The sequence below is a fragment of the Nyctibius grandis genome, chromosome 2 (assembly GCF_013368605.1).
Source record: "Nyctibius grandis isolate bNycGra1 chromosome 2, bNycGra1.pri, whole genome shotgun sequence".
In the NCBI taxonomy this organism is placed as follows: Eukaryota; Metazoa; Chordata; class Aves; order Nyctibiiformes; family Nyctibiidae; genus Nyctibius; species Nyctibius grandis.
Genome location: NC_090659.1, coordinates 94,858,206 through 94,986,893, shown reverse-complemented (window position 1 = coordinate 94,986,893; position 128,688 = coordinate 94,858,206). Strand labels below are relative to the sequence as shown.

The 128,688-nt window shown below is 42.3% G+C and overlaps 3 protein-coding genes and 2 long non-coding RNA genes across 9 annotated transcripts; 4 read left to right on the top strand and 1 right to left on the bottom strand.

The window, feature by feature from the left end:
* Window positions 1–15,716: 15,716 nt before the first annotated feature.
* MED4 (mediator complex subunit 4) lies at window positions 15,717–23,919 on the top strand. The gene is made up of 7 exons (XM_068425419.1): window positions 15,717–15,840; window positions 18,126–18,192; window positions 18,554–18,724; window positions 19,088–19,145; window positions 20,105–20,191; window positions 20,945–21,076; window positions 23,165–23,919. Exons 1-7 carry the CDS (start codon window positions 15,752–15,754, stop codon window positions 23,335–23,337), a joined length of 777 nt encoding a protein of 258 aa, XP_068281520.1. The 5' UTR covers window positions 15,717–15,751; the 3' UTR covers window positions 23,338–23,919.
* Window positions 23,920–26,390: 2,471 nt separating this feature from the next.
* NUDT15 (nudix hydrolase 15) lies at window positions 26,391–29,042 on the bottom strand. Its single transcript, XM_068395577.1, has 3 exons — window positions 28,688–29,042; window positions 28,364–28,554; window positions 26,391–27,984 (listed from the first exon to the last, which is right to left on the bottom strand). Exons 1-3 carry the CDS (start codon window positions 28,837–28,839, stop codon window positions 27,839–27,841), a joined length of 489 nt encoding a protein of 162 aa, XP_068251678.1. The 5' UTR covers window positions 28,840–29,042; the 3' UTR covers window positions 26,391–27,838.
* On the top strand, window positions 28,591–32,263 carry LOC137660636 (uncharacterized). The gene is made up of 3 exons (XR_011047732.1): window positions 28,591–28,716; window positions 30,952–31,082; window positions 31,814–32,263. It is a non-coding gene; the product is annotated as an uncharacterized lncRNA (long non-coding RNA).
* A 7,626-nt stretch (window positions 32,264–39,889) lies between these two features.
* SUCLA2 (succinate-CoA ligase ADP-forming subunit beta) lies at window positions 39,890–63,679 on the top strand. Its single transcript, XM_068395576.1, has 11 exons — window positions 39,890–40,029; window positions 42,005–42,188; window positions 52,333–52,432; window positions 52,632–52,794; window positions 55,530–55,658; window positions 56,082–56,220; window positions 57,631–57,792; window positions 57,873–58,015; window positions 60,639–60,759; window positions 61,061–61,149; window positions 62,865–63,679. Exons 1-11 carry the CDS (start codon window positions 39,943–39,945, stop codon window positions 62,937–62,939), a joined length of 1,392 nt encoding a protein of 463 aa, XP_068251677.1. The 5' UTR covers window positions 39,890–39,942; the 3' UTR covers window positions 62,940–63,679.
* Window positions 63,680–68,491: 4,812 nt separating this feature from the next.
* Window positions 68,492–104,012, top strand: LOC137677820 (uncharacterized). Of its 5 annotated transcripts, none has more exons than XR_011050322.1 (5): window positions 68,492–68,688; window positions 85,598–86,193; window positions 87,080–94,855; window positions 96,710–97,467; window positions 98,609–104,012. It is a non-coding gene; the product is annotated as an uncharacterized lncRNA (long non-coding RNA). The 5 variants fall into 5 exon arrangements; XR_011050321.1 differs by having other exon boundaries at window positions 96,710–98,836; window positions 100,589–104,012; XR_011050320.1 differs by having other exon boundaries at window positions 96,710–100,816; window positions 101,226–104,012.
* The last annotated feature ends 24,676 nt before the right edge of the window (window positions 104,013–128,688 follow it).

Below are 128,688 nucleotides of genomic sequence, written 5' to 3'. Positions count from 1 at the left end.
TTCAAAATTATCAATGAAAGGTTGTGTTAATATAAATATTCTGCACACCTAAATGTGAAATGGCTGCTGTTAAGATTAGAAAGGCAAAGGAAGCCTATGGAAAATTATTAGGTAAATGTCTGGCTGAGAGTTCTGTTAGTTAAAGCATGTAATTTATTAAAACAACCAAACACAATTAACTAATTCAAGACCATATGTCCTCAGTAATCGTAAGTATATATTCATAGTATTGCATCATTTGAGTAATAACCGTAGTCGAACAAACATTTTGAAACAAAGATAAACCCACCAAACATAAGTTCTTTGTGTGAGCAAAATGAAGACCCTAGTCGTCAGTCAGGACTGGGCCTCTAGATGCTTTGACAATATAAAAAAATAGCAATAAGGAAAGGGAATAAAAAGTAACTGAGGACTAAACACCGGGTTTTAACATGTTTAAAACTGTTGACTAATATACATCTATGACTAATAAACATCTATGACTAATAAAAAACATATAGTGTCTTCTCAGTTACTCAAGTTTTATGCTGTTTAAACAGTATTTTATTATTTTGACTCTTTCTCCACAGACTTTTATCAGAAGTACAATAAACAATGATCAAAATATACACTGGAATGTTTTCCTTTGGGAGGGGAAAAAAAAAAAGAAGAAAAGCATCTTTCTCCTATGACAGTGTTTGAATTTTAATGTAAAACGCATCCTGAGCTAATCCTCTCTTACACAGGCTTGTTCTTGCATTGAGAGATGACAGGCTTTTAAATCTGCCAAAGACGAGTTCAGGCTTTTCCTTCCAGCTCTGCATTGCTTCTGCAATACTTGCTGACATCACTGCTACTTAGGGGAGCATAAGGAGTCTACCTTAGTTTAAGGGTGAGCTGTGGAAACAGGAAATGCTGACAGATGGGCCTCAAAGGTGAAGGAGGAACTGATGTTAAAACCATCTTTAAAAGAACAAAATGGATAAGCAAGAGTGGCAAATAATTAGCTAGACTTTAAAGGAGATGCTTTATATACTCACAAATTCACATTAGCTGTATCCAAGTTAGCAACTGCAAGATAGTAAGGCAGTTGTAAGTATGCTAGTAAGTTAAATATGCTTATGATCCCACTGAGGCCCACTGTGACTTCCCATTTTGGTAAACTCTCTTATATCCCAAAACAGGGTGCCTGCTTCCAAATTGCTTATTGCGAATGGTCCCTGACTGATATTACCACACAGCATCTAGGAACTGTGTGGGGAAGGGCTGCACACCCTAGGTCAAGTGTCAGAATATCCTTCTGACAGGATCCCTTGCCAGGGATCCTTCTTGCAGTTTAATAGTCTGGATGCTCAAATTCTAGTTCCAGGGGACATTCACTGGATTACTGATTACTTCACCAGCATAGGGGGGACAGTGCATTTGTCTACTAACATGAATAAATGTGCTGAAGTCAACAGAGTAACTCATAATAATGAAGGTATAGTGCTAGTATGTTGTACTACATATGTAAAACTACAATATGATTAGTAATTATTACAACATCCATCTCTGCATACTCTTATGTATTTGTCCTGTGAGGCCACAGACCTCCAAATACTTGAGAAGATCTCGTGGCTCTTTATATGCATGCAGTTACTTGCATACTTAAGGGTTTGACATACTGTGGCCAAGACAGAGACAGTAAAAGCCACTAGGAATGCACATGAAAACATTTATTTTATTTCACTGTGTCCTGATCCAGAAAATTGGTAGTATGAATCATTCAGCTTTGGGAAGGTAAGGCCCTCACCACAAGACAGATGTGTAGATTGTTGAAAGTAGCTAGAAGCCTACAGAATTTTAAAGGTAGCACAGTTTTATGGGGTTTTCTCCAAAAAAGCTTTTTAATTCACCTATGGGTATAGTATATTTTTTGTTTCAGTGATGGACATACCAAACACGCAGTGACCTGCTAAGACTTAACCAATGTGGGGTTAAGGAAAAGCTGTACAAGACTATGGGAAGTAAAATGTTCCTTGTTCAAATTCAAAGGATGAGTTTCATGAACATTCTTTTAAAATTAAGCCTTCTATGCATAGTTATCAACCCTCACTTCCTGGTCACACAGGATCTGGTTCTATATTATAGGTTTGCAGCAAAGGCAGCAAAGCAAGAGAGCAGGCAAGAGTGGGAGACAAAATTAGTATTCAGTTTTTACTCTTCTAAGTAATCAAGTATTTCCATATGCCACACAGCAAATGAAACCTGGTTTCCAACTCATATTCATGTGGTGGTGGGATCCTCTGGTGGTACCACCTCTGATTAAAACTTTTCATGAGGTTGAGACATACAATAATGCTCTCCTATGTAGATTCTTTTATGCCTAACATGGTTGATGGTATACATTTTCTTCCGTGTAAGGCTGTAGGCTTTCCCTCTGCTATATTCAACTGTCTGTTTTCATGAAATACGTAGGGACCCAGTATGTTTGAAACTGCTAGCTTTAAGTGAAACTGGGCTCAGAATGGCTGGGAGTTATTTGCAAAGGGAGGACAGACAGACACACAAGAGCACGCATATGCTCAGAGCATGACTGCATCATTGTAATTTCCATAGAAGCTACAAATAAATAAACACAAAAGTCTGATTTCGCTGCACAATGTCTTCCTTAATTGTAAAAGTTCATCTGGGCTAGAAACCGAGCTAACCACATTTTAACGCTAAGCATATCTGAAGACTCATGCCGCAAGCCTAAGGCAAGCATGTTCTCAGAAAGCAGGCTCCATACCAGGCACTGAATGCAGCCGCAACAAATCATCTTCCTTTGCACAACTAGATCCTGAAATAGAGTGCAAAGACCGTGCATGCTGTAAGTATGGAAAAGCAGAAAATGCAACCACCATCCCGAATGAAAATATGGAAGCTCTGCTGCTCCACCGGTGACTCGGACCTGCTTCTTTCACCCCTGCCAGGAAACTCAGGACACATCCTCTCCAGAAATCCCTGGCCATGTTACTGAAACACATGCACTTCCCAAATTCTGTCAGAAAGTGCACACATCCTCTTTCCAGATCTTGGCAGCATAAAAACACAGAAATTGAATGATTCTGTGAGGAATAATCTGAAGTCGGGGTTCCCATGGCTCCGTTACATACTCAACAATAGCTCAGCAACAGATGCTGTTGGTAGGAACTTGGTGTATGTACCACACAGAGGCATTTTCACTGAAGCACATCGACTTTGGTGTGAAGGATGTCGAAAAGCTCATGTTGTTCTTTGTGTGGGAGGGGAAGAAAGGTTCTTATGTCTCCACCACAGCTTCTACCAAATCACAGGGGGTCTCAGCTTCTCTGAGTGGGTCCTGTTGCCTGGGTGTCTGGGGTTCAGGGACAGAGTTAATTGTTTTTCTGTCCGAGGAATGTGGATGACTCTGTAGATTGTAATCACTCAAACTGGATCCGGATGCTCCTCAAGGGTGAAAGAGCTCTCCTTTATGCTTGACTACTGGCCAACTGAAATCACTTTTGTTTGGGGAACAGGGAAGGGCCAGAGCTGTGACCTGTGAAACAGATCTCTGAATCTCTTGGCTTATAAATGCCAGCAGAGAGAGGCCAGGCCGATTATGACAGCTGCCTGTAAAAACTGTGACCTACCAGCAAACAAAATGTCAACTCCTCTTAACAAAGGAATCACTAGACTGCTGCTCAAAGAGAGGAAGTTCTCGAGTAGGTATTTTGCCATTTAAGTGACACTCTTCCCTACTGAATATAGGCTTCATCACAGCATTTCCTACTATTGTTGCCTAGCATCTGGATTACTGCAGCTCCCCTCCAGGGAGCTGGCGATACAGATTCTCCAAAAGCTTCAAGCACGTTATTAGACTGCTCCCTTAGCAAGCAGAATTTCTGGAAGGGGAAGCACATTGCACCACTGTTCCACAACTTGCCCAAGCTGCCAGCAAGAGCCAAGAACAAAGCTGGTTCTTGAATCTACAAGGATCTGCAAATTCATTTGGCCCATAATGCGTCGCAGTAAAAGTTTGGCAGGGCTCTGACACAGGAGTTGCATGCATTTAACAATGTGCTCTGGATAGCAAAATCCAAGAAGAGCTAGGCTGCAATTTGGCAGGAAACCAAGCCAACCTAGCAGCTTGGTGTTGCCAACAGGCTGTGATCCTACTCCTGCCTCCCCCCTGTACCCTCCTGCTCCCAGCTGGGCCTCCTGCCCCTTCCCTGGAATCCCTCGGTGTGGTGCTCATCTGGCCAAGCCAGGTGACCAAGAAAGCTGACTCAGCTCCTAAGCCCTGTAGACCACTCACTTTTTTGCTGGCTTTGTTTTCTGATGCGGTTAGCAAGACAAACTGACCCACTCTTAAACTAAGTACAAGATGAATGCTGGAGTTGGTGCAAGGCAAGCATTAATGGCCTGTGCCTGTGGGGGCAGAAATGCAGGAGAAAAAATGATGAGCAGCCCCCTTTCAGCAGCAGCAAGCTGTTAAACTTCATTCAGCATCACATGAAACCCCACCCTTGGGTCTTGCTCGTTGCCAAGTCTTTCTTTTTTTTTTTTGAATCGCAAAACCCTACAGTGGGTGATATCTAATCTATTTTGGTACTCAGTGTGCAGTTCAAACAGATTTATTTTACAGGAGGTATGGATGATGGCAACCCACTGGGCAGATAACAGCCCAAACCGTACCTCGGAGTATGATTCCAACACAGCATAAGCTGCTCTAAATTTAGGCGACTGCTGCCTGATTCCCCTCCCTCCTCACTCACACATTTCTTCCTTTCCCGCATGCTTTGGCCTCGTGTCTTGCATGGCATTGGTGCCAGTGGAACCAGAAGACAAACCAGGCTCAGGGAGCTGATCTAGCTAGAATCAAACCTGTCAAAAAGTGATTTGTTTCCTCAGGAATCTGTTTTCTGAATTGGATCACTGCACAAGTCCATCTCATGCAAGGGTAGGGGTAAAAACATTTAGCTGATGGCATAAACAAAGGAGAGAAAGATACTTTGCCTTTTTAACAACCTTTTAGTTTTTTAATATGCATGGTAGGCAGGTTTTCAAGTTTAGGCACTAGGAACAAAAGGGGAAGATTCTCAAGGGACTCAGGCTGAGTATTTAATCTCTAGGCAGGTACTCAAGGACTATAATTCATGAGCTTGATTTAGGCATTTCTCTCCCCTTCCAGGAACAGAGGGAGTTAGGCAGCGCTGCATCCTTTTCCTAGTAACAAAACCTCTGAATAAGGGAGAGCAGCATCTGTTGAAACCAGCCAGTGGGAAATGAGAAGGCAGAAGAGAACTGAGATTCTTCCTCTTCTCAGATTTAGACATCTACCTGTGTGAGACTGGAACATATTTTGAGCCCTCCTTCCTTTCATTTGCTTCTAGATTTAGGTAACTAGCTTTTGACCTGGGGAACAAATGTGTCTTACTGAAAAATGGCCTCCAAGGAGAAATACCTAATGGTTAGAATATCCACCCAAAGAAAAAAAGAAATCGGGGTTCTCCTCAGAAGGATGGTGTTCAAACCTGCAGCTCCCTTCTTCTCAAAGGGGAGGTTCTTATGCCAGAGCGAGGAGGCTAAGCTGCACGAGCCTTCCCTCCCACAGTAGAGACCGCTAGACAAAAAAGCACTGAAAAATCACAAAGCCAGGAAAAGCACAAGCAATAATAGGAAGCTCAGCTCTGTACCTTAATTATAGAGGTGCTCCCTTGAGAGATGGAGGTCTTGGGTGCCAGTCCTTGATTCCAGCATAGGTTACATTTTCTTATCCAGTGACTCCTTAAAGCAAAACGCATAAGCAAATCCAGGGGCAGGGCTATAGGGAAGGTATTAATTCTTCTTACTCACTGATTCCTTTGATTTTTCAAAACGCAAGACATTTGTACAGTTGCTAATAACACGCTGTAAATGCCCAACAGATCCAAGCAGGAGAGAGAGTGAACGCTTTGTTGTTCTAGGAAAATAGATGTGTATTTTTACTGTAGTCATAACAAAGGAGGCTTCAAGCATTATTCTACATGCCAGTTGCATTGTTTTTCTCATCACAGATATTAATCTCCCTGCAGTCTATAATGTCTTTCTGTGTTCATGTGTGATGCATTCTGACAGGTTTTTTACAGTTGAAATTTGATATTTCAAGAAATCCCTTCACAGTCTGGCTTTGAACATAGCACGTGAAGTTACTTTAGCTTCCGCATCACTTTCCATTTTATTTTCAGCAAACTTTAGTTAGCGTATTCCTGTAAATGTGTGAAACTTCAAATTGGAAAGGACTTGTTTCAATTCTCCTTCTGTTAATAGAAGTTTGTCATCTCACCAAAAGACAGAGGCAATGGGGTTTGACTGAGGGTTAGATTCCCTTCCCACGTACTGTTACTTCTGGAAAATTAGTGCATGTCAGGTGTTTGGAAGTGAACACATGATGTTGTTATACCATCAGGAGGTAGGATTGCCAGAGGTCAGTCTGAAATGAGGGACATTGCATGGCTTCTTCAGCTAACCTGCCTCTGATGTTCAGATGTTGAAACAAACCACAGCATTTTGTTTTGATAAAAACAAGCCTTGAAGTAATCAGGCACATGGGATTAACAGCAAATACCTTGTATAAGGACTGCAACAAACAGACACTAAAATAATATAAAAAAGCAAAACTAAAGTCTCTCTGCAAAAGTTTTAAGGTTTAAAGATTTATAAGTTTTAAGGGCAGATTTTATCATTCTGTTTATGTCAGAACAGAATTTCTGTATTATTTCCTTGCATAAATAATCTTAAAAACCTGTATTGAGTCCTCCTCTTGTTTACAAAACTCTGTAGCATTAGGCTACTATTTATAAAAGCACTATTCCCTCCTTCAAATTCTGCATTTCTTGTTTTCTTGGCACCTGTGTTTAGGCCAGGAAGAGGAGCAGGGTGAGAAGGAGGGTTATGGGCTTAGGATTTTCTCTCTGCAGAGTCTGGCATGGTCCTCTCTTTTGAGGCCACACCTTGGTGCCTGGCTTGTGTGTTTTGGTGAGAGAGAGAAAACTGTTTGTCTAGGAAGATGACAGAACCAAAGGCATGTGTGAATTCACAAGACAGGAGTTTTATGTGGGTCCCTAACGAGCAAGGGACACCTTTGCAAGGCATCTGATAGCCTGAGAGAAGTAGAAATCCCATAGGGATAGGATAGCCTTTTCACAGAGACAAAAGCAAGCTTGTTTATGAAATACCTACATTCCATGAAAAATAAATTTTAAAAGCTGTATTCCAAGACAGGTTGTGTGAGTTAACAGAAAGAGAAGGCCTTAAGTCCCTAAAACAACACAGGGCATGTGGCTACATGCAGAATGCAAGCCTAGAATACCTGACAGTATGTTCTTTGCTTGGAGGTCTGGAAAAATGTGTCATGGTTGTCTTTTGGCCTGAGTTTATTTTGCATGAAACAAAGGTTTGAAGAAGTGGCTGAGGCAAAAGGATAGGTTGGTGCACACCTAAGGCTCACCCTGACATACCAGAGGCATGTGTCTGGACTTGGGCCTACTGTGGAGGCACTCCTGGGTTCTGGAGTTTAGACATATCCCATGAGATTCTTTGATTTTGCTTGCAGCTACATGTAACAGAAAGGTACAGTCAGTGCTGGCAGGGAGAGTACAGAATAGTGCCATCTCCAGCACTAACATCTAATCTATACTGGTTGCGTAGGAGGTTTGAGCTGTTGGTGAATGTGGAAGGATACTCTCTTGTGATAGTGGAGTGGTCATATCAGAAGCTACTCAGTTAGTCCATACAACTGCCCACAATTCTATAAGCATCCTGCCTGCATCCATGCTGGATGCAATTCTGTGCTTGTGGAAATGCTCCAGGAACAGTGGAACTATACTGTATTTTACAGGACAAAATGTCACAGCTTGGAAGGCAGCGTATATAGAAGCACTTGGCAGACTTGTCAGCATCTAGAATAAATGTACTTGTGCAGCCCTAGCACAAATATGTCCCCGAGTATTCTGTCCTGCAAGACTGGAATTTGCCAGGCACTGTATACTCAGGCCACAGTCTATGAAACAGCTTAAATATGTGCTTAATTGCAGGCAACGAGTCCAAAGCTTAAAGCTAAACACAGGGAGAGGCATGCTATTGAACTGAGGGAAAAAAAGCTCAGCACTTCACAAGGTCAACCCTTGGCAAAACTGAACCTTAATTTCTTGAAGTACCATAATTGTCCATGTGTCTTTGAGGCTTGAATTTGGAAATAAGGGTGACTGTTATTTCAAGGTGCATGACTCAGGCCCTGAGTAACCAGAACAAAATCAGAGACAAGGGAGAATTAGAAACACAAGGGGAAGAAGCAGACAACTGAGTAAGAGGGTTCCCTGGGGTGATCTCCTTGCCACACTACATGCAAAGTCCTGTAACTCACTGCTACGTCATTCTTTTCATTGTCAACTTTATTACCAGATAATCTAAGTGTGATTTCTGAAGCACCTGGGGACACGAATGACAAGCGATCCCAGCCTGGCCACCTTCCCTCCTATTGCAATGGCTATATCTCTTACTGGGCAGGGGGCAGGGCAGGTGAGGGATTGTGAGAGGAATTTGGTGAGGTTAAGAGAAACCTCAACATGTAAATTATTCTCCTGTCATGACACTTTTCAGGGTCTGTAAAAACATGACAGATTGTGCTGGTTGCTTTTCACGTTCTGTATTCCACAGTGCATTTTCATATATGCGTTATGTGCCCAAGTTCATGCCTACAAGGGGCTCTTAACGAAGCATTTTCCAATGCTAGCGTTGCCATATATATAACGTATGAAATTCTGAAAAGCAGCTTGGATCTGAGCAAGATTCTGTGTCCTTACAAGGCACAAGAGACAGTTCCTGGCACAAGAAGCTTAGATAAACAAGCAAAACATGCAGGATCATTTCAAAATGCCCTGAATATCAGTGATACAAGTATTTTAATTATGTATGAACTCTTGGCAGATTATTTTCGTTGACCGCCACCTATCTAGCACAAGGTGGCATGGTAAGACTGCACAGCTTTTAATGACCTCATGTCAATACTATGTTGCAGTTTGAGCTAAAAAAGAGACATGACATGAGTAAACATGAACTGTAGTTAGGATTTGCCTACTGGAGGAAGGTTTGGTATGAATTTGAGATGCGGTTCCCAATTCTGTATTGACAATGCTGCTGAACGGCTTCATCCATTTTGGAAGCAGATGAGGTGACTCTCTAAAGGCCTCTCTTGGCCACCTGAAAGCATCCACCTAAGTCATTAATGAAGAATGACAGTTCAATGTGCTTTCAGTATCTATGTTTGTGGATGATCAAAACTATGGAAATAACTCCTCACCTGGCCCTACCACTAACTCTTGAACAACTCATCTATAGACACGATAAACCTGCCAGCACTTAAATGAAAAGCCAGGTTCCTTTTTGTGTGATATGTTAATGTCCAAATAAATGGCACAGTCCTGAAGTAGAGATCCATGCATGTAATTATATGGCCTGCTTCACATGGGACAAACCACCACTGATCATAATAGTCTTTTCCAGGCTTAACAGCTATGAACTCTCACCTCATTTCACATGGAACCAGCACTGTTAGCAGTTTGTTAGATTTCAGAATCTCCCATGGGATCCTGCTTGGCTGCTGAGTACAAGTCATTCTGTAATTGCTTTTGGAATCGTCTATCATACTGTTTTCTTAGCTGCCAATAAAAGCTTGCCTCACTTATCCCAAGACTCATCTTTCATACGGAGTTCTACCTCTACCCATCTCCAACTGCTAGGAGAGAAACCACTTTTTTTTCATTTTTGCTCTTGTACGTTTCTAAATAAATCTTCCTTTTTATCTTCACTCTAGAACTCAGTCCTCATAGCTAATTTAAGCCAGCTACCCCTGTTTCTGGCTGGTGTTCTGCTCTTTCTGAATCTCACAGGCAGAAGCTGATGTCAGTAGCAGGTATTTGAAAACCTGTCTGGAAGTTGAATTACTATGGAGCAGGTGAAAATCTGAGCAGCACCGTGGAGGACAGAAGATGAACTCACCCAGTTAAAAGACAGGTGACCTAGTCTAAATGGGAAGAGATGACGGCTTTAGCTTTAGCAGGTAGTGGGGCACAATAAAAGGATGAGAGAGGTGTGGGAAGAGATTCATCCTAAGTAAATTACAATTCCTCTCTGCCTAACTGGAATTCAGCATGTGAGAGAGCAGGGACTGCTGCTGTCATCGCTGCCCTTGGATTTTTTTGTGAGGGGAAGTAAACAACTCTGAATTTCAGCCTGGCTTCTACAGAAGCTTGTGTGGGTGTCCCAGTAGTGTTTAGTAAACAGGTTACAGCAGGAGCCGCAAGGAAAATAAGAGGTTTTTTCCAAATAAACAAGTTTAACTTAATGAAGACCCAAAATTAATATGTGTTGGGGGGTTATCCCAGGAGTCTCATTATCCCTAATTGGATGTTTTATTTCATGAAGTAGTTAGCGTTAACTTTTAGCTTGGTGAGGGAAAAGATCTCATATTTAATTGCCCCCAAATTTTCCTTTATTCCTGGGAACACTTGGCAGGATTGTGAATATCTCTAGTGGCCAAGCTGTCAAACAAGCACTTCCTTTTCAAAGGACATTTTTTTTTTTCCTCCTTCCTCCCCTCACTATCCGGGGCCCGTTTTGATTCTCTCTCCCACTCAACACCTCCTACTTCATAGGCAGCACTGGTCCCAACAAGCCCTCCAGTAGACTGAAAGCCGCGAGTGCTTTCTGCCTGGGTGACTTCCTGTCTTGAGGGCTCTGTGCCCAAATCTACACCAGCAGAAATCAGCGTAACTCAGGTTTAATATAGCTCAAAGCAGAGCTAATTTTGTGCTGCAACAGTCTGGAATGGTGTACCAAACTCTGGTTTTGGCCATATGTACTAGTGTTTCACACTCCTTCCACAAAAAAAAATAAGCTTTGGCTCATAGTATTATCTATTTTTACCTCATGTTTAACCTATTCTAGAATTACACCGGCTAAGCAAAACTACCTTTTTTTTTCCCTCTTTCTCTTCTCATCGGTCTAAAATTGCTATCCAACATAAGTGAGCAGAGAAATAAAGATTTCTTTTTAAATAGCAATAAGAAATGGATGATTTGTCAGAGGCATATAAAAATATTAATGGTGTAAAGACAGCTTGACAAATAAGGGGTGATTATTCTCATCTCCACAGGCCACAGTACAGCTGTGGCATCCTTCCAAGCAGTGCTCAAAATGTTTGATTTCTATTTTAGCTGATATTTGACAGAAAGGATTTTATTTTTGCATTATCTAGGGGAAGTGGAAATGAGTATTTGTTCTGTCCTTTTTTTCCTACTTGCTCTCCTTGCTTATCCTCCTGCCTTTTTATTTGTACTGTTTGCAATGTTTTATTACACGTGGTCAGACACCTGAGAGCCTTCAGGAGTTACATATCTTATGTAGTCAATATTTTCCATTATTATTTTAAGGTGTGGTATACCGGACACTTACCAACTGAACACTTGATGTTTAGTGTCTGGAATGTATCAATAAGAAGACAGCTGAAAAGCACTGTGGCCTGGAAAAGATACAGACTGAAACTGACACCTGTCTGCTTTCGGCTTCTTACGTGAGGCTCTCTACAGCTCAACTTCCAAGTTCCAGAGTGATCTTCTAGTTCGTGAAAAGTAAGGTAGTAACACCAGGAGTTAAGAAATCACAATAGTATGTTGGAAGAAAAGGCTTTGCACCAGAGGAATCCTAGGCTTGTATTTCACTCAACTAGGAATAACAGTAGCATCCCTCTTTCCCTCCCCTGGCCACATAGTCCCTTGTGTCTAGTGACGCAGCAATGGCTAGCCCTGAAGTCACGTGCTTCAATGAGCTCATCTGACAGAAAACAAATCCACCAGAAAAACGATGGTTTTCCATCAAACTCATTTGCTCACCTCATTCATTCTGCAGTCTCACAGTAACTGGACCTCATGTAAGAGGGAGCGAGACGGAATACATGGCTGGAGAGAGATGGAGAAGACTGCACTTTTCAGCATTAGCCCATGGTCATACTGAATTAGCTGTAAAATAAAACCCCACTCTGAAGGCGTGGTTCCATATGATGAGGTTAGGTTTCACTCACTAACCCAGAAGGAAATGAACACTCCCCCCAAATTAAATATTCCTTAGTCTTGTTACTGAGTTGAAGTGGTTCGTGGAAGCATATGGCAAACACCAAGGAGGAGCTAAGGCAGGGTGAAAATCTGCAGTTGGGAGATAAGGAGTCAGCAATATCTCAGCTTCTCACTGTTGGTGAACAATTATATCAGCTCAGCTGCTCATGGATCTGTCTACAGGAATCAGTTTGCTTTCCAGATCATCACTTAAAGGCCCATTCTGGAAGAGACAAGACTCAACTGAATAGGATAAAATAAGCTATTTTTGCTTGTGCTAACAGGTTCTTAATAATACATTCAGTAAGCCATTGAAAAGACAATCTGAAATGAAAGAGCTCTGAAATGTCTAATACTCTCATTGTGGACGGAAAGATATGTTCATGGCCACGCAACCTAAAATGTTCTCAGATTACTGAAAAAAAATGGGGAACAATGCTTAGTTGTTCAGGAGAGGCATGAGCTTTAAAGAAGCAGATCTGGCTCAAAACCAACACAACTATGAAAAAAGTTTACACAGCAGAAAGAAGACCAAAAGCACTGAAGAACAGAGGAACTAACCCTGGGGAAACACAGGCTCTGTTGTTTCGTACAGGCAAGTGTTTCAGAAGTCTATTCAGCAAATTCTCCACTCAGTCTTAAAGCAATGGGCCCACGGGGCAAGTTTGGGGAGCGAGCCCATTTCACCCAGCCTTTGCCTTTGTCCTGCAGGAGACGACCCCTCTGACACAGTCTGAATGACTTTCTGTGTCTTGGCACAGGCAGGCATTCCCTGATGCCTCTGGTCTCACCCTGTCCTCCCACATAGAGGCAGGAGCACAAGTAAGTCTCTGCCTATGGACCTGCACTTTCCAGCTACTGCTGCATCCCCAGGGCAAGGAGAGGGTTAGGACTGGACAGTAGAAAGCAGATAGAATCATAGAATGGTTTGGGTTGGAAGGGACCTTAAAGATCATCTAGTTCCAACCCCCCTGACATAGGCAGGGACACCTTCCACTAGTCCAGGTTGCTCAAAGCCCCATCCAGCCTGGCCTTGAACACTTTCAGGGAGGGGGCACCCACAACTTCTCTAGGCAACCTGTTCCAGTGTCTCACCACCCTCACAGTCAAGAATTTCTTCCTAGTATCTCATCTAAATCTACCCTCTTTCAGTTTAAAACTGTTCCCCTCGTCCTATCACTACATGCCCTTGTAAAAAGCCCCTCTCCCGCTTTCCTGTAGGCCCCCTTCAGGTACTGGAAGGCTGCTGGAAGGTCTCCCCGGAGCCTTCTCTTCTCCAGGCTGAAGAGCCCCAATTCTCTCAGCCTGTCTTCATAGGACAGGTGCTCCAGCCCTCTGATCATCTTCGTGGCCCTCCTCTGGACTCGCTCCAACAGCTCCATGTGCTTCTTATGTTGGGGTCCCCAGAGCTGAACGCAGTACTCCAGGCGGGAAAGCGGAGTAGAGGGGAGAATCGCCTCCCTCGACCTGCTGGCCACGCTGCTTTTGATGCAGCCCAGGATACAGTTGGCTTTCTGGGCTGCAAGCACATATTGTTGGGTGATGTTGAGCTTGATAGATGTCCATGTTGCCTGGAAGAGGGGCAGCCATTTGAGAAGTGGGGAGAGCAGGGCGGCTGCTCCAGTGAAAGACTGGTGGTATTGGCCTGGTTGGGTGGGAGAAGTACTGTTGTCAAAAGGAAGGGAGGGAACGGGCTCCTGGGCACAAGGAGAGGGAAAGATCAGCCTACAGAAACCTCCTATAACAGCTACTCACTCCTTGTCCTGTCAGTTTGGGTGTCCTCTTAATGCCACAAGCTTTTAGCTCTAGTGAAACTAGTATTATGGCCCTGAAATATATCAGAAGTATTTCAGGTCTAAATAATTCAGATGTCAAAATGAATATGAGGAAGAAAATGATTTAGCGGAAGGATTGCTTTGTTTTCAAAGTTGCTATTTCTTTCTGTTTATGCACCTATACATACAGTAACAAATCAGTGAAGTGGATGCACAACCAGACAGCATCACTGATTGCATCTTGCCTTGAACAAAATCAGGTAAATATGTGTATGTGTGTGGGGGGCGGGGAGCAAGCAAAGTTATTTAAAGGGCAGAACTATTTAATGAGATTTTATCTGCTATGTAGTTTAAAGAGAATTCCCAAAGTATTCTACAATCAGAACGTTGAGGGTTGTTGTATGTTGTAAATGAATTTTAAATAACTCCTGTTGGCAGAGTTATATTCTTCTCAGGGTTGCCTAATCTCATTGCTTTATCACAAATCTCATAATGCTGAATTGCTTATTTAAACCACAATTCAAAGAATCACTAATGAGTTTCTTGCCTTTTTTTTTTTTTTTAATCAGTGTAAATTTCTCAGGGACATACTTATTGCGGAAGGTAAAAAGATAATCAGAGTAAACCAGAACAGTCAGGGATGTTATCATTCATCTGGTGCTTTCTCTAATCAGGAGAGAAGAGAATCACTGTTTGCTGGCAGGTTTTGCAAGGGGCCTGCTGACAGCAGAAGCATGTGGGGTCTGGGGACTCCCTGCTCCTCTGTGGAAGTGCTTGCCCCAGTTATAAACCCTGGCCCCAGACTAGCTTTCACTCCATGTTCCCTCATTTGCCCTCCACCCTGGCTTTGCTCTTAGTTTCTTCACATTACTGAAACTTTAATGAATATAAAAAATTCCACTGGCTTCACTGTGACCCCACCCAAGGCTAGACGCCTGTTTACAGCACCAGCCCATATAAGCAACATTAAAAAAAAAAACCCAAACAGTATTTTTCAATTATAGCTCAACTGCTGGCGGGATCGGGGGCAGGATTTGCATGTTACCTGCCCCGATCACTGTGCGCAGACCTCTGTAATGGATGCAAAGCTGCCTTTAGCTCCATGGCTAGATGGGTCTGCACAGGCAGCATCGGCAGGTCAGGCAGGTCACTGCTTGCTCCTGTCACTTACGGGACAGGCAGCCCAGGTAAAAGGAGCTCTTGGCTCTGTCCGATTTAAAGCTTGGGGTTTTGTTACATGTTCAGTATCAGACACTTAACTTTCTTCAGCCATTAGTAAAGCACCACTTCATCCTCCATCGGGTAAAACGCAGCTAAGGGGTTTTTGGACATCAGGACTCTCAAAAGTTGAGTTGAAAAAACTTAAGACATAATTCAGTCGCAAGCCCTTTCTCTGCAGTTTGTTTTCCGTATCTTTAGCGTACATCTGAATCTCATTTAGAGGCTCTTCTGTGGAAATCCGGGAACTGGAGATGCATTCAAAAGAGCAACGAGCGCAGATCCTTGTGTAACGACCCCGCTCCAGGAGAGGGCCTTTACAAACACGCATCTGGCCTCGCCGAGGCAGATGTGACCTCCTTTCCCCTCACACCCACAGCTCTCTGCCACTAGCACCGCTCGTTCCCTCGCCGCCCGCCCAGCCCGTCCTTCCCCGGCCCCACCCGCCCCCTCCGCGCCTCACGGGAGCCGCTACCCCCTTCCCGCCCTCCCGGCCGCCGCATCGCCCTGCGCATGCGCCCGCCGCCGAGCGGCTGCAGCGCGCACCTCCGCCGCCAGGGGCGCTGCCGTCCGCCCGCGCGGGCCTGGCGCTGGCGCCGCCGCCCCGGGGGGTGGTTCTCCCTCGGGTCCGCGCTCGGGATCATCATGGCGGCGGCGACCGGGGTAGGTGGGGAGCGGAGCAGCACCCGGGACCGGCTCCTGGCGGCGCTGGAGGATCTCGAGCTCTTGGCCAGGTACCGCGATCTTCCTCTCGCGCTCGGTGCCCGGATGGGACGTCCCCGGGCGGCGGCGGGGCGCCGGGGGTGGGCGAGGGTGCTCGACGCTGTACGGGCGCGGCGAGAGGAGCGGGTGCGCCTGGGGTTGGACTGGGAGGGGATCGGCCTGAGCCGCCCCCTCGCTGGGCTGCGGGGCGGGAGGAGGGCCCGGCCCGGCCCGGCCCGGCCCGGGTATCCGCGTTTTCCTGCTCCCCTGCCGTCCCCAGGCCGACTCCTGCGGGAGAGGGGTCGGTGCCGCGCCGGGGGCTTGGTCCGGTCCTGCGCCCCGCTCCACAGCCCTCACCCGGGCAGGAGGGCATCGGCGGCGCTGTATTTCCTATTTCCAGAGCAGGAGGAGAGCTTCCTTATTCTTCACTTGCCTTTCTTTCTTGGGTGACACCTGCATTTCCCGTGAAATGCGCACACACACACAGAGACACACGGATTTTAGGCTTTTTATTAGTCACTAAAAATCATGCTTATGTCAGAAATTTGTAGATGGTATTGCATGACTTAAGCCGTTCTGGTCATTGCCTGTATTAGTGTTAAACTCACTCAAAGTAGGTTGCAGAGCTCATCTTTGGAGTGATATAAACGCTCACTTAGTCCATGCTCTTGAGGCTGGGCTGATACCCCTCGTCCAAGTTGTCCACAATGTTGTGGAGGCACAGCTGGCAGTGCGGTTAAACTGGTTCCTAATTATTTTCCTCCTCTCGAGGAGAACAGAAGCTTAGGAAAACTTTTTCAGAGGGAATAACCCATACTATCTATGTGGCTGGCTCACTCTGTGTGGTTACCACAGGTAGGACAAGGAAAATGTATTGGTCAATTGCTCTTGTTTATGGTTAGGTTTTATCTTCAGTTTTAGATTTTATTGTGACATATGGGTTGCTGGAGAACATGTGGTTTTGGGGAAAAAAAAAGACTGGCTCTTTATCTAAACTTTTTTTTTTTTTAATCTTGGGACTAATATTCTACCATAATGAATCCAGAGCAACCGTCAGCAGCGTTTAGTGAATCTTCCTGTTGATCAGGAAAGTGTTGCAGCACCGTGGAGCTAAGCCGCTCACAGTCATGATACTGGTTTAGTGGTAGTGGCAGAATTTAAGCAACATGTCTAATCTGTAGCCATCATATACTTTTGAATCTGCATCTGTGCATTATACGGCTAACACAGGACAGAATTACAACCCTCCATGACATCAGCCTTGATGGTGGCAGTTGACCTACTTACAACAGATTTTATTTGCTACTGCTCAGTGTCGGTCAGGTAGAATAAAGCTTTAGTAATAATGACAAGTTTCTTTATTCTCTAATTGTTTTAGATCATTTCAGTGTTCAGGAGTGACCTAGAGACATAGACAGAGATGCTATTTAGAGCTTTACTGGTGAGGGGCTTTTTCAGACATTTTGAAAAGTACCTGTTTCCATTTTAAGGTTCTGGCCCCACTGCTGTGTTAGTCATACATCCCACTGAAGTGCTTGCACTGGACCAGCAAAGAATCAGGGCTGTTCCAAGGATGGTATCTTCAGATAGACAGTTGCTCATGCATTGCGTTGAACTGCTATCCATAGCCTTAGAAGCCAAATAAGTTTGCTGAATTTTCAGAAAATGCCTTTTTGCCTCGTGGTCTTGTTGTTTCGCAAGTCCCCTCTGAGGTTCTTGATGGCTTTTCAGAATGGTGGCAGAGTAAATGGGTACCTGGAAGCATGATCACGTAGTTTGTTTGAGAAGACTTTTAACCTAGTACCAGATTATAATTAGTTTTTGGTATTTTTGTGTGTTTGATATACAACTAACATACCATTGTGGAAATACTTGTTGTTGCAAAAGTAGTTTCACTGAAAACTCTTCAGGTGTTTGAAAGCATAGACTTAATTGCTCTAAACCCAAGTGTAAAACTTGCTCTGTGGGGAAAAAAATGGAGAAAAAGTAGAGAAGTAAAGTAGGGAAGACAACTTCATGCCCTCTTGCAACAAACAAAGGCAGTAGAAGTAGGGTATGAATGTGTTTCATTGTGCTGTTTTTTCTCTCAGCTTCTGCTTATCTTTTATGTAGTTTGGCAGGAACTTAGCACATTTCATGAATACAAATACACATGAGACTATTCACAGAATTACTTGTAGTTGAGAAATCTCTGCCAACACTGTACTATAAAACTATAAAATACTCAAGTCCATGAATACTTTTGTAATGATATCAGTTGATGTGATCTACAAATAATGCTCTAGAAAATTGCGCAAACACAGAGTTTTCCTTTCAGGGAACTAATTGAAATTTTGGCAATTTCAAGAAACCAGAAGCTTCCACAACCAGGAGAGGAGAGCCAGGTAAGCTGACTTTCTAAACTGCATTTCTTTGGGTAAGCACAATGCTTTACTTCTAATTTTTTTGAATCCTTGCTTGCTTCCTTGCTTGCTTCCTTTTCTCCTTGCCTATACTCAGGCTAATGGTGATGATGAGGTCTTGGCCCCACTACAAAGGCATTCTTGGTCCTCATGTTGTTCTTTCTTTCTTTGTTTGTTGTGTGCTTCATAGGCTGTTTCTGCAAACAGAGGAAGAAATTTTGTTTCATTTTTCCTGCAAACAGAAATACTCCTGTCGATGTCTGTTGCTCTTCTTTGCAGCACGATTGAGGGTATGTTGTTACTCTAGCTAAATTAAAGGTTCTACAAAACTCTTGTTCAATAGATCCTGGAACTGCTGATTCAGAGAGATGGAGAGTTTCAAGAGCTAATGAAGTTGGCAGTTGATCAGGGGAAAATCCATCATGAAATGCAGCTTTTAGAAAAGGTAGTAGAAAAGAGGGATAATGATATTCAGCAGCTGCAGAAGCAACTAAAAGAAGCAGAGCACATACTGGTAAGTTCATAATGTGTTTGCTTTTGAGCATCCACTTGTGAAAAAGGTGGTTCTGGAGAAAGTGGTGTTCTGTTAGTTTGAGAAGATTTAAATACTTAAAACTTCATAAGATCTTAGTGGTTTGACTTTTTTTTTCAGTAATCAGATACTGTTTAGTTATGGTATTCAGTTTTGTTTTATAATGCTAATTTTCTTCCAAACCTACTTTATTTCTGTGTATTTTGCAAATGTTCACTGAATAGTTTCTCTCTTAAAAGCAATTAAATGCAAGAGTTTACTCACAGAGCCAACTTTGTGTAGAAGTTTACAAATTAGAGATGCATTGAAGGTTTGGTTCAGTTTGTGGGTTTTTTTTACAACTAGGCAACAGCTGTTTATCAAGCAAAGGAAAAGCTGAAATCAATTGAAAAGGCAAGAAAAGGTGAGTATCCATGATTGTACATACTGTGTAAGTGCAGTTGTAAGGAAAGTTGCTAGTGAGCTCAAGTTAGGGTTATTATTTTTTTTTAATGCTACCATCACAGATTTTAAATGCTTTATGTGTAAACAAATTTTCATTTCATTATGAACCTATGACCATTTTCTCAGAATAAAGGCAGGAATGAATTATTCTTCGTGGCAAAGATATCTTAATATTAAACTTGTATTCAAGTGTCTCAACACTCCTCTTGGACTGATAATAGTATATCTGATTACTAAGTGCCTCGTGAAATTGCCTCAGTAGGTCTGCTGAGGAAAGGGAGAGAAGATTTGTGTGCACCTTCCTTGTATTTGACAGACTGACTAGCTGGTGATACTGGTTTGCCTTTGTAGCAATTCCTGCTACTCTGTGGCATTTACCGAGCTAAACTGACTTTTTTTTGTAGGAGGTATTTTCTTGGTGTTTGTTTTTTTTTTTTTACAGTGTCTTTTATCATTTTGTTATACCTCTTTAATCTGTAAAATCAAGGAATTTCATAAAGGTTCTGTTACTGTAATACAGGCAGATATTTAGAAGGGCTGCTACATGTGTGCTCTAAAATTGCTGAACAAAAAAAATTCCTTACTACAGAAAATTCCGTAATAAAGCAGGTGCTGAAGTTTTCTTACAAATTGTGCTTGTCAAGTACACTGCTTAAAAGGCTGGTTTGTGTTTTTCACAAGGTTGAAGAACTGTTGACATTGAAAGCATACTGAACTCGTGGCTGTAAAATTAGTTCACTGCGAAGCTCGTCCTTGCATAATCTAAGAATCCTCTAAGCAGTCATTGCATTTGAAGCATGCTCTTAATGTCTGACAAAATGGCATTCCCAGTCTTTTCGATATTAGTGTCCAATGTTCTGAAACAATTGAATGATGCAGTTTCTTGAGAATATAGTAATTTGCCTTCCCTTCTTCCAGGTGCTGTTTCCTCTGAAGAAATAATTAAATATGCCCATAGGATCAGTGCTAGCAATGCTGTTTGTGCCCCTCTGACATGGGTGCCAGGTAACTATTATGTTTATGAAGGTAGATTTTTTTTTTTTTTTGTAATAAAGCATGGTCAGTATCTGGTCTTATAATGCTTTCAGATAGTGAAAAACACTGTAGTTTATTAGAGTAACATTGTTTTCAGCTGTTATATCTAATATTTTCAACAAAAATGGATATGCAAAGTCCTATAGACTACGTACATCTTCAAAATGCTATGAAAGTGCATGCTTCCATTACTGACTGGCCTCCTCTGCTCTCCTTTGTTTGCTTCTTTCCCCTTAATGTTGGCCCCAATTATAAGTTAGAACCAAGTATGTTAAAGACTTTTCCATGTGCTTGGTTGTGTTCTCTTCTGCCCCTTATAATATTCTTTACAGGAGGTGTTAGTAATCAGTGGAGTCAGAAGTGGGGCTTTCATTATGTCAGGTTTCTATTTTGGGAGCTATCTTCCTTGTCCAAAATGAGAGTGTGTTTTTTCCTTGCTGTTTTGCTGTGAAGTACCAGGGAGAGCAGAGATACCTTCTAAACATTTTTTGGTTTTGTTTTTTTAAATGTGCTTTTTCTGCCAAGTTTGAAAGTCTAAGTGAAAGATAGACTTGGATTTTAACAAAACAGGTGTGATGCTCATTGCTGATGCAAACAATCACAGTGTGGGTTTTTTTGGTCAGGAAACTAGGCACTGAAGAAAAAGTTAATGTCTGAAAGACAACTGTCAAATATTTAAAAACATCTCTTTTTTTTGCTTTGCTTTGTTTTGTTTTTTTAAAGGGGACCCACGTAGGCCATATCCTACAGATCTGGAAATGAGAAGTGGTCTCTTGGGTCAGATGAACAACCCATCCACCAATGGAGTTAATGGACACTTACCAGGGGATGCGCTTGCAGCGGGCAGACTGCCAGGCAAGAGAAGCTCAGTTTTGTTTTGTTTTTCTTTATTCCTTGTACAGTCATAGCAATTATATGTTTCCCTTAGCAAAGGCAAATCAGAGTTAAAATAATTAAAATTATGGCTAATGTTGTTCATAGCAGTGAAGATCTAGTAAATAAGTTAACGGTTAGAAATGGCATAATTTTATTTCATGCTAAATCATACTGTAGACACTACGACTAAGTCAATATAAACAAAATTCACTTAGTTCAATTCACGTATTTCAAACTGCTGTAAATTAAGTGATATCAAATTAGAAAGAAGCATTTTCAAAGCAAACTTTTCTTAACAGCGATCACAGGAAGTATGGAATTGTGAAAGCTGTGTTTGGAAAAAAAGAGGTATATTGTCATCCCCTACATTCCTTTAAGTCTACGCTCTGTGTAGCAAGATGGTTTGCTTAGAAGTTCTGGATTGAAAAGACATTGCAAAGGACAGCTGGTGAGGTAGTACCTTGAGTGTAGGAATCGAGCTTGAATCCCTTAATTGCTCAGTGAAATGGGCACTTCCATTGACTTTAGTGGGATTCATTCATTCATGGTAAAATAGAATTTAGCAGTAAATTACAGTAACGGAATCAAGAATTCAGTGGTTCTGTACCTGTGCAGCATTAATCTACCATAGTTAGACTAAATTGTGGAAAAATTCTTAGTTTGGATTCATAGGAGATCTGTAACAGTTCCTACCTATCTGTTAAGCCACTTGCAGGTGTTACAGAAAGCTTGTTTTCAAAAATTATGCTGAATGTATTAAAAAAACCTGTATTGCGACTCCATTGGAGAAATAGTAAACTTGGTTAACTTCACCACAGCTGGGATGACACCAACCTGGTATTATTGTTGGTCTTCCTAAAGCGGGCACAGAACTGGCATAAAGGCTGCATTACATCCTTGCATCTGCTGGTGGGTCAGATTTGTACAGCTAGGTAATGCATCTAGTATTAGGGGACTGTGGCTGTAGTTCATATGTGGAATCTCAGATGCCTACAGACTTAAAAGATCAGAAGCTACTACGTGTGTGGAGTCTGTGTGCTTCTGAGTTAGGCAGCACCTGAGTGAGAGTAAGCCTACCATATATGACCCCCTGCTTACACAGTGCCCTCTCTTTCTGTACTCAGAGTCTCACGTGGGTGGGCTTGTGTTCACTTCTGACTCTGCCTAATTATTTTTAATTCTTGCTGTAAGTGGGAGATAGATGGTTTCTTCTATGGGCTAGACTTGGCCACAGTGCCTGAAATAAGTGTAGAAGAACTGAAGCACAGCAGTAGGAGCATAAATTAAAAGGAAGGGAGCAGAAATGGCATATAGATGTGTACTGCAGCTTTGAAGTGGGAGCCGTTTTGGGGGCAAGGAAGGGAGAGACCAGGAAATGTAGTGGGGAGAAGGGTAGGTTGGCAGGGAGTATGGTATAGGATGGCTTTGGAAGTAGGAGGAGAAGAGAAGAAACAGTGAGAGCTGAGAAGTCAGAGGCAACTGAGGCTGGCGTGGCTGGGGCACAGTGGGGCCTTCCCACCTCTCAGGTCTCTCTGTCTGTGGCCCTGGTTTTGTAGTAGGACACTCTCCTCCTTTGCACTTGATGCACCATATTTGCTGTTGGAAAAACAATAACCAAGGTGTTTCAGCTAAATTTGGATAAAACCTTTTATTCTGAATTTCTATGGTCTACCTTAAGCTTTTTTTTGATCTGATGTTTTAATCTATTTTTGCATACTGACAGAGGGTGACCATTTTCATTACTATGGTTGTGAATGTTAAGTCAGTTCAAACTGTCCTTTGAAGGTGAAAAGCTCTGTATGAATATATACTGTTTTGAAGTGGAGTGATGAGATCAAGAGCCACCTGCATAAATGGGCCTCTCTGGCAGAGTAGGCTTTTACAGTGATAGAATAGCTCCATCGTGAGATGTTTTCCAGCTGTTACTGGAGGGTTTCATCTGTCCAAAATTCAGGCAGGATTTTAAGATTTGTTTTCATGTTAAATTGGAGTTCTGCTTGAGCTCTCTTGTTGAATTTGTCGATATACAAAGCTGATAGTTTGATTGATTATGCCCCTTTTTTCCAGATGTGCTTGCTCCTCAGTATCCTTGGCAGTCAAGTGATATGTCAATGAACATGCTACCTCCCAATCATAGTAATGACTTCATGTTGGAGCCTCCAGGACACAATAAAGAGAATGAAGATGACGTAGAAGTTATGTCAACAGACTCTTCGAGCAGCAGCAGTGACTCAGACTAGGTACGAGAGGGACAGTATCCCTAGTAGACCTTTCCTGTGGTGAAGGTAGGTTGGATGCTGCTCATCACAAACTGCACTACCCTTTTGTTACGCTGGCGGCCCTGTGTTGGGAGAAGATAACAGCTGGCTCAGAAATAGGGTGACTAATTTAAAACCATGGACTTCAGAATGGTTTTTTTTTCCGCTAGGTGTTCAAGTAAAATTACTGGGAGCTTTCTGCTGGAGGAGATGTCAAATTTCCAGTGATTATGTAAATGTGTGAATGTGTATGTTCGCAAGAGAGGGGTGTGTGTGTATATATACTATACATTAGATGACAAAAGTTCCTGGGAAAAAAGGTGTAAGGGGAATCCCCTTGTATGTTTGTTAGTAACTTTACTGTTTTGTTCTTAGCCTTTTCTATGGCACAGAAATGAGACATGAAATTTGTAATTTTAATATCTTTGTTACTGCCTAAATCCATGTTCTTCATCATCTGTGTGCCGAGAACAAAAATACGGCAATAAAGTGTAAAAAAGAAGTTTGTAATTATTGTAATATATAATGAAAGATTTGTCATAAATAAACTCAGCTTTGATGTAACTTTATGTTTCATTTTGCAAACTTAAATCTTAGATGACTTATTGTGTAACTTCAATACTCAGCACATTTTATCCCAGTAGGTGGTTGAATTCTGATTGAGTTTCTGAAGTTTGTACTTCATTTTCCCCTTTGCAAAATGCCAAGTCAATATTAGAAGCAGCTGAGCAGTCAGGAACTGAAAGTCTGTCCTTTTCAGCTGAGCTTTATCAGGTACACACGTAACTGGGCAGACCCTGAGGCAGTTACATAGAGTGTCCATTCACATGGCTTCACCAATACTTTGGTTAAGCATCCTGGGACCCTGGAGATGACATGCTTTGGGGCACGCTGCAGGTTCAGCCTCTTTCAGTTCAAAGTGCTCACCAATTCTTTATTCTTGTCATCTATAATTTTTTCAGTTCTTTGAACCTGCTGATTTGTTTACTTCAGTAGCTGCATTTCCTGCCTCAGCTACAATGTTCTTTCATCTTTCCAAAGGCACTTCCCTCGGCTTTCCTTTCCTTCTTCTGTTTTGCGTAAGGAGTCATTTTATGACAGCTACTTTTCTCTTAAGTAACCCTCTGATCAAATCAGAAAACTAAAGTGAACTGTTGCTCATGGCAGTTACAGGTTTCTGCCCTGCAACGAGGCTTCCTGAAGCACAGACCACAATTCTTTCCACTTTTCCATTTTGTAGATTCCTCGCAGGAAGTATCTGATAAATCAAGTCCTTCCTCATTTGCTTAGACAATCTTTCAAATACTGCTGTCAGTAATGCTGCCACATATGACCAACATATGTACAAGTCCTGTAAGGATGTAGAAATGAAAAGGACACATAATATGGGGCAGTGGTTTTTTGTTTTAAAAGAGAAATGGAGAATTTGGTTTTATCATCTCAGCTGTTCCTTTTGGAAGTACTTTCAGAGTTATTAAAATTTCACCTCTATTTTGCAGTCTAAAAGTTATTCATATACATACATATTTTAACCTTTATTCAGTATAATGTTTTCCTCTTTGGTGTTTATCCCCAATGTCTTTATAGATAACTCTATTTCCTCATTAATTCATGTTAATCCCAATACACCTGGCCTCTCCCAATCATCCTAGTTAACCTTGCCTACCCCTCTTCTAGTTCACATTGTTTTTTCTTAAACATGTGTGATCAGAATCATACACAATATTGCAAAATGCAGTTTCTTAATGCTTTGTACCTTGGGATTAGTATTTTCTTCCCTAAATGCCCCTCCCTTAACACATTCTATGACACAGCCACAGCTCACTAGTCTCTTTTGTCTTCTCACTTATAAGGACATTTTTTTCTTGGAAGGAAATACAAATAGAGATAATTAATAGTCATGGAAAGTGTAATGTACAGTCTACCCAAAACTCTTACATGGCTATATCATGTGATTCACTAACTGTGAAGTTAGTTGTGGAGGTGGGTGATTGTTTCCAGACATAGGTAAGTAAGAATGAACAGAAGCAATGACCACTTCTTTTTCTGGGTTGTTTGCTAGTCTGTTAAAGGATTAAATGGAACCAATGTGTTACATCTAAGAAATAGGTAAGACAACAGCTCTGCCCACTTCACTTAGCATAAAATCAGATTCTGGGTATAAGATGCATCCTCATCTTTGTCTTTACATCAGTGCTCCAAACTGTATACTGTTCAGGAGTATTTTCTCAATGCTGGATAACCATAATGCCATTTTAGGCAGAATTCACCTATTACAAGCAATTTAGCAAACCACAAAGTTTTAACTGTGTGTTCTGTTATGCAGTGGCTTAGATGTATACATACTAGATTTTCCTATTTAGCAAAAGTACCAAAAATCAAAGTAAACATAACATCTAGTTGAAAGGACTGAGTCTTAGCAGCTAAAAACTACTGAGAATCAAATTTTCGGAGGGGGGGGTGGGGCGGGGAGTACAAATGCATGGTACATACAAAACAAGTTATTTAAGTTAGTGATTGCTGACAGCTGATTGCAGTAATGCACTGTAGTCATTTAATCAGTCCACTTAGAAGCAGTACAGAAACCCTGACATATGGAGATACTGTTTGTATCCTCATTTCAGTAACTACTTGTACATTTACAACGTAGAATGAATATGACCATTAATGGTAACAAAATATTTCTTGCATGACAAACCATTTTACAGTAACTCCTGTTTTTCCATCAGGAGCCTAGATGCCTTCTAAAATTTACAATTGCACTAAATAATTTTAATCATTTTTGTTTTTTCTAATTATTCTCTGGGACAGATGGACAGGACATGTCAGCTCTTCCTACAGCCTCTTTGTTGACAGCTGAATGGAATAATTTTCAGTCTACATAAAGTTGCTTTCAGGAAGAAAATCTCCACTTTTGAATAGAAAAAATAAGCTTTCTACAAAGATACAGTAGTAAAGAAATTGTCAGTGGTATTTCGCATTTCAAAACTGCTTTCTAACATTATCTCCTTTCTTCACTTCAGAGAAAGAGTATCAGTCCTAAGGAAAGCTGTGCATAGTTAATACTGCAAATTCTAAGCAGGAGGCTTAAAATAGTCAGTAGCATCCTCATACCTCATATCACTGTCTGCTTCTCAGTAAAAAGAGCCATCTCCATTTAAGAAAATGTATGTGCAAAGTAAGGAAGAGCTTTAAACCCTTCAAGCTCATTTAAGAACTGACAAGTCAATTCATAATTTCAGACAACTTTAATCTTTCAATATTGTGCTTCTCTTTTATTTAAAAGAAATTAAAGGTATCTCAGAACATTTTGTACAATGGGTATACTAAAGGAAACAGACAAAAACTGTGTTTTAAAAGAACCCTGAAGAGAAAAAAAATGAGCCAATTAGTGATTTTTTACAAGTCATATGCTAAAATTATTGCTGATGTCCTAATGACTATGGCTGGAAAAGAAGCAAATTTGGTTACAGATTCTAGAAAAACAAAAAATATAAACTCATTGGTTTTGTATATATCTTGTGTACCGTGATTTCATTGCCTACTAATTCAATCATTTAGTCACATCAAACTGAAAATTAACAATTTAAGAAATCCCAGCAGCCATATAGAATTACACCCATCTGTGCTGTTTCATACTGACAACCCTCTTTAGCCGAAAAGTATGACTGTCTGCTGTAGAGTTACACCTATAAATGAGATTAGTTTGTACAATGTTACTTGTGTCAGACTAGTAGAACACTGTAGGCACCTCTCCATTAAACTATTAAGAGTTTAGTAACATGGTCAGGAATTAAGGTCAACTGCAGAGATGTGAAATGCTTCTGTAGATAAATTCTACTGAGGCTGCAAACAGAACTCTGTAATGAAAGGGGGTGGCAAGAAGGGTCAGGGAATTTTCATTCCCTACAAGCCACCGCAACCCTTTCATGTTTATACTACCCTGATTTTCAAGTATATACTATCTGCAGGAGAACGACTCATTGTCTGGAAAACGTGACTTGTTCACGACAGTATCTTAACTGAAGCTATGAGACAAGGCTAAGTTTAAAAACTCGTCCAAGATTTATAATTACAGGAAAGCAGCATGATATACAAAGTAGTTTTACATAGAAAGCAGGACAGTGGTTTAAACAAATGAGTTTCTCTTGGGCCTGATGCTGCAACTGTTTCCAGGTGAGTAAGCTGCTCTGACTAGTTCTGACTTCCAAAGGGCTATTCATCTATATAAAGATTAACCAGATAAAACACTGAGTTTTCTATAAAAGAAAACATTAATTGTTAACCACTAGAGCTAGAAATAGCTCTGGAATGGGAGACAACTGTCATATGAAATATGGTAAAAGCACTGAAACATTTAGCATCTTTTTGGCTTTGGGAAGGGTAATACACATGGGCAGAGCGAGCATGATCTACCCTTCTCTCTTTTACCCCAAAAAAGCATGTCCGTCCTTTGGTTGGTTACATAATGTACAATCAGTTTTTACTCAAGTTGGTGGCTTCCCGTGTACCCCTTCAGATGATCGAGCTCTTCTGTAAAGGGGTTGTAACCTTGCTCTCTTAAACAGCGTAAGGCCCAGAACAGTTGGTCTGCTGGAGGAAATTCATCCCATTTAACCCATTCCCAACCTGCAGGGAAAAAGAAAAGCAGAAAAAGCCAGAGTGTAAAATCAACCACGTAACAATTCTACCCCTGCAAGCCTGGGTGGAGTGTGCAGAAATTGCCAACACAATTCGAGTTCTCTGTTACACGCACAGTGATTTTATTGCTTCCTCCCCCCCGCAAAGTGTTGACCCCACTGGGAATGAGTGCTCATATCTGTGCAATAAAGGTACCTGGAGCCACTCCCTGACCTCATTACGTCAAAGTGATGGGGTAATAAAGGGAAATATAAAGTAAATTAAAGCTAAAACGTACTCAATGTTGATACAACCGTACGGAGGGACCCGAAGAGCGCGCACCCCCTCCCCGACACCCCGCACGCCCACCGCCGCGCGCCCCCCTCACCCTCGTTCTTGTCTGGCTCGCGGTTGCGCGGCTCCGCCCCCGGCTCCGCCTCGCCCTTCATCAGCACGGTGACGTAGTGGTAGCTCGCGGCAGCGCACACCGAATTGACGGCGGAGGCGAAGCGCACGTGGCGCAGCCGCAGCGCCGCCTCCTCCAGCGTCTCCCGCGCGGCGCACTCCGCCAGGCTCTCCCTGCGGGCGGGGGGAGGCACGGCCGCCTCAGGACAGGGGAGCGGAGCGGAGGGCCGGCCCGGGGCGGGCAGCCGGCTCTCCGGGCCGCTGGCGTGCGCGGCCGCGGGGTCGGGGGGTGGCTCGGGGCTCCTACCCGAACTCCAGGTGGCCTCCGGGGAGCTGGTAGGTGCCGGCCCCTACCGGGCCTTTCCTCTTGCCCAGGAGGACGCAGTTGGGGTGCGCGGGGCTGGTGACCACCACCCCCACGCCGATCCCGGGCCGCGGGGGCTGCTCCGTCTCACCCATGACCAGCCGTGGGCGCTCGGGGAGGCTCCGCTCCCCTCAGGCCCTGAGCGCAGTAACGGGCGGGAGCGGCTCCTCCAATCAGGCCGCGACCTGGTTTTGGGGAGGCCGTTGCCCGAGCGGAGAGGGTGGTGTGGGAGTGCACAAGATGCGCATGCGCGCCGCGGCGGTGGTGAAGACCTTTTGGGGCGCGGCGTGTGGCTGGTGGGGGGCGAGGGCGGCTCCGCTGCGGAGCCCCGGCCTCCGCCTCTCTCTCCTCGCGGAGCCGGTGGGGTGAACCAGCGCGCATCGCCTCCACCCGGTAGATAGTCACAGGCGGAGCGCTGAGGGACGCAGGAGCCGGTGTTTGCCGACTCTGCTCGGCGCGGCTGCCAGGAGTACGAGGGCAGCAGCTGTCACCTGTGAGGACAGCGATGAGCTTCCCGGGCAGGCTGGCGAGAGGGAGAAATACTGCCTGCGTGGCGAAAGGGCTTTGCGTTTTGTACTTCTGTGGTTTTTTTTTTGGTTTTTTTGTGTTTTTTTTTTTTGGTTTTTTTTTTTGTTTTTTTTGGTTTTTTTTTGTTTTTTTGTTTTTTTTGTTTTGTTTTTTTTTTGTGGTCTCTGAATGCAAAGGGAGTAGCGAGGTCACTGAGCGTTTGTGCAGGTGAGGGGCTCCTAAAAACAAGCGAAGTAGATACAACTCGGTTTCTTGGAGGTCGGGGTGCCAGTTGGCGTCTGACTGCAGATTTGTTCAGAACTTAAAAAGCGGCCCCTGTTAGGTTAGCCCACAGTCCTGCTGCGTGAAGAGTCTGACTGAAGTATCACTAGGAAATCATTAAAATATAAACTACAGCCTGAGCTAAGCAGAGATTCAAAGGCGGAATAACAGTTCCTGACTGATAAAAGAAGAAATCAAAATCTCTGTTAGCAAATGTTTACCTTCATTTTCACAATTTTTTTAATTATAGAAAGATAATTATGTAGAATATAAGATAAAAACTTTTAATGTTCCTTATAAACAGCTAATATTTGTCAGATTTTCCCCTTCCGTCTATCAGCCTATTGATCACAACAGGGATATGAAGTATTACTCCTTTGCAGGATTTTCAAATACCTTTTTGATAAGGTTTTGAAATACTTGTATACAGATGTTTTTATTTACTTACGAAGGTCATAGGGCCTAATTGGCTGAAAATTAATCACTACGTTTTGTGTTTAATTGCCTGAACTGGTTCAGTATGTCATCAGAGGAGTCCCGGTGTTGGTGTGAAGGAAATGTCAGAGGAGTGTATGGCTGGGCATACTAGAAGCAAGGCTGCCCTTTGACAGTAGTTGGCTGTTTTGTTTAGCTGTAATGACAGCCCACACCCTCAATTACTGACATTAATTTTTTTCTTTTTGTTTACTAATCTTGGGCAAATTGCCAAGCTAGCTGACTTTTTGTAAACCAGACTCATTTGTTTATATCTGTCTTCCAGTACAGCCAGAGTATCTTAATCTCCAGAATAAACATCAGTTATGTCACTTCTGTATTTACGAACTAAGATGACATTGATCTTACAAAAATCCTACCAATGACTTTTCCTCACCCACAAAGCTCATACTAGTCCAGTATATCAAAAGACCACAAGGCTGTTTACCCGAATGATGAAAACATCCTACTTTCTGTGTACACCACTTTCCTGTACCTTACACCAAACAGCATTTACAAACAAGTTTGAGGGTGGCCCACTGTGATGTTACTGATACCTTTTTAAATAAAAAAAGTATCCATATAGTCATTGTGCTTGTTAGAATTGTAGCAGGATGCCATTTCTTACAAATATTTTATTATATAATTATTTAGAATATAAGAACTTTAATATTTCTTATAAACAACTGTAATTGTTAGTCGGCTAAGATTTTTCCCTTTCTCTACCAGCTTATTGATCACAACAAGGACATGAAGTATTATTCCTTTACAGGACTTTAAAATAGCTTTTTTGGTAATGTTTTGAAATCTGCTTTTATACAGATGTTTATATTTAATCGTCTGCATTTCTTCATCTTCTGTTTGTGGTCATTAGCATGAAGAATACTGTGTGAAAATAAAACACATTTTGTTGACTGAATCTGTTCTAATTGGTTTCTCTTCAGGATTTATTTCAGATGTGGGCATGCGCTCAGAGGTTTTGCACAGATCGTGAAGTAAATATAGGCCAGTACTTGTGAGCGTGATGGTGAACAGACATCCACTGAAGAGACGAGAACAAGCAAAGAATGAGAAAGTAAAAATGCATCTTTTACTATAGTAGTATGTTGAAAAGCTTGTAAGGTTACGATTTACGTGCTCTTGTAAACTTGTTTAATATTTCATCTGACAAAGTACTTCTGTTCGATAAACAGCTAAAGCAGTGCATTTAAACCAGTGTGTGTCCAGGCTGCTATTGAAAGAGAGGCACCTACTTTTCAGCCCCAAGCACTTGTTTGTCATGCTCACACCACTATTGAAGTGGCTGTGCAATGAACTGGATGAGTGAACTGATCTGGCTCCAGAAATAATATATTCTTTAATTAATTTGTTTTCTAGCATGCTGTGAGTAGCACAGGGAGGGGATGGAATGGAGTTAGATCAAATTAAACATAGCATGAAGCCAAACCTAACTCAACAAACTGGGAAAAAGATTATTTTTTCAGCAGGATGGGTTTCCTGATAAGATTTACAGCTCAGGGACGTGAGTGATTGAGTTGGCACAAGGGAGACAATGAGTGTGAGCAGCTGGGAACAAGAATGATGGGACTAACTATGTTAGTGACAGGCCAGATTTATGTCAGATTAAAATGACTATGCAGCTGTTCCTTAAGAACACGCAGAGAAACCAGGTCAGAAAAGCACAGAGTGTACCAAAGCTGCTTGAAAAGCAGCTACACAACCAGAAAACATCCATCTTTCTGAGAACCTCATGGATGTGTTTCCCTGCATGTGGAATTTACTACATATTCACATTTTGCTTGGCAGAAGTATGAACTGGAAGATACAAGGATTATGTTTAAGTATTTTACATTGCAAAGCTGGGATTCAGAAGCTGGGTGGAATGTGACAGCAGTGCATGGCATCAAAGTCCTGCCAGCAGGCTGACTGAAGTGTGAGCTTGGAAGATGTATGGATTTTCCTTCACTGGCATTCAAGCAGCTGGTTGTTATCCTGAACCCTAATACTGAAAATTTAAAATTTATCATTGTTAACTGTTTCCTGACTTGTATTTTAGCAGAAATATTTCCATGACACCCTATGCTTCCACTAAATTGCCAAGTCTCTTGGCATAAATCATCCCTTGCTGTAATGTTACAGCTTGGTAGAAATTAGTACCAGAAATTAGTCAATGTATGATACGTTGTTTTTATGTTGAAACATAAATAAGCTCTGATTGCATACATAATGAAATCCTGTAATACTTTTTAAAAATTAAATCAGTAATATTCTACTGCAATTTCAGTTGGATAGAAAGTGCATCTTTGCCATTACATATTGTTTTGCAGAGAGCTGAGCCTCACCTAATAAAGCAGTGCCGGAACTCCTTTGATTTGGGAGCTGAAGTGAGTGTCCGGGAGACTTGACTTGTCTCTGCTAGAGCACAGTGTTAGGGTGAGAGTGGCAGAGCACCAGAGGAGGTTGCTTGGAGAGGCTGTGGAACCTCCATCCCTGGAGAGGCTGAAAACCCAACTGGACACAGCCCTGAGTGACCTGCCAGAAGCTGGCCCTGCTTTGGGCCAGGGGTGGCACGAGGGGAGGAGGAGGCATTGGAGCAGGTGGCCTTTAGAGACCCCTTCCAGCCTAAACTGTTCTATGATTCTATTCTGGCAGCAGGTAAGATTTCTTCTGACAAACTCGTGTACTCAGTATTTGCAAAAATATGGAAATACATTAAAAGGTCTGCAGCTTTTGGTTTAAATAATGGTTTTACTTTTTAATTTCATGGAAACAAGTAGCTGCACTGAATTGAAGATCATTCATTTCCTTAAAGCCAAAGCTTGTAAGATCACAGAGGCCTGGATCTGTTAAGTCTTTTGGGATCTCCTGGTATGTACAGTGCTACAGAAATAGGAACATGTGTGGATGATTTTTATTTCTTGTGAAGATACCAGGCATAGTTGAAGTTGCTTAGTAGTTTTTAATTCCTTGGGCTTAGTTTTTCTAAGTTTACTAAACCATAAATATTAATCAATTTCTGGCATGTCTTCTTTGTGCATCAATTTTTGGGGGAAATTTCAGCAAAGCCAGTTCAGTTATTTCTAAGAGATATATTGGGGAAGTATAATTTGGGTTTGAGAAAGAAAAGCCTTTCAAAAGGAAAAATACGTTCAGTGGTCAAAGGATGAAAATCTACTCAAGTTAGTGTCAGTAAATCCTTGTGCCATTTGTGCACAGAGCTTTTTAAACGCTCGCTGTTACTACCTGCGTATTTCACCTCACGTGGCATATTCCAGTCCCTTCAGCTTAAATTTACCCACTTGCTTTTCCTTGAGATGCTGTCAGTTAGAACTGGGAGGTGGATTTGCTAGAGAAATCTGGACTATTTGCCCTTGACACCTTCAGTGTCAGCAAGTGAGTTAAGTCACCAGAAGTGAGTGTTCAGTCAAAAACTGCTCACATAGTCAATAAAACCAAGGCATGACCTAATGAGCTGTCATCCACTGCCTCTCAGATGCAGTGATGGCAAGAGAGTATTTGGTCTCCATGTTTTGGTTTTTTTTTTCCACTGTAGGATGCTGCACGCTCACCTCTTAAGGCAGGAGCTCTTGTCCCCTTTCTCTGCTGGGCTGTTTGATTGACACTCAGCTTCAGTCGTGTGCCTGAGGCTTCTCCATGAGAATGGCCAGCTTGCTTTATGCAGCTGTGGTTCTGTGTTGACCAGGTAGATATAGCTAGAGCACCACTCCAGCTATGCCACTTTTAACATTAGGAAAGGTGGTAATTAGGAGAGGTTGATAATCTACAGCTTCCTCTCTCTATGGGGATAATATAATTCCATGACTGATATTTTTCCTTTTTTTCTCCTCAAGCTTGCTGTCTTAAAAATGTATGAAGTTGCACTAAAGATACACATTATACTAATAAGGGTACAAAGCTTTACACTTGAAAGTACCAATGCAAATTTTATCTACACATTTAATTTGTGGGGTATTTTTGTAAGGCAGTCCAAACATAACGAGTAGCTGCTTTAGACTAAAACAAGGAGACAAACTGAATGCAATTTTTTGGGGTTGCCTTTTCCATTTAGATTCAATCACTAAATTGTCCCGATTCAACAGGAATAAAAGCTGCCGTGCTTACAAGCAGAGTCTTGCATGGAGTTGGTAGCTATATCTTCTACCAGGATATTGTGCAGTAAGTGCTTTGGAGATTTTAGATAAAGCAGGATTCTCCAGTAGAGTCTGGCTCTACAACAGTAAAACAGACTTTGCTCTTTGCTCTCACATAACTTAAGAGAACTTGGATTCTTGCAAGATATGTCTGAATATTTTATAAATTCCTATCATTACTTGCGTAAAACATCACAGAATAGCTGACAGGAGTTATTTTCTATTGAGTAGCTTGTCATGCAATTTGTTAAGCCAAGATGCACTACCATGCAAGTGCATCTACCAAGACAAATATGTTGTCTTTTGATCCCTAAATCCACTCTTTTTTTTCCCCTTATACATACATGGCAAACACCAATTCTTGTGATCTTTAGATCGGCTTTAGTTTACTTTCTTGTAATTTGAGATCATTTCATTTAATTTCCTTGATATTAGTTCTCTGCAATCGCAAATATGCTTTCATACTGATAATTAATATTAATTGCTTGTCAAATAATTTTTTCCCGTTCAGTTTATAACAGATTTGATATGTTGTATGTCTCCGTCTAGAATTTCCTGAAGTCCACAAAATGCATTTTAATAGTAATAAAGAAAAAGGAAAGAAGATGGATGATAAACCAGCTTTTGCTCCAACTCTTTACCAAAACCCCAACACTAAGGAGCAATACCTTTATTTTTTAGTACTTGCACAGGTCCTCTGTGACAATGTCTTGCACTGATTTTTACCTGCAAATAGTTTACTTTAGCATGAACAATAAGCAGTTGAATGTTGACCCTAAGCTATGTAACTGACCTGATTTCCAAGCTTAGATAGGATTCAGGCCTAACGATGTAGTCAGTGCATTACGATGATAAAGACCAGCTTCGTGGTTCAGTGCTGCAATGTTTCTCCACATTTCACTGCAGGAGAAGAAAGGAACTTGATCTGGCTGCCTGAACTTATGGGGAAGTGGCGGAAAAGAAAGATGGGTTGACGTGGTGGGGTCACTGGTCCTGAGGCCTGATTTGCTTTCCAGGCTTTGCCTCTAAACTGGGTCTCCTTTTCCACGGCCGTCAAATAGTATGCTGCTAGAGAACTTATTTGTTAGGAAATCCATGGATAAAAGTAGACAAGTGTTTACAGTATCCCCACTGTATCCCCAGTGCCACTGGCCTGTCTGTCAGAGGAATTAGTGATTTGATGGAGTGACCAACAATGAAGCTATGGAGAAGACTAAGTAAAGAAAAGAAATGAAGACTGCTCACCTCCAGCTGAAATACTGGAATTTCCACAAACAATCCTTCTACTTAAGAAAGAGTTTCCATATAACAGAAGGGAAATTTTTAAGAAGTTAGCCTACTTTACCTTTGCCTATGCCCTGACCTTATCTTTATGAAAAATATATGATGACCTGCATCAATGTCCACAATCCTGGCTTCACATTAAACTCCAAACAATGTTTTTTCATACCTTTTAATATCAGAATTTGAGACCTGTAAGATTTTCTACATGACCCAGTTCCTTATCACGGAACAGAAAATCCTCGCTTTTAATATCGTACATTGGAAAGGGCCTAGCTGAGCAAAAAAAATGGTTGATTCCTATATCTTTCACTGACTATCATGAACTCCTGTACTTTTTAAATACCAGAATATTCTTTTTTATATCAGTGGCAGAATTATCATTCATACCTGGTTCCATTAAGGGTATTCTTTGTCATCAAGATATGCTGTCAGCCCAGAAGTGGTCACAGCCTTTACAACGATTCATAGAGAATCATGGTGTCCATGTGCAAGAGCAATAGGACAAATTAGAGCTCTACTGTGATGAAAGAGTTTTTCCTGTCTTCATTGCTTGTTAATTACTTCTTTGCTTTGCTGTGTACAGGCAAGACTGAGTCATCAGAATGAGTGCAGGCAGTGAGACAATTCTGTTTTATTTGTAGCTCTGCCATTAACATTTTGAGTGACTTTGGGCAACTCATAGGCTGGCCAAGATGGATTGTGCTCCAGCTTCTATGAAACTTCTGGGTGTATTCAATCCTGGGGCAGCCTGAGACAGAGGAATATAAAAGTGTCCATTAGCTCAGGACAAAAATCTATCTAGGACAGTACCTGGCAGTCTAGAGTGGATGTCTGGAATGTAATAGGGAAGAAATCATGACAGGGTTTTTGCCTACTCTTCTACAGCCATCTGTGGCTCAGTGACTTCTCAAGGCAAGGGTGGCTTCTCTGTATTTACTAATTCTCTTCTTGTTTCTCTTCTTTAAATTTACCAAGACTCCTCTTGAGCCCGTGTAAACTTCCATCATTTCCAGCATCCATGGCAAGGTGCTCCACAGCTTAACTACACACTACATGAAGAATCACTTTTCCAAGCAAAATCCTTTTGCTTCCATTGAACATTTCACCTACCAGCCTTCCCTGGTGTTTCCCAGTTCTTGTATTGGGAGAGACAGTGAGCTGGTGCTTAGTGTTCATACTGTCACCTGTAGGAAATTGCACCCATCCAGACCTGAGGCTGCGTACAAATGCCTGTTGCAAGGACAGGTGAAGATGTCAGAATCCTTGCAGGAGAGACACTGGAGCACCTTCAGGGAAGGACCCTGAATTGCCTTTTCTGTATGACAGTCATTGGAAGAACAGGTGGAATAACCTGCTCATACTGTAGATGGGTGCAGTGAATAGTTTCATGTTATTAGATGCTCATGAGGGTCCCCTTAGCAACATGCAGTTTGTTCAGAGTCAACCCTGATGATACTCTTGCAGACAAGCAATGCAGAGAGAACTCACTGGCTGTGAGATGTGCTATGTAAAGCAATGTAAACATCACTGAAGAATTCTTCTCACTTAGCTTCAAGTCAGGTTTTTTCCTCTGACCTTGGCTGATCTGACAGCTAAACCAGTTTACTCACTATACCAAGAAAGTTGGGCTCCTGTCTGTATTCAATTAAAAGTGTTCTGGAAAGCTCAGTGAGGTTTTCTCCAGAGGTACTGAGATGCTTTTTAAGCTCCTGCTAAATCTTCTCAGAAATTTTCTACCTTCTAAACTCAAGGCCTTAGCAGAGTCTTCAGCTTTCTCATTGACATGTCCTTCTTGGCAAGACCCTCTGTCCTAATGTTTTTCAACTTAAATGGCGACCAGTGGAGCTTACAAGGTCTGGGAAGCAAATCAGATTGTGCCATTGTCACTAGGTAGATGTGGTAAATCCATAATAAAGCAAATTCATATCTATTAATAATGCCTGGGCCTTCTGGGATGCTTTATTTGGCCTCAAACAGCTGTCTGTCTGTTAAAACATCTTTGCTCCTTCTACCTCATTTGCAACGTACCTTTTTCCTCCTTCTTATAGCTTTAAATACATCTTCAGAGAGGCCCTCGATCCTGTGTTAAAAAGCTTATTCTGACTTAAGCAAGGAACCTCACCATTTTAAACTTCAATAAGGAAGGAATCTATAATTTTCTGGAGATATAGCAGAACATCTATATATCTTTCATCCTACAGTGCATTCCCCTTTCTTTGCACAATCTCCACTAGTGTAGGTCAGGTATTGAACTAGGCTGAGCCTATGCAAACATGAGTTACTTTACCTGGTCTCACTAGGAATTTGCCTGGTTGTAGCCAAGATCATTATCTTTTCCTCTTTCTCTAAGAAACCAAAGAAAAGGTGAACATGTCATTTCCAAGAACTGATGTTTTTAAGGTTTGAGTTGTGTTAACAACTCCCGACCACCTTGTACTGACAGTCTGAGCCGGACGGTGGCACTGCTGATCAGACAGAAACCAGACAGAAATTCATGCGTTTTTACAATGAATCTCAGACTAGCTCTCGCAGCTGACAAGGAAATCAGATAATAAAGCATCCAAGTAATTAAAGCTCCCCATACAGATGTTTATCGGCCTATTGACAACGGCAGCAGCTGCCACAATCTTTCTAGAAGTCCTTCAATATTGAAAGACCATGTAACATTTCTTGTTTTGATGTATAAAATAAAAATCTTCTTCATCTTAAAACTGGAAGAAGCCACCTGTAGTGAGAAGAATAATAATATAGTAATTGTACTCTGAATGTCTTACAGCTCTTTGCAAAGGCAAGAATGAATTCTAAACCCAGAGAGATTTGTCCAACTTTCTTGCAGTAGCAAGCAACTGAGTGAGGATATAAGTCCGGTTTCCTCACCTGCAGCCAGTACTGGTCTTCGAACAGTAGCTTTGGACTTTTAAGCTTAAGGTTTTAAGTTTTGCCAAGCTTCATTACATTGTCTTTGTAAACTTTGTTGCATACCCTTTCTTCCCCTTTCCAGGGGGGAGGTCCTTTCAGAGAGTCTGCTGGAGTTGTGAGATTTCCTGAAGTTTGTGTGTGGAATTGACATAGAGGTACTGTCCTGTGAAGTAGCCACAGGCAGGCCTAGTGACCAGCAAAGAGCCACTGTGTATACAGAGGAGAGGTAATTCAGTGGAGAAAAGCACAGAGATTTTTTTTTTTCTTTTTCTTCCTTGGCAAAGGGAAGTCTTATCAGCTGTGGTAGAAAATTTTGGACAGTCTATCAAAATTTTGCAGTTGATTACAAGTTCAGTGACATGTATTCCTACCTTGCATGTCTGAACATCAGAGGTGCAGATACAAGCACTCTGCTGAGCTCACTGCAATGCTAACAGGTGACAATAACACTATACGCAGATAGCAGAGGACCAGAAGCAAAATAGCTGAACCATGGTTACTCTGTCTTTTGCAATACTTGCCCAAGGAGAAGCTATGATAGTGCACTTTCAGAATAAAAAAATGCAACTTGTCCAGTTATTGGGTAATTCCTGTTACAAAACTCACGAGAATCACAGCTTTGGCATGGCTTTCTTTCAGATCAGATCTACCTTTGACATCCATGATGTATGGAAATAACTGCATTTTTCTTTATTGTTAGTAGAGGATATTTCTCGTTCTGGTTTCCCAGGCCAATACTCTTTTCCTAATTACTGTTTTCTTTTAAAGGAAGCAGCTTTGCCTCCGTGTGACCGACAAGGTCTGCTCACTGGTTTCTGCAGAGACGTCCATCCCCCACTTAGGTTCGTTGGGGCTGTGGCTCAAGGCAGCCACAGTAGATGTACATACTCTGAACTGTAAAGGCAGAGGTGCAGCTTCGAGCTGTGCGAGGCAGGAATGGTTTTGTGTCACGATGGAGGAGCCTGGTATGGGGGGAGTGAAGACGGGCTGCAAAATAAGCACCTAGAAACACCGGTCTTCAGTTCAGTTTGGTAACTGATGTGCTTGAGTTATTGCACGAAGACAGCCTGAAACACGAAAAAAAAAAAATCCACAGTTAAAATATTGACAAATTTTCCACTTTGAAGCAGAAGCTTCAAAGGGCAGGGAGGGCAGAAAGGGCCGGGGCCCTCTCCTACCGTCTGACACGTACGGCGTCAGCCGGGGCCGACGTGGGCGGGACGGTTGTGGGGGGATTACAACCCTTTTTGGGATCGCTGTCAGATAACAACCTTTTTATAAAACGAAATCGTTGAAAAACGAGAGACCTGGAAGGCGGCTTGCCGCCCGCGCCCCCCCCCCCCCCCCCCCCCCCCCTCAGTCCGCCCCGGCAGGGGGCAGCACGACCGATCCGGGCACGGGCGGGGCCCTCGGAGACCATAGAGTCGCTCCTCCCCCCGCGCCGCGGGCGGTTGTCATTGAGGGAGCGGAGTCGCGCGAGCGCTTCCTGCTCCACCCCATTCCCTCTGTCCCCCTCCCGCCCCGTCTCGGTCGTAGCGCATGCGCACTGAGAGGGGCACCTGAGGGCGAAGGGGCTCAGCCATGGCGGCCTCCATGATCTGCAGCCGGGTGTCGGCCGGGCTGAGGGGCAACGGCCTCCGCGCTACGCTGTGCTCCGCCACGGCGAAGGTAGCGGTCGCTCGGGAGCGGGGGAGGGGTGGGCAGGGCTGCGCCAGGCCAGGCCAGGTCGGTCGCTGCGAAGTGACGGCGGGAGGAGCGGCCGTCTCATCCCGCTCCCGCAGCCGTTCTGCCCGGCCCTTCCCTGCCCTGCCATGTCGCGGCGTTGGGGCTGGCAGCCGTGTGCCCGCCTTTGGCGTACGTCCCCCCGGCAGCCGCTGTCGTTGCTTGAGGCAGCTCTTCCCGGCGTGCTTCCCTTTTCCTTCTTTTCCAGACCCCCCTCCCCTGACTTGCTTGGAAACCCAAATGTTTCCATCTCCGCCGTCACCTTACTCACACGAGGGGTCGGGCTGTGCCAGTAAACTTTTCTTCCAGCTCGCACCTCCCTGGTCTCTGCTGTTGTTTCCTGTGAATGCCTTTCCGGGGTACGGCCTTGTTTGTGGCTGCAGAACCCCTGGAAAACAGCGCAGACAAAAGAGCCGGGGAGTCTGAAGTGTGTAACTCTCCGTGCGGCTTGCTTCTCCTTTCACACACGGAGGAAGGTCGCTTTGAGTTCCCCTCTCGTGTTACGAACAGCCTCCCAGGGCCCGGCTGGTCACTCAGCGCCAGAAACAGCAGCGACAGCAGTCAACACCTCTCACTTGTGTTTCATGCCAAGGAACGGGCCTCCTGTTTGCAGAAGGAATCCTTCGGAGGTTAAATGGGCTCTGTGATTCGCTAGCTTGAAATGCTGTAGTAAAGTTCTTGTTTGTGTACTTACTGTATTTAAAATGAAACAAAATCTTAAAAATCCACTCTATGAGAGTTTTCCTAATACAGATTGATTTTTATAGTACATGTACCAGCGGCACATACTAAAAAATGAAAAATAAATGCAAAATTTTGCTTGTATCTAAGTTTGTTTTGTAGTCTTTTTAGATTGAATCTTCCAGTGCTAATCTGTGTTCATGGATTAGCTGAATTCAGTAGGTTTGCTTTTTGGTATGTGTATATAATTAAAGTCTTGTTCCTATACAGTGAAATACGAAAAAGGCACAAAAAATTTTTTACTTTTGTTGTTGATAATGTTATTGTTATGAAACACAGTTACTTTACAAGGTAACCTTTGGAAATCTATGTCATCTTAAAGTTCTTGAGTAGCTGTTCTTTTTTAAAAGGCACTGCTCATATAGTACCACTTCTGATGTTTTAAAATCAAAATCAGTTTCTCCCTGAATTGCTTTATACAGAATATCTATCAGAAATTCTTGGAGTTCTGTACATAGCTTTTGCAGGTGAAATTAAGGCTCATTCCACACTGGAACTTCCTGGATTAAATGTTAGACATGTTATATTTCACTTAGCATTTGAAATGTTAAAGTTACTTTGCACTTTTGGCAACCCTCTGATTCAGTGTAGATGTTTGAAATGGGTCCTAGCTAGTTTTTTTCTGTTTCATGATAGTCACATGAAGGCTGAACAGTCTGTTCTGTAGCAAATTAAATTCTCCATGTACAATCGCTGGAGCTGGTGTCACTTAGTTTCTGCTGCCCCTCTTCCCCAAGGCTTAGTTCTTAGTTTGAGAGACAGGGGCAATCTACCAAGATTTATGAATAAACCTATTCTGTGTAATTTTCTCTGTTCTCTTATGCTTCCAAAATTCCTCAAGGTTCTTTTCCCTACAGCTATATTCTTTAAAGTACTTAAATGCTAAGTACTCAAGGGCTTTTTTAACCCTGACAGTCCTTGTCAGTGCTAGCAGCTTCACCAGCTCTTTCCCGCTGCCTCTGTAAAACCTCACAAAACCCAATACCAGACCTGACATGAATGACTAATGTGGAAGGGTAATTTACCAGTGTAGGATTAAGTGTTCAGGTGTTTGCACTGGTACACTGAATTGTACTTGTTTAGTATGTAGACTTTTGTTAACCTAAACAAAGAGAGCAGTTTTTCACAACACAGTCATGTTCTTTTTGTTTTCTTTTACTTTTTTTTTCTTTTCCTTCAGGTACTTGGTGGAAGTCCAGGAATACTCAATAATCATGGATTTCAGGTGCAACAACAGCAACAGAGGAGGCTGTCGCTACATGAATACTTGAGCATGGGACTGTTGCAGGAGGCTGGCATTTCTGTTCCACATGGACTAGTTGCCAGGACACCAGATGAAGCTTACAAAATAGCAAAAGAAATAGGTATAATATTAAAGAGAACATATACAATATAGGCATGGGATTGATACAAGGTGTAACTACTTTTTCTGTCTTCCCTGGTAAGACATTTCTTGGAGTTCTAAATATACCTTCTCTTAAAGAGAGCCTTTCCTGTGAAGCAACTTTCTCGCGGATTTGAGTATTTACTTTGGAGCTGACATTTTCTTAATTTTAAGTTTTCTAATGCTCAAGAGCATTCAGTGCACAAGCACACAGTGAAATCATTTAAGTGACCTAGTTTTAAGTACACTCTTGGTCGTGTATTGAGACTTGTTTATGAAGCTAAACTGTGTCCCTGAAATTCCAGTGAGGAAGGACTTGATCCTACTTCTGTTAAAGGCTCTGAACATGTATTTCAGGCACCATCATTCCCATATCTCAAATGCTGCAGCTACTTTTCCTGTAACTTGCGAGTCTTGTTTAGAAGGAATGGGGCAGGTATAAATCGTATTAGCCTAGACTAATACAACTACCTAAACTTCTTTGAGATGAGTAATAGACTCTACTTTGTGCAAATCCTGGTTTTCTTTTTGCTCTCAAGCAAGGTTAGAGGAAATCTTGTGTGAAGAGCTTCAGTGGTGGTGGCAGGTAAGGCTTCTGGAGTCCAAGATCTCATATAGAACAGAAGATGCAAAGCATACTTACCTTTAGGCTGCAGAAGAAGAGTAAAATCCTATTCCTTTGTGAATGTGCTGTTCTGGCAGAATGCAGCTTTTCACGCAGGAGGGGAGAACTTCGATGGCTTGTAGTTATGCACTAAATTCCTGGCTTGTTGATGAAAAAGCATCCAATCTCCTTTGCCTAGTGCTTAAATACTTAATTTAGAGTTGAGCTTTACTTTTGGACTTGACTCTCCTATTAATTTGCCACTTTACCTACTACGTGTCTTAGTAAAATTTTTTGTTTTAATTTGGATGTTACGTAGAAGTCAGCGTCTATTGTTTGACGCATTAATACTGTTTTGTTTTTTTCAAGTTTAAAGCTTTTTTCCCAACTGGAAAAAATGTAGTAGGCTTGTCACAGAGTTTTAAGGAAGGACATTGCTTGTCATATTCCACTTTCACGTGCAAATGCCTAAATTTCTTTTCGCCTCCAAAAGGATACATTTGTAGTGATTCCTGGGGTTGTAGGTTTTGTTAGATTCATTTCAGTTTCATGGGTAGCTTTAATGCATGAAATGACATCTGAAAAAGAAAGTAGTTTTCTTCTGGAGCAAGTTATGCTGCTTTGTAATGTAGAAAGGAATTGAAAAGCTGCTTTTCCTTCAGATCTGATGTCCCAGAAATTCAGGTATTGTCTGCCTGCCACCTTTGTCTTGTTCCCATTAGAGAGTAAATGATACAAAATTATAACTTCATTAGTATGAAAGAAAGGTGTTAAAATACTTCTGTTCTGAGAATGGTTTGAAATTCAGACCCTCGGCTACAAGCTCACCTTGTAGAATGATCTAAACTTCACAAATCGGGCATACCCCTTTGCTTACATTAATATCTGCACAGACCTGCTAGCGGCAAGTGAGACAGCCTTTTCCTATGGCTCTTTAATAGACAGCAGGGAAACTCGCAGGTCCGGTTTCCTTCGGTTTGTTCCTCGTTCAGAGAGGAGTCCTATGGCAGAGTAGGTACATCTGATTGCTGGTTTATAGCTCTGTCTCATCCATGTGGCTTCATAGGTATGCCTTTTATCTGGAGTGTGTGACCCTGTGCCATTTCGTGGAGGTCAGAAAAATGAAGTTGTGAGGTGTATGAGTTAGCATCCTTTAGTAACCTAGAATAAAGGAATTCAGGGCTTCTGGTTGCCAGCCGTATACTGTAAGTTGGTGTGTGTTTGATGCTATGGCTTTCTTTGGTACTTGAGATGATGAAGGAAAGACTTCTCAAACGGAGAACACGCTGAAGGAGCTTTGATTTTTTGAGGCATTGCTCAAACATTGTCCAGAACTGATTCTGAATAGTGACAGATTATCCTTTGCCTCCAGTGTTTTGGATTTCTTTGTTATTGTAGCCATTTCCTCAGCAGTTTTCATTTAGTATGTACTTAAAAAAAAACCCCAAACCAAAAAAAGCCCCACGAAATCTCTAGCAGAATGAAAAAAATCTTGGTGTTTTTTTTGTCCACCTGCTCATTGTTTATTTTTGTTGTGTAAGAGTTGTTGCCAGTAGATACAAGATTATATTTTGCTTCTTTTTTATGTGTTAAACTGGTTTTTCAAATGTTTGTCTAAACTGTTGCAAAGACAGCTGGTAATACTGCTTGCTCTGTCTCCCTAGTGCTGACCCACATGCTCCTGATAACCTTTAGTCAGAACCCTGTCCTCTGTAAACTTGAGTTTGGCGTTGGGTTTATTTCCTTTTGCAGATACCTCACTCCAGTTAGAAATGGGTAACTTTTTATCCTAGTATATAACAAATACAACCTTCTCATTAACAGAGATGATCATAGTTTAGCTGTGGCTGTAGCTAAATCAATGTAACCCTGTTGTATGAGTAAAGCCAAAGCTTAACCATACCAAGGATTATTATCACTGCAGGGTACTAGTGTGTGGTAGAATCAAGCTGAGGCATATGAATGTTGCAGTTTGTCTTAGAGTGCACTAAATATTCTTTAAATAACAAAAGTAATGACATTTGTTAGAATTTCATTCTAAGTTATGCTTATCTTGAGGTCTGAAGTTAGATGAAATTGTCTGGAAGCCAGAAAGGTTGCTTCCTCTCCACCCCCTCCGTCTTTCTTGTGCTAAATATTTTTTTCTGCTAAAGACCAAAGTGTCCTAAAGAGAGCAAACTGTTTACCTATATATGAAGTAATTTTGAAACATATGTGAAGTAAAATACAGTATGTAAGCTTGCATTGTTTTCTTCCCTGTAACATTTTTCTAATATTTTTAAAGGAAACAGGTGAAATTAGATGCTGTGAGCAACTTTTGAGCAAAGATGACAGATCATGTAAGGAAAAAAATCTCGATTTTTTTTTTTTTTTTGCTGTTTTTTAAAAATTTGATTTCTGCTGCAACTGTCAGGTTTCTTAAAGTGCTGTTTTCAACTCAGATTTCTGTTCTAGCTGGATTCTGCAAATGATTATTGTTTTGCTTCTATTTTTTTAAAATCTTTTCTGTTGTGTCATGGGAAGGTTGGCCATTATAATTATTACAACATTGGTTTGCAATATAGCTTTTTCTTTTCATGTTTGTCTGGCTGCTGAGAGTCACCGTTGGAATTTGTTACTTATCACAAGCAGCTTTTGCCTATAAAGAGCCCTCCATCTCATTTCCAGTAAATTGTTATCACATGCTGGTTCATGAAACTTATTCTTTTAAAATAACTACTACTGAGTAATTCAGTCCCTGAGAGTAGGTCTGGACCTCCTGTAAGTATCACTGCTCAGTAGTTATTTGTGGGTTTTGCAATATGTGGCTCTTCATATGTTACATGAGCGTCTCACTTAAATTTCAAATAAGTGAGCTGATTAAATTCTGTTCCAGAGGGTTGATAGGAGGCTGCAGTATGTCTTGATGATTGCCACTAAGTTTATGGTTTACTCTTGGCCTATGCGTGCATTCCAGGTAGCACTGTGACCAGTGCTGATTTAGAAGCTGATATGCATTTGTTATCAAGAGCATGACTAATGAACCTAAAGACTATTTATTGAAGAACAGATGCTTCATAAGTGTGATTGCAGATAGCTCAGCAGAACACACTCTCTTAAATGTATAGTATTGCTCTTAAGACAGCACCTATGAAAGTGTATTGCTGTAACTGAAGTTTTGATGCTTCCTGACACCTTCCTCTGTTAACTGTTGTGTGGAAGGGAGTGACGTATTGTATGCCTGTAGAAAAGCCCACTTTTATGTAAAGCATATATTTCCATTCACGATGATTTGAGAAGTAAGACATCTGCAGTGATTAATATGTTGAAGCAGGTTTTGTATTCCGGTTGTTTTTTACGATTTAAGGATAGTGAATCCCATGGTTTTACGCTCATGTTGGACTGTCAAATTTTAGTAAAATAAGAAGCTATGCAGAATAGGAGGTGTTGGGAAACTGAGCGCATAATGTTTCACCTTTCTACACCAGAGTTCTTGAAAGGAGACTGAAAGCAATGGAGTCTGCTGCTACTTCTGCTGTTGCAGTTTACATCTCCTTATCAGTGTGGTTTATAAGGAATGATCTTTTTTTGGCGTGCTTTCTACAGAAGGATTTAAGTAATTGGCTTGGCTGTAATCCTGCAGACAGTTCTGTGATTAATATATGTTTCTTTTCAGATCTTTTAAGCTCTTTTCAATGTTATTTTATTTTTCTGTCTATTGCTTAAACATAAAACCTATATCTGTTTAAAAAAAAGTAATGCGTAAACCTAGGTAGATATTTATGAATAGTTTTGTTGATCTCAGGCTTAATTTAGTCAGGAACTACAGTGTAGTACAACATGTGCAATGACCTTCTTAGGTAAAGTGCTAGCTTTTTCTTTATTAGCTCTTCAAAAGAACAGGTATTCCAGGCACAGTGGCACAGAAGCTGGGGTGGTTTTCTCCTTAGTGTATGCCACACCTTCTTTGGTAGTCTGATTAAGTTTTTTTCTTTGTTCTGTGTTGCACTGAAAGCTCATATCTAGTTTTTTGTTTTAATACTTTTTGGTTGTTTTACCATTATCAGTTTTTCCTGTTTGTGAATTATTTGCTTGACTATGTTAACTGATGTCTTTTTAGGTTGTCTGTAGAGTCTGAAGCTCCAGAACATTTATTCAGATGTTGTAGGGTGTGGATGATGATCTAAGGTGGCGAACTTGTGCAGAAATCCCCCAGGTTTTTAAAACAACATGCTGTAGTGGTCAGTGCCAAGTAGATTTTTTCCAATTATGTTCCTGCTTACCTGATCAAAATGTCTAGATAACCAGCAGCAGTAGTCTAGAAACCCAACATTTATTTGAATTCTGGCAAACACTACTTTTTTGGCATCTTGAAGCTTACGTTTTGCTTCAGCCTTTGTTTTCTTCTATAGCACTTCACTCCTTTGGAATTCTAATATCAAAGCATGCTGTTGATAATAATTCACTAATTTAAATAACTCACCTAACCATCAGAATCAAATTTTGGCTGCTGTATTTTAATTACTTAAATTAAACTGTTGCCAAAAACAAACCTGTCTTGTGAGTTGATGAAAAACTTGATGCAATTGATTAATGTCAGGAAGTATTTGTGTAGAAAATAGTGGTTTTTAATAGATGTGAAACATCTTGTTCGCTCTCCTGACTGGTATTGTCCTTTCAGTGAAAGTATGAAGACTCCTGGCACATAATTATTTCAGTAATTATACTTTTGATTTGCATGAAATGATTCTTCTAACACTCAAAAGATTGAAGCACTGAAAAATTGTAATTTTGAAGTTAAATTCTAAATAACCGTACTTATTAGCAAAACACAGACAGTATACTCTGAAGAGGTTCTCTGCCTGTGTTGGCAGAATTAGGGTTGGCATACTCTTTATGTTGAGAGTTCTGTTGATAATACATTGTTAGTTACAAGCCCATCTTTCCCCTCCCTAATTCCAGTATATATGACAATATTGTTTAAACTTAAGAGTTTTTATTATATCTGTGCAACAAGAAAAAAAATTCTTTGTGTTATAAATGGAGATATATTCTTCCTGGAACTAAAAACTTTTAAATACAGAGTAACTGAGGCAAAAGTTTTGTGTCTCTGTCTCTCTCCTGGAGTAAATTTGCAGTTGAATGGTAGCTGAGAACTTGATTGGCACTTGTGTTGTTAACCTACCACTGCCTTCTGCTGTTGTCTGTTTTGTCAGGACACCTTAGGCTTGCATAGTTATCGTGAAGGTGTTTATAATATGCGGAAAGCAGTACTGCTGCTACAGCCAATATTAGGCAGAGAAGTGTCAATTAAAACTATTTGACAAAAGTCAGAATGGAAACTTGTAAAGCAGAACATTTTAACAAAGATTGTCTGCCCTAATCATCAGACTTTCTACTTGCATAGATAACTTAAGAGATACAATGGAACAAGTCTTCTTGCCTCTTAATAAACTTATCATAAGATTGTATTTTACTTAGATTAATGCATTCTTGCAAGAAGAAAGAGACCTTTCTCCCAGTTTGAAAGCTTAGGTTATGTAATCAGAACTATTCAATGGAATCAAATTATTCCTTCCAATCAATAAATATCAGTATTGCTAGAAATGAAGATCGGCCTGTTTCCTGGCTGTATTACTCTTTCACTGTCTAGTTAATAAACCATTGTTGAAGGTGAAGCCTATAGTGTTAGTACTGTATAGATTTTTGTTGTCCTGAACAGATAGATGCTAACTTGATTTCAGGCACGTGTTCTTGTTGGTATCTGCTCTTAATTTTCTAAACATTTCCTGATTCTTTCCAGGCTGCTTTACTTACATACACTTTTAGTGCCATTTTGTGGATTGATCTGTAGCTTGCTTGCCTGAGACATTAGCTGTACTAAAGGTTTGTTGTTTTGTTCTAGTGCCCTGTGTTAAGACTTTACCGTTTGTTACTGCTGCTGAAAGTAGATGTCCTGCTTTCTGTCCCAGTCACTTCAGTGTCCATGTGCTGGTCACATGGCGCACAGGCTTGCAAAAGTACTGTCCGCTGGATTAGCTTTTTTTTCTGGTATGCTTCAGGGCATGGTCACACAAATGCTTATGCTGGCACAAGAAAGAGGTCTGGTGTGAAAAGCTGAGGACAAGAGGCAGGACAGGACTGCTGCTGTGGTGTAGTGTTGGCTGGCATAAACTTTGCTAACTTTGTATTTGGATACCTGTTCTAGGGCAGAAACTGCTGGTTTTTGTTGAAACAAAAGCCTAGCAGTATTTCAAAGCAGTGTAAGCAGAACAGAGGGGCACAACTGTTGATACTGAGTAGAAAACGATGGTAGCTGCTGGTTTCCAAATTTTTTCTTGGGTTACTGTGTATCAGCAGTTCTCTGCTGTGTCAGATTGTGTGGTAATGCTGTAACACTGTGGAGATGAAGTGTGTGGCCTAATGTTTCTGTCCTCTAGTCTTAGGGTCACTTTAAATAGGAGCTGTAGGAAAAAAATGTTTATTGAAGAATAAACTTTCTGCATGGGTTAAGTTAAGGTTTTCTTGGTACATGTTATCTTAAATTTTGTTTCAGGTACATCTGTGCAGCTTAATTGCTTGTAAACATAGCTGGTCAAATAACCATTGAAGTGTTATGTGTTTATGCAATCAAGCAGCTAGTTTGCTTGCAGTGCTGTAGGAAAACAAATTACAAATCATTAATATCTTGCTCATTTAATGCCACAATTGTTGCATTCTTTTGCATAAGGGGTAGTCCAGTGATAACTTTGTTACAGCCAAAACTGATTGCGAAAAGTTTAAAGTTGTTTCTCATGTACTTTTTTCTGGATGTCTTTATATGTTGTCAAAGTGTAATCATGCATAATAATTAAATTATTACGAAATATCTTATGGGATCAGGGCAGTGGTGTGTCTAGCCCAATGCTCTGCCTCTTGTGGAGGCAAAAGAACATGCTATTTAGGGAGATTGTCAGCCTATTTTCTGCAGTCCATACCCTTCATTTCCCCCCAGCATTCCTAATTGTTGTGTTAGGAATATCAGAGGGAACATCTCTGCCCAGTTCCTTTTGAATCTCCTATTCTTCCTTCATGACTCATGTCAGGCTTCGGTATCTTCTGTGTAAAGAAGTGTCTTTTTTTTTCTTGCACCTTTTTAAAACTGACTTCCCTTGATAGATGGCTTTTGTTTCTGGCTGGTGTAGACCAGGAAACAGAATGTATGATGTACTTGTAGTTGTGTGTTCTTGCTCTGTCCCTCACCAGGTATGGCTGAAGACCATAATCATGTTCCTGCTTTGTTCTCTTTTGATAGATTTAAAGAAGTGCCAAGCTCTTTTAGTCTCTTCTTGTAATGGAAGCTTTTCATTTTAGTGACTATCCTAGTAGACAGTCTTTCCCATTGAAAATTACTTCTATGATCATGGCCAGAACTAAACATAATGTTCCAGCTGAGATCTTACCAGAGATTTAGCTGGCATCTGGTTCTGACTTGTTCAGATTCTGGTCTTCATTGTTGGGAGGACTAATTGCTACAAAGACGGTGCCTGTGCATTAACTTCGTGGCTTTCCTGGAAACTTCTCTGTAGAAGCAACTTTTACCTTCTGGACTTAGTGTAGGAGATGAAAAGTAGGGTGGAGAAATAGGACCCTCTCTTCTGAACTTCCTAGTGGATTGTAAGTTAAATTTCTTAGTCTTGATTACTAAGTATATCAATTCTGAATCTTTGCCAGATATAAAATTTCTGTAGAAAGCTCAAAATAATAAATTAAATAATACTGTGAATATTTTAAATCTTAAATATTTGAGTCCCTTCAGATTCTTGCAAAGTAGCCCAGGTGGATCCTCTATGAACAAGGGAGCAAGTGCAAGTGTGGTGTTTTTTTGTTTGTTTTTTAAATCTCTTCACAGAGAAGTATTTTCCTCTCTCTTTTGTATTAACACTGATAAGTCAAGCTTCTCCAAATTTTGTGTTCGTATGTACATACAAGGTAAATTGTGTTCAATGGATGGAGCTTTATTTAAGCTCGCATGTTGGAGTAATATGGCTTCATTTATCCATGAAGCTACTATTTATAATCTTACTCATACATGAGGCTTAGTGTTTCCTAAAGCAAGCTTTGTACTTGACGTAGTTGCATAAAAGTTGGTCTCATGAATAAAAAAGGCCCAAGTCTTGATTTGCATGACCTCTAGAAAGTGTGTTAACTTTCTTGATTGCCAGTACTTAGTAGCTATAAAAATAGTTACCTTCAGGAACTGAATTAAATATTAGATAATAGTCTATAGTGAATCAACATATACTTCCGTGTTTATAACCTTCAGGCTTCTTGTGCCAAAGAACTTCATATCACTTGTGAATTCAGAGATAGGTTGTTACCTAGACAGTAAAGAAATAAAATCTGCAAGTAGCTAGGCGTAGTAACTTGAGCATTCCGTTTGCTATAGCCACCCTAGCTTGTGATGTTATGCAAGTTTAATTTTATCTGGCCAGGCAGCATGCAGGTCAAAACAGGAATCAGACAACTTTTTTGTCTGACGTAATATTTTTCAGTATGCATAGCGGCTAGCTTTGCTCAAGTACTGTAATTTTTCTCAGGCTTTTCCATGGCTGCCTTTTCACATCGAAGAGAACAGGAAGTTCGTTCTTTGCTCGGAAAGACCGGCATGGCTTGAGAAAAGATGGGATGTGCTGCACAAATGTGAATGGGGCAGCTCTTACATCTTGCTGTCTAGCTGCTCTCTGCAGTGTATTCAGTGTAATTGAACTTTAATAATAACTCAGGGCTTTGTTTTTCTTCCTTTATCACCTTAAATGACTTGATGAACTTTTTTTCTTTGCTTTTGTCTTTCAATGACGCTTCAGAATATCCCAGTTGATTTTGGTTGTATTCTCATACTTCACTTTTTAAACCCAAATGCACAGTTTCCCCTACCTAGAAGAATATTTTGGAAAGGAACTTTAAAACAGTTAAAGGCAACTAAAGGGCTTACTCTGCCTACTCTGGGAAAAATAGTGGATTTGCTTAGGCCACTTGTGCAAAGCACTCAAGCTTAAGCATCAGTGCTCTGCTGAATGGAAGCCATAGTGGACCTGCAAGTTGACTTGGGTAAGTGCCATAGTTACATGTCATTGCTGAGAAGATAGTTGTTACAGATGTAGGGTATTTGCACTTGATTGAGGAAGATCTTGCATCATGGTGTGTCGGATATTCAGTTTCATCTTGTTAATAGTCTGTGAGATACTAACCTTTTAATCATTTGTGATTCAAATGTGTTAAATATGTATCAGAACACTCAAAGTATCAACACTTTTGGATACTAACTCACCAAGGTTTATTCACAGAACAGCTAAAGTTAGAATTTGTGGATGGTTTGTGACTTTTGAAATAACCTGTGTGAGTTCCAATACAGTCTTTCATTCACATATTTGTGTTTTGAATCTGGAAGGTGCGGGTGGTGGAGAAGAGGGGATAAATGATAACAGCCTTTACTATTTGACCTGGGGCAATTCGTTTTAGTTGTCATAGATGACAAATTTTGGGTTTTCTTTCATTCTAGGTTCAAAGGATCTTGTGGTAAAAGCACAGGTTTTAGCTGGTGGTAGAGGAAAAGGAACATTTGAAGGTGGCCTCAAAGGAGGAGTGAAAATAGTTTTTTCGTAAGTTTTTTTTCTAAATTATCCAACCAAGTGGGAAAATTGCGAAGTTTCACATTATGAATTGAACCTGTTGCTTAGTTTAAAATCAGTATTTTACTTATTAACCTTGAAATAACAAAAATTAGATAAGATTTTTTTTTAAGCTACTTGTGTTTTTCCAGCAGTTTCTTTGTCACATTCTGAGCTTCTTTTATTCTAGTCCAGAAGAAGCAAAAGATATCTCCTCCCAAATGATTGGAAAGAAGTTGTTTACCAAGCAGACAGGAGAAAAGGGCAGGATATGCAATCAAGTATTTATCTGTGAGCGCAGATATCCCAGGAGAGAATACTACTTTGCAATAACAATGGAAAGGTCGTTTCAAGTGAGTAATATTAGAAGTAGAAGTAAACTAATTAACTTATTATAGCTGAATTTAAAAAAACCCTAGAACTGTTTACTGTACCGGTCAATTGCTTTTGAGAGTCAGGAATATACATGAGCTAAATTTTGTTTCCTAGTATCTCGTGACTGTATGGTTGCCTTAGTGTTTAAATGCTTTAAAAATGTAATGCTACAATTTCAAATTAAGGAATAATAAATGAGTGTCGGTAGCCCCAACTGAAGTTCAGAGTCATGTGGCTGAAGGGGAGACGAGTGGAATGAGGGGGTTATTTTCATTTTGGTTTTAGTTTGCACTTATCTACCAGATAGTCATACTAGAGTTTAGTTTAAAAATGCAGCTATGTGTGTGCATGTACATGTACATACTATTTAAGAGTATCAGGAACAAAATGAGTAAAAGTATTTTGGAAGAGCCGATGGTTCTGGATAAATCAAACATCCTTTTTGTCCAATGTGTGGAGGTTCCTAGAGGTGCACAGGTGTGTCACTCAATTTTGAGAGTGCTGGTAGCTTTCTTATGCCAGTGCTCTTCGGGAACTGGTAAGAAGATTTGGGCTTAGAAGTCTGTCTTCAGAGCTTTCAAGAAGATGAAAGCCATAGTCTCTCCTGTTTGTATGTTCGGTATGTGTGGGTATGTAGTTTTTTAGACTACAATTCAAACCTAGCTACTGAAATGTGTCAGTGTATTTTCTGACAGACTGGTGTTCCATTATGGAGCATAGAGCATGGATTGCTAAATAACTTCAGCAAAGCCAGGATAAAGCAGATCTTGGAACTCTATTTTATAAAGCTCAGCAAAAACTGTTGGTCTATCCAGATGCTTGAGAGTTTGCAGAGATACTGCTTTTGGTAATTAGAGGAGTATCTCTGGCATGAGTATGAAACAATTTTCTGTGGAGGAATGAGGAAACTAGTCTTTTTTATTGCAAAAATGGGAGTTAAATATTGTATTTGTTCTTTACTCTTCCTCTGTAGTGTTCTTTCTGATAGGAAAGTATCAGTTGTGTTGGATTTTAGTACAATTATGTGACTTGGGCACCTGCATTCTCTTGTACTCTTATTATAAAGCTGGGAAGATCCAAATGTTACAGTACACACCTCAGATTTACCACAAGGTGGCATTAAAATACTATAAATGGCTGGATTTTATAATTTTCAAATTGTGTACTATTCAAGCAAGCATCCTTGTGGAAATAAAATTTACTGTAACTGATTTAAGCAAATTAAAGAAAGGAAATGTATTTTTCTAACTTGCTCTTGTATAAAAAAAATCTTATTAGTGTACACTGAGCATAACTATGTGGATTATTGTCTTGATAGGGATGTGCTTTGTTTTTACTGCTGACTTATAAGTCATGTTTTTAGATGTGCTTGTAATTGCTGTAACTTTTCTAGGATGCATATGATGAAGAAATGCCTTTCAAAAGAAGGAAGTATGAAGGTTGAATAGCACACTCTGAATTTCTGATGTTATTGCAAGCTTCTTCCTTTAAGGGGAGGAAAAAAGTCTGTAAAATAGTCAATTGAAAGTGGAACTTGATGTCTCGGGTGTTATTCTCCAATAGGTGAAAGAGTTCTTATGTTTTAAGCAAAGCTGTTCGCTTTGGTCAATTCTGTGGAACAATGAGTTATTTTTGTAGTGTGTTTGTAGCTTCCTGACTCTGTTCAGGATATGAATATCCAGAAATGTTCATTGTGTTGAACCTTGCTATTAGATGTAGGATAATTCACCATCTGTATGTTTCCATTTGGAAGGATGGTGATGGGAGGGGAGTGGTGTCGTTATTGTTTTCTGAATCAGTATCACACTTTCTGTAATTAATTGTCAACAGTTATAAGGCTGTTTAATGTTTAAGACCTATGCCGATATGAAATGCTGCCTTAGTACACTAGCTGTCATAATCCATGCATGGGTGGTGATAAGGGAAGGTAGGTTGAGATGATACAAGTGAGTGTATCTTTACTGTAAATCGAAGGACTGTTCTCATGGGGAGAAATATTTAGGTTCCATGCATCTTTGATGCTTCTGTTGAGATTTAGATAGTTTCTTTTTAGAAAATCTCTGCTGCAAATGTTGTCAGTTCTGGTTTCATAATTTCTTTTATTATTGAATAATTGAGAGCTGTTTTGTCAGAACTCTGTGACTTACTTTCAGTGATGGCTATAGTTATTGAGCTTTGTGATCCTAGTGAACAGGAATAGTTTGCAGTAATTTATCACTAGGTTCTGCAGACCTGGATTTGTCCTTGGAGTTGGAGCATGGCAGAATGAATAAATGAGTGCCTGGCATTCGATGTGTGTTTGTGTAGGGGTGAGTGAAAAAGAGGGAGATGAGAAGGCTGTTCTTTTTTTGGTGACAACCTGAAACATGAAACACATATGATCACTCAGTTGAATCTTTCTATCAAAATTTAAAACTAGTATGTCTGTGTTAATTGCTCTGTTGCTATACAAAGGAAAGTTTTCCTTATTAAAAGAAATTGGACCTCACATACACCTTAAAATTTGGAAAGTATTATTAAAAGGTTTGATATAGATGTATTGAATAGATAGTAACGTTCTCCTGAACGCATACAAGTAAAATGCCCAAATAAAAAAAATTCCAACTAACAACAAGGTTTTATTGCTGTGAGGTATCTTATGGGAAGAACTAAGTTTAAATTGTGTGGTATGAAATTACTTACGCTCTTTTTTTTATTTCCCTTTTTGTTCTAGGGTCCTGTGCTGATAGGCAGTTCTCAGGGTGGTGTTAATATTGAAGATGTTGCTGCAGAGAATCCTGATGCGATAATTAAGGAACCCATTGATATAGTAGAAGGCATAAAAAAGGAGCAAGCTGTTAGGGTAATTGTTAATGTGGAAAAGTACACATTACTGAGGATGGGAGGGTTGGTTGTAAATTTTGTAAAGTGTGTGCATGCATTCAACCTGCTGAGTTGTCTTAAAGCCTTTTGACATTTTGAAACAGGTTTGAACTAGATATTTAAGTACTTTTAGGTGATAGTGTAAATCCAACTCTGCATGGCAGTGCTTTATCTAGCTTTTATATAGCTTTGTAAAGGCATGTGATGATGACTTTTTACTAGCTCTTTTTTAGGATAAGTGCAGTGTTTTGTATTGAAAGCAATCTTTTAAAACCCAAGAGTTATTTTTTTTTCCCAGGAATTCAATTGACACTGAAATAACAGCTAAACTGGGACATTCCTAGTTTGTAACTAAATCAAACCCTGAACATCAGTTAACTGATAACCAATCTTTTACTTTCAGCTTGCCGAAAAAATGGGATTTCCTCCTAATCTGGTGGATGAAGCAGCTGAAAACATGATCAAATTATATAATCTCTTTCTGAAATATGATGCTACCATGATAGAAATAAATCCTATGGTGGAAGATGCATCAGGAGTTGGTAATGTTTTTTTTTTTCATATTCTTCATGTAACAGCTTGACATTTTTGTAAATCTAAGTTAGGTGCTTTGCACTGCTAAAACTTCAGCTGGATACAGCAAGAAGACTTAGTATTAGCGTGGTATGTTGAAAAATGAATTTCATAAAGCATGTAAGTTTGAGAATCTAAGCACAGTAGATATCTACTCTTAATTGCTATGTAGGATCTTAAGTTTAAATACCTTCCATTTTTGTTGTTGTTTTATTAATTTAAAAAGAACACATCTTCCACTCTTGAGTGTTTGGCTACCCAGTGTAAGGCATTTCTGGAAATTGGGTCTTTTTAAAATTCATGAATTGAAACTTGAGCCACCTTGTGTATTCAAAGTTGGTACTGAAAAGGTAACCAGTATAGTAGCACCTTCTAGAAATCTCCTGCCTTTACTACTCAGGCATCAGAATGACTGATTGAGTTTAATGTATTGAAAGACTATAGGTGTTTAAGTGATGTCTTGATGTTTACTAGGTTTTTAGCATATCCAGTTGCAGAATAGTTAGTTAATATTAAATCACAGCCAATTCCCCTCTCACCAAAAAATACATCTGTGGGGCGTATTTGTGTTTGAACTCAGGTACAACAGTTATAAATTTAAACATGAATGTAGTTCCTTCAACAAAGGTTACAATTACACTACTGTTACTGTTTTTTTAAATAATACTGCTTAAATGAACAGTACGGATCAGTCTCTCCCATCTGTTTCTTGTGCCTTGTCATTTTTATATCGTCTGTAGTGACGGGTAGAAATGAAGTCTTACGTTTGTACAGACAGAAGCTTAGTTCTGATGTAAAGAATCATAGAATGGTTTGGGTTGGAAGGGACCTTAAAGATCATCTAGTTCCGGCCCCACTGCCGGGTTTTCCATGTCACCTGCTATGTCTAAGTGAAACTTACTTTTGTGTGTATCCTTCTGACACCTTTTCTTCCAACTCTGGTGTTTTTTCATTGTGTTTCTGTGTGCTTACATGCATGCACACACACATTATATATTTAATTTACAATCAGAAAACTAAGAGGGATTAAAAAAACCCAAAACAGACCCCCAAAACAGAGAGAGATTAATTTTATGCTAATTCTGAAGCATAATTTGCCCAGATTTATCAAACAGCTTGTTGTAAGCTTCTTTGTTTTTAGTGTCTCAAGAAATACAGCTATCTTCCCTTTTTGTGCAGTTAAAGGGACTTAACTGATTGTGTGGGTAAACTGAAGAGAATCTTGTATTTACGTACAGTGCCCAGTGTGTCTTTTCAGCAAAACTTTGGATTGCTTGAGCTAGCTGCCAAGTTTGACTTAACATACTTTAACATATTCATGTAGCAGTTGAGCCATTATTCTAGTATTAAGTGATGGTTTGGGTTTTTTTTCCTTTCAGTGATGTGTATGGATGCAAAGATAAACTTCGACAGTAATTCAGCCTATCGTCAGAAGAAGATCTTTGATATGCAGGATTGGACACAGGAGGATCAGAGAGACAGGGACGCTGCAAAAGCAGATCTCAACTATATAGGATTGGATGGAAATATAGGCTGCTTAGGTGTGTTCTATGTAATGAATTTTAAATGACCTAATGGATTTATAAACTGAATTCCTAAAGTTATCTTTATTCTCCTATAGTCAACGGTGCTGGTTTAGCTATGGCCACAATGGATATAATTAAACTTCATGGCGGAACTCCAGCAAACTTCCTTGATGTTGGTGGTGGTGCTACAGTGCAGCAAGTGACAGAAGCCTTTAAGCTTATTACCTCTGATAAAAAGGTGAGGGAAGAGTTGGCATATCAAGGTCCTACACAGTGGTAAAACAGGCTATGATTTGAAAGGCAATGCTTAGTGCATGTTCTCCAGAAAACATGTTTTTACAAGCATAGAATTAAAAAGGGAAGAAAATGGAGATGTTAGCTTAATCTTGGTGCAAATGAAGAAGGCTTGAAAGCCTTTTGAATTTTTTTACCTTTTAAAAATAGGTTCTTTGACTGAGTACTGAGTAGGTGGATTTGTGCCCTCTGGTGTAAGTTACAGCTGTATTTGAATCTTTGAGTCAGAAACTTGCCTGCCTGCTGTTTAAACAGAAACCAGTGTTCAGATGGGTTTCCTTTTTTTTTTTTTTTTTTTTTTGCTTTTGGGCCCATTTTTTGGCTGGATCTGTTTTGTGCATAGAGTTGTAGAGATGAATATTCACTGTGCTGTGCACAAACAAGTTTTTAAGGTACTGATTATATGTAATGTAAGATAAAATAACTTCATAGTGGGCTTGGAAGGGCATTAGTGTTTTATCCTATCAAAAGTTTATCAGAAGTGTTTGAATATTATTAAAATAATAAATTGGTTGAAACTAGACAAAGAGCTCTACCATCCCAGAAAGACAATGCAAGCACTGGACTGATGGTCTACATAGAGGTGATTATCCCAGTGGGAACTTGATGGTAGCTTGGGCCTTTTTAAAAAGAAAGGAAAATATAAAAAAGAGGTAACGGAAAAAGGTGGGAGTGACTTGCAGGACCTGGTAATGGTATGCTACTTTTGCACCAGAATTTCATGCACCACTTGCTCATCTCTGGAAAAGGCCAGAAACAGATAGTGAATGATTTTACAGAGGAGCTCAGTCTCTTCCCCATTGGAAAGATTTTTGCTAACAAATGAAGGGTCTGAGACACTCTCCAAGAGTGTTATGGAATCATAGAATCATTTAGGTTGGAAAAGACCTTTAAGACTCATAGAGTCCAACCATTAGCCTAGCACTGACAAATCCAGCACTAAACCACGTCCCTAAGTACCACATCTACACGTCTTTTAAATACCTCCAGGGATGGTGGCTCAACCACTTCCCTGGGCAGCCTTTTCCAATGTTTGACAACCCTTTCGGTGAAGAAATGTTTCCTAATAACCAATGTAAACCTCCCCTCGTGCAACTTGAGGCCATTTCCTCTCATCCTGCCACTTGTTACTTGGGAGAAGAGACCGATACCCACCTCGCTACAACCTGCTTTCAGGTAGTTGTAGAGAGTGATAAGGTCTCCCCTGAGCCTCCGTTTATCCAGACTAAACAGCCCCAGTTCCCTCAGCCACTCCTCATAAGACTTGTTCTTTCTTCACTTTCTTTCAGCAAACTGAGGGAAAAGTGAGGGGCACAGGCATAGAGCACCTGAATTACAGAGAGAAGAGAAGAAAGAAGGAAGAATCTGCGGGTTGTTGGTTTGGGACAAGTTCTTGCAATGACAGTTCTGTGCTGATGGCATGGACATAGGGTGTCCAAACAACTTTGCCTTTTTGCCTTCCTTCAGCTGCTCACTATTTTATCAAAAAACGATGACTGTAGCTGGGATTCCTGGTGCTGAAAGTCAAACAGCTGTAAAGCCCACTGGTGTCATGGACTGCATTCTTGCTGGCACTCTGGGTTCAGTTCAGGGGTTGTTTGGAACAGCCTTCTGGGGTGCCAGTTTAAGTTGCTTCTACCCATTAGTAGTAGGAGCAAGAACAATGTCACACAAATGAGCTAGTCTAATTGCAAGATAATGAGGACGAAGCTACTGTTTATTGACCAGTTGCACATTAACGTTTTGTCTTGTTAAGTTTATTCTGTCCTCCAAGGCTGTCTACCCATTTTTGCTCCAGCTTTATTCCATCTTTCACCATTGACTGTGATCTTTTTACACCTCCTTTCCACCACATGAGTAGGAAAAAGACTTTTCCTTTAACCTCAGGCTTAGACCTCCTGAGTAACACGTATTTCAGATTGCTTACCTCTAAGCGTGCTAGCTTTTAACTAAACTGTATAAACAGTGTCTTGTGTATGAGTTTTGTAAATTTTCTGTGTTCTTTAGCGTGGCTTCTTCAGTATGTGGAGGTGCTAGTGTGGGAGGTACCTCTGCTGGAGTAGTGTTAGAAATGGGAAGATAAACAGTTGACAAATTAAGTTGTTAAATGACTTTACTGAAGTTTCATCTGTTTGATTTGCTTGAAGAAAATCAAATGGCTGTCTTTATCAGTCATGCTCAGAATGTTCTGAAGTAATGTACAGTGTTGGCTTGGTACAGAAAATGGGTGCGTGTCTTTTCAAGCAGCTACACAGAATACACACTGTGAGTTAGAGAAATGGCTATTGCTTTCAACACATGCTGGATTAAAGGACAGTGTGGAAGTTTCCTGGGACAAGCATTTTTGCAATAAAGTTTTCCTGAAGTAACTGTTCTGTTATGTGACTTTATAGAACAGTACTCCTGTTGCCGATGTCCTCTAGAACAGAAATGTTCCCTGTCTTTCTCAAAGTCCCATGTTACACTTATGGAGCTTGGATTTTCCTTAGTCTGAAAGGCTGAGTGGTGCTTTTATCTGCTGTGCCTCTGGCCATTTTTTAACATGAATATTGTCATTGATTCTGTAGGTACTGGCTATTCTGGTAAATATTTTTGGTGGCATTATGCGATGTGACGTGATAGCACAAGGCATCGTTATGGCAGTAAAGGATCTGGACCTAAAAATACCTATTGTGGTACGGTTGCAAGGTGAGTGTGCTTTGGTACATGTTAAATATATTTCTGTCCATATTGACAAATGTTCTTGAGCTTATATATTGCGTAGCAAGTTGCCTGTAAGGTGAAGACTATGGAAAAATAAGGCAAACCTTGAATTTAAATGGTGAGGATTAGCAAGTTAATAAAAAGAGATTTCCTGCTTATATAACTACTAAAGTTGTGTTCTAGGTTTATTCCCTAACTTACTTTTGGAACAGGCTTCCTAGAAAATATGAGAATACTCTGGTAGTAGTAGTCTCCTGTTCAATGTGTGGCATTTTATCTGTTTAAGGTACACGAGTTGATGATGCCAAAGCTTTAATAACAGCTAGTGGCCTCAAAATCCTTGCGTGTGATGACTTGGATGAAGCTGCAAAAATGGTAAGATAGCTGGTTGCGGATATTCTTTTCAGAACATAGCATCTGTTGCAGAATATTGAAAAGATGAAACTCCATTCCATCAACTAAAGGTAGCTTAGGATAAATCACAGTGCCAGTTATTATCAGGGCCTGAAACAAATGTTTTACAAATTAGTAAGTATGTATTTTGTAAGGAGAACTACTACACTATCAGAAGCTACTATACCCCAGAAATTTCTGTGTTTAGGACTATTTTTTCCTTTTTTTTTTTCCTCCTCTGAGAAGCAGGTTAAAAAATAGATTAAAAAAAAAACCAAAACAGGTAAATGACCAGATCAGTCACTCTCTTTGGTAGGGGAATGGCTAAGAGCTTAGCTTTATTAATTTATTTATTTTAAATACTTAAATTGAGGTAGCTGAAAAATGTGATGTAACACTTACGTTGGCAGGCCACTATATTTCAGTGTGCATGATTAAAACGAAACATAGTTGATTGTCCTGTTGCCTCATAAGGTAATTAGATATTCAGACAGGTTGGTTGTGATATTTTTTTGTGTGTGTGTGTTTTGTTTTGCTTTGGGGTTGAAGCTCTAGAAGCAGCTTGGGATTGCTTGGAGGAACAACTTGCTTAGCTGGACAGTATGGCCCTCTGTTGTAAGGAATAGTATTAAGTCCTGCTAGGCTGATCAAGCTTTGGTTGGGTCAATGGAAATCTTCCCTAGCAGTACGTCTGGGTCTTTAAGCTATATTGCGTCTACGTATTTCATCTTCTAAAGCTGCTGCTGAATCTGAAGTTCTCAGCTGAATCTGGAGCCATGCAAATTGAGTTAAAATTCGTTTTGTAATCTTAAATTATCTGTATCTGTAGAAGCACTTTTTGAAAGGATTATAGTTGGTTTTGTATGTTGCCCATCAGTAATTCCTTAAACAGGTTTATGTAAGATGATGCCATGAGTGCAATAAACAAACAGATGACTGATTAGAGTAATAAGCTTAGCATTCAAAGCAGTAATTATAACCAGTGATGTTAAAAAGTATTTTTTTCTACCTAAATACTCAACAGATGTCTGTAAATTATTCTAGCTAACTAGTATTTTAGGTGCTTTTGAAGTTAAGTAATGTGGACAAGAAAAACATACTACAAATGTCTAGCAAGAGTGAAGATGAAAATTTCTAATTGCAAAAAATTGGAGGGCATCTGGTAGATTTTCTATCATGGGCAAACTTATAGTTCTGAATCTTTTTTTTCCTAAAGAGCCACTTACTCAGTTACAATATTTGATTCCAAGCAGGAAGTAATTCATAGAGATTTTGAGTTACTATGCAGGAGAAGTTGAAGCTCTATAAGGTATCAAAATAAGATCCAGAAATGCTTGCAACAAAAACCTCAGAGGAGAAATAGCTTCATATAGAGTCTCTTGTGAGTGGGTACCCCACCACCTCCCAAGGAAACAAGGTGGCACATGAAGTTTAAAACTTGTAGCATTTTATCGAAGTATTTGGATGTAAATGAGAACCAGACATTGTATAACTGAGAGAGACGTTTTCTAAGACTTGACTGATCTTTCATTTAAAAGTGATTAAGAAGCAGTGGACTAAGTAATAATCTGCCTCCCCCTGCCCAGCCTTTAAGATCTTGCTGATGATTCTCTGGCATGACTTTGTTTGAAAAGATTGGTGCAGCTCACTCAAGTTAGGATTGTTTTGAAATTAAGTCTTTCTGTTCTGTTTTTCAGGTGGTGAAACTCTCTGAAATAGTAACCTTAGCAAAACAAGCTCAGGTGGATGTTAAATTTCAGTTGCCAATTTGATCTGAGAAATGTCATGCCAGTGTCTTAACATGTTCTCGGATATACTGTGTTCTGTGGGATATTTTTCTTTTTTTTTGTGTGGAGGTTTTGATTCTTTGACAGGCGCACAAACTGAAGTACCTGGTCTTTAATGTTAACATTCAGAATGGCCAGAGTTCTTGTAAAAGCGTGTATTGCTGATATTTAGTCCTTCTTAGTTGTTCTCAAGCCTCCAGCTTCTGCTGCAGAATGTCACTTGCAATATACTTCTGCGTTGTCCAAAGTAAAGCTTCTGGTTGAAAAATAATTATTCTGAATAAATTCTAAAGTGACTTTCCTTGTAAATTTGTAGTAGCCTTGGTTAAAAGTACATATGACTAGATTATCTAGTTGTCCATGTGGAGAAATGTATTGAAACGGTGTTTTATATTGAAGACAGTTGTACTTATCAGTATAATGGACATGAGCAAACCAATCATTATTTATGAACAGGTGCGTTTGAACTTGATCAGAAACATTTTTAGAAGTGCTTCACTGAAGTGGCTGGTAACTCTTCTGGACAACGTGTTTAATCACTACAAAATATACTGTAGCACTTAAGATTTTTCATTATTTCCAGTCCTTACAAAAAAGCATCGTGTAGTTTTGTATATGAACAAGCATTTACCAAACTTCAAGGAGACAGAATACATAGAAAATTTAAATGTCTATTGTACATCGCTAACAAAATTGTACATTAATAAAATGTCTCCTAAAACTTTCACTGTCTTTTTCTTTATATGTCACCATTTTGATAAATTGCATATACTCATGGATTAAACCATAATTTAAGTTGGCAAGCCAAAAGCTTTTTAGGAGTAAATTTACAATAGCACATATGTTAATTTTTTTCCTCCTTGAATTGCATTGGGTGATTAGAAACACGTGAACTCACGCTGTGTTGAAAAGCTTGGAGAGATAATCATGCATATAACATCTTACTAAAGTGGCCGTAACTGATCTCTGCACAAACAAATATGCAGGAAAATGTTACTCTTTGGGGAAATGTTGCTTCTACTAAGGAATCTAGTATTACCCATTAATTTTTGTCATTTTACAATGCTGTTGATTTTGGCATTACATAGAACTTGGATGATGATCCATTTTCCACTTAGTTTCCAAACGATGTTGAATTACTATTACTCATTTTTTGTTTGTATTTTGTAGGGTTTTTTGTTCAAAATGCTATTTTCTTGGCTAATGATAGTGTGGTTTTATCAGGAAATAATGAAGGCTGGTCTATGGTGGGATTTTAAAATGGGAAATCATATAATCATGAACTAAGGACTTAAAAAGATTATATGAAATGTGGGGAAACTTACAGTCAATCATACGTGGTTTTGAGGTAGGTAGGGTGATAAATGGAGAAACTTTAAACTAGTGTGGTGTATTTCAGTATTTTTTGGCAGTACTAAAGGAAATCAGCAGAAATTAAACTCACTCTGAGTTTAAACTGGATTATTTATTATTGTGTATTATCAACGTGAGCTGGCAATGTGTGCTTGCAGCCCAGAAGGCCAACCGTATCCTGGGCTGCATTAAAAGCAGCGTGGCCAGCACGTTGAGGGAGGTGATTCTCCCCCTCTATTCTGCTCTCATGAGACCCCACCTGGAGTACTGCGTCCAGCTCTGGGGGCCCCAACATAAGAAGGACCTGGAGCTGTTGAAGCGAGTCCAGAGGAGGGCCATGAAGATGATCAGAGGGCTGCAGCAACTCTCCTGTGAAGAGAGGCTGAGAGAGTTGGGGCTCTTCAGCCTGGAGAAGAGAAGGCTCTGGGGAGACCTTCTAGCAGCCTTCCAGTACTACCTGAAGGGGGCCTACAGGAAAGCTGGAGAGGGACTTTTTACAAGGGCATGTAGTGATAGGACGAGGGGTAATGGTTTTAAACTGAAAGAGGGTAGATTTAAATGAGATACGAGGAAGAAATTCTTTCCTGTGAGGTTGGTAAGACACTGGCACAAGTTGCCCAGAGAAGCTGTGGGTGCCCCCTCCCTGGCAGTGCTCAAGGCCAGGTTGGATGGGGCTGTGACCAACCTGGTCTAGAGGAAGGTGTCCCTGCCTGTGACAGGGGTTTTGGAACTAGATGATCTTTAAGGTCCCTTCCAACCCAAACCGTTCTATGATTCTATGATTTTTTGATCCTATTTGATCTCTCACAACTGCTTATTGTGTGCTGTTTATCCAGCATGCTAAATTGGGCTTTTGGGTATGCTTGGAATTGCTTTTATTCAATGGCCTTGAATGGATTTGCAGAGGTAACTAGTTTGAATAGATTTGTTAAACATTGAGTAATTTCTAGCATGTGGGTTTGCTTCTAGCCTTATTTTTTTACTTTTAAAATCTGTGTGGAATGATAATATTCCAGGTTCATAAGGAGGTCATGTTTTTTAAACATACCTAAACATACAAACCTAATTCTTTCTAAATCAGAGGGAGGAACAATAAGACAACAGTGACTTGATGTTGCCAAAAATTAAAAATGGCAGTGGTCTTTTAGTACAAATACTGGACTAGAATGGAGGCAAAACTAGATCCTGCTGTTAGTCCAGAATTTCCTTATACCCTATTTGAACTCTTAAATGTAGTTGAGTAGGGGAGAGGGAGCCAAGGCAAAGTCATTTTCATCTTTGAGAGGAATGTAAAATACTGACATTCTCAATAACGAATTCACAAGTAATAGCCTTGACAGAAAGCAGTGTTGTGCCATTAAGGTAATTCTGAAGCCCGTAGTATTCCTCTAACAAAGGATGAGGAATAGGTGTGGAATGGGAAGGTGGCTGCATACAATTTCCTGACCAGAGTGTTCAGAATGTACCAAATCACTCTTAATGCTAAAAAACCAATCTGTAGAGTGGAAGATAGTTGCTTTAAGTTACTTCAGCAATGTCTATGGCTTTGTAATCCAAATACTTCCTAATTGGAAAAATTTGAATTTCCCTTTGGAAACAGCAGTGTGTAAGGGGTTGAATATGGTGTCACAGATAGAGTGGGAGGCATGAGAGGAGTGTGAACAGTAATATGGAGCAGTGTGACCAAGATGGCATATATAGGTGGCAGGCATGCCCCTTTCCAAAGACGGGAGTCTGGAAACATTTCTTGTTGTTTCGCTTAATGAAGAAACAGAATTAGTGATTGACTGATTCGTGTTAAGTATCTTGACACTAAGTAGGGATATGGATATTGCTTTAATTAACAAGGTACCAGAGTGCTATGGGACCTTTTAATTATGTGTATGTTTTAATCATTCTTCGGACTGTTTTGCCTAAATCGAAGTATGTCGCAATCAAGGAATGTTAATCCATTTGGTGTGTAGTTGATAATTTAAAGGCCCAAAGCTGATGTAGGAACTATCTGAATCTTAAAGCCTTATAAACAACCTCCTTACCCATACTGTACTGCAATATTAATAATCAAAGTTGTATAAGAATAGAAACTTACTAAAATTAGTCTATACAGCCAAAAGCAAAATTTCTAACAAAGAAAACAAAACGTGAAAAAATGTGTAAACAACTTCTTACAGATGAGAGCTTCAAAGGAGCAGGAATTTTATTGGCAGTAAAAGGAGTTTGTACTAGATGACTTGCTGCCTTTTGATGCAGTTGTTATCAATGCAGAGTTTTGTAACTGTTTTGAGATATCAAAAGCAAATGCCTTTTTGTAAGAATACTGTAACCACTGCCAACCTTGAAATTCAGAAATTAGCAGTTCTCATGTTCCACAGCTACCTCAAGTGTTTGACTTGTGGCCCGTTGTGGCCAGCGTGCTTGAAGACAGCTCTGGTGGACATTATGGGTGAATCTTAATCTTTTTGAATACTTATGGAATAAGTCTCATATTTTTTATTTTTTAAAAATGTGTTATCTACTGAACCAGTTTCTGTTGAATGTATTAAGCCATTTTCTACTGTGATACTTCAGTGAAATAATTGACCTTCATGGAAAAACAGACAATAGGATTCTAAGTAATATTAATATAGATACTGTTGGTGGACATATTTAGATTTGGTTAAAACAATTCTTATGCTAGAATTCCAATGTTGAACAGTTTGAAAGAAAAGTAAAAAAAGCTCTGAAGGGGCTGGGAATAAAGCTGTATTTCACATTACTAATAGATCTAATGCATTTAGTGTGGGGAAGGCCTGTGTAGTAACCCCTTGAACTCCCTGCAGCAAGGAGAAAAACTCCAGTTTCATAAAAGTGAAACTGCTAAATTTCAAGTAGCTAGCTGGCTTCTTACCTTGTGCAAATGAAAGAGTAGCCCTGGATTTAATGGATGCTTAATTGCAAGCTAATAATACTATTCTAAAACAAATATTTAAATTCAAATATCAAGCTGCTAGGAACAAAAGAGAAAGCCAGTGTAGGATGTGCATGAAGCGATAGCTCACCTTTGAGCTGTGCAGGGTCTGCAAGCAGAAGGTAGTGAATTGCCACTCTTTTGTAGTGGGGAACCCATGCCTCGGCATACCAAGGCTTGCTTCTAAAGACATGATGTCGGTCTGCGTGATTAACCTCTTTGCCTGACAGAGACTGTCACCACAGGTGGTGTCTTTAATATCTGCTATATCCCAGTCATGGGAAGCTGTAGCGTAAGAAAACATCTGTTCTGGACAGTGTTTTGTGAAAGATGTGTCGTAAGATTTTCATCTTGTGAGAGGAGGTAGGGAAGAGAAAAAAGTGCAGCTTGACCTCTCTAGTGAACAGGGAGAGATGGGGGCCAAGGGAAAGGAGGAGACATAAACTATCTGTTCTTCCCAGCAAGTTACCTGTCAGTCAGTTGAAGTACCAAGCACCTGAGGAAGAAAGAGGAGAAGAGTTTATTACTAGATTTTATTTGAAGCCTTGCTGTTCCAGCTAGTCTAGATAGACATCGGCAGCCTTGGTGTGTACTTGCTGCAAAATTTTTAATATGAACTGTAAATACCACTGAAATTCAGTTACTGCTGCTCTACGTGACAGGGACTGACTGCATGAGTTGGATGAAATGGTCACCTAGTAGGGGATGCCTGGGAAAGGTGTTATATCTGGATAAGCAATAATGATGCTTCGCAAATATACTCTCTCAGTGAGCAGCGAGTTGGGGTTCGGAGTATTGTGAGTCAGAAGTAGACACAACTGAGGCAAAACTACTCAAAACTGGCAGTGGCTGCACTGTGGCATTCACAGAATCACAGAATCACAGAATGTTAGGGATTGGAAGGGACCTCGAAAGATCATCTAGTCCAATCCCCCTGCCGGGGCAGGATTGCCTAGACCATATCACACAGGAACGCGTCCAGACGGGTTTTGAATGTCTCCAGAGAAGGAGACTCCACAACCTCTCTGGGCAGCCTGTTCCAGTGTTCGGTTACCCTCACCATAAAGAAGTTTTTCCTCATATTTATACGGAACGTCCTGTTGCACCCATTGCCCCTTGTCCTGTCAAGGGATGTCACTGAGAAGAGCCTGGCTCCATCCTCATGACACTTGCCCTTTACATATTTATAAACATTAATGAGGTCACCCCTCAGTCTCCTCTTCTCTAAGCTAAAGAGACCCAGCTCCCTCAGCCTCTCCTCATAAGGGAGATGTTCTACTCCCTTAATCATCTTCGTGGCTCTGCGCTGGACTCTCTCTAGCAGTTCTCTGTCCTTCTTGAACTGAGGGGCCCGGAACTGGACACAATATTCCAGATGCGGCCTCACCAGGGCAGAGTAGAGGGGGAGGAGAACCTCTCTCGACCTGTATGCAGGTGAGCTTTAGCACTTCAGATGCATTTATTTTCATTTGAGGTGAATAGCTGAAACACCCTGCAAACTAAATTATAGTTTTTTTAGTCAATTGACATAATTAGTTTTGTAAGATGGTATGTCATAATTAAGCAATCCTTAAAATGTAATGAAAGATTTTCTTCAAGTGTGTGTTAAAGTGCAAGAAACCTAATGAAGGGCTTATACACACAGGTGTTCAGCTGCTTGGTTTGTGGGTTTTTTCCTCTCCCATTTACAACCAGTGGCAACGTACTCATAAGCAGAGAATGATGAGGCAGTCGGGTTTTTTGTTCCCCATGAAGAACAGGGAACAGAGGAGTAAAGTCACTCAGGTGTGGTGGACAATATGAGGCCAGTAAATGTTTTTCCTCACAAAACTAAAATCTAAAAGGCAGACCTTAGTGAGAATTGATTTCTTGACAAGGTGTGCGGGTTTTTTTTTTTTTACCTGACTCCAAATTTCATGTGTTAAAGTACAAGAAACTCTACAGATGTCTACAGAGACAGAGGGAATGGTGTGTGAGCAGTAGATACATAGCGATGGGGATAGTTTGTTCCTAATACAGAGTTGTGGTCTTTTGTGTCCACAGGGCAGATAATTTCTGGAATGCTGTCTGTGGTTTCACAGGCAGTAATTAGCTCCTTGGCTCTAGGAAAGCAGAAATTCAGAGTGCAGGAAGAGAGCCCAAGGTGCTGTGTATTAGGCTCTCCACCATTTCTGGTAATTCAGTGTCCTTAAGGGAAATTCAGTGAGTTGCTTTTTTTTTTTTCCCCTCACTTTCCACTGAACTTGTATTATGCTCTGGACTAAAATAATATTGTTTGGTCTCCATCTACACTGAAGTTCAAAAACACCGTGAGGGGCCTTATCTGTGTTCCTGAACGGATCTGAACGGGTGCAACCTGAATAAAAGACTTCTCTGCAAATAACATGAAACTACTATTTGTGTTGTGTTTATGCTTCGCTCAGATTCTGAAAGAGAGCATGCCTGTAGTTTCATATGGCTATACGTGTCCGTGTGCATATACGTGCATGTGTATGTATAAGCATACCGAGAGTGAGATTAATATATATGAATTTGGGAACAGTGTTTATCAGTTTACTGCGGTACGAAGTACACTGTATTAATGGTAAGCGTTCTCATTGTTCATGACCCGTTTAAACAGAAAAGATGTAGTGGTTGGGGGAAAGAGCCAGTATTGCCTCTTGTTTTGGGCATCACCTAAGAGAGAGAGGTGATGTACCGTTGTTGCACTCTGCACCTTTCTGTCCTTGGTGTTCTTGGAAGGAAACTGATGCCAGTACAGCACAGCTCTCTGTCAGACACTCCCTGACAGCTTGATGCTACCCTTCTTTAAAAAAACAAAACAAAACAAAATAAAAACCCTCTTTATCCCCCTTCACACGCCAAAAAAACCACCAGATTTTTTTTAAGCACGTTATTACTATTTTCTGTGTTAGTTCCTTGCATCTAGAGCAGCTTAGCTGTACATTCTGTGTGTTTAAAGCCGACTACTCTCCTTTACTTGTCCTTTTCCTTTGACTTCTCCTTTGCTTCTTGGCAGCTTGCCCGTACACATCCACTGTGTCACTTTGCTAATTGATTGTTTTTCCCCCACAGCTGTCTGTCAAGCAGTGCTTTCATACACTGAGTCTAGTACAAGTAATGCCATAACCCCACTTTCCTTACCAATGCGTCATTTGCTGGTTAGGGAATCCTCGTATACATATTCTTAGGTAGTACCTAATTTTTTGTTATCTTATGCAAAGGGTTTTTTAATCTAAAATTCCCATTATCAAGATGTACTGGGCTGGGATGGAGTTAACGTTCTTCAGAGCAGCCCATATAGTGCTGTGCTTTGGATTTGTGATTAAAAGAGCGTTGATAACACACCGATGTTTTGACAGTTGCTCTCCATTTCTCACTCTGCATCCCCCAGCGAGTAGGCTGGGGATGAGCAAGAGGTTGGAAGGGGACACAGCTGGGACAGCTGACCCCAACTGACCAAAGGGATATCCCATGCCATATGAGATTGTGCTTAACAAAATCAGTCGGGATTTTGTCGACTAAGCTGACTGTTGCTTCAAGACTGACTGGGCATCGGTCTCCTTGCAGGAGGGGGTGAGTGTCTGCCTTTGCATCACTTACTAAACTGTCGCTGTGTGAATGCTTGTGTCGTTGTGGAAGAGTCCTGCTTGAAATGTGTTGCTCTACCCATCAGAAAGACTTTCTTCAAAACTCACTTGGAATAGGTATATTGTGAAGAGCCGTTTAAGTCTAAGTTAAAAGATGCTTTCTCCTAGATCTGCACAGCCATGCCTTAACGTGAAGGTTCCTATTTTTTAAAAAAAAAAAGTGTTAGGCTATTGCAGTGGTTGTTGGAATGATCATCAGGTCCAAGAGAAGGATGCCCGTTTCCTACCTAGCTCTTTGTAAATGGCCAAGCTGCTAGTCACAAGTGCTGCCTATTTGTTTTGAAGTCATAGGCTGAATGTTTCAAGGGAAAACGATCACCTAACTCCCCTGACCTAGGACTTGGCACAGACAGGGCCATTGAGATCTGAATTGCTTATTTTTGTAGCAACTGACCCACACTTGAACATGACCTGCCCATTGCAAACCTAGATGGGGTGGTACCAAGGAGTGTTTTCTCTCTCCTTTTTCATATGCTTAGCCTCACCATCACATAGTAATTTCTTTGATATCTTTGTGATGAAGTTACTTGGGTGTCCTAGTTGCAGTCAGGGCTCTGTATTACTTAACCATAACACACAGGTGACAATACACAGTTCCTGCACAGTTCTTTGCAGTTCAACTGGAATAAAGGGGGAAGAAAAGCTACATATCAAACAGAGTGATGGGGACAATAGTAGGAGCAAGGTGCCTTCTTCCCAGTCCCTTCCTTTTAACTGTTTCTGCTCTCTTCACCTTGCATTTTAGATTACTTTTCTTATTTAACTTTCATCTTTGTAAGCCAAGGCATCTCCCAGCTGCCCTCCATTAGTTTATCAACCTCCTCCTTGTCCTTTCTTAAAAGTAAAGCTAAAACCATCTCATTCACCTTTAAGTGAATGTCTCATCCAAAATCCCACCTGGCCTCCCTTGCTGGTGGGTAACTGCTCCAAGTAGTCATGATGTGTATCCTCTTCACAGAAGACATCCCGCTGAAGAGCTGCTACTGCCATCGATCCAGGGTCTTGTGAGGCAGAGCCATTAAACAAATGCTCTCCCAGCTCAGGGGAAGCCTGGATCTGCCTTAATTGCGTGTGAATGTAACAGCAAAAACATTCTGAAAAATAAGCACTCACGGCTTTCGATAGCCTTGGGTGACTTGCATCAAACCATCCAATTTCCTTCCATAGCAGAGTAATAGGTCTTGTAGATAAAAGGGAAGGTGTAGATGTCACGTTGCTCAAGTTTTGTAAGGCATCTGGCACTGTCCAATGCAATATTTTCCTTTGTAAGCTGGAGAGCTTGGTTTGATGAAACCGTTAGCAGCTGGGCAGGCCCACGGTCAGGGAATAGGAGTTCGCTGCAGCATGGAAGGCTAGGGAGTGAGATCGTGCTGTGGTCTGTTCTGGGTCTGACTCTAGCTGGTGTTTTCTTTAATAGCATTTATGATGGGAGAACATACTTATTAAATATATAGACGGCATAAAGCTAGGAGAGGCTGCATGTGCACTTGAAGACAAGAACAAAATTTGAAATTAATTTACAGGATGAAATTTGAGAGACAAAACGTGAGGTGTTTCACCTGGACTGTGGTAACAAACATCAGGGAACCAGTGGCCAGACAGCAGTTGCAGAAAAGGAGGAAAAGGAGATAGATAAGGTGTACTATTGCAGAAAAGGAATACATTTTAAAGGAATTAATAAAGAGAAAGATCACTCTATTTGGTATCTTCAATGGAGTAACATAGGCAATTTTGCACATCTGGAAAGATGTAGCTCAGTTGGAGACAGAGAAGAGGAGGCTAGCATGAGAGATCCAAGATCTGGAAAACCTGACCTTGGAGGCGAGAGAGAAAAACACTGCAGCTGTTTGGGTTAGAGAAAGAGATAGCTGAGGGCAAAGTTTATAGAAGGCTCTTAGAAAGAGGGGTAAGGAATAATCTGTTTTCCATGTTTGTGGCAGATAGGATGAGGAGCAGTAACCTCTCTGGCTGATGCTGGAAGAGCATCATGGTAAGGACTGCTTTTCATGGTAAGGACTGCAAAGCACTGTGACAGCTTGGCTGGGACACTGCTGAGTCTTCCCTAGGGACAGGGTAGAGAGAGGGTGGGTTAGACCTCACCAAATTCCCTTCAGCCCTGTTTTAATGTGTTTAACTGCAGTGGGGAACTGCTTCCTTGCTGGTGGTGGTGAGGCAATCCCCCACCGTTCCTTAGCTCCCTTCTTTATGGGACGTGGGGAATGTTCTTAGCTGTGGGGGTGGATTTGTCCCCATCCTCCAGATGAAGCCTGTAGCACAGGTGTATCTTCACGCTCCTGGGGCTGAGAGGCTCCTGAGAAGTCTGATGAAACTGTATTTATTGCATCCTGGACTAGCTTTGTTTTCCAGGACTGGCATTGCTGAAGATAGCTTGGTCTCCATGGTTATGTGTATGCTCATAATTAAAAGTCAGGGATAGGTTCACACTGACCCTTCTTTGGGCTAACCTTCCTCCAGGGCAGATATGTCTTGGAGAAAGCTGGTCAGAGCAGTCCAAAACAGAAAGGCAATAATCTAAAAAGTAATAAGGGTGGGCAGAGAGGGGTCCTCAGCTTGATTTGGTTTAGCAGAGATGTACATTAGATCTTGCTTCTACCCTGAAGCACATCCCTCCTTGTTCAAAAATGCTTCCTTGTTCCTAGCTGGCAGGGAAGCCCATTGCCTCCCTCAAATTTTCAGCCTCTTTGACAGCAGAAGTTAAATTTCTTCAAGTCCCCTGAGACTGCTGCTCTCAAAAACCCAGTCTGCACTCCCTACTTACAGAGGATTTAAAGGGAGAGAGAACTATTGCGATGTAAAAAGAAAATAATGCAGGAAAAATGGAGGAGAACGTGCTGTAACTACTGGATGACCCTTGGGTTTATTTGTATTTGGGTTGCATTATCCAAATATTTTACTGAAGTCTTTCCTGTTTTCCCAGCTCATGTTGCTCTGCTGTCCTTCACCGTGGGAAGCTGAGACCTTGTCAGAGGGCAGCTGGCTCTGCCGTCAGCTCTCTCTGGCCATGTACCCCTCCGGATAACACAGCTGCTGGGCTCAGGTTTCCCTCGTTCAAGTAGTGTGCCTGGCAGCAGAGCGTGGGCACGTTGAGTGCAAGCAAGAGCTGGGGCAGGGAGAACATAACATCATTTTCTATCAGCTAACAGTCCAAAAGCTGAGGTTTACCTCCCCTTTTATACAGTCTATATTGTACTGCCCTGTATTATCCATTTGCTGTCTCGTTGATTTGCATACCTCACTCAGGCTGACGTTGCTTCCTACGCGTCTACCCATTTACGTTGCTCCAAAAAGTGCAAGTCGGTTGGATGTATCCCGGTTTTACTAGTCCCTGCCTGTGATTACACAGCTTCATCAGTAGCATCACTGTTAGCACAGCTTCTCATGCCAGATCTGTAGTTTTCTGCATTTAAGGATTCTCACCAGTTGACATGCACACTGAGGGAGTTAAATCAGCCCAAACCTGCTGGAGTGGTGTGACTTTGTGTTTAACGTTCAGCAGTACCTTATAAGTATCTCACCCATTAGATTAATACACAGACACAACTTTATTTGCGGCTCTTATCTGTTTTCAGAGTTCACTTTTCTCCACCTTCACAACCTTTTCATGTCCTCTTTTAGTTTGGCCAAGTCCAAGAGGGGCAGAGGATGCAGGACTTGGTAGTGGCTGGGTAGTAGAGAGTCAGCCAAATCTGGAGCTTTCTAGCAGCTTCAGGCAATACCTCCTGATCCAAGCATGAGCTGACACCAAGTGTTTGACAATGGTTCCTTGGAATAAGTGGAACTGCTTTGCTTTTCATCTGGATGCAGCCTGGAAAGTTAACAAAGTATTTGGCAGATGGAAACCAGGCTGCAGAGAACAGTTTTGACAGTCCCAGTCTTCACCTTGTAGGAGGTCTGTGCCATCAAACCATGTCCGTTTGCAGCTCCAGCCTACTGGGAAGGCATCTTTCCTGCAGGTCCTGCCGGCATCCCACGCCTCCTGCACACGAAGGTCCTGTGTGCCCTGCACGCCAGGGTGAAGCAGCCAAGCAGCATTGTGGCTGTGTGCCACTCTCCTGTGCTCCTTCAGGAACAAGAAGTTCATCTTGAAGGAATGGAGTAGGCTGTGAAGGGAGAGTCTCTGGCCCCAAGACTAGAGTTGAGATGAAATGATGCCAAGTGACTCAAAACACAGTGCTGCCTAGATGAATTTTTAGTCCATTAGCAAATATAAGTGCTCAAACTGATTAAGGCCAGAAGTAGTAAAATTTTGACACTTGCCTTCTTCTTTGTATCCTTTTGTCTTGTTCAAATATCTGAAACCCTGACTGAACTCAAGATTGAGCTTCTGGTCACATTTCAAAATCAGACTTTTCTCAGCAGCTGCCTTTTCTTGGTATTATATATTTGTCTCATGCAAAGAGACATTCACATGCACGTGCTGAGCAAATGGACTATCTTTGGAAGCGATAATGAAAATAAACCAAATGCCCCAAGTTCACGCAGCTGCTAGGCAGCAATTGAACAAGCAGAGACATATCTCGTCCCCTTGTTTGTGGTATCTCAACAGCACTCAAGTGCAGCACGCAGCTATGCCTGCTCCGGGAAAACTCCCCTACAGCACACCTAAACTGTTGTGACCATGTAAACAAAAGTCAATTAAATGTGTGTGGGACCTCTCTCTGGCTCTGAGGCTGACTGTCGTGGGGTGGCCTGCGCCCACACTGTTATACCCTCTTACCCTCCAAAATGGAGGGGACATGGCTGAGAAATCATGCCTGATCAAACGTTGCCTTCTGCAATGAAACGATGAAATGACTAGCTCAGAGAACAAGGGGAGAGCAGTGCGTATTGTTTATCTTGACTTTAGCAAGGCTTTTGGTACCGTCTCCCATAACATCCTCACAGAGAAAGGGATGAAGTAGGCTAGGTAAGTGGGTAGTGAGGTGAGTTCAAAACTGGCTGAACAGCCGGGCACAAGGGATTGTGATCAGCAGCACAAAGTCCAGCTGGATGCCAGTCACTAGTGGTGTACCTGAGGGGTCCATACTGAGGCCAATATTGTTTAACATCTTTGTTAAGGATCTGGAAGGCGGAGTGCACCCTTAGTAAGTTTGCTGATGACACAAAACTGGGAGGAGCAGTTGATAAATGAGGTGGGTGTGCTGCCATCCAGAGGGATCTCTGCAGGCTGGAGAAATGGGCTGTCAGGAACCTCATGAAGTTCAGCGTTGCAAAATGCAAAGTACTGCACCTATAGGGGAACAGCCCCATTCACCAGTATACACTGAGGGAAGACTGACTGGAAAGCAGCTCTTCAGAAAAGTGTCCGGGTCTCCTGTTGGACAACAAACTGGCCATGACCTAGCGATGTGCCCTTGCAGCAAAGACCAACAGCTTCCTGGGCTGCATTAGGCAGAGGGTCACCAGCAGGTCAAGGGAGCTGATCCTTCCCCTCTGTTCAGCACTGGTGAGGCATATCTGGAGTGCTGGGTCCAGTACTGGGTTCCCCAGTACAAGAGAGATGCAGGCTTACTACAGTGAGTCCAGTACAGGGCCATGAAGATGATGAAGGGACTGGAGCATCTCATTTAAGGAGAGGCTTAGAGAGCTGGGACTTCATCCTGGAGAAGAGAAGGCTCAGGGGATCTTAACCATGTGGGTGAATGCCTGATGGGAGGAGTAAAGAAGATGGAGCGAGGCTCTTCTCATTCGTGCCTAGAGACAGGACAAGAGGCAATGGGCACAAAGAGCAAATTCTGTTTAAACATAAGACTTTTCTACTACGAGGGTGGTCAAACACTGGCACAGGTTGCCCAGAGAGGTTGTGGAGTCTCCAGCGTTGGAGGTATTCACAACCTGCCAGGACATGGCCCTGAGCAACCTCTAGAGTGTTGGGTGAAAGGAGTTTTTGTGAAAAAGTGTTATTGGCATGCTGGTAAATTCAGCTTGAAATGAAGAATACTTTTCCAATGAGAAAAATGACTTTTTTAGCAGTATTTACTGTTCGTCATATCTATTTTACCAGTATTTCCTAGTGGACCAAGAAAAGTTAGCTTCAAGTGTGGGATTCTCACACCACCCATGTCTGTAATGTCACTTTTCACAGAATGATAGCTTCCAAAGTGAGACACAGAAAAATTACTTGCAATGAAACAATTATTTTAAACGTATTCTTAGTGGGTTTTGGCCTGCTTAGAGACCTACTCTCCTTCTCCAAATGTCCATATTTTTGGATAAGTATTTTCCCCATTTTTATTGCACTTAAGCAGGAAGGAGGGAAAGGCTGCAGCTTAGAAGGTAATTACTCTCCTGGGCTGTGTTTTTGATTCATATTCCAGCTGCTGGGTCATAAGGAGAAGTTTGAATTGCAAAACAGACAGAGGGATTCCCAAGGGAGGTGTCAGCTCTGCTTTTCCATCAGGTGAGGGACTGATGGGGCACTTGAGGGAGCTATTCAGCTTCCCATGGAAGCAGTGAGGAGAAGGAATATCTTCCAGCCTGTAGAAAAAGCAACTAAATGAAGAAATCTTTTTAAAAGTGACAGTGATTTGTTTTAAGGGAAACCTGTGCTATTATAACTCTACAAACAGAATCACTTGAAATACATAAAGCAAAGCTGTGCTTTAAGTAGATTTTCTCTTGCTTATGCTGGATTTAGTACTGGGGTGAGCCTAAATGTTGTTGAGTTAAAATATATTCACTATAGGTTTTGAAAGTCTGCTTTCAAGATGTGAGGGCTTTTTGCACCGAACTGTAGTGCATATAGCTGTCTGTAACTGCAAGTACATGCCGTACTGGGAGGAGGAAGGGATAAAAAGCTAATTTCAGTGGCAAGAGGCCCGTGTCTGGTTCTTTTGATAATCAGAGGGAAAACTGAGCTTGATCGAAAGGAGCAGCAGCCTCACTCTAGGTTTTCCAAAGGTGCTTGACATCTCCCAAGTCAGGCTCCTGTTCTAAGTCTGCGCTTAAGAAGAGCCTGTATTGACAATATGAGAGGCTGTCAGCATTAGGCTTGGCGAATGCCTCTCTCTAATTTCAGAAGCTACCAGTGCCTGGCAGCTTATTTGGGTAGCTGAGTATCTTTAACAGGCAGGCCCTTTGCTCTTTCTTGGTTTTGCTGTGAATGCCACCCAATTACTGAAGAAATGTCTGGTACTTACTGGGAGTGGAGAAATGTCTGGTACTTACTGGGAGTGGGGAACACCAAATACCAGGGGCAGAGGAAAGCCCTGCAGATCACTTAGCCAGGTGGAGATGTAACCGGTGCCCTTGGATGCCTGGGAGAGACCTCGAGGGCTTTGCATGAACACCCAAAAAATGCCAGTTCCTCCACTGCTGGAAATTGAATGAAATCCCGCCAAAGTCAAGCCAGGTTCTGCTTAAAGCAAATAAAAGTAGCTAGTTAGTGGACGTAAACTAGAGAAGTCTGTCATACTGGTTTACAAAGATATATTAGGAAAACAAAAGAAAACTATGTTTTGCTGATTTATTCTAAAATCACGTCTCCTTGCTCTGCACTTGGCCATTCTTACTTGCCCAAGCTCACACTTTGCATTCTAAGGCTGATTAAATATGCTGGTATTTAAACCCTTCTTTGAGGTCTTCATGGGATCCCCTTTGGATTTAAGTCTTCCCCAGGTCCCTCTTTCACCCCCACTTCTGATGGATCTTTAACCCATGGTGAAGGTCATGCCTTCTCCGCATGGGACGCGCTCATACTCCTGTGACAGATCAGGTGTCCTCTTAGGTTCTCGCTGAGTTCATGAACAAATCATTAATCCATCAAGAGCTGAAAGGTTCTTCTGTCCCTTGGAAGGCAAGGTGGAAATAGCAAAGTGAAATGCCTCTAACCTCTCAACCTTATGCTTCCTATTACTGTACAAGCTGTCAGTCATACCTTATGCAAGAAATATTAATGTGAGTGGTTTATGACTAGTTTCTGGCTGAGACCAGGCATGTTGATACCCTCTTGCCTTATGGAAGTAGCAACCAGCTGGAGGTAAGTGACTTCTTGCCAGGCCATCTCTGTCTCAGAGGGATATATACCACGCCAGAGGGGAACAGAGAGAGGACTGTGGTGGCTTTTCTCCTTCACAGTGCAGCCCCAGTCTTGGAAGGACCTGGGAGACAGGGACCCACTATCTGTTTGCAGATGGGGACCAAACGTGTTTCTTGTGGTGCTAGAAGGATGAAGGCTGGGAATCAAAACCCACCGAGGCAGATGTGCATGAGGATGCTGGGTTTGTGCTCCATTGTCCTGGAAAACCAGGGCAAAAAGGTTGGTTCCTCAAAGAGCCAAATGTGCTGTTTTCTAGACAAAAGTAATTTCTTGGCTGTCAGTGACAAGCTCCTATTTAGGAGGATCCTGTTTTGTAGCTGCAAATGAAAAGAGCTGCTTGGCAGCCATCCAGCAGCACATCTACTTAATTTACCAATGAAAACTATGAGGAAATAGGGAAAGTTTGCTAGAAAGCAGGTCTGCAATACAGCAGACTATTTCTCCTTCAGCAACAGAAAATCCAAGAAAAGTTTGGAGGATCACAGAAATATATTTTGTGTACCCAGATTTACTGAACTGTACAACATCTAGCTGCTAGAGTAACTAGAGTACGCAGAGCAACTCTGCATTTACCTTGATCCCTACTCTCCTGAGTGCCTTTGTCCATGGCTGGCAGCCCTTGGACCACCTTAGACTTTCTTGGCTTTAAGGCAGTCAGGCTCTTACCCTTTGTGTAAGGGCAGGATGGTTCTAGCCTGCTATACCTGGAGCTTTGCCAAATAAATATATAGATAAAAGGTAATTTCCTGAAATGTCTCCTCCTGGGATGCATCTCACTGCCTGGAGAGTGAGTGAAAAATCTTCCCTACAGCAGATCTTTAGTGGCTGGATGTAAGTACACAAAGACACCAGTGCCAGCTGCAGGATGACAATTGCAGCCCTGTGGGCAAATCATCTGGGAGATAAAACCTGCCAGATCATGGCATTGCTGAAAGCTCAGAGGTCACATCAGTGCGACACTCACATCCAAGCAATCGGGAAGAGACCATTTTATTAATGATGGTCCTTGCTGCTAGAGCATGCTTTCTTTTGGAGGTTCTCCTCATAAAAAATGCCCTTCATGCTGCCTGCTGACACCTCTCAGCTTCATGGACTTTGAAATGAGTCAGACGCCGAACTGGGCTCAGAAATGTAAATTTTAATTGGAACAATAATTGTTATCTGACTCCAGTGACACACATCTCAGTCAGTAACCTTCCTTAAGCAAAGGCTCGTGGGACACTGTACATCCTCCCAATCTACCTCAGTTTACCCCAGCTGGTGGAAGAAAGAAATTCTGGGTGGTTTTGTTTGCTTGTTTGTTGTCCGTCCCCCCATCCCCCCCCACACATTAGCCTTGTGTGTTGTTTAATTACTGTTGATTTTGGAAGACCCAGGTACCAAAGTTTGTGCTCCACTCTCCTGCGCAGTCGTCCGTGTCTTACATCCCCAAGAACTACATCTGCCTTCTCTTCACCCACACCAATACCCAGTGATTCCTCTAAAACTTCTGTAACGCCCTTCGGCATTTCTCGTCTGAGATTCCACAGTAGAAGGAAAATTAAAATGTAGGGCAGCATTAAGTTAATTAAACTTACCATCAAATTAATAACACAAGGAATACTGTGCAGACTGCATTATTCATTTTGATGTTTTATTCAGTGAAAGCTCCATTTTTAATGTGCTTAGTGTTACTGGAGGTTATCTACCCTGCTCTGCTAGAGTTTCATGGAAACCTTTGGCACACAGGGTTTCTGGGGTCCTGTGTATAGAGTCAATGTAATTTTCACTCAAGTGGTAAAAAAATCACAATTAATAAAAGGAATGAGAAATCTGTAGTTTCTTGGAATGAAAAGAATAGTCAAACATGGGGGGTCAAATTGCTATATGGTTAAATTAATTAATTTTAATTCATCACCTTTCCTGTTACCTCGTGTCCTAGAACTCCTACTATTCTCCCCACCACCAGGTTTCTTCCACTGACAAAGTGCCTGTTCACCTCTTAAAGGTTTTTCTAAAGATCTCAGTGCTGAAGCCTTGCTGCACATCCCAGCATTATCTGTACAGCTCTGCTCCTGACCACGCTGCAGGAGGTTGTTATTTATGAATAATACAATGAAATACTGCATGATATGAGGTTAGGACTGTGAGACTGTGTGCTCCTTCGCATTGATTTTTTTTCTTTAACTGCAGTCAAGCAATAGCTGAATAACATGGTTCAAAGAGCTACGGCTTTTCCTTTCCAAGAGGACTGTGGATTACGGTCCAAAAGATCTAGCGCAAAATGAAATTATGGGCACAATAACACAATGCACGCTCTGGAAAGAGGCAGTGGGAATGTAACTTCCCTTGGAGAAAGGAAGGAAATTAATGAAAACTGAAATCATGGCACAGAGACAGCATTATTAAGAAGGAAGGCATAAGGAAGGAATCATTAGGAAATGTGCAGCTATTTCTGCAACACAGCACAAGGGAGAAAGAGAGAACAAATAAGCATATTAGGTGCTTCCTTGCTTAATTGCTACTTTTATTAAAGATTATTTTTGATACAAGAATGGGTAGACCTTCAAGGAAAAGCTGCTGCTGGATGACAATGTTGAGGTGCAAAATTAGTGCCTTGCCTGGTGCAATGTGCAGAGATGCAATCGAACTAGCAAAGCCGCCTTCTTTCTAAATCCCCCTTCTCAGAAGAAGGGACCACGTATCTCAGTCTCTGTGGAAAAGCACCCACTCAAACTCCTAAGGATTGCTATATCTCCTTACAAGCCCTGAGAATTTCTTGTATGTGAACCTTCATCCATTCCCCTGAGTTTTTCCATATACCATCTAGGTTTGACAGCAGGAGAAATAAACCCAATCAATCACTCATTTAACAGTGCACGCAATATTCCGATGCCTTACTATTAAAGGAGAAGTATTTTGAAAAAGAGCCGTGCATCCAGCATGCTGAGTCTCTGGGTCAGTGCTGAACCTATTGGGGAAGAGATGGCTGTGGGGAAAGATTCCTGGCATCTGTGGTGGGTGAAGCTGGAAAAGGAGGAGAAATGCTGCAGTGGCTGGGGTTGGCTTTCCCTCACCCAGCTGCCTGTGCATTTGGGAAGCTGCGGCTGTATTAGTGCAGCTGAGGAACTGTGATGGCACCCAAACAGCCTCGGGCACAGTGGAGACCCTTCCGTACACCCTTTTCAAGCTGCAAGGTGAAGAGGGGCTTTAGCAATACTATTCTTCTGCCTTCAGTCTACTCTCTCCACTGGGGCTAGATCTCCCAGATTATGGGCCATTTGTGTCTGTGGAGAAGTGCAAAGGTGCTGTGGACAGTCCAGCAGGGTTGGATGGTTTTAGGGGTGAGACTGCATCAGATATTGGGTTTGCCAGATCTGGAGAAAGGCTTTTTCCTGCAATACGTGTCCATGTGGGTGCTTATGCATGGAGCCTTCTGCATCCAGGACAAGACAACATCACGTTCACCTCTACGCTTCATCTTTTGATTCCTTTCTTCCCCCCTCTACCTCCTTCTACTACCTGCCCCATTCATGTTCAGCAAAGTCTTTGCATTTCCAATATTATTTTCCTGACAGCTGGAAATAATGTCTAAAATCTGCATTTTTAAAAAAAATGCAGCAAGAACCCACTCACCCAGGAGAGCTAAGGGTATTCTTCTAGACCAGCTTCTTTATTTCCTTTTAAAGCAGAGTCTTTTCTAGTTCTCAGCCACTTCATGAATTTTTATCTTCTATACTGGCATCCCTGTAGCACGAAGGTTGGTAGACCTTGCCAACATGCTTCAAGCCAGAAGCCTGGGGAGCATCTTTAGCATCAAAAATAAAACTCTGTTCTTCTGGCTGTTTGAAGAAAGGTGTGAAAAGCGGACTTTCATAGTGTGATATTCAAGTGCTGCAGTGCCCAGAACAGAGCTGCTGTCTCTGGGAAGGGAATTCACAAGGCTGGGCGACACCTAACCAGTGAAGGAGGGAGAGCTGGATTAGCAACCTTCATCAGTCTGAGTGGGGAAATGAGAAAAAACCTGAAGGTATTCCTGAAATAACTGTCTACCTGTTATGGTGGTATTTATACCTGCTTTTTGATATGCATAAGTTGGGGCATTCTCCTCTTCTCTTTAGAAGAGAGTGTGAGAAAAAAAAGAATACTTTTTAGTAACTTGTTTGAGTGTTTCTCAGGAAACAAGAGACATGGTTTCTAAGTCCTCTTTAACCTGAAAAGGCTTGAACCTATGTTGCCCCTTTCTCATTTTTGCTAAAACTTGCAGACAACAATAACAACAAAAAAAAATCCACTCGAGGATAGCTATTTACCCCATGGAAAAGGCTGGCTCCAAAGGCTGCATTATGATAATATTGCAAGTATAAATAGATTTCAGGAGATGGAGACCTATGATAGCAGGAGACAGAAGGTGCCTTCAGGAGATCTCCTCTGTCCTGTGTTCTCAACCAAGTCCAGACCTTCCTCAACATCTACATCCATCAAGATGTTTAACCCAAAACGTGAGGGCTCTCAGTCTTAAGGGGATAGGACAGGATGACTAAGACACAGAGTATGGTACAGAGTACAGTGCTGGAATGAGAGTTTGGCTCAGGAGCTGCCATGGGTCGGAGCAGGAGCTGTTACCTTGCATGACTGCAAGCTGGACCCTTGCACAGAAGGAAGATATGGCTGACAGCCGCTTGGAGGCACTGACCCTGATGCAGGTACCTGCTGGGGTCAGGAAGGAGCAGGAGCTGGGAGATTCTTCCACATTTGCAGCTCATATGCCCTTTGCTGGTTGCTCAGGCTTGCAAGGCTCCCATGCACAGGGCAATTCTTGTCTTTCTCAAGTACTGAGCTCCCTCCGAGCAGAGAGCACCAGCCACATCCTGTGGGAAGAATATTTACCTGAGAAGCAGCAACCTGGGTGTGGGTAATGCAAAGAAGTGGTGGTACAGCATGTGGCCATACACTAGCCTGCTTTGAGAACTTACACAGACAGAAAGTTTGCTGTTGAAAGGTAAGATGAATGTAGCTAATGACACACTGATGTAGTGCCCAGGGCTTCTCAGCATATTGTGCTTAAAAGCATTTGCATGACCATGGCTTCAAAACAGAGGCATATTACACAAAGGCAACTCAAAAGGATTATAAAACCATTTAGTTTACAGCATGCTGTTTGGACTCACTGACCCATTACTCAGAGTGATATTTTTCATTTACTGGCCATGTAGCATGGCTTGATTTACAGTGTGCAGCTTCAGATACCAACCCTGCCAAAGAATGCAATCAGTGTGGAGTGGTCAGAAAAGCCACATCACACAGCTAGAAAGTGGGTCTTTTTCTTTGGACAAAAGGCCCATGGTGCAGGTGGCTCATTGAAGGACCCAAGCACTCTCAGCTTCTGCGTGTTCATTCCCCAGCATGGCTTCTCTGGGAGGTGAGGGAAATCTGCACCTTCTGCATCCAGCCTGGAGATGAGGCTCTTGCAACAGCAACTGCTTTGCCTTTTGCTTTGTTGTCTGAGCAGTGTCCTCCAGAGAAAATTCCAAATGGAGACAGCTTGTGGTCATGAACTATACAATTCCCTGCTTTCACATTAGGACTCTACAGCAGCCATGGAAGTCCAAGGCTGACAGTTCAAAGTAACTCTCCTGTGTCTTTTTTGTTGCAAACATGGGAAGAGAGGCAATGTTATGTACTTGAGTGGGCTGTTGAACAGAATAAATAGATGCTTTTAGATGTAAAGTTCATACAATGGCATTTGAGGTTGCTATTTAGTAATTAATTCTGTGAATAATAAGGCATTGCTGAAAGCATTCAAAACTCTACGTAGTGCCTTGGGATGAGGGCTTTGAGAGAGACTTGCAGCAATAGTCATAAATGTCAGCACTGTTTTGGGGAGGCGGGCAGTGGAGGAGTGCCAATTGATAATCTCTGGTTTTGTTTTTGCAATGTTTACCTTGTTTGTTTGGGTTGCCAGGCTGAAATTCAAGAATCAATCAGCAGGCTATAATGGATGTATTTTCATCATGGCACAAGGAGCCTCAAGTGTCTTTCACTCATGTATTATTCACACAAATGGGTGAACAAATAAGTGATCTACTACAGCATGCAAATCCCAGGATATCTGCACAACTTAAAACTACACTGAGGTCCAAGCAAAGACTCCACTGTCCTGAAGCTGCCAAGGCGAGACTAAAATTTTGGGTTATTGGAAAAGTGTAACCACTTGCCGTGATCCTTTTAACTCAAGCACTAGGAGACTGCTGGGCACAGAGGTGCCAAATCTCTGTGTGCTGAGAGGCCTTTGGGTGTCTTCAGGATGGACATTAAGATCCTTTCCATCTCTAAACAGACCAGGGAACATGTTCTCCCTGTAAGAACTGAGCAGCCGCCACTGAAAGATGGAGGATGCTTATATTTGTCTGCCAAAGAAAAGAAATACAAGCGTTATGCCAAAACCACCTGTTTGTGTTAACAGTGGTTGAGGCTAATGCTATATGAGGAACACAGGTAGAATTATTCCCAAGTATTCCCATGTTTTCCAAATATTGGGAGAAGTGTTTCCCCATTTTTGTTTTATCTGTGCATTAAATGTTTATTCTACCATGGAACTCCGTATTTGCATTCGTTGAAAGTCAGCTGGCAATGATTTATACATATTTTCCAGGATTTCACATATAAAACCTTGAAGACAAATTCTCTGCAATGCTTTCTGAAACGTCCATGAAAACAGAACTATAAACTTCATTTTGTGGGAGATGTTGGCCGATGTGCAATGGACAAAGCAAAAAGCACAAGGGAACAGCCCCAATGCTTCCTCGGAGAGCTGGATCCTGACCCTGCCTCTGCCATAGATGCAACACATGAATGTTTTTCAGTCGAGCATTTCCCTGCTCACATGCTCCTTATTTTCTGGATAGCTGAAGTGTGACTCAGAGCCTGCATGCTAAGAGCTAAAACTTTGGTCAGTGGGAGATGTTTTTTTTTTTGGACTGTGCATATAAAGTGCTACTTAATACCAACTACTCAAAGATCTGACTCTGGGTCTCCCAAACTGAGGACTCGGAATTTGTGAATGTCCCTCAGTGTCTTGTCTTGTCGCTTTTCCTCCCACTTGTAAAAAAATGGGAAAACGCTCCTGTGACACAAAGGGACTTCGTGCGAAGAAATTAATGTGATAATGATGGGTCCATACAAACATCTTGGTGGTCAGAGCAGGGCTTAAATACCACACTATGCGTCAAGAAGAAGAGACACACACAGGTAAACAGGAGGGATAAGATGGAGCCTGCACAGGGCTGCCTTTGCTGTGGTATTTGACACAACTTCCCCAGGACGCTGCTGCACGTTCCCCAGCTGTTCTGCCTCAGGGCAGCAACAGGCACTTGGGGAAATGAAGTGTATCCTGAAAATCAGTTTCTGGGTTTATTTACCTTTCGTTGACTTCGTCTGTGTTCTTATGGCTACAAACAGATTGGCATGATACTGTACATGTGTCTTTGGCTTTTTTGGACCCATCCACATGTGAAAGTTTTTTTCCCTTAAAACTCTTCACAGGTGTTTGTTTTTTTTGTAAAAACACTGTATATTTCTTCACCTTGGTGACTTTTTCCTTTTCCCAGTCACCATGATGGCAAAAGGCTAAATCCTACTGAATTATTGTTTTATTTGTGTTTTACAGCAAGATTCTTGACTCTCCAAATAAGGAAATGAAAAGGGAAAAGAGCTCATAGTTTCCATCTGTTGTAAAACTTGTCACTAAAATTGCTGCCCTGTAAAGCTGTACTGTGCTACAACTTGCTCTGAAACACTGCTTAAGGGAGGAGGAGGAAATGAACTGCTCTTACAGAGTGTCTTTAAGGAAAAGGGGAAAAAAAAGACAGATGTTATTGCAGCCAGATGTAAAGATTTGACTCTGATTAAGGACGAGGTGGAAGAGTCCACAAGGTCCTATGCCCCAGCCCTTACAGACTGTTGTCAGTGTGAAATTGTTGCTCTGCAGTACACGCTAACATAGTTTGACTACTTTAGAAATGACAAGTTTTTCTTTCTATTTTTAATGCCTCTTTTAAGGTTACCAGAGTAGCATAATGAATACTAATAAAAAAAACAAAGTAAAACTTTAAGAATATGTTTCATTTTGTTCTAGGAAAGAAACCTGGCTTTAAGCCATCAGTCTCCTTGGGAAGTGGTGGGCTGAGAACTGGAGTCATCCCTTGACATTACCATCAAACTGGGACATGTCACTACAATTGCCTGACCAGTAAGACCCACACTGGAATCCCAGGTGCCATTCTGGAATCAACACCTTTTCGAAAAGATGCTGGAAAAAGATATCAGAAAAGAGTCTCCTCATGGGTTGTCCACTTCACTAGCAACTAGTGAACTCTGATTGCTACCAGAACAATTCAAGGGCAGACTAGACTGTCTAGGCAACTTGCACTTAAAATGGACTTTCCTACGTAAATCTAAAAATAATTGTCACGATTTAAGGCTGGGCCGGCTATTAAACTGGTGGCAGACGCTCTCTATTAACCCTCCTCCCTCCCTCAGAAGGGGAAGGGAAAGGGAAAAGGGAGAGAGACTTATAGGTTGGAAAGTTAAAACAGTTTTAATGAACTATAATAATGAAAAAGAGTATAATAATAATAATAATGGAAATAATGAAATATATACAAATATATACAAAACCAAAATCGAGCTCCCCCGATCGGCCACATCACCACCGGCACTGCAGGGCAGGCTCCGGGAAGGCCCAGGCTGGGCCCAGCGACGGACGGGAACTGGATTCAGGGATGCACAGGTCGGGATTGGGGGCAGCAGGAAAACAGACAGAGTCCTCTTTGGACACCGACCATACCAGAAGGAGTGAGAAGGGAGAAGAAGGGCGAGACCCTCGTAATCCTCCCGCTTTATACTGAGAATGACGTGTATGGGATGGAATACCTCGGTCAATTTTGGGTCACCTGCCCTGTCCGCTCCTCCCTGCAGGTGCGACCCTCCTACGACTCCTCACTCATAAGCAGTGAGGAGTTTAGCAGTGACCTTGGTTTCTCTAAGAATAAGTACAGCAAGAGCCTTTCTTCATAACATCCCTACCGGTGCCTCAGCGATAACTACTAACTTCGAGCGTTATCAGTCCTAGAAGCAGACACTGTCTGCAAAGCATGCAGTTAGTTTCAGAAAGTACAGTTACTTAGAAGAGACTTAGCTGAAAGTAAAAATCACTGAAAGGAAAACTGGTCTGTTTTAGGACAAACGAGGACAATAACCCAGAAGGAGAACAGCAAGCAAGGCAGCTAAGAAAATACAAGACCTAGGTCCTTTTCCAGCTTTCTGTCTGTTGCCTGTGGTGACAAAACTTACTGGTTGATGAGTCTGTTGCTACTTCTAAGTACCCATCCAAATACGTTTGGTGGTCTAAACTAGTATTCGTCAAACTTTGCAAGCCTGACACGCTTTCATAGAATCATAGAATCATGGAATCATAGAATGTTTGAGGTTGGAAGGGACCTTAAAGATCATCTAGTTCCAACCCCCCTGCCATGGGCAGGGACACCTTCCACTAGACCAGGTTGCTCAAAGCCCCATCCAACCTGGCCTTGAACACTGCCAAGGAGGGGGCATCCTCTACTGCCACTGCAGCTGTCTTCTTGAGAGAATCCTGCTACACCCTTTACACTTTTAGTTGCTGGCAGCAGCTCAGTTCCTCAAGGTGAGTTAGGAGAGAGAGTTGCAGAGGTGCACACCTGTTCCCTGCTCTGGCGCAATACAGCTGCTACTGGCAATTACTCAGCATAGTTTGGTTTCCCTGGTTTTCTTGTCAAGGTTTTAATGACATAAAGAAAAAGAATACTTTAATAACTGACATGCATACATTTTTATGATCTCAGAAGTTTTTCTTAAGAGTTTTCTGATCTTCCATGATTTCCTTTGATTTTTTTTTTTGTGGAGGCCTTCAGGATTGCAAACCAGTGCTTTACTTTGCACACGCAGGGCACCTGCAGTGCTTGGTGTGCCCCAGCCTCAGATGTTTGTTTCTATCCTTTCTGAAACCTGCTCATATGTCCTTTCTGCATTCTCTGGCATAGCAGAACATGGTGCACCGATCTCTTATAGCCAAGGCACAAAGACAGATTTAGTAAAATAAAAGAATTCATTCAAAGTTTGTTTTTTTTTTAAATTATTCTGGCTGCTCCAAAAGATCTCTGAAGAAATTTTTCCAAGAAAAGACTGCAATAGTTTTCCTCAGGCCACCCATAGCATGTGTGACCCAGAGGAGCTAGTTTGTTTTCAGTTATTTCATTTTGGAAAGTTTCTCACCAGCAGTATTCACAGAGGCGTTTATCTTTCTCAGATCACATGAAACCGATTCAGAAGCTACTTTGTTGTTTAAGAATCATTATTTTAAATTCCATCTCACTTGAAACACATACTTACTCTCCAATGGATCAAACATAAAAAAGTATAATGGAACTTGAAGTAGAAGAGCAGCATGAAGCCCACAGTAAAGCCATACCAATTTTGTGGAATCATCTTTTTTGTTCAGAGAGATGGTTTAGTGTTCAATTAAAGGCATCTTTATTATTTTCTCTTTCAAAAGCTACTTCTTACTGAAATGCAATTCACTCTTCTTTTCAGGAAGGTCAATACGGCAGATCACTAAGTGGTGCCATATTAAGGCAAAGCACTTGCCCTCCACAAGGAAACCTAGAGGTACATGTTAGCCAGTCCGTCAGAGTTTGAAGCACTGTCTAGAGTAGTCGCTCTTCTCTCCCTTCTTCCCTTGAACCTTTTGTCATTCAGGGGATTCATGCTGCAAGTTGACTTAACCCTTGGAGATAGGTTTCAATTACCTAGAACTCCAGGACTCTCCCTTAGCCTGGCTTCATTAGCCTCACCCATTTCCCTCCACTTCTCCATTTGCACAGGAGAAGTGCACTGCAAGCCCTTTGCCTAGCAAGAGTTGCTGCTCTGAACTGATTTGAGGTGAATTTCCTTCATCCTGTGCCTTGTAGCCATGCGAGTTAAACAAAGGTATCACTAGGAACTGTGCACAGGGTCATAGACGATGCAGCCTGGAAGTGACTTCAGGAGGTCTTTAGTCCACCCTCCTTCTCAAAGCACGGGCAACATCGATTTCATATCAGACATGTTTTAGCTTATTTTTAATCTTTTCCTTCACTGATTATTCTTCGAAAAGAATTCTTTGTTACTGTTGAGACCGGTCATCTCTTCTGCGTAAGTGTGGACAAGCATGCAGCAACAATTGCCATTGAGGAGGTATTTCCATTGCACAGGTCAGGTTTCCTACTTGTGACCCTCTGGAGTGGCTGACTTCTAAAGCAAAATGTTCACATCAGAGCTGTAAGAAATGTCTCAAGTTGGCCATAAAGAACTGAGACAGCTGTGATAATTACTTGCACTTGAAAATATTGCACATCTCTACAATAAAAATCCTATCCTCCGAGTTACTAGAGAAAAAATGCTGCAGGTTGTGTCAGGTCTTTCATTTGTTTTACTCCCACACAGAGTGTTCAGAGGTGGATGGTAAATGGAGAGACAACTGTGTCTTACCAGGTACAGGTATAGATGGTAACTGTTTTGAGAACAGGTAGCTGATTTGATTCTGGATCTCGAATGCTTTACAAATTGTACATCTGAAGTGAAGGATTCTTGCAAATCTCGTGGGAAGAAGCAGCTTTCATTATGTATAGTCATGAACAGTGTCCAGTAAAAAAAGCAGTTTTGATGTATTGTGTTGTTTCTAGGAGGCAATCTATGTCTTACCATAGCCCTAAGACATCTGTGTAATGAGGTTGTCTTCAAGTATATGACCCTGTCAATGCTGCAAATAACTGACAAAATCCTATGCACACTTCTGCTATATCTCATTCAGTAGGGAGCATTCCTGGTTTGGTTAACCTAAGAGGTAAGCACTATTATCTCTGGGACTATTGTGATATTCTTTAATAGGGATTTTTCCTTATATGTAGTAAATAATTTTTTAAAAAGACATTCTAAGCAAAAGAGAAGAGTTTTCTTTCTTCCTCTTCCCTGTAACTTTTTCAGAGAGCACAATTACATCCCTAACTATACAATTCCTTGCATTGAATCATCGCCAAGAGAGATGTTTCCAAAGGATGTTGCTTTTAGAGCAAAAAAGCATACAAGAGACTCCATGTAAGACAATTCCACACTTTTTTGATCTGTCAGCTTTGAAAAAGAAAACCTTCCAACATGCAATTCACCCTTTTCTCACCACATCTGTTGAGATTCAATGATTAAAGTGATTCAAATGGAGATGCTTTATCTTTGGCCATAACAACCCCATACAGCGCTACAGGCTGGGGGAAGAGTGGTTGGAAAGCGGCCGGGTGGAAAAGGACCTGGGGGTATTGGTGGACAGCTGGCTGAATATGAGCCAGCAGTGTGCCCAGGTGGCCAAGAAGGCCAACAGCATCCTGTCATGTATCAGGAATAGTGTGGCCAGCAGGACTAGGGAAGTAATTGTCCCTCTGTACTTGGCACTGGTGAGGCCGCACCTCGAGTACTGTGTCCAGTGCTGGGCCCCGCACTTCAAGAAAGACATTGAGGTGCTGGAGCAAGTCCAGAGGAGGGCCACAAAGCTGGTGAAGGGTCTGGAGGGTATGTCCTATGAGGAGTGGCTGGGGGAACTGGGGTTGTTTAGTCTGGAGAAAAGGAGGCTGAGGGGAGACCTTGTCACTCTCTACAACTACCTGAAAGGAGGTTGTAGCGGGGTGGGGGTTGGTCTCTTCTCCCAGGCAGCTAGCAACAGGACTAGAGGATACAGCCTCAAGCTGCGCCAGGGGAGGTTCAGGTTAGACATTAGGAAAAATTTCTTCACAGAAAGGCTTATTAGGCATTGCAATGGGCTACACAGGGAGGTGCTGGAATCACCATCCCTGGAGGTGTTTAAGAAAAGACTGGATGTGGCACTTAGTGCTATGGTCTAGTTGACACAGTGGTGTTAAGTCAAAGGTTGGACTCGATGATCCCAGAGGTCTCTTCCAACCTAGTTGATTCTTTGATCTTTTTTGATGCAGAGCCAGCTCCATTTCAAGTGCTCACATGCCCCTTCTTATGATATCTTGTTGGGTTTTCACTGACATTGATCACCTACCAAATTATATCAGAAGACAAATACAGTGATTTTGTGATTAGTTGGGTAAATCCTCTCTGAAGCTGATTGCAGCTGTTGGCTCTGAATATCACCCTGTGAGTTCACCTTGCTGTGCAGAACAGCTCTTCTGGTTTGTATTTAGGTGATGTCCTGTCATGCTGGCCAAGTCACAGAATCACAGAATCACAGACTGGTTAGGGTTGGAAGGGACCTCTGGAGATCATCTACTCCAACCCCCTGCCAAAGCAAGTTCCCCTAGAGCATGTGGCACAGGGTCGCATCCAGGCGGGTTTTGAATATCTCTGGAGAAGGAGACTCCACAACCTCCCTGGGCAGCCTGTTCCAGCTCCTTTCTGCTTCTGCAAAGATGACATGTCATAACAGCACTCTTGCAGCAAAGACATGGTAGTCTTATGGCACTTTTTGACATGCTGGAAATGGCAATTGAGGTATTTTGGGCAAAGCCACGTAGGTATGAGTTCACACTGTGACCCCTGGTAGGCGCAATAACTCTTGTAACTCTAGTGAAGTATTGCATCTGCATGCTTGTATGCTACCAAGAGATGTTAGAAAGCAACTCTTCAGGATGTATACATAAATAATAATTAATCTTTTTTCACATCTATGCTTTATACCTGTTTTTGTGCTAGTAGGTGGCCATGTTTTGCCTCCCAGCCATTTGTCCCAGGCACTATACAGCAGCTCAAATATCCCTAGTTCTGCCATTTGAGAAGTCCCCTCATTTTCCACTTGTCGCACAACCACCTCACCCCTTCCCACAAGAGCCCTTCACCAATTTTCCCTGAGGAACTCTGCAGGCCCTTTTACTGGTTCCTAACCTTTTCTGCTTTGGTATATCCCCGGTGCCTCTGCCCACCTGTGCATCCTCTCTGGCTTACTACCTGAAGGATAGGTCACAAGCCCTCCTCTTTCAGGTGCCCCCAAGGGAGTCCCCATGCTCCTCTCAGGGACCCTCCAGCAGGATCCAAACCTTCCCTGAGAAAACTCCAGCCTGTCCCTGCCTAGTCAGAGCTCAACAACATGTCCTACATGTGCATTACTCGCAGCTGTTCTCCTTCATTTAACTGAAGATACAAGCAATGCTATTGAGCTCTCATTGTATTATTCCTCAGTACTGATGCTTTGTGGTATGTAGTTGAGAGAGTAAGGGTGAAGAATAACAGAAGGGTCTTGCTGTCAGTCCTGGAGTCAGAAAGATGAGAGCAGTGCTGAGGGTATGAGACTGATTTCTTGCTTACCAATCTGGGAAGCCAGAAGGCCAGAGAAAGTGGAGAAAGCCAAAAGCAAGAAGGAGTAGGGACAGCCCTGGTTAACTTGCTAGCTAGGCACAGGCTGGGCTCCTGTCCTCTATCCCAATGAAGCTGGACATAATTAACAGTAGAGGTGTGACCTTGTACCATTATATGCATCAAACACACATATAATATCTTTACACATTAAATTCACGAGAGACAAGGCATAACTTGCTTTTCTCTTTGCGCAATAGCATATGGTTAGCACTACTGAGAACAAGCATTCTTATATATATGAAATTCTTCAGGAGGAAACTTCTGCAGAAATTCACAATATTGCAATGGCTGGAGAAAGAGATGGAGTGTTTCAGAGCTCATCTGCATTGCTAAGAAGTGACTTTCTTTGTTAGCTGATTTAGTAAGACGGACAAACAACAAGATTTTGTGCAATTTCCCTTATGATAAGTGCATGGGAAAAATGTCAGTGGTTGATGTGTTGTGACAAAATGTATTCATCTTCTCTATAAGCCTTGAGCTGCCAGTCTTTTTCATGCACAGCTTGCAAGAACAGATTTGATTAAGCGATCCAAAAGGCTCAAGCCACTATATCAATTTCTTTTTCATGAACTTTACTGAAGTCTCCCTGCTCAAGAATAAACACAAATAATCAAACTGCCTTTTGAAAGGCATGAATGGCTAGGGGCAAATGAGTGATGTCAGACTACAAGAATAAAAGCCAAGTATGAAAGGATGCGATTTTTCACACACGTTGTAACCAGCCTCATTGGATAGGCCCTATTCAGCTTTCATCGTGAAGAGCTTTATTCCAACCAGTGACTGTCATTTTTCTACATTTAGGCTCCTTTTTTTTTCTTTTTTTTTTTCCTTTTTTTCCTGAGAACAGAACACCCAGAAAGCACATTTATTTTCTATTTAAAGTTTTCGCATGTTCCTGCCAGTGGGAATCTGTTAAAAGTGAACTGAAGACTTCTGTGAAAGTTCAGGTTCGTGACTTCATCACTTACCTCATGTGCATGTCCTCATAGGATTCCTGGCTCCATTCCACAAGGTGCTATGTAAAACTGAAGGAGGACAAAGTGGTCTTCCTAGTTTATAAAATAAGCAGCCTGTGAAGCAGTTTGGCTTTTGGGTACCTTGTACACATATCGACTTAGTTGTAATTACATTCCTCTAAACAGACACCTTCCTCTCCCCTCCCCACAGGTAACTTCTGGGTGTTTCAGAGTTTCTCAAGGTAGGCAGAGTAACAGAGGCAGGAATAGCCTTTTCAGGCAGGCCCCTCGTGCAGAGACACTCTGCTCTCTGTATGCCAAACAGAGACTGTACCAAAATACTCTTGCAAAGGGATGGGAGAAGCGCCAAAGGTCAAGCAATATTTTAATTTGAGGATTTCCAGAGGGATATTACCTCTGCCTGATGTCGGTGCTGGATAAGACGGACGTGGACTGGCAGACTACTCTTCCTCTGAAGACCTTTGAGGACACCTGCCTCATTTTCTGTGCTCTAGGTAGGGAGCTCACGTACTTAATTTAGGAGGCTAGTTCAAGAACCTATGATCTGGATGTGAAATGGATCCCTCCACTGCTTTTGTATTTATAGTGAAGGGCAGTAGGAACGAACCAGCTGAGTCATATCCCAGCGATTTGAACTCTGTTTCTACCTGGCAGGGTGTCTCATTGCTATTTTGAAGCAGGTCAGATCCTCCTGGAAGCATTTATATGGCACCAATCATTATGCAATTCAGCAAGCGAAGGCTTAAAGACAGAACTGTGATATTTCAAATGCTGTGGAGGATTTCTTCTCATGTCAAATATAAAATACACAGCTATTTAAACAAGCTGATAGTTTCACAACCTAATATGTGACTAATTTTTGTAAACCATGTATTATACGACTCTGTGCTTTGATTTAATTTCTGTGCCTCATTAAGGATTTCAGACTTCAGTCCTAATAAGAACTGTTTGTTATTCTTCGAAATGGTGTAAGAAAATATTCAGCTCTTACTGAGGAATTAGGAAAGAAAATAAACCATTTTCCTGTTTTCCTAGTTTGAATAGATATTTAATTAAAGTGACATGCCTTGGGCAAAATCTAATTAATACATCATCTCTCTGTAACTAAAATTAATGGAAGGCTTATGACTGCTAGCTGCAGAAGGGACTGAAAATTTCTTTCCTGTTCTTTTACTCATTTTTCATCTGACCATCCGTCATTATTTTCTCATTGGAAGAGGGAAGCTTTTTTTCTAATCATTCAATTTTAATATGTACTGATGGATAATTCCATTCTAGCTCTGCTGTTCTGCCAACTTTTCCATTTTGATCATTTCCATTATGACTTGTAGCCTGAGCAAATGCTATGGTAAGGTTTTGTAGTGGAGGTAGTAAAGGCCCAGTTTGGCCAATGCTTCCCCACACAAATAATTTTCCTTGTGGAAGGCTCACCTGTGGGTGTGCTGACCAGTGTGTGGGATGTGCTGCCTCCTGCCCTCTTCCAAGATGGGATGCATTTGCTTTCTGCTGGTGTGGCTCCTTGGGTTAGGGAGTTTCCTGAGGAGTGCAGGGCATAAAGCTGCTGGGAACCGTGGCATCTCTCGGTGAGTTCATGGACATTGTTGGGAGAGGTGTTATGCCCTCTCCCTGGGATGTGCTTGTAATAAGCTGAGAGTGCAGGGAGAAGTGTACGTCCTTCTGACAAACACAGTGGCTATCTCATGGTGAGGCAAATGAACACAGACATCTTTACCCCCTCCCAGTCACAAGCCCTTGTCTGTTCCCTCTGTGCCACTGGAACCAGTGCCCCAGTAGCACCTGGTTAGTAATTAAGGTGACAGAAGGTGTCACACTGTCACCAATTTGTGTGAGGTAATGCACTAGCTATTAACACTTACAGACGTACAGGGCATGGTGACGTTGTGAAGGAATCCTTTTTCCTGTGGGATAAACCTAGTCTAGACTTTCCCTTCCTTGCATGCCTTCTTGAAAGCAACAGGTTTGAGAGCTTCACCACCAACATGCCTGTCTCTATCTTCTCCATCCTCTTCCTGTTCCTCCTAACTCCTGTCCACTGTTACCGTTGATATGACCAGCCTTTCCTCCATTCTTCCCTTGTTTCGGTGTGGAGTGAGCTCATCTGTTTACAATGGTGAGAGCACTTTCTTGTCTCAGCTCCTTTGGTGCAGTCTACTGCTGTCAGAATGCCTGTGTGTATCAAAACCCACTTATTTATTGAACAGACATGTGTTATCTTCCACAGCATTGCTGCTCTGTCCCTCAGATGCTTTGTTTCACCTTCAACTCTTTGAAGTGGTCTGTAAACTCCTCAGTCTGATGATCTTTTCCGTCTGATTTAACTTTTATAGGCCATAGAGAAACAGGAGCTGATGGTATTGACACAAGTCCAAGACCTGCCAGAATAAGACTATCCCCACAGAGTGGCCAGATGTTGGTGATGGATAGTTGAACTAGATTCTTTGTGTGCTGGTGCTCTGTAAGAATCCTGCATAAATGCATGTCTGTAATGCCACAGCAGGAAATCTTTGCATGAGATGGACTGGGTAAGAAGACAAGAAAAGCAGGACATGAATGAGAGAAAAATGGAGAAGCTGACTCATCTTGCAATATGAAGAGGCTGTGCTTGAGGGTGAATGCCAGTGGATGGAGAGGACACCAGTTCCTGCTGCTGTGCATGAGGAGAGCTGCTAGTTTCAATGGGGTAGCAGAAATGTGGGCAAAAATCCTGAGAGGCTTGTCCGCAGCCTTGGACCTCATGGGATGACAGAAAAAGCTGGATTTCTCTGAACTTCTGATACTCCCCATGCAGGTGCCTTATTCCTTTTGTGTATGAAAAAAAACTGTTGTGGAGATCAGTTCTGGGATTTCTGGGCATCAGGGGCAATAGCTGTGGAGAAACTTTCCTCACCTCTCAGCTTTACATCTTGCACCGCTACCTGTAACTCTTGTTCCTTCTCCACGCTGGCCCTTTATGAAAGGGGGATGTGTATTCCGTAGTGCACATGCCCAGAAATTGCTCTGAAGAGCCTTGTTCACAATGAAGAGGGGCATTCAGGCTGAGACCCTCAGCTTTCACAGCAAAAGGAAAGAGAAGGGGAGGAGACAGGCAAGTCTGAGAACATTGGAAATTGGAGAGGTGTCTGGTGTCAGAAATAAATGAGTGTCAGAAAGGAAGGGAAGGAAAAAGGGGAGAGAAAGAATGGAGAAGGACCTACAATCAAAAACAAAACCCGAAACAGAAAGTGGGGATGTAAGAAATATTAAACATAAATATGCTGAGGGCTATTGTAGCTTTTCTTATTATCACATTTCTATTTCATGCTGAGAACAATACTTTGTAGTGAATTTGTTGGATCATTTCCAGACAATAGCTCCTAATCTGTCGACAGAGTTTTTATGAAAGCTTGTGCTATTTCTGTCCCTCTAGAGACTGGAATTCGCTCCAGTGAAGATCTGGATTGTCCTCTTAAAGAACTCCATGCCTTTCCATTAGCCTCCTAATTAAGGAGTCTTAAGCTACCTGGAATGAATTTGCACCTTAGTGATGCTTCTCATTAAAGAAGGAAAATAAGGTTGAAGTTGGTAAATACCCCGTTTTAGGATTTAGGCTGTTTTGTAACTGGAATGAAGCATCACTGATGGGTTCCTCTACAAGCATCTGGTTGGGTGTTTCAGGCAATTTAATTTAATTTGCAATTAAATTTAGCTTTGCTGCCCCATAGGGCAATTGGAGTACCTTGTGCAATGTGGGACTTCTTTGGAAAGTTTAATATTAGTTTCACATTTCCTTCCTGGCTCCCACGGCAGTCAAAGCAGGGCACTCTTAGCGCTCTGGCTTCTGTGGCACGCCAACTTTTTTTGGTAAAATTTCGTATATGTGTAACATTTCTTAGTTCCTGGATCCCAGAATAGGAGTGAAACATTCAGCATATGGAGAAGCAGAATTATTAGCACAGCGAAAGTGAGAGAAAGGTTTGTTACTCTTCGAAGCTTGCAGGATTAGGCAATGGGTGAAGTGAATACTGATCAACTCCAGGGCTGGGTTTCTGCAATCAGAAGGCTGTAGACATATGGATGGGGTTGCGGGCATAGCAATGCTCTTTGCTGCCGCTCTCATCCTTCTTCCAGGGTCACAGATGTGCTATCCTAGCCCATAGCAGAGTGGCATGAGGTACTTCACACCACAGTAATACATAAATCTAGCTTCAGAAAGTCCTAATGAAGAACCTAACTTTTTATTCCTACAGCTGTGACTAGGCAGCAAACCAGAAATGGTCTGAGAAAAGCCAGCAGCAGTGAGATGGAGAAGAGGCGGTGAGCACAGTGTGAGAAGTGTGAGTGGCAACATGTGAAAAGCCAGAGCAGGGAGAGGAAGAAAATGGTGTCTTCAGCATCCCAGGGAGGAGGTATTTCCCTGGCCTTGCCAGCTGCCTGCAGACAGGCAAGCAGGAAGTTGGGATCCCACAGACAGACAGGTACTGCTGTGCACTGCAGCACTGAGGTCCTTATGGTTATGGCTTTGTGGATTTGCCTTCAACACCCTAATGACACAGTTCCTGAGTTTATTTAGCAGCCTTTGGCATGAACAGTAGTTTAGGACACAGTAGGGCAAGTGTCATGAGGATGGAGCCAGGCTCTTCTCAGTGACATCTCTTGACAGGACAAGGGGCAATGGGTGCAAGCTGGAACACAGGAGGTTCCATATAAATATGAGGAAAAACTTCTTTACGGTGAGGGTGACTGAACACTGGAACAGGCTGCCCAGAGAGGTTGTGGAGTCTCCTTCTCTGGAGACATTCAAAACCCGCCTGGACGCGTTCCTGTGTGATATGGTCTAGGTAATCCTGCTCCGGCAGGGGGATTGGACTAGATGATCTTTCGAGGTCCCTTCCAGTCCCTAACATTCTGTGATTCTGTGATTCTGTGACACGGAGAAAGACCTTTTTTCCAATGATAATATTTAAGTTGCATTTATCAATGTTCGTAACGCTGTATTTCCACTACAGTATCAAACCTTTCCACTCCCTGACCCACACAGCATGGACACATATTTCTCAGTTTGCCGGAGTTTGAGCTGTGTTCCTCAATATACAGCTAGCAATATATAGCATGCCAGGAAGAGGGAAACATACAACTACTTAAAACCAAGATGCTACCGTTCGCAGCAGAGTCTGGCCAGGATGCTGTGTTATGCATTGCAGCATACACTATTGCTGGAACAGTACTGCTTTTACAGGTAGAGGTAGTATTGAAAATGGAGGCACAGCTGGCACGTGGCCCCATAGTCCCTTACTGACCAGAGTACCTAACTCAAGAGGAACAATTTAACATTACCAAAGCTCTTTACACTGTGTTCTTTCCAGTTTGCTGGGGATGGGGGCATTAGGTGTTCTTCAGCATTGCAGCTGCAAATAAACCTTCATGTCATCATGTGTGGTCATGACCATGGCAATGGTCAGACTAAGGTACCATGACTTCTGCAAGTTGCAAAGTTTTCTGACATGCAGGAAAGAGCTAATGACCAGTAAAGACAGGAGTCAGCTCACCCAGCTTTACCTAAGAGTCAGGCATTTGCATTACACCTGTTCTCTCAGCTTCCTCTGTAATCTCTGGCAGAGATAAGCAGTTCCAAAGAGAAGTCATCCCACCTGCCTTGAGATATGAGACGAGGAATTGCTGTCTACAGAAAAGTAGATAATTGGTGTAGGCAGAACACCTACTTTCCAGGTGAATAAAGATATGGAGAAATGGTCTCCCCTGACTTTACTTTTTTGTTTGCAGACTGTCCATAGCTGGACTGACCTTTATAAATGCCTTGTTCGGTGTTCAGATTTTTTTCCAATTTCCCTGAAAAGATTCCAAACTGTAACTGTTGGCAAAATCTTTCTTCTTTGGAGGACTCGTTTGAGGCTTTCTACTTATACCATGTTTTGGCTTGCTGAATCCATTAATACATAAACAAGTCCAGCAGATGTAATAACAAGCCTTGCTTCAGATATATCAGCTGAAATGAACCACGTTTAATGACTGGGCAAGTTTGTGCCAGTCACCGTGTGACCTTCTTATCCAATACAAATGCAACTCTCTGCACAGCTGTATGACCTGGGACTGTTCCACATGTGAGTGTATCCCTCAGGGCAATGAGGTCTGGGTGTGAGGGCTGTTAATACCTGACGCTGTAGCTAGGAGAAGGAACGCTGCTGTGGTGCTGTGCTCTGTCTCTACAGGTTTGAGTTGTCACTGTGTCTGGGATGGCTCTTCTTTGACAGACAGGAGGAAACGAGCCACTGGCACTGTTTCTCCTTTGAATCCTGCTGGCTGCAGTCAGTGTGGTGGAGACCTTTCCAGTGTCTTAGTCATTCAAGGTGCTGCCTGATCCCAAGGGGCTGGGACAGGTGATCCCTTGGATTCAAACAAATAAGCATGAATTCCCCAGTGAAATTAAACAAATAAAGGTAAGCTTGGCTGAGTTTTGGTGATCTTGTTCCCTGTTTCCCAACCTTGTCTGTGCTGCAGAGGCAGCCATGGTGCCAGGACCGACCTCTGTGAAACCAGCTGGTTCCCAGTCCCAGAAATCCAGGCAGTGGGAATGTCTTTCCACAAGCAGCAGGGGAAAAAAAAAAAAAAAAGAATTTCTAGAAGGGCTTTCTGTTGTGTGAGAGCACACATCCTTACTCAGAAGTTGCAATCAGGAAAGGATTTCTCAGTTTTTCATGGCAATTGTAGAGGGAAGGACTCCTTTGCCTAGCTGCTCCCTATTTTAGGAAACAATCCATTTGGCTTTATATTTTCTATCAATCAGAGGGATTTCACTTTATTCCTAATACTGAGTCAATAACAAATCTTTGTATTTCGTAATCACAGCACAGAAAGAATACAAGAATGCAAACTGCAGAAGGCCTCAGCCATATAGGCTTTGAGTTCTACAAGGCTGAAGGCTCCAGCAGTTCACGAGTCTGGCATTCATGCACGGGGCGAAGCCGTCTGGCAGACTTCACACAGGAGAGAACCTTTTCCATCCCCGTTTGCTCAGTGCTCACAGGATTTTTTTGATCAGCAAGCTGTGCCCTTCAGTACTATCAGAGAAATGAGCACTTGGATAACAGCAGAGGGGTTGCTACACATCCGCACAAAAAGGAAGCTTTCAAGATCCTTTTGGCATATGAATCATCCAGTGCCTTTTCTGTTTGAGATTGTCTGCAGTCACAGTTTAGCAGGTGTACCACAGGCTGTGCTATGGAGAGAAACGTGTACCCATCCTTCCTTGTGCTTATAGATGTGCGAGGATGTTGTGTCCCCTTCCTCCCCCTCCTCGACCTCCAGCTTCTCTGGAAAATCAGTGATATGAAAGGACAAAAGATCACTTATGAGGGCATGAGACAAACAAAATTGAAGGCACTCCAAGCAGCTTTTAAGCCATTTGGTTTAGATTCCACCCCCATACGTTAATAACCAGTGCTGGAGCACTGGCACAGCCAGCCCTCTGATGGGAAAGGAAATGTCTGGCACCCGTCCCCTGAAACACTAGAAAAACACATGGGGAAAATTGAACTATCCCAAACAGACAACGCCAGAGGCAGAGGGCTGTAATGGAGAAGAAACTCTGTTCACGATGTTATACTATTTCACAGACAACCTAATCTCATTTGTTTATGGCAGTGGTACCACCCATCAGCCAGGCTTCAGCTTTTCCCTAACCCTGGGTCTGAGCTACCTGTGGAAACGACTACTGGATGGTCGATAACTGGGTATTTTGGCAGCATCTCTGCTACCCCATAATAGGTTAATATTCTGGAGAAACAGATCACAATCTGGAACATCTCCTCTGCGAACTGATATTTAGCGGAATTACGTTCTGTACCCACGCACACCAACACCTCCACTCATGTTACGAGAGACGCCTTGTTCAAGGCTGAGACATAACAGAGTGGGCTGTGTTTCCATGGGCTGAGACATCTAGAAGAGGCTCCTATTCTGCTTTTGTACTGTTAAGAAGAAGTATGAAAGTGATACAAAGCCACCTTCCTTTCAGACATAGGCTTGGTTGCTGCTGCTGCACAAATACTTACTCCTAGGTTTGCCCAGGGAAAGCGCCAAGTGATTACACCTCCAGGGTGGTGATTTCGTACCTTTCCAGAGAAACTTGCACCATGGTGAAGTGCAGCTGACATAACACCTGGCTGGAAGTTGCACATCTCAGCACCTGGTGTTCGTCTCTGTTTTCACTTGGACCCAAAGCAGGGTCTGATCTCGAGAGCCACATTTCCCATCTGGGGAGCTGCGTACAGCTGGAAGCAGCGGTGTGTCTGTACACAGTCACCAAGCACAGGGTATGTTCCCTCATGCCTCTCCACAGTTGTTTCTGGCCTGATGCTGGTTTTTATTGCTGACAGTTTACTTTCTTCATGAAAAACACCTTTTGCTAATGAGCGTTTATTCCTGAAAGTGTGTCTGTATTCCTGCAGAACTCCTAATACAGAAGTGCTTTCCTGGCTAAGTGTAGTGAATGTCAGTAATTACTTTCTTTCAGCTTACCACAGTTCTCAGGATTAAGATTAATAAAACACTAAGTCGCAGCAAAGACACTTAAATAAAGGATGGGTACTTCAAGTTCAGCCTGCTCTATTGATTAGATAGCTCCATTTATTTCCCCCTGTTCACTGAAATAGTTTGAGGCTGTTGCATAGCATAGGCAACTAACATCAGCTGTACTTGAGACAAAGAGTTTTTGACTCAAATGCCATTGAGAATAAATTTGAAGTTTTGTTATCTAGACGTCACAGAAGGGAATAAAATCTAAAGTGTAAGTCCTAAAGTAATACAGACAGCTGCCAGACATGAGGTGAAGGAGGAGGGCTGACTCTCCGATAAAGCATGTCTGACTTGTGTTCCGCCTAGCCCCATGTTGCCATAGGCTGGAGTGAGGCAGTTTGAAAGCAGGAGGAAAATGCAGGTGACAGGATTGCTAAAACCACCAGAAAGTGAGAAGCAAATACTGATGCCAAGGTGGCCTCTGACTAGATGAAAGAAATGGGTTCTGCAAAGCAATTAGGGGCAAATGAGGAAGACAGGACAACGGAGAAGAGGACCCAGCAATATACAGTTTGGAAATAGCACAAGGATCTGACCTCCCATGAAGTGACACTTTTTTATTGGCACAAACTGAGACTCTTCCTGATCGTTTCTCCTGCTGTATAATTTTCAGCAGTAACTGAAAATGCGTTTTCACCACTTTACCCATTTCTGTCTCAGGGATTAGGGAGCAGCTGAAGTTATTCCTCTGCTTCTCTGACCTTTTCTGACTTTCACACTTTTATTTAAAGAGGTTGTCTATTTTCCAAATCTCAGTAGCATCCACATTCAGAAGACATCAAGTGCACACCATGAAAGATTTATATACACGCTTTCTATTATCTCATGTCATCAACTCACAAGTAAAATGGCTTAGGCGAAAGTGTGCAGATACAAAGCATGACTTTACTCAGAATAACTGTTAAAATTGCTCTATGGTGTAGTTCAAAGTGATTGTTAAAAACCTGGCTTGAAAAGGTTTGCTGACATTTCTGTAAAAGACCGTTCTGTGAACTGTGGGGTAGATAGAATTTTATTTCAAGTTTAATCACCCAATAAATAGTATGAATTGCTCTGTCCTGCCAAGGGTTCATCTTTGAACACTTCATTTCATAAACAATCCTAATCTCATACCATTTTTTTTGCCATCTCCAAAACTGTTTTTCAAGTGTACTAAGACTATAGGTTATTCCTTGGGGACTTGCAAGGGAAAAGCAGAAACACCATGGCATAGTATATGCCATACAGAAACCATGCAGAATAGTCCACAAGCTTTCTCAGAGAGGAGTAGAAGATGGAAGGAAATGTTTTAACACAACAACTGGATACCCACTGTGAGGGTATTCGATGCTTTCACCCAAAGTTTATCACGATTTTTTGGTGTGAACAGCTATATTTGTCTATAAGCATGTAAATATATGCATGGGAAACATTTTCAGATGCAAAAGTTTGGTATTTTTTTCAAGTGTCTATGACCTTATAGGAGAGGATAATTTAGCGTATTCTTTCTATCTTAATTTAAAAGTGAGGTTTGAGAAAACAGAACATAATACACGTCATGCTTTAAGACCTCTCACAGCCCTGTGCCCCCTCCAGGGGTGCAGCAAGAGCTCCCTGGCTTTGGCCAGGCTCAGTCTCTTGGAACTGGGGAAGTGCAGAGCAGGACATTCAGAGGAACAAGGGAAAGGTTTTAGTAACCCTGGAGTCATTAATTACCATCAGCCTGTATCAATCCACTGAACTGCGTTTGCATCACAAAATAATCATGAATCTCCTCATCAGAAGAAAGTCTGAACCGTCAGGGTTAGGAGCAGGTGTGAAAGCTGCATCTTGTGCAGAGTTTGTCTGGAGACACAAATGGTGGTGGTTGCTGTCAATCTGCTGTCCCCTCTTCCTTGTACCTCCATCAGAAAAGCAATTTACTGGCTTGCTTCCCTTCCAATATTTTGACAGAGTCACAGGATAAAAAAGAAGCAGAATTGTAGCTGAAACTTTTTGCTTTTGAAATCCTGTGTGCCTCTGCAAGCATTTCCAGCCAAGGGCATAGCTGAAGGCAGGGAGGGCAGAGAGGCTGATGAACTTTCCCTTTCTCAGTGTCGTATCTGGGGTTTCCCACACCACAGCATTTTTAGTTTAAGGTTTTAATTGAGAGTTTAAAAGAACTCAGGCACATTAGGAAAGAAAGAGCATGCACAAAAGACTTCAAAAGCTGCTGGTCCATTATTTTAAGGGTCCACAGAAGTGGGAAACTTCCCAAGCTGAGGAAGAGCTTGATGCAGGAGCCATCAGGTGCATGCTCTTGCTAACATGTGCAGCCTGTCAGCTCGCTCTCTGCCTCCCAGCTACTGCTGGTGCTTTTTCTAGTTGAATGACAGATGATGTCTGAAAGGAGGGGGATGAGCTGTGTCACATTTCTCTCAGTGCTGCCTGCACACATAACTAAACGCCTCTCTCTTCGCCATATGACAGTTGTGCCAAAGTATGCTGGACATTGCGCTGTCTGAAGATTTAGAGCAGGGATAAAAATGGAGACAAAGACGACGACGAAGATGAGTATTAGTTTAACAGGAGAGTCTGGGCCTGGGAATGGAGTGCAAATCACCAGCTGGCAGGATGATGCTTTCTACCATAACTCATGCATCCCAGCAAAGAGTTATTAAATATGACTGAGACCAGACATGGGGGACACATATCATGTTGTTTCCCATCTCATTAAATGCTGCAGCATCTGTATTGTTATATTATTGTGAAAAATTTGAGAGGAAAGTAATTTACTTCTTCAGAAAGTTTATGTCTGAGCGTGGCCTCTAATTTTTCCTGAAGACAGAAGAGCACAGCAGGAAAGCACCATGGATGAAATGTGACTGTGTTATAACAAAAAGAATTTAAACCAGAGGCTAACTGGGTTGGAAAGGATTTTGTAACAGTCCCACTTTGGACATTGCATGTTATCCTTCTTGAGATTGGTCTAGCACAAATAGTTGCAAGTTGCTGCCATTGTTCAATGTTGTCTTTGTCCCAGGTCTTCATAGTGCAGACCTGCTTAGAATAAGCACCTCTTTTCATCTATCTGATCCACCAAAAAGCCATATTTGAAATACAGAAATTGCACCTGAAATACAATGCAATCCTGTCAGTGGCTTTAGTAAGAACAGCACTAATCGAAAGGTCTGACATGACCAGTCCATAAGCAGGACAGATATTTGCTCCCCAGCTCTGTACAATGTCCCACCACTCATCCATCCTTATTGCATTACTGAGCAAGTACTTGTTCTGCTTTGTTTTTCAGCAGTATTGTGGAACTGTTTTCTTGTACTCCAGAATATACGCCTTGAATATAATGATCAAAACAGAAATTAACCTTCACTTACTATCCTGTTCCAATTTACTTTCTCTTATATTGAAACCTCATAGAAAGCATTCAGGAGCGTCCCTCACCTGTGGCTTTGGGAAAAAGGGACTGCCTTTATTAGTAGGCACAGAAAAGCCTGAAGTATCACAGCATCCTGCCTGTCGGATAAAATTTGGGAAGTGTGCATAATGCACAAGCAGGCTGACGTTGTCAATGCCTATGTTGAAACAAATGAAGAGAAGCTGGTTTTGACTAAATTTTACTCCTCTAAGGAGTTGAGATGATACCATAAAGGCACTTCCTGTACAAGTTGTGGGAATGACATCTATGGGTTCCCTCTGTGCATGGACGGAGAAATAGTGAGGAGAAAACAGCAGACCAAAGAGCGGCAGTGCATGTGCAGAGAGGTAGCACATGAAAGCCTTCCAAGGACCAGTAACCTCTGGAGGCTTGTGGTCCCATGGGATCTCTGAGAAGTGACAAACTCAGGACAGCAAGAGTTGGCCAAATCTGTACAAGGTTACCGCTGCAATTCCAGTTGGTAGCTTGGGCCACGTCCAAGAAGGCAGTGGCTGCTATACGCAGAATACAGGACTACATTTACACACTTCAGGAAGGAATTAACCCCCTGTGGATTTCTGAGCACCTACCTAGAAGCCACTGGCATATCAATGTGGCTGTCAGCTTCCGAATGAACCACTCAGGTGGGCTTCCCAAATGGTGCTCCAAATGAGGTACTATGAGTGATTATGTGTGTGTGTATTTACGAATGAGTGAACTGTGTGAAGAAATAAGAGAAAGTACTGAATTAATAGGTAGTTGTTATTAAGAATAGCTTGACTAATGAAAAACTTTTAGTAAATATCGATTGTGATCTGTGTCTCCTCCTGACTTGATAAGAGAAAAGATAATTTACAGCAAAGACAACCTTCTTGGTTGCACTATGACAGCAGGAACACTCTCCTCTTCCCAAGACCAGATGTGCACTTTGGCTCTGTCCTGACTCCATATCAAGATGGGAGCCAAGTGCTCATGAGTCCATGCTGTTGTTTGAATGGCCTGAGATGGCATGACCAAGGGGTGAGAAAACATCAGAGCATAAGTCAAAAGTCCACAGGAAGCCTTACATTTTATGTATTGTATAAGCTACAGCAACTTTCCTTCTGCAGTTGGAGTGGGCAGTGAGATCTCTTCCTAACTCAGCCCAGTGTGTACTGGTGCATGGGCTTATTGCTCCCCAGGGGCAGGACTTCCTTCTGCTGAGCTTCGTGAGATTTCTGCTGGTCCACCTCTCCAGCCTGTTGAGGTTCCTCTGAATGGCAGCACACCCATCTGGTGTGCCAATGACTCCTTCCAATTTTGTATCGGCTACAAACTTGCTGAGGATGCACTCTGTCATCCAGATCATTAATGAAGCTGTTACGTAATATTGGTGTGGCTCAGGCCTAGATGTCTTAAGTGCTTCACTGGACATAGCTCCCAGTATACTCCTCTGCTGCCAGAATGCTGAACCTGTTCTGCAGTGCCTGATCTGCAGGTGAAGCAGAAGCTGTCTCAGTGATGGCAGTCATGAGCTTCCAGCCTTTGCCGTCCTGTGAGTCTCCAATTCTCAACCCAACAGGCATAGACTCAGCCTGTGCTGTGTCCATTCATGGGAGTTTGGACTGTTGTATCAGCAGGGTCTTGGAGAAGATGCAGTCAGTCCCTTTCTCATCTTCTCTAATGCTGTGCGGGCTGTTGACCTCTTCTTACATCTGTTACCAGCTGATGCAGACCTTTCATCAGCACACAGATCCTGCAGATGAGGAACCCATCACTCTTGACCCCAACCTCAGTGTGAGGCCCCTGAAGTTATCCTCCCCTGGCAGCAGGCACCCTCAGGTTCCTTGGGGGGTTCCTGGGAATCCCCTGATGACCCCAGAAGTTCCCAGAAGATCTAGAAGATCTTGAAGCTGAGACCAGAGACTGCTGCACAAACTGCTGTGTTGGTTGACTTTATGTGCCGCATAAAGTATCTGATACTACTTTGTAAATAAAATGTTGATACAAGCCAAATGCCTCAGAAATCTACAGCACTAATTCTGCTGCAACAATCAAAATTTTAATCTCATGTAAAATAGTATCAGTTTATTCAAAGGGGTCTTTTTTTTTTAAACTCATGTTGATTGGCAATAAATATATTTTATCTATTTTTTTCTGTATTATTTGAATTTATTACCAATTTTTTACCCTACTATTTTGCTCAAGATGAATGCTTGTCTGAAAAGCCTGGACTGTCTGATTTTCTCTTCTAAATTCCCTGATGTCACGGTTTAAAGCTGGGCCAGCTATTAACCAGTGGCAGATGCTCTCTGTTAACCCTCTCCCCCCCCCCCCCAAGGGAAAGGGAAAGGGAAAAAGGGAGAGAGACTTATGGGTTGGAAAGTTAAAACAGTTTTAATAAACTATAATAATGAAAAAGAATATAATAACAATAATAATAGAAATAACCAAATATATACAAATATGTACAAAACCAAGATCAAGAGCTTGGAAATCCTCCTCAGGCAAAATTGCTCCCCCCAGTACAGGCAGAGGGGAAAAGGCAGTAGCTCCCCCCAGCACGGGCAGAGGGCAAAATGCAAAAGCTCCACTGCCATCACACCTGCAGGCTTTTAACAGGAGATTTGGCAAAGCTGGTACCAATCAGTGGGAGACAGGAGGGCCCCTCCCTCCTGGGCCCCACCTCCAGGAGGCAGTGGGTTAGTGATAAACAGGAAAGTGAGAATGACATGTATGGGATGGAATACCTTGCCGGTCAATCCTGGGTCACCTGCCCCGTCCACTCCTCCCTGCAGGTACAACCCCCTTCAGCTCTTTACATGTAAGCAGTGACCTTGGGTTCTCTAAGACTCTTTGGCCTGGTTTGAGCCAAACCAGGACATTCCACCCCTTATTCCATACCATTCATGTCATACTCAGATCACCAGTACCTTTTCATTTTCAAATATATATATACATATCACTAGTCTATGATTCATCTTTATGCGAAAAGTCCATCAAGTTCATTTGGTTCAGGATTGTGGGTTTCCATCTGGTTAGCAGTCTCTCAGCAGTCTTTCTGGCTAGCAGTCTCTCTTTTGTCATGGTTCGTGCCCACGGGTTGCAGGTTAAAGACGTCAGACTTGAGGAGGTTACTGGACGCCACTTGATGAAGCTACCTCCGGTCTCATCACCACTGTCTTAACCTAAAAGACACTTATGCAGTAACAACATACAGTTCAGGCTTAAGTAGTCTCACCCATAATCAGATCACCTTCAGGGACACATCGGACTTCACCATCTTGCAACATCACCCACCAAGTACATCCAGGTCCCTGAGCAAAAGCAATCCCACGAATGGGTTTACCTTTGCCCATTACAGGAAGAATCCAGACAGTTTTTCCCAATAGATTCCTTTCATGCACCACAGGGACTTTATCTCCTTCTACTGTATGTAGAAGGTCTGACTGAGCAGGGCCAGCTCGATTGATAGATCCCCTGGTGTTAACTAACCAGGTAGCTTGTGCCAGATGTTTATCCCAGTTTTTAAAGGTTCCACCCCCCATTGCTTTCAGGGTAGTTTTTAACAGCCCATTATACCGTTCAATTTTCCCAGAGGCTGGTGCATGATAGGGGATGTGATATACCCATTCAATGCCATGCTCTTTGGCCCAGTTGTCTGTGAGACTGTTTTTGAAATGAGTCCCATTGTCCGACTCAATTCTCTCTGGCGTGCCGTGTCGCCACAAGATTTGCTTTTCGAGGCCCAGAATAGTGTTCCGGGCAGTGGCATGGGGCACAGAGTATGTTTCCAACCATCCGGTGGTCGCCTCCACCATGGTAAGCACATAGCGTTTACCCTGGCGGGTTTGAGGGAGTGTGATATAGTCAATTTGCCAGGCCTCCCCATATTTATATTTCAACCACCGTCCCCCATACCACAAAGGTTTTAACCGTTTGGCTTGCTTAATTGCGGTGCATGTTTCACAATCATGGATAACCTGTGCAATAGAGTCCATGGTTAAGTCCACCCCTCGGTCACGAGCCCATCTGTATGTTGCATCTCTCCCTTGATGACCTGAAGTGTCATGAGCCCACCGAGCTAAAAATAGTTCACCTTTGTGTTCCCAGTCCAAATCTATTTGGAACACTTTAGCAGCTTGATCCGCTTGTTGGTTGTTTCGATGTTCCTCAGTTGCCCGACTTTTAGGTACGTGAGCATCTACATGACGTGCCTTCACGACTAGTTTCTCTAGCCGAGCAGCAATATCTTGCCACAATTTAGCAGCCCAAATAGGTTTCCCTTTGCGCTGCCAGTTGCTTTGCTTCCACTGCTTTAACCACCCCCACAAGGCATTTGCCACCATCCATGAGTCAGTATAAAGATACAGCCTTGGCCACTTTTCTCGTTTAGCAATGTCTAAAGCCAGCTGGATGGCTTTTACTTCTGCAAATTGACTTGATTCACCTTGTCCTTCTGTGGCTTCTGTGACTCGTCGTATAGGACTCCATACAGCAGCTTTCCACTTCCGATGCTTTCCTACAAGACGGCAGGATCCATCGGTGAACAGGGCATACTGCTTCTCATCCTCTGGTAGTTCATTATATGGTGGGGCTTCTTCAGCACGTGTCACCTCCTTTTCTGGTGGCATTCCGAAGTCTTTGCCTTCTGGCCAGTCCATGATTACTTCTAAGATTCCTGGGCGATTAGGGTTTCCTATTCGAGCCCTCTGCGTAATTAATGCAATCCATTTACTCCACGTCGCATCAGTTGCATGATGGGTAGTGGGAACCTTACCCTTGAACATCCAGCCTAGTACTGGTAGTCGAGGTGCTAGGAGAAGTTGTGCTTCAGTACCAATTACCTCTGAAGCAGCTCTAACTCCTTCATATGCTGCCAGTATCTCTTTTTCAGTTGGAGTGTAATTGGCCTCGGAGCCCTTGTATCCTCGACTCCAAAATCCTAGGGGTCGACCTCGAGTCTCCCCTGGCACTTTCTGCCAGAGGCTCCAGGTAGGACCATTGTCCCCAGATGAGGTGTAGAGCACATTTTTAACATCTTGTCCCGTACGGACTGGCCCAAGGGCTACTGCATGCACAATCTCTTGTTTAATCTGTTCAAAAGCCTGTCGTTGTTCAGGACTCCACTGAAAATCATTCTTCTTTCTGGTCACTTGATAAAGAGGGCGTACAATCTGGCTGTAATCTGGAATATGCATTCTCCAGAAACCCACAACACCTAAGAAGGCTTGTGTTTCCTTTTTGTTAGTTGGTGCGGACATTGCTGTTATTTTGTTGATCACCTCTATCGGGATCTGGCGACGCCCATCTTGCCATTTAATCCCTAAAAACTGGATCTCCCGGGCAGGTCCCTTGACCTTGCCCCTTTTTATGGCAAAACCAGCTTTCAGAAGAATTTGGATTATTTTCTCCCCTTTGTCAAAAACTTCTGCTGCTGTATCACCCCACACAATGATGTCATCAATGTATTGCAAATGTTCTGGAGCTCCACCCTTTTCTAGTGCAGTCTGGATCAGTCCATGGCAAATAGTAGGACTGTGTTTCCACCCCTGGGGCAGTCGATTCCAGGTGTACTGGATACCTCTCCAGGTAAAAGCAAACTGTGGCCTGCACTTTGGTGCCAAAGGAATAGAGAAAAAGGCATTAGCAATGTCTATGGTGGCGTACCACTTGGCTGCCTTTGACTCCAGTTCGTATTGAAGTTCTAGCATGTCTGGCACAGCAGCACTCAGCGGTGGCGTAACTTCATTTAGGCCACGATAGTCCACAGTTAATCTCCATTCTCCATCAGACTTTCGCACTGGCCATATAGGACTATTAAAGGGTGAGCGAGTCTTGGTAATCACTCCTTGATTTTCTAATTGTCTAATCAGTTTATGAATGGGGATCAGGGAGTCTCGATTGGTGCGATATTGTCGTCGGTGCACCGTGGTAGTAGCAATTGGCACCTGTTGTTCTTCAACCTTCAGTAACCCCACAACAGAAGGATCTTCTGAGAGGCCAGGCAAGGTAGACAGCTGTTTAATGTCCTCAGTCTCTACAGCTGCTATACCAAAGGCCCATCTGTACCCTTTTGGGTCCTTAAAATACCCTCTCTTGAGGTAGTCTATGCCAAGGATGCACGGAGCATCTGGGCCAGTCACAATGGGGTGCTTTTTCCATTCATTTTTAGTTAGGCTCACTTCGGCCTCCAATACAGATAACACTTGAGATCCTCCTGTTACTCCTGAAATGCTGATAGGTTCTGCCCCTTTATGATCCGATGGCATTAGGGTGCACTGTGCACCAGTGTCTACCAGGGCTCGATACCTTTGTGGTTTTAATGTGCCAGGCCATCGAATCCACACAGTCCAATAAACTCGGTTGTCCCTCTCCTCCACCTGGCTGGAGGCAGGGCCCCCCTAATTAAGAAATGGATTCATGCTGCTCACAGGGACTGGACCTTCATTTCTCCTATTCACACTTGGGAAAAAGTGATTTGAGGCCCATCTCCCCTGACTGGGGTCCTGCTCACTGGTAACTGGAGCAACCATCCTCCTAGAAAAATTCTCTCTGGTATTTCTTTTAGCTTGCAACTCACGTACTCGTGCCTGTAGGGTACTGGTAGGTTGTCCATGCCATCTGCTCATGTCCTCCCCATAACCACGCAGGGCAAACCACAGGATACCTCGTGATGTGTTCCTTTTCCTTTGAGCTGGTCCTGTAGGAGAACGTTTTCTCTTAACAGCTGCAACACGCGCCTGTGTAGGTAGAGAGTCAAGTTTATTCTCGATCATGGACAGTTTGTCTGACAGTTGTTTAAATGAGTCCTTGTTCTCCTTAGTCAGTTTTTCCACAGCCGAGATGCGTGCCTGCAGTGGGGAAGAAATACTATCTTCATACTGTCGCATACAGTTAGCCATTTCGCCCACACTAGATCGTGCCATAGCATCTTCTCCCCATACTAATATTGACAATGTATGGGTATATGTCGGTGGAGCATTCTTCACAACCTTCCGGAACATGGATCGGTTGCATTCCACTTCATCAGGATCTACAGGATCTACAATGTCCCGTGGGTGTCTATAAATGATCTCTTGCACAGCCAGTTCTCTAAGGTAGTTAATACCTTTTTCTATAGTGGTCCATTTGCTTAGGTGGCTCATAACATCATCTTTATAGGGATACCTGCTCTTTACAGCTGACAAGAGTCGCCTCCAGAGACTGACAGTGTTTGACTTTCTTGCGAGCGCTTTATCAATACCACCATCTCTGGACAGGGATCCCAACTGTCTGGCTTCTCTGCCATCCAATTGCATGCTGTCTGCCCCATTATCCCAGCATCGGAGCAACCAGGTAATAATAGGTTCACCGTCATAACGGCTGAAGTCTTTCCTTATATTTCTCAGGTCCTTCAGGGATAAGGAGTGGTAGGTTATCTCTACGTCTGAGTCCTCCTCTTGTGATAGTTCTGCTTTAGAAGGGCCTTTCTTCTGTGATGGGTCTGCTTTAAAAGGACGATCGAGGAAACCCCCATCTGTGTCAGGCCCTAACTCTGCCTGAGAAGGGCCCTCACCTGGGTCATATGATGGCTCTGCCTTAGAAGGCTCTGAGTCTTCATCCTTCACTTCACGAGCTGATTTCTTTTGGTATTTCTTCCTGGTTACAGGAGCAATTGGTAGAGATTCGATAGATGCTGGAGTCTGAGTAGATGCAGTGGCTGTCGTGGGAGTGCTGAGAGTCTGAGTAGCTACAGTGGCCATCTTGGGGGGTGTAGCAGCTGTGGTACAGGCTGCCGAGGTTTCAGTGGGTTTAGTGGCTGTAGCAGCAGTACACACTGTAGGATCTGAGGTGGCTGCATGACACCTACAACTGTCCCTGCACTGATATTTAATCTTATCCCACATCAGAAACACATTCAGGACAACCAAAAATAAAAACATGCCACCTAGACAGCACCATCCTAATTTCGCAAAATCTGGTGGAATCAGCTTGGCAGAAAAGGAGAAGGTGCTATTTCCCGAAGTAAAACTGGAAGTGTAATCATTAACAGAATCAGCTAAAGGACGCCTGGAGCGTGCAGATGAAGTTGCTGCTACTGATTCGCGATTAAAGCTGCCCATCATTGTGTCATAGAGATAAGAGATCGGAATATTAACTGCCCAGTTTATCACAGCATAAATCAGTATCAAACCCCATACCAAAACAATACATTTCGACCAGCGCCCACTGCTAAACTGCATGTAAACATTCATAAGAAGCAAGCAATAACACAGTGCCCACGGCAGGTAAGGCATCATTGCAATACTCAATTGTGAAAGAAACTCCATAAAAAGATGAGATAACACAGCATTCAAAAATGACATCACCATCTTCACTATCTGTTTTAACTTTCCAACCCCTCGTAAATCTCAAAGGAAGAAATCTGATATTCTCTCAGCTGAGCTCTCCAGGTCTCCTCCCACCAGAGCCAGGATTCAACTTATCAGAGTAACCTGTTGGAGCTTCTCTCGAGCCCCACGTTGGGCGCCAATTAAATCTGTCACGGTTTAAAGCTGGGCCAGCTATTAACCAGTGGCAGATGCTCTCTGTTAACCCTCTCCCCCCCCCCCCCAAGGGAAAGGGAAAGGGAAAAAGGGGGAGAGACTTATGGGTTGGAAAGTTAAAACAGTTTTAATAAACTATAATAATGAAAAAGAATATAATAACAATAATAATAGAAATAACCAAATATATACAAATATGTACAAAACCAAGATCAAGAGCTTGGAAATCCTCCTCAGGCAAAATTGCTCCCCCCAGTACAGGCAGAGGGGAAAAGGCAGTAGCTCCCCCCAGCACGGGCAGAGGGCAAAATGCAAAAGCTCCACTGCCATCACACCTGCAGGCTTTTAACAGGAGATTTGGCAAAGCTGGTACCAATCAGTGGGAGACAGGAGGGCCCCTCCCTCCTGGGCCCCACCTCCAGGAGGCAGTGGGTTAGTGATAAACAGGAAAGTGAGAATGACATGTATGGGATGGAATACCTTGCCGGTCAATCCTGGGTCACCTGCCCCGTCCACTCCTCCCTGCAGGTACAACCCCCTTCAGCTCTTTACATGTAAGCAGTGACCTTGGGTTCTCTAAGACTCTTTGGCCTGGTTTGAGCCAAACCAGGACACCTGATACAGAGCAAAAACATCCATTAAACATCTCTGCCTTTGCATTTTATTGACAATGTTATCACTTCACCTATCAATATGTCAACAGTACTATTGGGGCTTTTAAAATTCCAGACATTTCCCTCTTCTCTTCCATTGCCAGTATTATGAAGTAGGTCACATTTATACCCATAAAGACGCAAACCCAATTTTTCAAAGTTACGATCTATAACATTAGTGTTCAAACTTTCAACTTTTCCTTAATACCTTGTGTCTTCATGAATGGTTCAACATCTTGACTTTGTACTTGGTGAGTGCTTTTTGGACCCACTCTTCCTGTTGTTTGTAAGTATTCAGTGTCCACAGGATGACTCCAGCCAACTTGCCCTGTAGAAGACTCATTCCCCTTTTAACAAAGTCTCGGAGGGGGTGGGTAACCATGTAGCTTGTGCACCATTACCTGTTCTGTAAATCATTGCATCCAGGGTTCCATGTTAATGGCACAGTTCAAACAAATACAGCTGCAGAATAATTCAGGTTGGAAGGCACCTTGGGAGGGATCTAGTCTAACCTCCTGGTCAAAGGAGGGCTAGCTTCAAAGCTAGATCAGAAACAAAATGCTAGTTAAGTCAAAAATAACAAATCGCGGGTTTCGGTTAGGCAGCATTTAATGCAATTCTTAATGGAAGCTGTGTTCATAAATTTTCACAGAATCACAGAATGTTAGGGACTGGAAGGGACCTCGAAAGATCATCTAGTCCAATCCCCCTGCCAGAGCAGGATTACCTAGACCATATCACACAGGAACGCGTCCAGGCGGGTTTTGAATGTCTCCAGAGAAGGAGACTCCACAACCTCTCTGGGCAGCCTGTTCCAGTGTTCAGTTACCCTCACTGTAAAGAAGTTTTTCCTCATATTTATGTGGAACCTCCTGTGTTCCAGCTTGCACCCATTGCCCCTTGTCCTGTCAAGGGATGTCACTGAGAAGAGCCTGGCTCCATCCTCATGACACTTGCCCTTTACATATTTATAAACATTAATGAGGTCACCCCTCAGTCTCCTCTTCTCTAAGCTAAAGAGACCCAGCTCCCTCAGCCTCTCCTCATAAGGGAGATGTTCTACTCCCTTAATCATCTTCGTGGCTCTGCACTGGACTCTCTCTAGCAGTTCCCTGTCCTTCTTGAACTGAGGGGCCCAGAACTGGACACAATATTCCAGATGCGGCCTCACCAGGGCAGAGTAGAGGGGGAGGAGAACCTCTCGTGACCTGCTAACCACACCCCTTCTAATCCACCCCAGGATGCCATTGACCTTCTTGGCCACAAGGGCACACTGCTGGCTCATGGTCATCCTGCTGTCCATTAGGACCCCCTGGTCCCTTTCCCCTACGCTGCTCTCCAACAGGTCTGTCCCCAACTTGTACTCATACATGGGGTTGTTCTTGCCCAGATGCAGGACTCTACACTTGCCTTTGTTATATTTCATTAAGTTTCTCCCCGCCCAACTCTCCAGCCTGTCTAGGTCCCTCTGAATGGCTGCGCAGCCTTCCAGTGCGTCAGCCACTCCTCCCAGTTTTGTGTCATCAGCGAACTTGCTGACAGTGCATTCTATTCCCTCATCCAAGTCACTAATGAATATATTGAATAGTACTGGTCCCAGTACCGACCCTTGCGGGACTCCGCTAGACACAGACCTCCAAGTGGACTCTGTCCCATTGACCACCACTCTCTGGCTTCTTTCCTTCAGCCAGTTCACAATCCACCTCACTACCCGATCATCCAGACCACACTTCCTCAGTTTAGCTGCAAGGATGCTGTGGGAGACCGTGTCAAACGCTTTACTGAAATCGAGATAGACCACATCCACAGCTTTACCATCATCTGTCCACCGGGTTATGTCCTCATAAAAGGCTATCAAGTTGGTTGAGCATGACTTCCCCTTGGTGAAGCCATGCTGAGTGCCCCTAATGATCCCCCTATCCTTGATGTGCCTAGAGACAGCACCAAGAACAAGTTGTTCCATCACCTTTCCGGGGATGGAGGTGAGGCTGACCGGTCTATAGTTACCCGGGTCCTCCTTCTCGCCCTTTTTGAAGACTGGAGTGACATTTGCTTTCCTCCAGTCCTCAGGCACCTCTCCCATTGCCCACGACTTAGTAAAGATGATGGAGAGTGGCCTAGCAATGACTTCTGCCAGCTCCCTCAGAACCTGCGGGTGCATCCCATCAGGGCCCATGGATTTATGGACGTCCAGATTGCTTAATTGGTCCCTGACCCAGCCCTCATCAACCAAGACAGATTCCTCCTCTATCCTGACTTCTTCTGGGGCCTCAGGGGTCTGGGGCTCCTCAGGACAGCCTCGAGCAGTATAGACAGAGGCAAAGAAGGCGTTCAGTAACTCTGCCTTCTTTTTATCCTCTGTCTCCAGGGCCCCCTTTTCAAAGGAAAATAAGGAGGAGGAAGCACTTTAGAAAATAACAGTTGCATTTGTCTCTTTTTTCATTTGAATTTATCTTCTTAAGGCTGAAAAAGCACACGGCTTTTCCTTACCTAGTGATCTGGAGACAGCTTAGGCTTGAAGAATGAGAAGATCAGGATAAACCAGAGGAACAGCCTGAAAGACAGAACAGGTGACTTGTTTCTTTGTAGAAAGAAAGAAAACAATGGAAAAGGACCCAGAAGAAGGGTATTGAAAAACCCGTCTCAATGTAATGACATAATTTCAGTCATGTGAGTCGAGCTGCCTCCTTCCCTCTCCAATGAAAAGGTTCAGCAGAAGTCTTAAGCAACCTTGCAGAGACGGGAGAGCAAAGGCAATAATACAACCAAAATTTTCCTTTATGTGTGGGTAGGATGTGCATGTCTTATAAGGTCTGTGATAGTTTTCTTCTATGATAGGCTACTTCTTCAAAGTATGCTTTGAGGGAAGCACCCTCTTTAAGGAGAAGTGTGATTCACCCAGCCCTTAGTTAGCAGATAAAGTGCTATAATGATTTGTAACTTCATAAAGGTGGCATCATTTGATATAGAAAACAGTCAAGTGTGAATACAAGCTCTGTGGGGTAGCCAACAGGTCTGACTTTGATGAACTCATCTGTATGTGAAAGAAGCTGGGTTTTTGTTGCTGCAATATATACCACAACATGGAGAGGCATGAGTACTAGTACAATTCTCACTAGTTGCTGGAAAATTGCAGCTTGTAATAAAAGTCTGAAAAAATGTAATCTGGAAAAAAGAGGCCAAATTCACAGGCTTTTACTTTTTATTTTTATTTTTAATGCTCTGAAGGTTAAACAGGTATTTACTTTATTACTTCTTAATGTTCAACAAAATATTAAGCGTCCTTTTTATAGGATAATACTTCAAGCTACAGTAAAATGCAGTGTCTCTTCATCCCATTGAAACAGATAAATCTCTATTTCTATAGATGTATATTTTATATATATAAGTAACTTTTTAAAGTATATCTGCTTTTAAAAAGGTATTTTAAAATCACACTTACAAAAATATCCATCAGCATTTTCTGTACTTTAGTGGGTGAGCTCTCGTTCTTAAATGGATGACCAGCAGCCACTTTCACACTCCTTGACCAAGTAAACTGGTTGCTAGCATTTGGAGATCAGTTTATTCTTCACAATTCATCTGTTCTCTGCCAGAGCCCAGATAATCTATCACTATGATGGCAGCAGTGCAAAATATGGCTGTGGCAAGACTTTAGGTGTGGATTAAACTTCAGGTATGTTCCTGAACGGTATTGAATTCAGCTCCTGGTGGGGTACATGGCTGAATTAAAACTTCAGCATCTGCTCGAGTGCTTTCCTGAATTAAAGACTCCAGCAGCCTCAATGGAATATTTTAAAACAATGTGAAGTTAACAGAGATCCTTCTAGGCCCCTTAATATAGATACATATTTTTTGAAAACTCTGTGTATTCCTAGCTAGCATATGTCATTATAGGTTGTTTTCCCAAAATCCAGTTTGGAGATGCCGAAGTCTCTTGATGGGAACACACCTGAATCTCAAAACTCCAGCTGTGACTAATTCATCAGTGTAGACTGAAATACCAATTCTTTCCTGGCATTTTAAATTTACCTAATTATTTTCTAGTAGAAAAAGGATTATTTTTTATTGCAACAATTAGGAAAGTTGAATTGTACCATAAGCAATTACTGTAAGTTTATTATACCTTCTAAAGAAGAAATACAGTATATGCTTCAGGAATACAATTAAAGCAGCAAATTTTCTCTTCCCTTGCTCCCCTAGATTTTAATTACTGCTAAAACCTGATTAGTCGAACACAAGAAAGGATAGAGCAATAAAGGATGTTAAAGGAAGAAGCAAACTGTTGGAGCAACATGTGAGTTGTAAATGCACTTGCCTTTCACTTTGCTGACAGGCACTGGAGCTAAGTTTTAGCAAGAGTCCGGTCATTTTCTGAACAATTTGTAGCAATTCCCAGCTGCTGCTCCGCTTTGGTTAACGGAGCAGTTTTACGTGCAGCTGTCAGGGTGAATTGTTTTAATGTCTTATTGGAATTACTATCTTTCACTTCACTAAACCAAGGGATATAATTACGCTCTTCATAACTAGCTGCTTAGCAAGTGAAAATTACAGTAAACATTTGAATATTTTAAGTGATGTTGTCAAGAGTTACACCAATTCCAGGTCCGTGTGCATTCACTGCACTGTAACACACCAGACACCACTTGACATTAATATTATATGTCATGACTCCAGTTTAAACGCCCAGGACCTGGTCAGCTTGCTCAAGACTATTTCCCAGCCCACTTTTTTTTTGCTATGAATTTTAAAACACCACTAAAGTAAAAAGTTTAACTTTCGTAGGTTTTGTAATCGCGAATGTTGTTCGTGCTCTGCAGTGGGTCTGTGTGTTGCAACTACTAATCAAATCCTATTGTGTATCAAAAAGATTTGAAATTTGAAGTGCATTTGAAATTTGCACACCTCAAGGGTTTTTTACGTTTCTTTATCTTAAATGTCTAATTACTTTAATGAGGGAAATGTTCAGAGGGGTGCTAATGCAGTAAAGCAATTTTCTATCTCTGTAATTTCCCCAGCCTGCTTTTTGGCAATGTGTTTTTTTCAAGTGCCTTGCAAGATAAACAACTTTTTGTAGTAAAATACTGCTAGGTACTGTAGAGGGTTTTTGAGCTGGGAATGCAAGATCTTCTATGAAGTGCCACAGTTACAATAAAGGGCCTCCTTGTCTACATCTTCTTGTTACCGATTAAATAAAATTACACCATTGTTGGCAGTGTCTGTATGCTTTATGGATTTTTTTTGACCCAGCTAAGCCATGGTTGTTTTTCCTATTTAATCATAATATCAGTTTTGATCGCTTCCTGTCATTTCTTTTTTGAAAGGACTGATATTAATAACTCCATATGGTAGAGAAAGACAGGTATATAGTAATGACACCATGTTTTTTTCTATCTATCTGCCCTTTCTCTTTGTTAAAACCAAGGAGGACTTTGTGTCTCCGCACCTTGGTGCAGTCAGTGTTGCTAGGCTACTGCTGTGCTGGCTGGCACACATGGGCAGCATCATTCAGCTGTGAGAACCAACAGTACCTGAGCCATAAACACACGTGGCTGTCTCCTTCATGTACGTGACTGTCTTCCAACAGTACGAATCTGTCATGGTAGATGAGGGCTGGGTCAGGGACCAATTAAGCAATCTGGACGTCCATAAATCCATGGGCCCTGATGGGATGCACCAGCGGGTGCTGAGGGAGCTGGCGGAAGTCATTGCTAGGCCACTCTCCATCATCTTTACTAAGTCGTGGGCAACGGGAGAGGTGCCTGAGGACTGGAGGAAAGCAAATGTCACTCCAGTCTTCAAAAAGGGCGAGAAGGAGGACCCGGGTAACTATAGACCGGTCAGCCTCACCTCCATCCCCGGAAAGGTGATGGAACAACTTGTTCTTGGTGCTGTCTCTAGGCACATCAAGGATAGGGGGATCATTAGGGGCACTCAGCATGGCTTCACCAAGGGGAAGTCATGCTCAACCAACTTGATAGCCTTTTATGAGGACATAACCCGGTGGACAGATGATGGTAAAGCTGTGGATGTGGTCTATCTTGATTTCAGTAAAGCGTTTGACACGGTCTCCCACAGCATCCTTGCAGCTAAACTGAGGAAGTGTGGTCTGGATGATCGGGTAGTGAGGTGGATTGTGAACTGGCTGAAGAAAAGAAGCCAGAGAGTGGTGGTCAATGGGACAGAGTCCAGTTGGAGGTCTGTGTCTAGCGGAGTCCCGCAAGGGTCGGTACTGGGACCAGTACTATTCAATATATTCATTAGTGACTTGGATGAGGGAATAGAATGCACTGTCAGCAAGTTCGCTGATGACACAAAACTGGGAGGAGTGGCTGACGCACTGGAAGGCTGCGCAGCCATTCAGAGGGACCTAGACAGGCTGGAGAGTTGGGCGGGGAGAAACTTAATGAAATATAACAAAGGCAAGTGTAGAGTCCTGCATCTGGGCAAGAACAACCCCATGTATGAGTACAAGTTGGGGACAGACCTGTTGGAGAGCAGCGTAGGGGAAAGGGACCTGGGGGTCCTAGTGGACAACAGGATGACCATGAGCCAGCAGTGTGCCCTTGTGGCCAAGAAGGTCAATGGCATCCTGGGGTGGATTAGAAGGGGTGTGGTTAGCAGGTCAAGAGAGGTTCTCCTCCCCCTCTACTCTGCCCTGGTGAGGCCGCATCTGGAATATTGTGTCCAGTTCTGGGCCCCTCAGTTCAAGAAGGACAGGGAACTGCTAGAGAGAGTCCAGCGCAGAGCCACGAAGATGATTAAGGGAGTAGAACATCTCCCTTATGAGGAGAGGCTGAGGGAGCTGGGTCTCTTTAGCTTAGAGAAGAGGAGACTGAGGGGTGACCTCATTAATGTTTATAAATATGTAAAGGGCAAGTGTCATGAGGATGGAGCCAGGCTCTTCTCAGTGACATCTCTTGACAGGACAAGGGGCAATGGGTGCAAGCTGGAACACAGGAGGTTCCACATAAATATGAGGAAAAACTTCTTTACAGTGAGGGTAACTGAACACTGGAACAGGCTGCCCAGAGAGGTTGTGGAGTCTCCTTCTCTGGAGACACTCAAAACCCGCCCGTTCGTGTGTGATATGGTCTAGGCAATCCTGCTCCGGCAGGGGGATTGGACTAGATGATCTTTTGAGGTCCCTTCCAATCCCTAACATTCTGTGATTCTGTGATTCTGTGATTCTGTGACTGAGGTGACATAACACCTGGGGCTCATAATGACATAAAAGGGATGGAAGGATAAGAACAGTAAAACACAAAATTAGGTACTGCTGTTATCAAGGAAGCAAGCTGTATGCATTGCCCTGTTCTATGTCCTCAAAGACAAAGTGTTTAAACTACAATAATCTCACATGGTTAGCGAACAGTCCTCATTCCTAGCGCTGGGACAAGCTGATCAAACAGCTGGCGACAGTGGGTTAATGCCTCTTCACCCTATCCCAAACGTCCCAAGCTCAAAAGCCACTGAAGACCTTAGACACCTCAAGTGGGACGGGCAACATTTTCGTGCCTGAACCCAAATCCTTGTGTCCCCAGTGGCCCAGATTGCAACAGCCATTTGCTGTTGGTGTCTGTGCGTGCCGCTGAGGGTCCCCAGTGGCCCCCAAGCCCATGGGATGAGGCTGTGTGAGGTACTGGCTGGCACCCAGGCCAGCCACGACCTGGCACAGAGCTGCTCACCCACTGAGGGAAATCCAGAGAAATCTCCCTCCCGCCCAGCTAAGCAGCTCCAGCCTCTGTCCTGGAGCTGTAAGTGCAACAAATACCCCTCAAAAACACAGCAGACCTTACACAGAGCTACTGTAGCTGAATACATAATTTAAACAATACCTCAGTGCAGGAAAACTTGCTTTGGTGGCTGTAGCCCCACATGGTTTTCAGAGCAGTGCTGTTACCAGTTAGAGTGAGGACTGTGCTAAGCTTGGAGAAGCCTAATGTGACCCTTCTGAAACAGGAGTAGAATGACTGCTGTTGACCATGTTGTAAGTGGTCCTACTTGAGCATGTTTCAAGCCATGAAATCCACTTGCAACGTGTTTGGTGTTGGCTGACAGCGCCTGTTTGAGAATACAAACTAATTAACCTAGTACTTAAGAATTCACCAGGCACAGTCATTTGAATGCAACTTTTCTTTAATTGTTGAGAGGTCTCATTAGCAAGTTTAAATCCTCAAGGAAGGCATCCCAGACACTTTTGTGTGTCTTTGTCACTAATAATGACAGGTAAAGATAGCAGCAACGGCAAGTAATTTCATTACAAAGGGCAGAGAATCCTCTCTATTTAATGTGCTTTTAAGCTTATATACAAGAGAATACAGATACATCCACAGCTGTCCTAGGCTCAGTCCCCAGGTACAAGACCTCACCAGCCTGTTGGCAAGTGTCCTGGCACCTTGGGTACCTGGGATCCCCCTACTCCAGAGCCATGTGCACATTTAGCTGCTTTTTGTGGCAAGGCTTCACGGATTTTTGTCCACAGTTTACAGTGCTTCCAGTTCCTTGAGGTTTGTTGGGGTTGTAATTCCATCCCAACCTGCCACATTTCTTGCTTTACCTTTCCACACGTGCTTTCCTCAACTGTTTTTGTCCCCTGCTCTACCCTAAATTACACAGGGGAAGCTCCTTTTCCTGTTGCTAATTTCTGATGGGTGTTCAGTGGTAGATCACTTATGCTGTGTTGCTGGTACCTGCAACAGGCTAGTTGCCTACTAGAGAAAGACTTGAACTTTCTTCCACATCATCCCAAACATGGAGGCAGAGTTATCAGCCTCACGTGCACATTTCCAAAGGTGTTATTTATTCTTCTACAGTAGCTGGGGTAGCTTAAACTAGTGAGATGAGAATGCCAATGGTCCAGTACATAAGGACCTCATCAGAAACACGGCTTGAACCACAGCACTCTATCCAGGTATCTTCTTGGGATTACGTGCATCTTCCTTTTTTAGTGCTAAGGGGAATGAGGGCACCCTGCTTTTAGCATGTAACTTCAGCTGATGGTTTGCACCTGGTCACTTAGCACTGTTTTGGGCACATCTGAGTGCTCCTAAAATGCTTGCCATCCGACTGTTCCTATCAACCTCCTTCCAAATGACCTTCTAAGATTCCTAAAAGCCAACACCATTGGTTTGTCAGATCACAGGAAATTATCTGTGTTTCCTTTGTCAGCTTACCAAAATCCTTGCTGGGTTGAGGCTAACACTTATTTCCATGCATCTGACTGAGATACACACGGCACTTTATAACCAATGAAGATTTTTCCTCATGTGCCCAAAATACAGGTGCATCAAGACAACTGTCTCTGTGGTCTGAAGAGAAGGTGTGGTCCTTTTGGCATATAATCAGCCAAGACACTTAGGAAAACCATGACAGAAACAGGAACAGCCTCTTTTATTCCCTTTTCTGCCTCCAATTGTACAATGAAGAATGTGTTTTAAAAAATGTATCAGACAACATGAATGCAGCTCGTATGCGTAGGTTAAAAATACATAACCTACATCTGAAAATTTCTTTAAGTAGGAGATTTAAACAGAGGAAAACATGTAGCTTTCCTCTCAGTAGATGCTCTGAGTATTTGTTTGACTGCCTAGGCTGCTTCATTACCTTTTAGACATGATACTTCAGCTTCATCAGTCATTTTGGAAAGGGATCTGAGGATAAAGCTCCAGGATCTGCATTGTAACAACACCATTTTTTTCTCTGCTACAGAAGATGGATTTGCCAGTAAAAGAGAAGACACTGATGTGATTAAGCTAGCAAGCTATGGCTTAAGACCTTTGACTCTATTTCAGTTCTGCTGGAGGCTTTATTTATAACATCAGGAACATCACCAGATTTTTGAGTCCCTGTCCTCTATTCATACATGAGATGTCCTTTCACCGTTGCTCTGTCTGCTTCATCTATCTGAACTTTGCCTAATGTTTGTACTTCAGTATGTTTCACAGGGGTTTCTCCTCTCAGCAGGGACTTTTAAACATCCCTATATAGAGCAACAATAAAACTGAAGGAAACCGTGAACAACCTGGGAAGGGAAATTACAAAGCTGAAGTATGTGTTCTACTCAAGGTACTGGGCAAAAGCGTACTACATATCATAAGAGCTTCTCTATTTCTGTTGTCTCTCTACCTCTGTCTCAGATTTACATTCCCGTGAGTAATTTCTTACTCCTACAAAGCATCCTATTGATAAAGAAATAAATTTGCATGCTTGCCTGCACATGTCTTTTGGAAGAGAGTTTCAGAAATAGCTCCATGTCTGAGTGCATGTTCAGAGTCAGAATAAACCTTTCTATATTAGGGAAAAACATACAAAGTTTTGCCTCAGAATTGCCCTGGTCTCTCTGAGACTTCGTGAACAAAACTTGTGACCATGTCTGCTGTAGATAACTTGTGGCAGCCTTAAACTAGTCAGCTCACATCCCAGTGATTGCAGCACAGGGCTTGTGAGGACTTCGAAAAAACATGGGGGGACACCAGCTGCCCCAAGTACTCCACTCCCAGAGGCTATGCTGCTGTTTGTACCTGCTCTAGCTGGTTTCAAAATAAAGAGGCTGCTTTTGTAAGACTTTATTTTGTCCTGCAGAAATACCCAAATCCTGGTGTGAAATGGCTCACTGATGGCTGCAAGGAGGCTTCATGGTTTTACTGTTGAGCAGTGCTCTGAGTGCAGATCCCCCTCTGTGTCTACAAAATACATCACATTTGGCCAAACATCCTAAGGGTCTCAGTAAGTACCATTTGAACAGCCTTCCTTGTATTTAAAAAAAAGCATAAGATGGAGACCCATTCTCACTGGACCCTTTGTACCAGCCCCGCAGAGGGGCCTTTGGAAGGTGCTGCTCTTAGAGCAAGAATCTTCCTTGGTAGCTTTAAAAGCAGCTGATAAATAGCTAAATAAAAGGTTGGAGTGTAAAGCACTGGACTGAACATGTCTATTTGGTTTTCATGAGCATTAACCCTGTGGATTTCCACCATCCTGGCTGATGAAGGAAGAAACAGTGATCAGTACAGGACTGGGAGTCTCTTCACAACAGGCTACCTGTAAACTCAGCTGATTATTTGTAGTACAGCTGGGAGAAAAAAATGTTTTCCTTAACGTGTTTTATTTCCTGCAGTCGGCATAAACAAAACCACAAGGACTCAGATTTTTTTTCAAATTTAAAAAAAAAAAAAACAAAACACTAAAAAATAATTCAGATATAAGCCTAAGTGAGTAAAGCTGGTGTAGATTTCAAATCACAACAAAAATTCAGCTAAAATATTCCTGTTAACATGAGATATTGTGAAGGTCCATTTTGCATCAATTCAGAGTTATTCATTGAAGTCAAAATTGCATTAAGTGCAAGGGCTCATTGTATAGGTTTGACAGAATTCTCTGACTGAACCACAGCATCGCCTGGAGCATTTCTAGACGTATCCGTTGTGAAGGGAATATCTTTTTGGGTGGAGCACTATCATCTCCAAAGTATTGCTCTCTTCCAAATTACTTTAAGATGGCTATATAGTTACTGATAGTGATATTTTCCATATTTCCTTTTAAGACCTGCAGCCCAAATACTTCTGCAAGCATATATTGCACTGACTTAAAAAGTCAGACATGAGCTTGAATCAAATCCAAGATGCATGCAAAGAATGAATTCTGACTTAGAGCCAGATTTTGTTACAAATAGTTGAGGAAGTCTTTATGTGAGCAAGTAGTGGAGAATAGCATGTTGTTTCTATCTCTGTGCAGAGCACTAAGTGACCAAATCCTGCATGGACCCGCTCCGTCCTGGATCGCTGCTTGCTTGGGTTTTCATACCTGTCTAAAGACCTTTCATGCTTGGCTGATTAGCTAATTAACTGAATCACCATTTTCCCTCTCAGTTTGCAGGAAAAGGCTGTATTTCCCTTTAAAGATGAGTTCTGGATAAATTGATGTTTTAGATCCAGCGGAGAAGATAATCTCATGTGAAGTGATTAACTCTTCAAGTGAATTGCACAGTTAGTTGCCTTAGAAAACTGTCTTTGCTCTTCACTCCTCTTAACTGCTCCTGCTTACATGACACACTTGTAAAGCTGTGGGTTTACATTAGTGGATTTATCTTAGTTTATGACTCTGCTCCTGTTAATTATGTTAATGGTAACGTAGTCTTACATTTCTTAGTTTTCATATGCAATGGCCATTATCGTGCATCTGTTCTTCCTGTTTCATGTTTTTCTCCCCTGTTTGTATCTCATTTTTGAGATATATGCCAGCATAATGACACACCATTGAAATCAGAGCCAGGACTCATTAGCTCTAGTAATTACCACCTTCCTCTGCCCTGGAAGCTTAGACCGTCTCTCTTCTGCCTACTCTCAGCCAAGCCTTTCATCAGTACAGCCATCCACAGTGTTACCAAACTCACTTGGAGCAATGGGCTGCTGCTGTGCCCACCTAGAATATAGGGATGCTCTTCTTCTCTCAGTCAGGGAATCTCCTCCCTCTCCTGCCACTGAATCACTGACATAACAGCCAATGAAACCTGCCAATGTACATTTGGAAATCTCCCTCATTATGATTACTTATTACTTCTTTCCATATCCAATTAGAATATATTTTCTCTCCAATACCACTCAGATTCCTGCCCTTTGCTTCTCTTTCTCCACAGTTTTCACTACTCTTTTCCAGATGGTAACCTTCTATTGCCTCCTGCTTTCTCCCTGCTTTCAGAGTATCTGTCCTTGCAGCAAATCACAGTTGTGCTTGGTTTGCCTCACATCTGCATATCACCTCTTGAAAGGATCAAAAATAAAATGAACAAGAAGGATACATGACTGTTTAGAAGCTGGAGATCCAACGTTCCAGAGACTTCCTGATTGTTCCATCATTTCAACTTGGATTAAAATGCAAGCTGGGGAGGCAGATCTGGGGACCCTCTTTCTTGTCATGCTGTAGATTTACTGAAAATCATTGCAAGAGTGTGATACCCTGTTATTATCTGTGCTTTGCTCATACTACTAAATATCTGTTTTATTTTGATGGAAGTTTATTTAACACAATTTTGTTGAAAGGGTTTTTTACCATGTTATGAGAAAGGAATGACAGTTGGGTTTATTTTCTTGTTGTAACATGGCATAGCTAAGATTATCTTTAGCATTAGCAACAGACGACTACTTCTTCCTTCTCTTTAAAACCAGAGGGGATGGAACGGCTGTTAT

Excerpts from the sequence above, each read along its gene's own strand:
- NUDT15 (XM_068395577.1), bottom strand. The coding sequence starts at position 28,839 with ATGGGTGAGACGGAGCAGCCCCCGCGGCCCGGGATCGGCGTGGGGGTG. Across the intron at positions 28,555-28,687 it reads GGAGGCCACCTGGAGTTCGG|GGAGAGCCTGGCGGAGTGCG; the intron begins GTAGGAGCCCCG and ends CCCCGCCCGCAG. Across the intron at positions 27,985-28,363 it reads CGAGCCAGACAAGAACGAGG|GTTGGGAATGGGTTAAATGG; the intron begins GTGAGGGGGGCG and ends TTTTCCCTGCAG.
- MED4 (XM_068425419.1), top strand. The coding sequence starts at position 15,752 with ATGGCGGCGGCGACCGGGGTAGGTGGGGAGCGGAGCAGCACCCGGGAC. Across the intron at positions 18,725-19,087 it reads AAGAAGCAGAGCACATACTG|GCAACAGCTGTTTATCAAGC; the intron begins GTAAGTTCATAA and ends TTTTACAACTAG. Across the intron at positions 19,146-20,104 it reads AATTGAAAAGGCAAGAAAAG|GTGCTGTTTCCTCTGAAGAA; the intron begins GTGAGTATCCAT and ends CCCTTCTTCCAG.
- SUCLA2 (XM_068395576.1), top strand. The coding sequence starts at position 39,943 with ATGGCGGCCTCCATGATCTGCAGCCGGGTGTCGGCCGGGCTGAGGGGC. Across the intron at positions 56,221-57,630 it reads GGAAGATGCATCAGGAGTTG|TGATGTGTATGGATGCAAAG; the intron begins GTAATGTTTTTT and ends TTTTCCTTTCAG. Across the intron at positions 60,760-61,060 it reads TATTGTGGTACGGTTGCAAG|GTACACGAGTTGATGATGCC; the intron begins GTGAGTGTGCTT and ends TATCTGTTTAAG.